This window comes from Zootoca vivipara, chromosome 12, assembly GCF_963506605.1.
Source record: "Zootoca vivipara chromosome 12, rZooViv1.1, whole genome shotgun sequence".
Classification (NCBI taxonomy): domain Eukaryota; kingdom Metazoa; phylum Chordata; class Lepidosauria; order Squamata; family Lacertidae; genus Zootoca; species Zootoca vivipara.
In genome coordinates this window covers 40,613,522-40,757,700 of record NC_083287.1, presented here as the reverse complement: position 1 = coordinate 40,757,700, position 144,179 = coordinate 40,613,522, and the positions used below count along the sequence as shown (strand labels likewise).

The window sequence follows — 144,179 nt, the reverse complement described above, 5'->3', positions numbered from 1 at the left end:
GAAGTTTGGGGATGCCTGTTCTGGAGGAATGAAGGAACCCTTGAGCAGATTTGCGGGGGAGGCAGACACATGGGGACAGGAGAGCAAGTCCCATTGTGCAAGCAGAATATGTTCTAATGCAGGCATGGCCAAACTTGGCCCTCCAGATGTTGTTGGCCTACAACTCCCACCATCCCTAGCTAACAGGACCAGTGATCAGGGGTGATGGGAACTGTAGCCCCAAAACATCTGGAGGGCCGAGTTTGGCCATGCCTGCTCTTATGGGACGACTGTTGGATATCGCCCTCTGATTCTACCAACAGCTGACTTTGCTTCTACTGTGGGTCTCGTTCAGAGACGGAGGCCAAAATTGAGCAAAAATGTGTGCAAATTAAGTAGCAGCTGTTCAGCTTGCTTCATATTGGAAATTGGCACTCGTGACCAAAAGGAACCATAACACAGCTTGCAGGGCAGTGCTGTCTAATATTTTATTCATTTAGCATTCTTGTATCCCAGTCTTAATTAAAATACAGTGGGGCTGCCACTTATGTAGAGGTTCCGCTTTGTGTGTGTGTGTGTGGGGGGTCCCTTTGCAAATGCAAAATTGTTCAAAGTCAGGAACCCCAAAACTGTCCACGCACCCCAGTGGAGGGTTGCTTACCAGGGTCTGGGAAGGTTGTGGGAAGACCCTGGGAACTGCGACACTTGCCCTTGCACCTCCTTCCTAGAGGTTGGTAAGTAAGGCGCCGCTGGGCTTTTGGGAAGGTGGGACGCTGCCAGATGAAATAATTAGAACATTGAATTCCACCCCAAATATGTCAGTGCATATTGATGTCTTAGGAAAATGTTCAGTCAATATTCCTGCAATTTGGAAAACTCTTACTAAGTGGACATTTTAAATAAATGTATAGTACTTCAAACCATGGGAATGCACACACACCCCAGATTGCTGATAGATCCCATTGTGTGTGGATGGTACTGTTTTGGCCACATGAGTACTGGCACTCCGAGAACTTATATATATAAAGATACTTGTGTCAACCATTGCAGTTTTGTTTGCTGAAGCATTGGGATGTGCTAGTTTCTGCACAAAGATGGCAGATCACATGTTTTTTCTCACTCTGCACTGAGGAGTTTACACTACATCGTCAATGCATTGCAAACATCCTTTCCAGACACAACTGTGTGTGTGTGTGTGGTTAAATGACAAAATCAAATCAGCTACTGTGCCCTGCATGGTGACTGAAGGCCAGTCCTGCTGCCCCAACAGCATCACCCCTTGAAGGGAATGAGCACAATGGAATATAGTGGAACAGCCACTCAAGCATGTTAATCTGTGCGTCAGGTCACTGAATGGAAACAAGGCAAGCATTGTTCCTCTAGGGGACAAGAGGAGCTTGGAGAGAAATGCAAGGAATAAAGATCAAAACCAAATCATGCCCACTTGGGAGAGGTGGCAGAAAGGAAAATAGCATGCATTTTTCTGTGGGTTTTTTTTTTTTAAAAAAAAATATAAAAAATCATTCTGAGGGTTGTACAGCTCTTGCATTACGGTACTGGAATATATTACTGGAGCACATAAAAAGCTATTTGTTAATATTTTCTGTGTACCCACTCAGCTGCTCATCAATGCTTCTTGGCATTGTCTCGAGGAATTAGCTATGCGCTAATTCACACTACTAAGGAGTTAACAATTAACTGCATGGCTGCTGCTTTACTACTAATTCACCATGTGCAAGTTTAGTGCTGTGGCACATTGGCACATGTGGTGTGTGGACTAGCATTCAGTGCAATATTGATTATGAACTTGAGGCTCCCTGTATTAAAGGGTATGATTTGCTTCCTTGATTTTCTGTCTGACACAGTGGCACCAGCCTAGGGTGGGTCTGCATATGTGTGCATTTAAAAAAATGCTAATAGAGATGATGGTCAGAATAACCTTTAATTGCTACTGTGAGAGATTAGATAAAGAAAGTACTTTGGCTCAGTGCTGCTAGTTCAGCTACCTTGTAGGCAAGATCTTTCTCCCACATCAATATGCTGAAATTGATAGTACCCTCCTACCGGTATGTATATCTGCTCACAAGTTCAGTGTGTATAAGACTGTGGCCTACGTGACTTGAACAGGTGAAAATTGCAACTTCTGCACTTTCATTGTGAAGTATTCTAATTTTCAAGGTACATTTCCAAAAGAAGTATGATGGAAGGTGTGAGTAGGGTGTTGGAAGGAGGTGAGGTTTATTGCTAGAAAAGGAAAAGAACAACATAAGTTGGTGTGCATTGTTCCAAAAAGCCCAGAATATGCTTTCTTCTATACATGTGCTGTTAAATCAGTAATATTTTTGTTGGGAAATCTTAACACCTGTCCACAAATTATTCTAATGTAGGGCTGGCTAATCTCTGGTCCTCTTAATGTTGCTGAACTCCAGCTCCCACCAGCCCCCAGACAGCATAGATAATGGTCAGGGATGAAGTGCCTTTAATCACACAAAACTTAGGGCATCTGTCCATAGACTTGTGGCAACTAAAATATAAAAATGATCACCTATATCAGGGGTCAGCAACCTTTTTCAGCCGTGGGCCGGTCCACCGTCCCTCAGACCATGTGGTGGGCCGGACTATATTTTGAAGGGGGAAAATGAATGAATTCCTATGCCCCACAAATAACCCAGAGATGTATTTTTTTTTAAAAAGCACACATTCTACTCATGTAAAAGCACCAGGCAGGCTCCGGAAATAACCCAGAAATGCCTTTTAAATAAAAGGACATATTCTACTCATGTAAAAACACGCTGATTCCCAGACCGTCCATGGGCCTGATTGAGAAGGCAATTGGGCCGCAACCGGCCCACGGGCCTTAGGTTGCCTACCCCTGACCTATATGCATGACACTTTCCTGTCTTAAAATCAACACAAGGAGACACCAACAGAAGTGGAAGGAGGCAGGAGTAAAGGGGGCAACAGGATGTAATTATTTCAGCTTACAGATAGCCTGTTGTAACTAAGCCAAAGGAAGTTGCCTTGTGCCAGAAGCTTCCACAAAAATGCATCTCTTGATTCATGGGGAGGCAAACTAAGGCCCGGGGGGCCGGACCTAGCCCAATCACCTAAATCCGGACCACAGACGGCGTGTTTTTACATGAGTAGAATGTGTCCTTTTATTTAAAATGCATCTCTGGGTTATTTGTGCGGCATAGGAATAAGTTCATTCCCCTCCCCCCCCAAAAAAATATAGTCCGCCCCCCCGCAGAAGGTCTGAGGGACAGTGGCCCAGCCCCCTGCTGAAAAAGTTTGGTGACCCGCTGACTTGATTTGTAAGCACAGCCATGCGAAACTAAAACAAACCATAGCAGCCAAATATCTAGTCTTACCCATATATATATATTTAAACCTTCATAGTTTGTGTCATATCCCTGTGGGGTCAGCTTGTTAATATTATTTATTAAATTTGTATACTGCAGTATATACCCGCAGGTCTCAGAGTCTGGTGATGATTCTGCAAGGTAGATTGACATTTTTCATTGAATTGGCTAGGGAATCTAAAAGCTTCTGAGCGTAAAGCACATTCTTTGTAAACTTCAGCAAAAAAACAAAACAAAACCCCACATTGGGCTGGATCACACCAAGTTGCACTGGGGTCCCATTGAAGTCATTGTGAAACATTTGCTGTGTGACTTAAAAGGTAAAGGTAAAGGGACCCCTGACCATTAGGTCCAGTCGTGACCGACTCTGGGGTTGCGCGCTCATCTCGCATTACTGGCCGAGGGAGCCGGCGTATAGCTTCCAGGTCATGTGGCCAGCATGACAAAGCCGCTTCTGGCAAACCAGAGCAGCACATGGAAACGCCGTTTACCTTCCCGCTGTAGCGGTTCCTATTTATCTACTTGCACTTTGACGTGCTTTCGAACTGCTAGGTTGGCAGGAGCTGGGACCAAGCAACGGGAGCTCACCCCGTCACAGGGATTCGAACCGCCGACCTTCTGATCAGCAAGCCCTATGGGGCTTAAGTGCAACCAGCTCTTTAATCCTCTGCTGGAGTCTTAGAATTGTAGAGTTGGAAGTGCTCTGAATTTAAAAGTGACATAGTATGAAAATTGCTTAACTACCAAAAATAAAATAAAAAACCTTTTAAGTGTGCTTGTAATAGGAGCTGGGGTGTACCTGGTTTCAGCAGACAAAGGATAAACATGCAGTAAAATTGGAAGCGTACTCTTGGCCTGAAATATTTGGCTTGAGCTTAATTTGTATTGTATTTTAAAATCCCACCACATGGGGGAGCAGTTTATCAGTGACAAGATCTGACTACCTTGGCAGGGTGTGGGGAATGTCCTGCCATTGGCTTATTCTATGCTGCGCAAGACTGCAGTTCTGCATACTGGGGCTTGTTGTTGTTGTTTAGTCGTTTAGTCGTGTCCGACTCTTCGTGACCCCATGGACCATAGCACGCCAGGCACTCCTGTCTTGCACTGCCTCCCGTAGTTTGGTCAAACTCATGTTCGTAGCTTCGAGAACACTGTCCAACCATCTTGTCCTCTGTCGTCCCCTTCTCCTAGTGCCCTCAATCTTTCCCAACATCAGGGTCTTTTCCAAGGATTCTTCTCTTCTCATGAGGTGGCCAAAGTATTGGAGCCTCAGCTTCACGATCTGTCCATCCAGGGAGCACTCAGGGCTGATTTCCTTAAGAATTGGTAGGTTTGATCTTCTAGCAGTCCATGGGACTCTCAAGAGTCTCCTCCAGCACCATAATTCAAAAGCATCAATTCTTCGGCGATCAGCCTTCTTTATGGTCCAGCTCTCACTTCCATACATCACTACTGGGAAAACCATAGCTTTAACTATACGGACCGTTGTCGGCAAGGTGATGTCTCTGCTTTTTAAGATGCTGTCCAGGTTTGTCATTGCTTTTCTCCCAAGAAGCAGGCGTCTTTTAATTTCGTGACTGCTGTCACCATCTGCAGTGATCAAGGAGCCCAAGAAAGTAAAATCTCTCACTGCCTCCATTTCTTCCCCTTCTATTTGCCAGGAGGTGATGGGACCAGTGGCCATGATCTTGGTTTTTTTGATGTTGAGCTTCAGACCATATTTTGCGCTCTCCTCTTTCACCCTCATTAAAAGGTTCTTTAATTCCTCCTCACTTTCTGCCATCAAGGTTGTGTCATCTGCATATCTGAGGTTGTTGATATTTCTTCCGGCAATCTTAATTCCTGCTTGGGATTCATCTAGTCCAGCCTTTCGCATGATGAATTCTGCATATAAGTTAAATAAGCAGGGAGACAATATACAACCTTGTCGTACTCCTTTCCCAATTTTGAACCAATCAGTTGTTCCATATCCAGTTCTAACTGTAGCTTCTTGTCCCACATAGAGATTTCTCAGGAGACAGATGAGGTGATCAGGCACTCCCATTTCTTTAAGAACTTGCCATAGTTTGCTGTGGTTGACACAGTCAAAGGCTTTTGCATAGTCAATGAAGCAGAAGTAGACGTTTTTCTGGAACTCTCTAGCTTTCTCCATAATCCAGCGCATGTTTGCTATTTGGTCTCTGGTTCCTCTGCCCTTTCGAAATCCAGCTTGCACTTCTGGGGGCTAGGAGCTCTTGAAAATCTACTTCAACTTTGCACTGGATTGCCATGGGCTATCCTGTTGATTCTCTGTTGCATGTAATGAGGAATGCTTTGTGCTCATTGACTATACATATAGCCACATCTTGAACTATCTTGGGGACCAACTTGCAATCAGCCTTTAAAACCAGCAAAACTAGCATTCACAACAAAAAAATTGAAAAGTGGAGCATTTGATTTAATTGGTGCAGCTACTACAGTCTGAGTAAGGGGGCTGTGAATAAGTGTCTGGACAAGAGGCCTGTGTGTGACAAGGGGGAAAGTTTTTGGGCAGCCTATACATACTTTATTTAGGAAGACTAGTGATTTTGTCTTCTCAACTGCCTATAGATAAGCGAAGGAATGCATATTAGGAGAAGGTGTCACGGCTTTGAAGACACTCGATCTCAGGACGCAAGGGAGAAACGTGCTAAGAGGAAGGCGCGCTTGGCAAATCCACACCGTGATCAACTCCCTCCCGGAAACCAATGTCCCCACTGTGGAAGGATGTGTGGATCCAGAATTGGCCTCCACAGTCACTTACTCCACATTGTTAAAACCGTGTTTATGGAAGACAATCTTACTCGGATACGAGTGATCGCCAAAGAAGAAGAAGGTTAGGAAAATTAAAACAGATGAATGGATAAAACTTTGTTGACTATGGAGCACTGAGGGTACTTAGTGCTGCATTCAGAATACGTTCTGAATGCCAACATGTAAATAGAGCTTAAAAGGCCAGAGCATCACAATCCTGCATGCTTGTGGACATCTCCTGCCTCCGTGCCTACACAAGCACAAATGATATTTTCTGTGAAGTTCATTATTATTAGTTTGCTCAGGGGCATGCGGGTGGCGCTGTGGTCTAAACCACTGAGCCTAGAGCTTGCTGATCAGAAGGTCGCCGGTTCGAATCCCCGTGATGGGGTAAGCTTCTGTTGTTCAGTCCCAGCTCCTGCCCACCTAGCAGTTTGAAAGCACGTCAAAGTGCAAGTAGATAAATAGGTACCGCTCTGGTGGGAAGGTAAATGATGTTTCCGTGCGCTGCTCTGGTTCACCAGAAGCGGCTTAGTCATGCTGGCCACATGACCCAGAAGCTGTCTGCGGGCAAATGCCAGCTCCCTCGGCCTATAGAGCGAGATGAACGCTGAAACCTCAGAGTCGTCCACGACTGGACTTAACAGTCAGGGGTACCTTTACCTTTACAGGGGCATGAAAAAAATTGTAACCCTCTTGACATATTTAGACCTGTTTTTCCTTCACAGATAGCAATCTCAAGGGGAGAGATGGTTGTGATGGTTGCAGGAAGCTAAATGGCATGTGGCTTTTGCGTAGGTAGGGTGTTTTTTCTTCCCAATGCAAACATTGTTCTAAGAATACCAAATTAGGGGATTTTCTGCTTGAGTGGGGTTTTGAGGTTTCCTGCATCAAAGCCCAACATCCTTCTCTGTTGCACTGCACTAAATGCCTTCCATAGTGGTCATTTTCAATCACTTACACCCCCCCCCTGTTGCTGTACTAGATGCCATACGAAAGCTAGGAAACATTGCCCTACCTGCAGGCTTAGAATTTAGTAAATACAACACACAAGGAAAGGCAGTTTGGGGAAGGGGGAAGAAAGGAGAGTATGCAAAAAATATATATATCAAAAAATCAAATGCATGATGTAATAGTATGGCTGCTCTAAAGGAACATGCTGCTGTAAAATTTGGCTGACTCAGCAATCACTGTATCCTACCCTTATTGCAGCACGACATGCAGGATAAGGTCACTAGGTTACACCAACACAGCTATAGTTGGTCAAAGATATGTGCTTAGTGTCCATTTAGCTACAAAAATAAAATGTTCGTTAGGTAGCACTTGGGGACACATAATTCTTAGTTTTTATACCGGTTTTCTTTGTGTGTATATTATGTTATCTCTGCAATCCTTCTAACACCCTTGGAAGATAGATCAGTATGCTAACTAACAGTTTATCCTTGAATATATGGCACACCCAAGCCTCTATATTTTTATTTACTTTGCAGAAAGAGAGATTCTCTTTTGAGGCTGAGAGAGAGAGAGTGGCTTGCCTGGTACATTCATGTCTGAGCTCAAATTTGAGTCATGGACTTCGCAGCTGACAGCTCACACTGTGCTACATGACCCTAAGATGTTTACTCAAAAACATCCCATTGCATTGAATGGAAATGCTCTCAAAGAAGCATGTTTAGGCTTACAGCCATGCAGTGCAACCATCACCATACCTACTGAGTTCAGTGGTGTTTACTGCCATGTAAGTGTGGTTAGGATTGCAGCCTTAGTCGTCGCTCTGCATCTGCTCACATACTTGGTACCATTTTCCATATCTGTCATCCTCTGATTGCCATTACCTCAAGTTCTGCTACGAACAGGAGAATATGGACAGTTCAGATATACACACACCTAGTCTTGATGCAGCCTTTTTGCTGGGCAGAGCCAGGACAGATTCTGTTTGTATGTGATTTTGTTGTCTAAAAAGAAAAAGGAAAATGGGAAGGAGATAAATGCAGATTAGAGAAGACAATTTCTATTTCAGCATAAATCCATCGCTCTCTCTGTCTCCTTATATTTGTTCCATAGTCTCAGATAATGTGTAGCTCAAATGAGGTTACCCTTGACCATTTCACAGCTGTGCAAAAAGTTGAGTAAGAGGTTACACAAAAGGAAAGGAGAACTGAAGGGGAGAGTTCATCTTGGTTTAAAATCATAGAATCATAGAATCATAGAGTTGGAAGAGACCACAAGGGCCATCCAGTCCAACCCCCTGCCAAGCAGGAAACACCATCAAAGCATTCCTGACAGATGGCTGTCAAGCTTCTGCTTAAAGACCTCCAAAGAAGGAGACTCCACCACACTCCTTGGCAGCAAATTCCACTGCCGAACAGCTCTTACTGTCAGGAAGTTCTTCCTAATGTTTAGGTGGAATCTTCTTTCTTGTAGTTTGAATCCGTTGCTCCGTGTCCGCTTCTCTGGAGCAGCAGAAAACAACCTTTCTCCCTCCTTTATATGACATCCTTTTATATATTTGAACATGGTTATCATATCACCCCTTAACCTTCTCTTCTCCAGGCTAAACATACCCAGCTCCCTAAGCCGTTCCTCATAAGGCATCGTTTCCAGGCCTTTGACCATTTTGGTTGCCCTCTTCTGGACACGTTCCAGCTTATCAGTATCCTTCTTGAACTGTGGTGCCCAGAACTGGACACAATACTCCAGGTGAGGTCTGACCAGAGCAGAATACAGTGGTACTATTACTTCCCTTGATCTAGATGCTATACTCCTATTGATGCAGCCCAGAATTGCATTGGCTTTTTTAGCTGCTGCATCACACTGCTGACTCATGTCAAGTTTGTGGTCAACCAAAACTCCTAGATCCTTTTCACATGTACTGCTCTCAAGCCAGGTGTCTCCCATCCTGTATTTGTGCCTTTCATTTTTTTTGCCCAAATGTAGTACTTTACATTTCTCCTTGTTAAAATTCATCTTGTTTGCTTTGGCCCAGTTGTCTAATCTGTTAAGGTCATTCTGAAGTGTGATCCTGTCCTCTGGGGTGTTAGCCACCCCTCCCAACTTGGTGTCATCTGCAAACTTGCTCAGGATTCCCTCAAGCCCATCATCCAAGTCATTGATAAAGATGTTGAACAAGACTGGGCCCAAGACAGAACCCTGTGGCACCCCACTAGTCACTACTCTCCAGGATGAGGAGGAGCCATTGATGAGCACCCTTTGGGTTCGGTCAGTAATCCAGCTACAAATCCACTGAATGGTAGCATTGTCTAGCCCACATTTTACCAGCTTCTTTACAAGAATATCATGGGGCACCTTGTCAAAGGCCTTGCTGAAATCAAGATAGGCTACATCCACAGCGTTCCCTTCATCTACCAGGCTTGTAATTCTGTCAAAAAATGAGATCAGATTAGTCTGACATGACTTATTTTTCAGGAACCCATGCTGACTTTTAGTGATCACAGAGTTTCTTTCTAGGTGCTCACAGACTGTTTGCTTAATGATCTGCTCTAGAATCTTTCCTGGTATTGATGTCAGGCTGACTGGGCGGTAATTGTTTGGGTCCTCTCTTTTCCCCTTTTTGAAAATAGGGACAACATTTGCCCTCCTCCAGTCTGCTGGAACTTCGCCTGTTCTCCAGGAATTTTCAAAGATTATTGCCAGTGGTTCTGAAATCACCTCTGCCAGTTCTTTTAATACTCTTGGATGTAGTTCATCTGGCCCTGGAGACTTGAATACATCTAAACTAGCCAAGTATTCTTGTACTACCTCCTTACTTATTCTGGGCTGTGTTTCCCCTGCTGAATCATCTGCTCCATATTCTTCAGGTCGGGCGTTGTTTTCTTTCTTGGAGAAGACAGAGGCAAAGAAGGCATTGAGGAGTTCTGCCCTTTCTCTGTCCCCTGTTTGCATTTCACCATCTTCTCCTCTGAGTGACCCCACTGTTTCCTTGTTTTTCCTTTTGCTACGGACATACCCATAAAAGCCCTTTTTGTTGCTTTTAACCTCTCTGGCGAGCCTGAGTTCATTCTGTGCTTTAGCTTTTCTGACTTTGTCTCTACACGTGCTGGCTATATGTTTGAATTCCTCTCTGGAGATTTCCCCCCTTTTCCATTTTTTGTACATATCCCTTTTAAATCTTAACTCAGTCAAAAGTTCTTTAGATAGCCAGCCTGGCTTCTTTAGGCACCTTCCATGTTTCCGTCTCATTGGTATTGCCTGAAGTTGTGCTTTTAATATCTCCCTTTTAACAAACTCCCAACCATCATGAACTCCCTTCCCTTTTAGTATTACTGTCCATGGGATTTCACCCAGCGTTTCCCTAAGTTTTCTGAAGTCGGCTTTCTTAAAGTCTAGAATTTGGACCTTAGTATGCTTGGTTGCTCCTTTCCGCTGGATAATAAACTCCAGAAGAGCATGGTCACTCCCACCTAATGATCCTGCCACTTCTACCCCACTAACCAAGTCATCACTATTGGTTAGGACCAGATCTAAAATGGCTGATCCTCTTGTTGCTTCTCCCACTTTCTGGACAATGAAGTTGTCTGCAAGGCCAGTGAGGAATCTGTTCGACCTTATGCTCTTGGCTGAGTTTGACATCCAACAAATATCAGGATAGTTGAAATCCCCCATTACTACTATCTCACTTCCTTTGGAATGCTTGGCCATCTGTTCCAGGAAGGCATCATCTGTGTCCTCAGTTTGGCTTGGGGATCTATAGTAAACTCCCACAATGAGATCACTGTTGTTTTTCTCTCCCTTAATTTTGACCCAGATACTCTCAATTTGGCTTTGAAGTTTTAAATCCTGGATCTCTTCACAGGTATACATATCCCTAACATATAAAGCTACTCCTCCTCCTTTCCTGTTTGGTCTATTTCTCTTAAATAGATTGTATCCCTCTATTACTACATTCCAGTCATGAGACTCATCCCACCAGGTTTCAGTGATGCCTATTATGTCATATTTAGTTTGCTGTACCAAGAGCTCAAGTTCATCTTGTTTATTTCCCATGCTCTGTGCATTAGTATACAGACATTGAAGACCGTTGATCATTCCCCCATGTCTCTTATTTAAGGATATTTTCGTCCCACCACTAGGTCTGCATGCTGCTTGCTCCATTTGGTCCTTGACATTTGGATGATCATCTTCAGCATTTGATAGACTCCTACCTTCAGGACCACTGTCTCCCTCCCCCACATAAGTCAGTTTAAAGCCCTCCTGATGAGGTTTTTGAGTTTTGTGGCAAAAACATTCCTCCCAACTTTTGTGAGGTGCAGTCCATCACTTGCCAGAAGTCCATCTTCAAGAAACTGCAGACCGTGATCTAGGAATCCAAACCGTTCCTGTTTGCACCATTTGCGAAGCCAGTTGTTCACTTCCCCTATTTTTCCCTCTCTCCCTGGGCCATGTCGTTCAACTGGGAGGACAGAAGAGATGACAATTTGTGCATCTAATTGCTTCAACTTCCTGCCCAGAGCCTCATAATCATTTTTGATCTTCTGTAAGCTATGGCTTGCAGTGTCATTGGTTCCCACATGCACCAAAAGGAAGGGGTATTTGTCGGTGGGTTTTATGATTCCTTGCAGCCGTTCTGTTACATCTTTGATCTTGGCCCCAGGTAGACAGCACACCTCTCGAGACATCTTGTCAGGCCCACAGATCACTGCTTCTGTACCCCTCAGTAGGGAATCCCCAATCACCACTACACGCCTCTTCATAGGCTTGGTTGGGATTCTTCTATGTGCTGTCCCTTCCAAGGTTACCTGCATATTTCCAGAGGACTGACTTGGTTGCTCGTCTTCATATTCCTCATCAACTGTGATGAGGGAGAGATCCTCAGGTGGAGTCTGTTCCTCGTCTTCCATGAGCACTTCAAAACGGTTGTGTAATTCTAAGCACTCAGAGCGATCCCTGGGCCTTCTACTTCTATGAGTCACGTTCCTCCATACATCTGGCTGCTGTGTTGGGGAACTGACCTCCTCCTCAGGGAGATCCCCTGTCTCCTCCTTGGTGCAGACAGTGTGCTCTGCTGCATCCAAGAAAAGCTCCAGCTCTTTAATTCTCTGGAGCGTAGATACACGCCCCTGAAGCTGCTGCACCTTCTCTTCCAGAAGGGCAACCTTGTTTTCCAGTAGGGCAACCAACTTGCAATTGTTGCAGGTGTAGCTACCCACATCCTTTGGCAAGAAAACAAACATTGCACGGAATTGCAGGTGACAATGGTTGTTCCCTCCACCTCCATCTTGAAAACCTTGAGGTCAAGGGGGAAAGAGGAAGAGGCCTAGGTCCCCCCTAACAAACGTATGAGATTTGCTGCCCTAGGTCAAAAAGATGGGTCACCCAGATCCAAGAGGCAGATCCAAGAGGCAGCAGCCCTTCTGCTCCTTCCTCAGTTGCTGCACTCCAAGCTCTGACTAGCTCCGCCCACAGCTAATCACCTGAACTTCCTGACTCACACTTCTAGGTGAAAGGTCACAGCCAGAAACAAACAAGGTCACAGCCAGAAACAAACACCCACACAAGCCTGGACAGTCACCCAAATCCAAGAGGCAGCAGCCCTTCTGCTCCTTCCTCAGTCGCTGCACTCCAAGCTCTGACTAGCTCCGCCCACAGCTAAATGGTTTCGGGCAAGAATGCTAGTGCCCTCTCATTGTGACCGAGCAATGCAGATTGTGCCTCAGGCGGCAGATTGTGGGGCGCCATCATCAGTTAGGAAACTGTCAATTACTTAATTTATTTTCATCACTTAATTTATTTTCATCATCTGGATTTTCTTCCTCTGGCACAAAAATGCATTGGTTTATAAGTCCTTGAGAGTCCTAAAGAGAAGTTACAGTAGGCTATCTAATCAGGATGTTGATGGTTTCCAAGGTATTATCTGTGGGCACAGTCTAAACCACTGTTGTCTCCCCCAGAGCAGCAAGAGCACTCCTATGCTATAGGATTTCCCCCCATGGCAAAGGCTTGTGCATATTCCAGGGCAGGCACCTTTGCAAGCCTTTCTACATCATCCTTTCCCACTCATGACATAGCTGTATACAGGCCCAGGGACAAAAGGGAAGTAATTTTAATTGCACAAGGGATCACAAGGAACTCCAGGGAATGGGGCAATTATTTTCACAAGCTGGTTGAGTCAGGGAGGTGCATGTGCTTTTGACAGACGGCATGGTTGTGATTCATAAGGAATGCTCTCCTGCCCTCTGGTGCAATGTCCATTCAAAACAAATGCAGCTTACAGTGGCACTGTTCTTTGGATCTGCTCACTGTCACAATGTGCATATTTGTCATCCTTTGTACAGCAAAACTATTTGGGCTGTGTTGTAAGAGGTAGCCTGGCCTATAGGATTTTTTTTTGCTTTCCTTTACCACACGGGTGGTGCTGTGGGTTAAACCACAGAGCCTAGGGCTTGCCAATCAGAAGGTCGGCGGTTTGAATCCCCGCGGCGGGGTGAGCTCCCGTTGTTCGGTCCCTGCTCCTGCCAACCTAGCAGTTCGAAAACACGTCAAAGTGCAAGTAGATAAATAGGTACCACTACAGCAGGAAGGCAGACAGCGTTTCCGTGTGCTGCTCTGGTTCGCCAGAAGCTGGAAGCCGTATGCTGGTTCCCTCAGCCAGTAAAGCAAGATGAGCGCCGCAACCCCAGAGTTGTCCACAACTGGACCTAAAGGTCAGGGGTCCCTTTACCTTTACCATACCTTGACATATAAAAGTGCTATTACTTCTTTTCTACTTGGCTGTTTCTCAGCTGTTCTGGAGGCTTGACCACTTTGCTAGGTCTGGGGTCCAGCATCAGGACTCCATTGTCTTCATCGCCTTCCACCAAGGAATGAGCCTGTTTTCTGTTTGGGGGTACTCTACAGCCTGATTGGCATAGGTGGCATGTATGGGGTGGGCAACAGACTTGTGTAACGGGGTGCCACGTCCTTTAAAAACTGATTCAATCTCCAATTCTATTACTTAGTTTCAAGCCTCTTTTTATTTATGTCCCGTTTTGTCTACAGGGCTCTGATCACATACATTGTCTTTGTCTTTGTCATCATTATTGTTGTCTTCTTTCAGTAATTACCTCAAGTGCTTTAAACGAGACACCCTTGATGCCTCCCATCCCAGGTCATTCTTTTGGTGCCTTCTCTACTAAGGCACAGGTTCAGTCATTGAAGGGAAACCATACTTCCTTATGGGGTTTGGTAAGTGACGATTAACTTCAAAGCATGAACATTTTGCTGTCACTCTTCAAACATTCATTTATTTACATGCTCCTTTTCCCACAGTGAACTGTGCCCAGCTCACAATAAACATTCTAGATACAGAGGAGCATTGAGATGGAGGAGAGTCGATGTACAAATCAGTAAAACCAAAATGACAAAAAAACCCCACAAATTTAGCAAATGTAGAATAAATTAAGTGTTGTAAAGGGGACCAGACTTAAATACAAAGCAAAACAAAAGTTAACCGGCAGTGAAGTACCAGATTCTGGTATGACTGCACTCCAAGGAGCCTCAGTCACCTGGCTTAAGTTCAGTTCAGCAGTTCAGCAGGCTAGATTGCATTCAGCTGAGTCTCTCATGGCTGCTGCAAGGGATGATGACAGCAGCAGAAAGGAAATGCTGGGGATGGCAGTGATGGAAAGGCCTCTTCGCCTGCCACTTGGAAATTCCACCTGCTGGGGCAGCTCTTACTGCATGAGGTCGCCTCACTAGGTTGGGTGGCATACAGCAAGCACCTACGTCTCTCCTCCAGAGGAGACCATCAGCAGTAAAAGGGAAATGTCCTAGGAGGGCAATGATGGTAAGTCCTCTTCCCCAGCCACCTAGCAGAGCACGTGCTTCGAATGCAAGAGCCTTAAATCCCAGGCTGTATCTTCAAGTATGACTGAGAGAATCCTTGCCTTTGGGAAGAGCCATTGACTGTTAGTGTCAATATTACTGAGCTAGATGGACCAATGGGAAGGCAGATTCCTATGTCCCTGTGTGCATGGATTCAATAGCATGTGAATATGTGTTTGTGAGAAATCCAGCTCATTCATTTCTATGCCCTTGTCCCTGTTTTCCATTCCCTGTTGCATCTAAGCAATATTCTTAACCTTCCGTTTGGCTAGGGGCATAGGAGCTGAGGCCTGAGGTCCCTTTGCACCTCCCCCCCAATAAAATATTTGAGGGGGCTGCTCCCCAAGTTTATGGACATTGACATTAAAATTATGTGCATGCACCATGTCTTGTGATTGAACATGTGGGGTGAGGCTTACCTGCCACCCCCATACTGTATTTCATTTCCTAGAATGAAAGGTCCCCTCTATGGGGACCTTGGAACTCTCACCAGACCATTCTCTCACTGACCTTGCTTTTCTTGCTTAAGGGTTTTTACCTGTCTGGAATGTGTCCTTGAACTCTGATGATGTCTCTAGCTTGCCTGGATATTAGACAAGAAAGGGTTGTGAATATGTGCAGCCTCCTGTGCAAAGGTAAAATTAACATTTGTTGCACCCTCACCACTGGCATGTGGCCCTCAGAAGGTTGTACAGAATGCAATGTGGCCCTCCATCTGAAAAGCCCCCCCCCTGTCTTAGGCAAGGCAGCTGCCCTTTAGTCCAAAAATCCTTGCGTACTCCATATCAAAACTAGGGACCGAGAAATCCCCCTTAGAGATGAGTTTTGATGGCGTGGGTCCCAAGTCACCTTCAGCTGTACACTTGCTGGTTTGCTGAAAGAGGGAATTAGGTGATTAGAATTAAAATGCTGGCATGGAATTGTTCACGGGGTATTTCTGAGTTCATTGAGGGAGTGAACTATTTAGAAGCGTCTACTATAACAACGCATTATCTGTGTATTGCTACATGTATTATAACTGCCTCATAATTTCATCTGATAGCTGCTGCTTCCTGTATTCCTGAGCATTAGTAAAATATTTTTTAAAATTGCTGGCAAAAATCCAACTCGGGTGTGTTCTACCATTTGGAAATTGCCTCAAGCAGCTATTGACCTACAGTGTAGCACTAGATTGGTGTACAGTAAATGCCAGTCAATAATTCCACTGCCTGGCTAATTCCAGGGGATCATGACTTGCCTGCTTCTGAAAGGTTTGTGGTGGATGAAGCAGTGGCCTTGTGGTGTCGTGTGCTCTGGTTTCCTTCCAAACTCTTAGCGGGGATAACAAGAGCCTCCTGGGCACAGCTGCTTGTCATTCTTCTCATATCTGACTGAAGCTCTGCTGCCGTGTTTCTGGTTCATGGTCTCAAGAAAGTCATGTGTCTTGTCTTCGTGGTCCATGTTTAGTGGGGGCAGGTATTCCACTCTGGGGAAGAAGGACACCAGGCTGTGTCATATAGCCTGCTTTGAACACCCCAAGCTGGCCACTGCTTTCAGAGGGCCCTGCCCAGTCACTAGTGTTGAAGTAAGATTCATCAGCCAATGTGGCTGATTTTTGTATGTGGCTCTGTGGAGGTGAACATCTTGAACATTGCCTCAGGCAGCCACAAGTCTTGGGCCGGCCCCGATGCAAGAACAGGGCTCTTCTGTAGAGAATATGGAGGAGGGGCTGCTTGATAGCATACTGTTGCAGTCCTGTTGTTGATGTTTCGTTGCGTTCTTCATTGTTGGGGACTTTGTATTTGCATTGCTTTTACTATGAATCGAGAGCCAGCTTGTGTGTGGATCTTAAGATGAAAGGGTGGGGTAGAATTGTTTTAAATAATGACAGTCCTGAGGGTGTACGTTTGTTCTCTTATGGGTACAATACAGAAACAGGAAGAAAGGCTAAAGGGCAGAAAAGACATTGATCTCACCTTGCAAATCTGCAGAAAAGGCTGGCAAAATGCTAAAACCACAAGCCACTCAGTAGAGGGAGCAAAACACGACACCACCTCACAATGTGATTCTCATTCAGCCCCAAGTCATATCAATGCTTGTATGCCTTTTATAATCCTTGGCTACGGTCCTCAAAACCTGATGTCAGAGCCTCTAACAAACCAGTTGTGCTAACAGCTGCAAGATTTGAGACCATGGTGAGGAGCACATTAAATCCCTTTTTAATAAGCTCCTTATTAAAGTGCAAACATATTACTTATTCTTTCTGATGTAATGGATGTTTATTCCTAGTTTTATTCCTAGTGGATTTTGCAACCAGCCCTAGCAACACTCATGTTTTTGCTCTCTTGTGCTTTTTCTTTTGTGGACTGGGTCAGAGGGGTCTTGTTTGTTTGTTTATTTATTTATTTATTTATTTATTTATTGCTTCTGAACAAAAATGCTCAAGCACTTATCTCATTGCCTTGTTTTCCTTCCTTGAGATCAGAAGAAAGTTTTCTCATTTATGCATGTGCCCAGGGCCTTGGAATTAAAAAGAAGTTTTTGTTGTCTCTGAGAAAGCTGCCACCCTCCATATGCAGGGTTATTCAATAAGTGTATGGATATATTAATCCCCCCCCCGGCATACATTGAAGCATCCAAGACATGAGCTTCATTATTTCTTCCACCATTATCATCCCCCTGGAATTGCTTTCAGGCCTTGCTTCCCAGAATGCAAAACTGGAACAGACTGTTTTCTCTTACCCACAGGGATATTGCAAGAGATGAATAGAGTATATTGAATACTGTCAGTTGTTTGGTTACTATTGCATACAGTTTGAGTGGAGTGGCTTCATGTAGAGTTTTTAACCCCGGTATTCTTTGAACTTTGGAGTGTACCTCCAGCACAGGGCTTTTTTTGAGCAGACTGAGCCCTGAACTCTAGAGGTTCTTCTAAAGTTGATCACTCAGAACCTTGATCCTTGCCGTATTTTAATACATAATTTATTTTCAGTATTGTGTCTTGTGGTGTGTGTGCAAATGAAAGGTTTGCTACTGCTTTTTTTTTATAAATCACAGTCTAATATTTTAGATACAGTTGTACCTTGGATTGCGAATGCCTTGCAAGTTGGAAGTTTTGGCTCCCAGAAGTGATTGTTCCGGTTTGCGAACATTCTCTGGAACCTGAATGTCCAACGCGACTTCCGCGGCTTCCGATTGGCTGCAGGAGCTGGCATGCCTTGGTTTCCAAACGTTTTGGAAGTTGAACGGACTTCCGGAACAGATTTTGTTCGACTTCCGAGGTACTATTGTACTGCTTTATGTACTGCATGATGTTTATTTGAGTGGGCACGTGTGCATCATAGCGTCTTTGGTTATTGTTCCATATTTAAAAGAACACACTTTAATGGTTCCAAATATTCTTGTGTCTGATGGCTAAAGATGTCTCCTGCAACTTGCACTGGAGGTGCCCTGCATGTTTAGTTAGTTAGATCCTATTTATTCTCCTTAGCATGTATCACAAAGCCCATCACTCACCTATAATTAATTCTGCTTGGAGATAATTTTAAGCCAAGGTTTAGAGGTAGCGCAGGGATACACTTCTTTATATAGCCTCTGTACCTTAAGGAATGTGTTATAGATAGCATGAAGAGCAACCGGGGGATTGTCCTACTCAGTAACTAGGGCAGGGAGATTGCTGGGTTGCATCCTTTTCTGTTCGTGGCCTATAAAACTGTGAGGAAGGAAAAATGACCTCCCCATCTTAGGTGTGTAAATAAAAAACTCAGTAGAAGGTATGTTGCCATAGAATAATAGAGACACAGAACTGCAGAGTTGAAAGGGCTGATAAAGGTCAACTAGACCAACCCCCTGCAATGCAGGAATCATTTATGCCCAATGTAAGGCTCGAACCCACAACCCTCAGATTAAGAGTCTCACGCTGTACTATCCCAGCTGGCAACAGTAATCAACGTTTCCCTCTCATTATTTGATTGATCACTTAGATTGTTTTAAATGGAGCTGACAATTTTTTATTGTCTCTGATAAAGCGGTTGGCTGGCTGGTTGCTTTTGGTATGTTTAATAAGACTGACGTGGATTTTATTTGCTGTGGAAATTAAATCGCAACTCCACCCACCGCTTCCCTGACACTTCTCTGACGGCTTGGTACCTGGAGTAGAAACAGGAGGGACTACAACACCTGACGAACCTTCGGAGGAGACATTTGAGCATTGTGGGAACAACTGGTGGGCGGACTTTGCAGATCAGATGAGTGTCTTCATGTGAATTAAAGGCACAATTATTACCTCGGTGTTGCAGGGAATCCAATTCTTTGCTCTCAAGCTGAAATCCTTTCTCTGTGGGAAAACGCAGCCCCCCGTTGCTTCCTCCTCTCAAATCTGCTTAAGTTTGGGGAGTTAATTGTTCCTGGGAATGGGTTGTAACTCAGTGGTAGAGCATAGACAAGACATTTCGAGGTTCAGTCCTTGACATCCCCAGTTAAAAGGGGCCAGGTAACAGCAGGTGATGCAAATGACCTCTTCCTAAAGAGCTGCTGCCTGTTAGTGTAGTAAGAGTATGTGTGGACATCCGTATGTGGATGCACTGAACCACACTGTGTGAATGGGTCATATTATATGCATGTGGTGGTGCTTTGCTAGATGCCATCTACTGCTGCACCTCCTACTTCTGTTTGCTGTTGGCCAGAGTACAACCTAGCCATTTTGCTGCCATCAGCCCAAACGAAAAGATACAGCATCCCTGTTTCCACAGCCACAGTTCTATCACCTCCAGACAATTTTCTAGGGTTCTAGGGAAATTCCCCCTTTTAAGCACACTGGGAAATTCCCAAATAAGTACATCAAAACTCCCAATTTGGCTATACTCCTACTCTGTGGCTGACATAGCCTAATGGTTAATGCCACCACAAGAGTCCAGCTCAGAATGCCACATGGGTGTGTGTCTCGTGCTGTTGCAGTGCAGTGGAGAACCAGGTCCTCCCATCCGGACACCGTTCTCCCTAGTGAACAGAAATAGAAGTGTTGGAAGGAAACAAAATTCTTATGATGCATCAAGTCTGATTTCTCTTAATAAATATCTTTCCCCACCCTTTTCTGTTTCTCATGGAGATTAAAAATAAATGGTGATGTTCCAAGGACTTTCACACATAAGAGCCAGATAATGAGAGCAGATGTTCAGGGTAAACACTCTGGGAAAATGGCTTTTGAAAGAGCCGTTTGTCCTTTTGCTTTGCTTTATGGACTGTGAACCTGCAACTGGAGAGCGTGAAGAACAGATAGGCCCCAAAACTATGTTCTTGGGTGAGACTCTAAAATGTGAAGAAGGCACTACAAATTTTATAAGAGAACGACACATTCCCTTGGAACGGAACCTTACAGGTCAAGTTTGAGCACTCACTAATTTATTTAATTCAGAGTTTTAGTATTTTGGCAACATTGCTGCCAAGTCAGATGTTCATATGCCTGAACCCTGAGAAGGCTGCCTGGGCCCACGTTTTGCTGGTACAGTGTTGCATATCCAAGTCCTGTACTGAATACTGTATCTGAGTTTTGTGGGGATGAGCAACCTCCAGGTGTTGGGTTCTCTGGCCAAGGGTCAGGGATTGACAGGGTTTGTCATCCAGCAACATCTGGAAGGCAACAGGTTCTCCATCCCTGCCTTACAGCATACTGGATTGCATGCTGAGCGCTTGCTGAAAACACCAACATGGATCTGAGCTGCTTCTGCTTCTCATCCTCTGAAGTAAATTCTCAGCTTGAGAGGCAAACATCTCTTCTCTCTGCTACACAGTCTCTGTTTGTTCTCTAGCACTCTCAGAAGGGTACTTAGTTTGGCATTGCAGTGATTTGCAGATATGCAAACATAATCTAAATATTGATATATTTTAAGGATTTGTGGAAGCAAACCTCGGTTCTCCATTACCTGGTGTTCTAGTAACAAACAGTTGATAATCCTCTCTTGTTTCCGATCAGAAATGCCTTGGTCGCACTGGTCGATGATCTCCGGTGGGCTAGGGACAAAGGTGAGAGCTGTTTCCTGGTCCTGCTGGATCTCTCAGTGGCTTTTGACACCATCGACCATAACTTCCTTCTTGACCGTCTAGAGGGGTTGGGAGCTGGGGGCATTGTCATACAGTGGTTCCGCTCTTTCCTCCTGGGCCGTGTTCAATAAGTGGTGGTGGTGGTGGGATGAGTGTTCAGACCCCTGGGAGCTCACTTGTGGGGTGCCTCAGGGTTCTGTCCTCTCCCCCATGCTTTTAAACATCTATATGCAGCCGCTGGGAGAGATCATAAGGGGGTTTGGTCTGGGTGTTCATCAGTATACGGATGACACCCAACTCTATCTCTCTTTCAAATCAGAACCAGTGAAGGCGGTGAAGGTCCTGTGTGAGTGTCTGGAGGTGGTTGAGGTTGAATCCTGACAAGGGGGGTAGGAGGCAGGCAGGTGTGGAGGACTCCCTGGTCCTGAATGGGGTAACAGTGCCCCTGAAGGACCAGGTGCACAGCCTGGGAGTCATTTTGGACTCACAGCTGTCCATGGAGGCGCAGGTCAATTCTGTGTCCAGGGCAGCTGTTTACCAGCTCCATCTGGAATGTAGGCTGAGACCCTACCTGCCCACAGACTGTCTTGCCAGAGTGGTGCATCCTCTGGTTATCTCCCACTTGGACTACTGCAATGCGCTTTACGTGGGGCTACCTTTGAAGGTGACCCAGAAACTGCAATTAATCCAGAATGCGGCGGCTAGACTGGTGACTGGGAGCAGCCGCCAAGACCACATAACACTGGTCTTGAAAGACCTACATTGGCTCCCAGTATGTTTCCAAGCACAATTCAAAGTGTTGGTGCTGACCTTTAAAGCCCTAAACAGCCTCGGTCCAATATACCTGAAGGAGCGTCTCCACCCCCATCGTTCTGCCCCGACACTGAGGTCGGGGCCTTCTGGCGGTTCCCTCGCTACGAGAAGCCAAGCTACAGGGAACCACGCAGAGGGCCTTCTCGGTAGTGGCACCCGCCCTGTGGAACACCCTCCCTCCAGATGTCAAAGAGATAAACATCTACCAGACTTTTAGGAGACATCTGAAGGCAGCCCTGTTTAGGGAAGCTTTTAATGTTTAATAGATTATTGTATTTTAATGTCTGTTGGAAGCCGCCCAGAGTGGCTGGGGAAACCCAGCCAGATGGGTGGGGTATAATTATTATTATTATTATTATTATTCCCACCTATGCACTGTTGTATAACCAGAATATCCATTCGAAGTGCAGATGGCCAAGTATATGACAGCCCTTAGAGATGCTGGAGAAAATGACTCTCCCTGCCTTCACTTGAGCTCACATAGTCACACTCCCAGACTGAAGAATCATGAGAGCCAGTGTGGTGTAGTGGTTAAGAGCAGTAGACTCGTAATCTGGGGAACCGGGTTCGCGTCTCCGCTTCTCCACATGCAGCTGCTGGGTGACCTTGGGCTAGTCACACTTCTTTGAAGTCTCTCAGCCCCACTCACCTCACAGAGTGTTTGTTGTGGGGGAGGAAGGGAAAGGAGAATGTTAGCCGCTTTGAGACTCCTTCGGGTAATGATAAAGCGGGATATCAAATCCAAACTCCTCTTCTTCATGGCCAAGGCCGATGAACCAGGAAGTCCACCCTGCTCCAAGGACTGTTTTCTCCTCATGCTGCCTTCTCAGCTTGGCCTCATCCTCACACTTACAATTGGTGCCATCCATGAAAGATAGTGGAGTGGGTGGGTAGGTGTGTGGTGGGGAGAGCCATGCTTGAACAAGCAATGAGATAGTACTTTGGAATGTGGCAAGTTTTGTTTTTTGTTTTTTTTAAAAAAGATAATATATCTTTTTTTTAAAAAATGGCACCGTGGTTTTTGAGGAGCTTCCTCCACAAAGCAGTTTACAATCTCCAATAAAAATCAGCTCCACCTAAAGATAAAGTAGAAAAGACAGCACAACTCAACAATAACCCAGCATGAAAGGCGGTGGATAGAAATAGAATGTTAAACATACAACAAAAACACCATTAAGGCATTTAAAAAAAAAAAAACCCAAGAAGAATTAAAACGGCAGAAAAGAAAAAAGGCTGATTTGGGAGAAATGAATAGTTTTTGACAAACATCACACACATAACAATGTTGGGGCTTGCTTCACGTCTGAGGAAACAGAATCCCAGAGAAGGTTAAAGGCTCATGCACAAGTCTCAGCACACTTTGCCAAAGGGGCATGTGTTGTGCTAGCAGCCCGTGGAAACGTTTTACGGCAATCCACCTAATAGGATTGGAGCAGAGGAAACGGCCTTCCTATGTTTTACTCTGAATGGCAGCAGTTCTCACTGGGGTTTCAGGCAGGGTACTTTCCCAGCTGTACCTCAAGATGCCAGGAACTAGATGTGTGACTTCTCTCATGTAAAGCTTCCGTCTACCACAGAGCTAGTCATCATCCTCCAAGTGAATCAGCATCTAACCCCCGATGGCATATCTGGTTGCAACAGTGCCTTGTCTTGACATCGCCAACCAGAGAGGAGGCTTTTGGTAGGCAAGAGATATTACCTACTTTTAACTGGAGAAAGGATTGAGTGTGGTTGCCTTATTTCAACACCACCACCAACCATGAGGCATGAAAAGCAAATGGACTTACAAGAGATGTGTTTTTCACAGCTGGATGTTGAATACATCCAGCAACTTGTTTTGTCTTGTTCGTTGTTCTCTGTCCCTACAGAAATAGCTGTGTCTCCTCTTCTTTTCCCAAATGGGAAGTTATAATTACCAACCGGCTGTGTGTGAATGCAATAACCCTCCTTTAAGTAGGCAAATTAACAGTAGCATTGTGTCTGGAGGGTTATGCCGATGTGCCTCTAGGCAAAATGAGTTTGCGGGCTGTTTTTGTTTTGCTTTGACAAAGCAGCTATATTTCTCAAACTTGCGTTTGTTTTGGGCAGTTGCACAATGCTTCCTTCACTTGCATAATTTGGGTAAAAGATCATTGAGGGGGGGGGGATATTTTCTGCCTTCCAGCCTTATTAAATTACAATGTACCATGATGAGAAAGCAAGGAGTGACCCCATCACTCTGGAAAAATGGGTGTTTTTGTGAGTCACTCACAGTCCCGCAGGGCACATATATTTTTCTGTTTATATAGCAGAAGAAATCGGCCGCCAATCCTCTTCCTTGCAAAATGAGTCTCTGTGTGCACTTTTCTGTTGGATTCCAGTCATGTGACTTTGCGAAGAGCAACTCACATAGCTGGAATCCAAGGAAAGGTGCACTCACAGGATACGCAGTCTGCTGTATTTGTATTTTGAAACCTGGGTGACAGGGAAAAAGAGACATGCATTCATTCTGTTTACTGCTTGAGCTCCGTGACTTGACTTCCTTGAAAATATTATGTGGTCGTTGACCCTGTCTTTCCGGCAGATGGCAATAAGTCATAATGGATGAGCAGGACAAATGGAATGTTCTAGTCATGGTGCAGCCGGGTAGGGTGTGGACAGTGTAATGGAAAAATGAGCTGCCACTGTTGTAATGGGGGGGGGGAGCTACCATCCAAGAGAAACCGAGATACGGAAACAATAAATAAATGATTGTGAAAACGATTAGAGCCTTGCATGTACCAAGGAAGGAAGGAATGCATAATTCATCAATCGTCCTCTTGATGGGATTTAGAGTAGGCGGGTTTCCCACCATCTTGTCGGCTTTTAAAGATGAAGTAAGATGAATATTGTGTTTTTCCAAGTTGTTTGCAGGGTACCTAGAGAATCTGAAAAACGCGATTTGTGCTAATGTTCTTGTTAGGGTAGGTTTGTTGTGGTTTGGAGGCCATCTTTAGGGGTTTGGGGACAGTCAGGTTGAGAATTGCCAATGCAGGAGTACGTTTTACTTAAATTTCACTTGTACAATACTGCCATTTTTTTTTAATGGACTCCCCGATGGTAGGACAATTATTGCAAATTGCATTGCACATTTAAAGCAGAGAAATACTGTTGTTAAGGGCAGCCTGTTCTCTTACTAATAGACATTTGTGGCATAACAACATCTGCATTGTTGTTTGAGAGAGAATAACTCTTATTTTGCATTCACTGGTCTTCAAGTTTTCCTCTAACTCTGTTCACAGTTATGAGATTGATTCAGATCACAGCCACAGCAACACTCCAGTATTAGCCCTGTTTTTCCAGGTTATATCAAATGGGGATTTGAATTTAAGTCTTCAGGTCCTACCGTAGTCCAACTCTCTCACATTTATTTAGGCTACAACAGTTAGCTATGTACATAATATAAATGTATATATCATTTTGTTGCACATTTTTAAAATTTTTTAGGTTGAAACCCTATACAAGTTTACCTGTAAGTCCAACTGGACTTTGAATAAGACATGTAGAGCATCCCATTGTTTGACTGTTTATATGCCACCCAATAACAGGTGCTTTCTAGGCTGCAAAACTCAGTTAACCAATGCAGGCTTCCAACCCTATGGTGGTTGAATAGCTAGAATTTGTTTTTTTGGGGGGGGAGGGGTGTTAGTGGAAGATGTTCAAGATGGGGTGGCAAACTAGAAGTTGTTCTGTGTATCACAACCATCCCATGGCTTATCACACTTGGCTTTTTGCATGATTTTATTAAAACATACCCAAAAAAGGCATTCTGCTGGGATGTGGTTTACTGACTTTCATACAGGAAACACTTTTCATGTCTTAGATACAATCCAAACCTAATAGTACTGCAGGCCAGGCACACCAGGTGCACAAGATTAAGGCTGCCATCTATTCTCCATATTTCTGGACAGCTGACCTTTGCGCATTAAGAGCATGATAACACCATTAAGTAAAACAACAGCTGGATTCTGGTAGATCCTGTACAGAAGGGATGGTAAGCTTGATTCAGGAACAGTGACATGAATGCCTTGCACATGGTACCATGAACCAGTTGCCCAAAGAGCTTCCTGTTTATTGCTCAAATTGTTTGGAGCCAGGCTGCTAAACACACACACACAAAAAAAAATATTTTGCATTTTGAGTATTTTGTTTGTTTGACTTGATCCAAAGTGGGATGATTTTTCATTTTGAAATGTTATACTTTGTTTTTTCTATCTGAAAGCATTCTTGCAGCGAATCTTACCTATTGTTAGACCTGGCCCTTATTAAGTTGGTAGTGGGATGGAGCAGGCCAAAGGCAGAGGAGGAGTGTTATGGTGTTAAGGTGGCCGGTTGCTGATAAAGGCATGAGAAGAATTACCCAGTTGCTCGGAGCAGCAAGCAAGTTTTTGTAGGAGTTGAGGAATACATGCTAGAACAGGCATCCCCAAACTGCGTCCCTCCAGATGTTTTGGCCTACAACTCCCATGATCCCTAGCTAACAGAACCAGTGGTCAGGGATGATGGGAATTGTAGTCCAAAACATCTGGAGGGCCGAAGTTTGGGGGGTGCCTGGTCTAGAACATAAGAAGAGCCTTATGGATCAGGTCTGTGTCCCATCTAATCCAGCACCCTATTCTCCCAGGGGCCACCCAGATACCTGTGGGGAACACGCAAGCATCAGGACCGTAGATGTCAAGTTCTCCCTTTTTTTAAAGGGAAAGTCCCTTATGCTGAATTTAGGCTTCCTCGCGAGAAAAGGGAAAACTTGACAGCTCTGATCAGGACGTGAGCACAAGAGCACTCTCCCCTCCTGTGGTTTCTAGCTGTGAAGGCAGAACATCACCACCTGCTTTGGCTTACTTATAGTGACCATGTGCCCTCCCTCACAGAGAAGAGTCCTCAGCTTGAAAGGATGTGTAGCCCAAGTCTAGTTTAAAGTCAAAGAAACATCATGAGGCAGGGAGGAGACTCAGTGTTGTCCATCTACAGTTAGCTGCCAGACAACACGGCTCTCTCACTGAGAGAAGGCAGGCGAATAGGTATCGACAGAAAGGTGCAGCAGTCAGACTGGCCAGTGGCATCCTGACTGGGGCTAAGGGCCTTGCCTGTTTCCTGATATCTGAAACCTGCCCTTCTCACACAACTGTGGCCCCTCACATTTTCATAGCTGCTTCATTGGCCTCAATGCAATTTTCACACCAAGTCCAGCCAAACACCCTGTTTGACATTCTATATTTTGTATCGCCCCTTTCAGAACACATTTTAAGCATAAGTGTCTCAAGAGATTCACTGCAGACTCTCTCGTTGGTTCCCTAATGGGATTATTAGGCATGTCCTTCTAAACAGAATGAGCAAACAGGCAACGCTAAGCTGAAAAATGCATTGAGGCCAAAGAACGAACGGACAGAAGTCCTTCTGCATCTATGTTTTTAAAGGAAAGTACACACAGGTGGGGCACATGCAGCTGCATATTGGTCTGACAGGAACACTGCAAAATGCACAAGCCAGCAAGCAGAACTTTGTTTTGTTTTGATATGTGAGAAATGTACACGACACCCTGCAATCACAGAAAAAGATTCTGGTCAGAATGTTCAGCCAGCTGTGTGGCCTAGTGGGAATGGATATTCGCAGGGGCCTCCGCAATATTACGAAAGCTCCAGTCTGGCACCGACGCTTCATATTTTCTAGTTTAAGAATGGATGCTAAGGCAACAACAATGAAAATCCAGCTCAGCTGGATACATTTTTAACAAGTGCCTTTGTTTAGCAGCCAACCAAATCTGCACATGTTGATCCTCTCTTTTGCTTTGGCTGCCTTGCCTCTAATATCATCATTTCAGATATTCAACCATTCTGATTTTTTAAACATATATTTAAAACCACGGGATCCCAGGCTGCTTCAGCATACTCAAACCTCTTATTTTACCTGTGTTGGACAGTTTGAGGTCCAGTCCTTTTCAGTAACCTGCCGGTGCACACCCTACAAATTAAATACGGCAATGAAACAAGGAGATGCACTACAGAGGAGAGAAGAGGAGAAGGGACTTCTAGGTGCTTGACAAAATATTTAGTTCAGGCACAAATCCTTCTTTGGGGGCATGCTTCATTATAGCAGTGTTCATCAAATGCATAAATTACTACAGTAACTACTCTAGTCATGTGTTGCACCTGAAATAACCTTTTTTCAGGCACCTTGCATTCCTTCCCCTTCGTGTGGCTGCAGCTCTCTGAGATTCCAAGATAGGGAGGCAGGGTTCTACCCAAAACAACCCGGGTACAGAAAGAAGGCACTGGCACAATACATGTGACAATAACACTGACCAATCTGTAAATATTAGTTTCACCCATCTTTCCAAACTTTAAATACACTTTGCAACATTTCTGCATTAAGTTGCATTTTTTGCTTTAAAAAAAAGTTCACATGAATTTTGCATCTGTTTTCATGTGCATTTCTCCTGATATCTGCATTTCTGGATGCTGTTCTGACTAATGTATACATTTGTGCAAGCAAATTCCCCGAATATAATGTAGCTTTTGTGTATTATTCTCATTAGTAGCTGCATGTTTGTACACACTTTTTTAGCTGGAGAACTGCGTTACAAAATGTGCAGAAAAATTTGCAAATTTTGAAGGACAGCTATGTTTTGGTTCAGTTAGTGTGTGAATTAGGCAAGTGCACATTAGAACACAAACCAGACAAATGTTTCCCCCTATAAGGAGCACAATCCAGTATCTCTTGTCTCTATCATCCTGCTGTCCGTGATTGATAAGGACTTGCTGCGTGACTGGAGAGAACCACACAACACAACTAACACCCACACGTCCCTCTGAATATTTCACTCTGAATAAAATTTCTGTTGCTGGAGGAACACTGTTAACCTCCATACTTCCTAAAAAAGCATTTTCTCCAAGTGTTAGAAGTAGGGACCACCCATTTCTTGTTTTAAATATTGGAAAGAAAACCCGATTATTTGCACAAGTGACCAAGCAGAAGCACAAAGAAACCTAATGGAGAAAAAAGTGGCCCGATAAATTATACATCAGAGCTATGATAACTAGAATGAATTATGCATCAGAGCAGTGATAAATGTGACTCCTGCAGAGGATCCTCTCATTTGTGCTGTTCCACGTGTACAAACATGACATAGTTAGCAGCTTATACTGTGCAGCTGTAGCAAATCTAAGGCTGGAGGCCAGACTCCCAACCCCAGAGCAAAGAAATGTGTGGGTCAGAGAGATGTCTGCACCCCCCCTTGCATTCAGTCAGCAGTATCCAACAACATTGCTGCCCTAGAGCCCCAGGAAAGCCAGACCACAGCAGGACCAGAAACAGGGCTATGCCTGTCCATTCATCAGCTCACAAATGGATGGCATTAATAGTCTGAAGAAGCAAACCCTTAAGGCTGAAGCCCAATTTAATATGAATTCAGCTTCATCAAATTAAAGCTGTTTATCTTCAATGCTTCTTTAGCTAAGGCAATGTGCTGTCCTGGTGTTAATCGTAGAACAGGAAAAAGCATAACTAAGATACTCCATTCATTCTCAGTTTCATTGTAATCCTTAGATTAGCTGTGCTTTACTAGAATTAAGCACAGCAGACAACTCAGGTTTTTATATAACTGCTAGTCGTCTTTGGTAATTCAGTGTTCTGTTGTTTCTGCAGTTTGATCATGATAAAAGCTGTTTTCTTTATGTTAGCAAAATAGTGTTTCTCTATCATCTGCTCGCCAAGTGACCTAAATCCCCTCTCCCTTTAGACATTTTTCTTTTTTAAAAGGCTATTTGGATAGGCTAAGGCCTTTCTCAGATCGTTCAGGAAAAACCCAACCCCAACAAAACTAGGATGGGGAAGGAAGCATAGTGATGTCAACCTTTGAAGGGCAGTTCTCCTCCTCCTTGATTTGTTCCAGGACAAGGCTTTCCCATTGCCTTGTTTTGACTACAGAGCTCAACATTTGTGCATGTTTTTAATTCCCGTCAACTTCAGTGGAACTTAGAAGGGCTACAAGTGAACTGAGGCTGATGACCTCAAGTAAAACCGGTGGCACTGGGCTGGCTGGTTTAACAGCCAGTTCGCAGAAGCTTTCCCTGTTTGATACATAGGAGAGAGGGAGAGGGGTAAAGGGACAGACCAACACATAGCTGTATAATAGCATCCATTAGAACAGGAGTAGCTAAAATCGTGCCCTCCAGATGATGCTGGACTTCAGGTCTCATCAGCACAGATCATTGTGGCCAAGAATGATGGGAATTGTAGCCCAGCAACATCTGAAGGGCACCATGTTGACTGGCCCAGCGCTAGGAACAGGGCCTTCCTGCAGTGGCCTCTTGTCTGTGGAATGCCCACTCTTTATCAAGTCCATATGGCTACCTCCTTCTTAGCTAAAACATTTGCATCCTGTCAAACCCTTTTGGTGCAATGTCAGTTCTTCTTGCATATTGCATTGGCTGTCTGGCAGGCTCAACTTGAATGCTGCTTTTGAACACCTAAAGCAGGGATGGGGAACCTATGGCAGGGATGGGGAACCTATGGCCCTCTGTGGTTGGACTACTACCATCCTTGATCATTGGTTGTGCTGACTGGAGTTGATGGGAGTTGTAGTCCAAAAATATCTGGAGGTCCATGTGTTCCCCTCTCAACAGCTTGGGACCTGGTTAATTCTAGGGCTATCTGTGTCCATAGATTCCTGCTTGCCAGTTAAAACTGTGCTTGTGGTCTTGCCTTAAGTGATATTGTATGGCTATGTGTCCAAGGCAGCCTTTCCAGTGAGCCTGCTGAATTCCCTCCCCTTGGAGTGCAATCTGACCCCTTGTCATTTGACATGTAGATATTTACTGAAAACTATATTGTTTCGGGAAGCTTTGGGTGCTTGACTTTTGACTATTTGCTATAATTGGCTTTTTACCTGCTGCTGTCTTAAACTCTTTGTTTGTCATTCATATTTCAATGTGTTTTTTTTTTAATTTTTTAAAAAGGTGGTAAATCATTTTGTCTGCCCATGACAGAAAAGCAGGGTAAAATAATACCTCAAAATTCGAAAGCACAATCTTCTTGTGGTGCTTATTCTGCTTCTTTTGTGATGTGATAAAACATTTTCTTCTTCTTACATTTTAAAGACTGCAGTTTGCAGCATAACCCTAAGCATATTTACTCAGAAGTAAATCTTGCCATGTCCAGTGGGGCTTACCCCACAATAAGTGCGCACAGGCCTGCAGCCTTACAGTGCCATCCTATACTGTAGCATTTGCTTCCATGTAACTGAGTATATGACCGCGGCCTTAATTATTTGGATTTCAAATGGTTCTTATTGTTGAATGCAGCTGGTGGTAATGCTTTTGGCTTGAGTCTGCTTCTTCTTGTGGAGAGGCTGTCATATTATTCACACTACATCACTTGGGGGGTAGGGAGTAAAACTAATTCCAAAAATGTTTTCTTGGTTGTGCAATCTCTTGAGTAAGCAGAAATGCATGAGGACTGCTGTAGAACTCACCTGATGTAGCATTTTGTGAACTCCTGCGCAGGCGGCTGTGTAAGAATTTGCAAAACAGCCTGGCTGGCTCTATTCCTTCTGCTCACTGTTATTTAGATCCAAACTAGGATGGCTCACATAACCCTGCTTTACAGAGGATGCCCTGTAAAGGATGCTGTTAGGAGGGCTCTCTGGTCCAACTCTGCTTTAAGCTAAACAACCATCAGTAGGGAGAGCAGGGAGAGGGCCAGGTCAGACTTCTGTTGGCCCTTGGCACAGTGCTGCCAATGGAATTTCTTATGACAGTTTTGTAGCGAATAAATAGTTCCTAGCAGTGCTTTTCTTTGTGGGGGTACTGAAGGGTATGCAGTACAGGCACCTTTTTTTTTTTTTTAAAAAAAGAACTTTAAAGTGTGGCACTTTAAAGGCAGAATTGATGTGGGGGGGGGGCATTTCCAAAAGGTTGCACTTTCTCCTGGATCTGACTTAGGCATGTCAATCAAAAAATCATGTTTTTGACGTTTTTGTAAAAAGAAGCTCAATAATTTTGGAATCTTTCTATAAAAAGCTTAACAACTTTTGGGGTATTCTGGTTTTTACTTTTTGAAATAGTACATCTCCCCCACTCCCACCCACCCCCCTTTTTAAAAAAGAGCACTGGTTCTTAGGAAAGTGCTGGAGTGTCTCAGATGTTGTGTTCTGCTGTTCCCGGAACGTAACACAGAGAAGAAAACTAGGTTCCCCAAGTGAAAGAGGCCTTGCTTCCTGTTCATTCATTGTTCAGGCTAATAATGTTTGCAAGGTTTGCTGTTTGCTGTGCTGATTCAGCACAGAAGGGTTGGGATCTCTAATACTGTACAAACAAAATAATCATACCCTGCACTTCTGTGGCATTTTCCCTCTTAGAATCCCAAAGAACTTATGTAAATAATGTCAAGCCCTGCAAATGAAGAAGGTGGGGGAAAACCAGTTCAACAAGAGTCAGCAACAAAAATCACTTTGATTAGTCCAAGAGATGACAACAAGAGAGGCTGCTGGAGATTTGTAAGGTAATGTTTTGTAAATAAAGGGAACGTTGGTCTTACACATAAAGCAAAGTTCATTAACAATCCACGTAACAGTGTCTTAGCAAGAAACCCTAGAAGCCCACCAAGTACTTTTCGGATTTTAGTTTAACCAGAAGAGAATTTCACAATTTACAGCTTTGAAGGGTTTCTCCTCCTGTGCTTCACCATCAGACATGGTTTCACTCCAGCTTGGTGCATACTGGCACACCTAGGTACTTATTAACCATATATTTGCAGTGGGTGGCAGCTGCCATATCCACATCGAACTTCATGCAGACATAACAAGTATGTGCATTCATAACCTATCCAACATACTTAGCAAACTGAATTTTAATTATAGTAAGAGGCATTAGAGCTGTCCTGTAGGGTCAAACTAAGGGAGATTTAGTCCATTCACATCACAATCCTATACATGTCCATTGAGAAGCAAGTCCCACAGACTGCAACTTAGATTACTCCCCCATTGAGAGAGGTTATGGGATTGCAGCATGCATAGGTAGTTTTAGGGCAGCACTGCCAGTGTGGCCACACTGCAGGGGGCACCACAACAATGCTGTAGAACAGAACGTGGGAGGTGTTGGCAGGGAGGACTAATTTCAGCGTTGCACAGGGCGCTGCTGAAATTTGAGAGCCCGAAGTCCTCCATTGCAGCCTGTTCTCTGTGGAATGGCCAATCCTTTCAAAGAGCCATTTAAATAAGTGACCACCTCCCACAACAGATTACCCACCAAATGGGGTGTGTGTGTGTGTGTGCAGTAAAGTTGTGCTAGTTGTTCAGTTCTGTCTGCTCAAATTCATTCTTGACCTGCTTCTCGGCCTGTTTGGTAGGGCAGAGTTTGTCCATTATTTACTTGCCATCTATCTGCTTAGGAACTTTGTGTTCAAATATTAAGCAGACAAAAGCTAGAAAAAGCAAATAAAACAGCACCCTCGTCTCAGCCCCTTGGTGGTCTCTTCATTAGTTGATGGCATGAGCTGTCTGTCGTGGGGAAGAGCCTTGACTCGGAGGTGGAATATCTGCTTTGCATGCGGAAGGTCCATGTTTCAACCCCCAGCATCTTCAGGCAGGGCTGGGAGAGAGCCCGGCCTGAAATCCTGGAGAGCTGCTGCCCAATAGTGTAAATAAGGCTGCGCGAGATGGACCAATTGTCTGACTCCGTATAAGGCCGCCTCCTACGTTCCTGTTCCCTGACATTTGTGTTTTCTGCTTTCCTTATAGCACCATCATAACAGAACCTGGTCTCAGAAGGAAGCTACAAGGAAACAGCATCACAAAACGGTAGGGCCCACTCCATTTTGATTCTTGGTCTTGTGATGTTGGCCAAACCGGTGCCTAAAACATACACAAAGTACAGTATAGGATTTCTTTTTGGCAAAAAGAAGAAGCATTAAATGATTGTTCACTGCAGGAGGTGATGGGAAGTTGTTGAAAACTTTTCTGCTATAAATCATGGGAGTGTGCACATCTAACCAAAAATGTTTTTCTCGTGCTGTTACAATTGAGCTCCGAGGAGGTGGCATCCGTATTGTTTTATGTGTGGAGGTGGCAAAAGTATTGCTATAAAAGAGGTGAGTAGGAAGAAGCTGACAAGGAACTGAACTAAGGAACAGAGCGGAGAGGCGTTTTGCCTGGAGATGCTTGCATGTCAGGCTTACGAGATGACTTTTAAGAAATAATGACCAATGCTGCAATCCTAGGCAACTTACTTTGGGAACAAGGTCCTCTGAATTCGGTGGCTTGAACTGGGAAGCCCCGGGCTCAAATCCCTGCTCAGACGTGAGGTTTACCAGATGACCTTGCACCAGGTCGCAATGAGGATCAATCTGAGTCTTTCTTATTAGGAAAAAAATCACAAGGAAAACAATGGTGACTGGAATTAGTAAGCGGTATGTTACCCTTAGTTACTGAACATTGATTCAGTTTCTGGCTTTCTGAATAATGAGGTGTTCAGGTCATATCACTTGTTTCATATAACACTCACTGGCTCAAAGGGACTTGCTTCTGAGTAGAAATATTTTACAGGATTGCATTAGGCATCACTGGTTCACTCATTTTATTGCGTGTGTTTGTGTGGTACAGTATTTATTGGTTTAAAGACATACAATTAAAGGTCTATAAATACATTTGTGGTTTTACTGCCTGTTTCCTTGATTTGTGAGCTCCTCTTGAGAGTCTTTTTGGCTGAAGAGTGTGGTAAACAGGCTTTAAGTAAGTAACTAATCCAATTATTTCTCTGGGACGAGAATGGCATGGTTGTCACAAATTATGCAACTGTTGTCTAGAGCACAGGGAAGTACATTGTGTACAGTACACACTATGGAAAACCCCTGTTCTTTAAGGACTGTGCGGTCACTTAAGAATCATTTAATTGATAGGTATTTGACCACCAGCTCCAGAATGAGTTTCACAGATGTTGCTTACAAAGATAGATAATAGAATTTTAAGGCCAAGAACATAACTGATCCAGTTTCTTTCCCAAATCTTAATACCAGTTCAGGCACAAACTATGCAAAATCAGTTTGTTTGGCAATCCCTAGGAAGAAAAGAAGAAGTTTAAAAAAAGATATTTAAAAACCCACCTTCCTGCTCACCACAAAAAGTGGAAACTAGCGGAAGAAAGAGAGATTTATCACTTGCTGCTGCTGCCTCAACTCATTGCTAGTTCATGACAACATACCGTTTGGCAGCTGATGGTTGCATGCATGTAGCAGCAGATATATTCTTGATGACGAAGGGCCAACCTACCCACAAGCTGCTGTTTCTTTCCTCTGTTCCTCATCCTACTACAGTATTAGACTCAAGGGATTGAACTCTACTTGCAAGGCTGTACCTTGAAACCTACTTTGAGTGTTCCAGTTTGCAAACGTTCTTTGGAACCTGAACGTCCAACGCGGCTTCTGATTGGCTGCAGGAGCCAATCGGAAGCCCGCCTTGGTTTCTGAACATTTTGGAAGTCGAACGGACTTCCGGAACGGATTCCGTTCGACTTCCGAGGTACCACTGTAACAACATGAAGATACAAAAAAGAGAGAAGGGAAGCAAACCACAAATGTTAAATAAAGATTATACTTTCTGGACATTATGGGTGATATTCAAAGTTAGTCATACTCAAAATAAACCATTGATTTTATATGGGTGTGCTCTGAATAGGACTATATTTGGATATCACCCTATGTTTTTGAGAAGGAAATCAGGTCATTTGAAAGTTAACTGAAAGGAAAGTCATTAAAAAATTATCTAAAGATATCCCAGTGGGCCTGCTAGTGCACTCTTGCATATGGATCTTTATATCCTTAAAAATTACACCACCTTTCTCTTATACAGCACTTTTCATCCCAAAGGGCTTTAGATTTAATTTAGGCATTAGCAGTGGGAGTTGCATAAATGGTTTGAGGGCATTAAATGGCTGGGTGTAGACACCTGAATCATTGCCTTTTGTTAAGGAACAGCCAGCATCAGGGAATTAAGTTGACACTCATCCTTCACTTGCTAAATTATTTTATTGGGATGTTTCCAGGAAAAGCCAGGAAGTTAGAAGCTTATGTATTATACCATGTCGGTGGGTTAAGAGAATATACTTCTCACCAGAACAGCACTGGAAGAAGATAACCTGCTTGTCTAGAGGAAACGTATATGAGATGAGAAGTTCTCCTAGGCATAAGATTAACATAGAGTCGTAGAGTTGGAAGGGACCATGAGGGTCACCTGGGGTCACCCTGGCAATGCATGGGCCAAATCACATTGCCATTGCCCCACAGGAGGATTTGCCCAGGTGCTTGGTCTCTCTCTCGGATGTCTGCACAATGAGGAGGCTGGGGTATTGTTGTCCTCTGAAAGTACTCTGAAACTTTTACATGGGCACCTGACGTCCTCCCCATATCTTTTGGTGTACAGTATTTAGCAACAGTGTGCCAATGGTTCCTCTGTAATGTGCCAGCTCCCACAAACCTTTGCTCATGCTGACATGAGAGTCCAACAAGCAAGCCTGCGGCAAGCTGGTTCTTGTGTTGCTTTACCGCTTACCTATTGCCATTCAGTACGATGAGTAAACTTTTCATACCCTGTGATACACGCAGAGTATCAACCCTGATGATTGCTTCCAGCATGCACCCAGCTGTGATGTATGTCCCAGCTTGATTTCAGGGTTGTGGGTTCAAGCCCCATGCTGGGCAAAAGATTCCTGCATTGCAGGGGGTTGGACTAAATGACCCTTGTGGTCCCTTCCCAGATATACAGTTCTATGATTCTAATAGGTTTTGTAGTTGATCTTTCTTCTTACCACTCACTTATGTACTTGACATTCTTCTGGCACTGCAGAGCCCATCTAAAATGATAAATGCACCACTTTTTGTAAGAAATGAATAAGGAAGGTTGCTCCTAAATAGGAGTTTTATACTTGGAAATGCATCCAGTTTCAAGAAGCTTGTTGAAAATGTTTCATACCATGGATTCTGTTCATCTCCTCTTTAGCTTCCCTGGGGAAGACCTAACCATGCTTCATAGTGTAAAACACAAGGAAATTTAGACCAGGGATGGAGAACCTTGCAGTGCTCCAGATGTTGTTCAGCTTCAGTCCCCATCATTCCTAGCCAGCATGGCCAATAGCCAGAGATTATGAGAGTTGTATTGTATACCGCCTTTCATCCATAGAGCTCGGGGCAGTTCATAGCAGCTGGAGGGACACACAGGTTCCTTATTCCTGATAGAAATTAATATGCCTGCTTTACAAATACTTCTGCATATGACATGACAACACTTATTGTCTCCCTTCCCAGACATGTCCTGTCTTACTCCATTCAGGAAACCAAACCAGACAGCCTTCAATAAGCTGAGTAAACTGCTGTTTGCAATAAATGGTAACCTTTGGGAGCAAATAGCAGCAGGGGTGGCAGTTTTCAGTGGGAAACTGCCATGACGCCATGATCCACATTAGGCCCCATCAAGAACCCTTTGCTTGCTTCTCTTTCAAAATAAGAGTGGCAACATTAAGCATACTTAAAAACCATAGCTGCCAAGTTAGCCCTTTTTTTAAGGGAAATTCCCTTATGCTGAATAGGCTTCCTCGTGAGAAAAGGGAAAACTTGGCAGCTATGTTAAAAACAGCAACAAGCATGATTACTGTAACATGTGGTTTGGCCCCTACTATCAGAAACAGGAGGCCAGCCAAGTATATGTGGAATGAAATTATTTTTATTTAACTTGAGTTCACTGCAGAATTCAGTTCACATCCCTGATAATATTGGAAAGACTGCATACAAAGAACAGGAGCTGCAAAATACAGTTACCGTATTTAGGAAATTAATTTTTTCCTGCTCATGCTTAGGATCCCCACAAATGACTCCCCCACCTCAAACTGAGTGATTGTGCCTCCCATCTTTCCATATATATTTTTCTCTTGGCTGTGCCTTTTGCCTGACCCAGCTGTCGCCCTCCGTGGACTCCCTGCCTGTTTTCTTCCTTACTTTATTAGTGATCATGAGCAATTAAGATGTTAATGCTGTTATTTGAGGTATGATGAGATTAATGGAGCATGCACAGTTCAACCCTTTCAATTTAATTGCTGTAACTACGGTATCTGAAAGTTTTTGCACTTATCTTGCCATCCATTTTCTTAACTCCTACATTTTAAGCGTTCAGCAAGATATTAGTTTTTCCCCCAGCTGTGTGGCCTAGCCTACAAAAGAACATCAATAAAAGATTAAGCAAACAAAATATGTGATATGGCTCAAAAAACATACATTATGTAGGATTTGTCTAGTCTGTCAGTCAGGCATTAGGCATATGTGAGCTGAGACAAAAGGCTAGCAAATTATCATCACTCGTATTCCTTTCTGTCTGGCGGCATTTAAAATTTTAAAAACACTTTCAGCTGACCACATCCAGAAGGTTTCATTTGAAAGATCATGATAATAACTGAAAGATAATTGACATCCTAATGGTGTCTACTCAGAAGTAAGTCCTGTTGAATTGAGTAGGGTTTAGTCATGGGTAAGTGGGGTTAGGGTTGCAGCGGAAGTTATATTCACATGGTTTAATTTAATGCAAGTTACTTTCTCAACCTTAAAGTTCATATCCAAGTTGCTCTTGACCCTCAGCTGTCTACCCCAAGGCTAGCCAGGCTGTCTGTAAAATCAGAGCTACTAAGTCTCTAAGGCAATGTCATGGACTGGTTGGATGCAGAGGAATGGTGGGAGACAAACCAGCTAGGGAACCCCCAGGGGAAGAAGTCTCAGAACTGGGGGACTGGTGGTGGGACAATGATGTGTGGTCAGAGGGAGAAGAGGGAGCAGACTGGGGGGAGGAGGAGGAAGTGTCAGAAGCTAAAGAGGTAACAGGATTTAGTGAGAAGGACGAGGCTGTGGCAGAGAGCAGTTTAGGCTCAGAGGCAGGAGAGGAGTCTGGAGAGGAGGGGGGCCAAGAGGCAACAAGGAGGCAGCCTAGGGAGTCTTCCCACTACCCTGGTCTCCCAGAACATGCAGAGAAATAAAGTGGGTGGAGCAAAGAGAGGGGAAGGACCTGGGGAGGAGCCTTAGAGAGCAGTGGGAAGGCAGGGACCTTCAGTCCTCACAACTGCCTCCTTGGGGCAACACCTACTGGGAAGAGTTGCTGTGCTCACTAGGCCTGTGCTGTTTGGGGGGTTTTTGAATGAAGAGTTAACTGACTTCACTGACACTGGTGTTTTTATTGCTGACCTACTACTGACTCCAGATCCTGACAGGCAGACAGAGGGAAAGTTACACCTTTGCCTGAAATGCATCACTGTGACATCATAGCAGTTCAGCCACTCACAGTGGGGCAAAGCAACCATAGGGCTATAAATATAGTCATGAATAAAGGATTGTATTTTGGAGCAGGCTTAATAAATTATTTTTTAAATTATGCAAATTAAGCACTTGAAAAACAGACGAACCAATTTATTTATATCTTCATCAGCATGTTTTGCAGTTCAAAGCTGTTTCCTCTTCCCTAAAGGGAAGATATAGGGGATAAAGAAGAATATCTGTTCCCTTCTGCCCACATTAATTATAGTATGCAAATACCCCAATGTGTGTGTCCAACTTAGCACTTGTGCTCATACAGTGGGGCTTCTGCAACTTCTGACTACAGCTCCTCATGCTGCCTTAGGCTTCTCCCTTCAGTTTCCAGGAATGGTTTCTTGTTCTTATACATTTCATTTCTATACTGGATAGAGTAGGGCAGATGTATACAAATTGTAATCTGTGGACTATTGGTAATCCATGAACTCCACTCTGGGCGGCTTCCAACAAAATATTAAAAATACAATAAAACATCAAACATTAAAAACTTCCCTAAACAGGGCTGCCTTCAGATGTCTTCCAAAAGTCAGATAGTTGTTTATTTCCTTTACATCTGATAGGAGGGTACCACAGGGTGGGTGCCACCACTGAGAAGGCCCTCTGCCTGGTTCACTGTAACTTCGCTTCTCGCAGTGAGGGAACTGCCAGAAGGCCCTCAGCTGAACGATGGGGATGGAGACGCTTCCTTAGGTTTATGATGGAGAATGAGAGTCTCTTCACTAGGGCTGGATTATGAAGGCAGAACAACAGTGCCCTGCATTAAAGCTTGTGGTTTTTATAATGAGACTAGAATTGACAATGATCCTGGCAGTGAAGAAAAAACCCCAAAGCATGTGCCTTGATTTGCAGAATCAAGAAAAGGTGGTGGTGGTGGGGGAGCTCATTAAGTGGTCTGCTGAGATCCGCAGCAATTTTCAAATGGTCTCAGGAGGAAACAGTTTAAGAACTGCTGGCATAGAGATCTACTGTGATAAGAGAATGGGCCTCAGAAGCTCTGGGTCAGGGGTGGAAACTCTGTGGTCCTCTATACATTGTTGGGCTTCAACTCAGGGCCAGCCAATGGCCAGGAATAATGGGAATTGTGTTCCAGTAACATCTGGAGGGCCATAGGTTCCCAACCCATGCTCCGTTGATGTGCTGACATCCTTTGGATCCTGCCCACTGCTTGCTCAAGTGCGGCTGGTGCTCCACAACCCTTGAAATCCTTCCTGCACACATTTAGTGTAATGGAAACACTTATGTCTGGAACAAGATTGCAGCCACAGGCTACCTAACTGCTTTGCTGGCCTGTAAGTACAGTTTCAGTTCTTAATACACTTAATCAAGTTTATTAATTCTAGAGAAGATAAGAAATCTTAAGTTAATATAATTGAATATCTGATAAGGAGCATGACCTAAGGCTGCAATCCTAACTCTGTTTACTGGGGAGTAAACCCCATTGAATTCAAGAGGACTTACTTAGTAGACCCAGATTGGATTGTACTGTAATTTTTCCTTTTAGTGTACCATGTTATTTGAAAAGCAGCACAGTATGAATATTTAACCGTTCCAACATGAATATGCAGTGAATGCAATGCAAGATTACCTCTGCTTCTGTGAATCTATATGGACATTAATTAAAATTTAACTAAGATAATGGTGTTTCGGAGCTCTATAATTTTGGTTTAGCATTGAAACTGAAACCACTCAGTGTTTTCTTTTGGTTCCTACCCCAAAACCACGACACATATTTCTATCCTCTTTCACTTCCTATGTCAAAAACTATTATTTATTTTTCTCTGCTCCAAAGATGAGCAGACATTACACACCAGTGTCAAATATACTGGGCTGTGGTATTACGCAATGTCACCACATATTCATATTCTAAATGCACATACAACATTCATACCACACAAATTATTTACGGAACTACAAGCAGAAGCTTATGTGCATGAGAAGTAGCATTGTGTGTGATGTAGAGTTTCAAAAAAATGAAAATGTAAAGGCATTCTTAACTTTGTAATAGCATGACATTCTGTGTGTTGCAAGGCAAAGAGAAATAAAGGTTGTAATCGAAATGCCTGAAGGCTTCTTTATGCAATCTGGATACTTGAAGAATGTCAGCAACAAGCAACGAGTCTTGGTTCTTGGCTATTTCATTGAGGAATAAGTGTTCATGCAAACAATAGTAGGCCTGTTATCTCTGGTGGGTGGAGTCAATGTTTTCACAGAAAAAGGCAGAGACCTGCGAATGACCCAAGACAGTAAAGGGCTGGTGCTGAAATTTTATGGATTCCCTTGTTCATGTAGGCAGCAAATTTATTGTGTGTGTACATGTATGGATATATCCATATCGTATTAGAGTGGTGCTTCTCTGATGACAGCTGAAGTCATTTTCCAAAATGATATTCCGCTTCCGGTTTGCTGTTCAGCAAAGGATGCCTATAATTAATCAGTGTGTTGCATGGCCAGCTGTATTATAGGATATGGGGCATATTGGAAGAGTATAGGGTTATTTTAGGGCTAGGTTACAGACTTATTTGGACTGCAGCAGAATTTCAGAATGCTGGCGGCAGATCACATCTTTGAATGTTCTCTCACCTTAAAAAAGAAAAGAAAAAGAAACCCACCCTCACCCTGCAGATTAAATGAACAAACATAGCTTAAGCTAATACTGTACAGTACCAGGTTTGCTAGTCTGAGGATGCATACAAACATGATACCCTATTGCAGGCATAGGCAAACTCAGTCCTCCAGATGTTTTTGGCCTACAAATCCCATGATCCTTAGCTAACAGGACTAGTGGTGAGGGATGGGAATTGTAGTCCTAAAACCTCTGGAGGGCCGAGCTTGCCTATGCCTGCCCTATTGTATTCTAAGTGGTATAGTCTGGGACGGCTGATGCTATGTAATTCTTCGGGGTGGGGTGGGGATTGTGTGTGTAGCAGGGAAGCGAACTCAGACTATAGAAAAACAATGCATTCTGAAGAATCCTGGCAAATCCAGCAACTCTTATATGGACGACAGATTAATTAAATATTTTGTTCCACTTTCTGCTTGTCCTGTGACTTAAATGTCTGAATATTGGCTCCCAATCAGAAGACGTATTATAAGTTATCTTACAAATGGGGGGGAAAAATACTTTGAAGCATCTTAAGCAGGGATCGGCAACCTAAGGCCCATAGGCCACAAGCGGTTTAACCGCCCCACGGACCCCACTTGGCCGGCTCCCCTGTGCCGTGCTAAACTAGCACGGAGCAGAGCGGGGACCGCCTTCTGCAACTTTGGCTGGCTTCCCATTGGCTGCAGGAAGCTCCTGCAGCCAATGGGAAGCTGCACATGCCGGAAGGTGCGCTGGAAATAGCGTTTGCGCGTGCGTGTGCACGCGCACTCCAGCCCACCACAGCATCTGCGGGACCGTGAACTGGCCCACGCCACAAAAACTTTGCTGACCCCTTATCTTAAGGATACTTCATTTATTTCTCTGCTTAAAAGGTGCAATATGTTAACTTTGTTCAGACATGTAATCGAAGGCAATATAAACTAAAAGCTGAAATAAATATGAATCCCTGCTAAGCTGGAAGAAAAACAATTTAAATAATTTAAAATCCAGTTATGGGTATGTGCCATTTTTTCCAGCTGAATGTAGTTTTTTTATTAAAAAAATTACATAAGTATTGTATAAATTAAATTGCATAGAGAACATTTTAAAATAAGGTGATTTTAATATTTTGCCTTTTGTGACATTCCAGATATATTGCATTAAGGTTTGTTCATTTTTTTCTGCATTTTGACAATGTGATATCTCATATATATATATATATATATATATATGAATGAATGAATATGATGGAAGTAATTATATTCTCAGGTGGTTTGTGATGTTTAGGTTTGAGGAAATATATTTATTTTTGAAGTACAGGATAAAATGGACAGATCTAGGTTGTTGTGTCTATGACGCACACCAGCTGCTATCATAGAAAACAGAATGAACTCCCACTAACTTAAGTGGGACTTGCAGAAAATGTGCTTAGGGTCAGGCCACACCAGTAGTGCTATCCTCCCAAGTTATAACCACTGATGTAACATTCATTGGGAATTGTGAAGAGATCATTATGGATGTGTGTGTAAAGAGTGATTTTAAATGGCCTTCAACTGTGGTGGGATGCTGGGTGCTGAAGAGCTGAGTCTTAAGTTAATTTGTTAGAGCAGGGAATGTGAGTAGGAGGGAATTTAATGAAAAAGAGAGAGGAGGAGGTGAATAGAAGGGAATGTTAGCATTTTAGACGTTAGAGTCATGGTAGACTTGTATGCAAGGATGAAGGAGAGTGCTTTTCACATTTCTGCTGTCAGGGATATTCTGTTCCTCAAAACTGGAGCTGTCTTCACATACTCTTCACAACTTCCTGCCTCTGTTCCTCAACAATAGCAGAAAGGCATATGTGAAGAGTAGGGGGGTGATATTTTAGCAATGTAGATTGCAACACCCGACTGCAAAGTGGGAAACAGATAAGAAAAATGAAAGGAGAATGAACAAACTAGGGAACTGACTCTTATGCAATTGACCATATATAAAACCTGCGGACCAAGGTTACACAATATCTAGTTTCCTGAAAATATTACTTGACCACAGCATATTCAGTGCCATGCTGGCAGAGAGATAAGTCCAGCCCCACTTTACAGACACACCCTGTTAGTGATGATGACCATGAGTGTGTTGTAAGTGTTCACAGTACTTTATGGAGAGATAAGCAATATGAGATACCAGTAGGTCCCTGTTCCTAAATAGATAGTGGTGAAATAACAGAGGAGAAAGTTGCTTCAAACTGAGTTGCACCACTGGTTCATCTAGCTCAGTATTGTCTACATTGACTGGCAGCAGCTCGCCAAGATTCAAACTTGGAGAGTTTTTCCGAACCCTACCTGGATAAGGCATGGAACCTGGGGTGTTTTGCATGCATCTATTGCTGAGTGACACATACACAGTGAAAGGCACATTTTGCTGCACATGCATATGTAAGACTTGGTAACAGGAAAGAGCATTAAGAAGATAAGCTACAATACATGTTGGGGGTTGTGTTGAGAATGTCTGGGGGTATTGGCACAATAAGCTGGGGAATAATATTTTATTTAGTGATGTATTTTATAAATCTATCTGATCCTTCATTATAAACATTTCCAGGCTAGCTAACAATACTGGATAAAACAGAAACAACCATAAAACCACAAAAAAATATTCAATGGATTTCTGGCATTAAAACAATATTGTCAAATGTTAAAAGGCCTGGGTAAATGAGTGCTGAAAGGACAATGCAATTCAAAAGCTGTATAAATCCACGCCTTTTCATTTAAGCTGCTTTTGTCTCATTTAACTCGGGGTGCATTCGTATCTACCCTCTCGCTCAGCTGTAATCCAGCAGAAACAATAGCAGTAAAATACTAAATTTTGGAAGATGAAAGACGCGCCAATGGGGACAAGTGATTTACAATACAGTGAGTTGGTGGTGAGAATACAAAACAGACTTTGTTTACAGCTGACATTGTTGATGAAGTAAACTGCTGTTATTTAAGAGGAAAGTTGTCAATGTGCCCTTACTGGGTCTGTACCAGCTTGAATGAAACATGAACAGTTTAAGGGTTAAGCACCTTGCAGCCCACAGAATATAGACTACATCCAGAAGCAATGCATGGCATATAGCTGAACGTAAGTGGGAAGCTAAAATGCTGGAGAACCATGTTGTTCTTTCCTAGTCCATTTCAGACTTCTATTTTGGATTTTCTATGAGAACTGGATTATAAAGTTAGAGCCAAAAATTGGTACCTATTGACACCAAGCAATGATTGCACTAGAGAAGGAAGACGGTGACTGCGTGACATAGCATTCCATCTGGGAATACTGCTTTCCCTTGCCACAATTCTGTTATTCTTCTTTCTCCTCTGTTGATGCAGAATCTATTATGAATGACCTATTTCCGCTCTCTCCATACAGGCTTACTTCTCAAAGGTCATAAAGCTGCTTATTGCCTATAGGTGAAGACACATATGGCGGAATGCTCCACCATGTAAAAACTGTCTCCACACATAGATGCAATGTATTTTCCCCATCTATATATAGCACTATAAGAAAAAAAACGCACTAGAAATTATTCATATGAGAATCTTCCAAACACGTCCTCCTATTTGCTTTATAGTAAAACACAACAGAGGAAAAATAATTGCTTCCTGAATACCATGAGAATAATCCTTGTGGAAATTGTTCAGTTTGGTTGTGTATTTTTTCATGTTTCACTTATTGTTCATGATTAGTTTTGTTATGTTGTAGTTACGTACTTTTTCGTGTTGTAAGCTGCCTTTGAGCATGGTTTGAATTGTGGGAAGGTAGCATACAAATAAAATTATTTATGTGTGTATGTATATTGAAAATGTACATACAAAATCACAGCAATTATCAGTAATAATGGCAACTCCAAAAGTTTCTCTCTTAGCTATTGTTAACAAAGATTATATTCAAGTATATGATTATATTGAAATATTGGATATATCATCATTTTAGGCTGCAATCTTAAATACACCTATTAGGAATGAGCACAGTTGTATTTACCTTTGAGTAAACATGCATATGATGATTATTACATCGTTATTATTTATTAAATTTATTAGTTGCTTTGTCTCAGCAGGGCAACCCAAAACAATTTACAACCAACTATGCAGTTCACCAAGAAACAATGGTTACAATGACACAACTCTGCAGGGAAAAGGTGCATTAAAACAGCAAAAATAACACAACAAAATGCATTGCATGAGGGGGAAATGGATTGCAAAGTTTGAACATTACTGAAAACACCATTTAATTAGGTATCCCATTTCCAACCATCAAATTTGAGGGATTAAGCCATGAGATCCCAAACAAATGAGGCTTGTATCTTGGAGCTTGCGGTTTAACCTTTAGGCTATTAATGGTGCAGTACCACACGTGTACATGGGTGGCGCTGTGAAGTGGGACTCAGGTGGCGCTGTGGGTTAAACCACTGAGCCTAGGGCTTGCCGATCAGAAGGTTGGCGGTTCAAATCCCCACGACGGGGTGACGTCCCGTTGCTCGTTCCCAGCTCCTGCCCACCTAGCAGTTCGAAAGCACATCGAAGTGCAAGTAGATAAATAGGTACCGCTACAGCGGGATGGTAAACAGCGTTTCCGTGCGCTGCTCTGGTTCACCGGTAGCGGCTTTGTCATGCTGGCCACATGACCTGGGAGCTGTACACCGGCTCCCTGGGCCAATAACGCGAGATGAGCGCCGCAACCCCAGAGTCGGTCACGACTGGACCAAATGGTCAGGGGTCCCTTTACCTTTTACCTTTACTACACGTGTATCCTCAGAAGTAATTCCGAGGGCAGGTTAAAAAAACCCAGGCATTTGTAAAACCTAGCATAAATGTATTTTGGGACGTACTGCCTTTGCATCCTCAGGCTTTGATGTCAAAGCACTCCTAGTCCCGGTGATGTGTCAGGGTTTGCAATATCACTGCAGGAAGGTCTGTTGTCGGGAAGCTTCTTCCATGCAGTTTCCAGCCCTTCCCTTCGAGGCATCGCGAGGCAGCTGCGTCGAAGGCTGTGGCTAGCTTGGACATGCCCACAGCTTAAACTCATGCATATCAGGGCTTTTCTTATTTTCCGTGTGTCTCCACTGTGCAAAAAAGAATCTTTACCTTTTCCACGGTGCAAAAAAGAACCGGGCTCTCTCCCGCCCCCCAAACCCTTACTATTCCCCGGCTTCCAAGACTTGCGCTCGCGGGCACTTTTCCTATACTGTAGTCCTCCTCCTGCTGCTCTTCAGTAGCTTATCCCACCCCCTCCGTATATTGATTGCAAACGCGTGTCCGTCGGATTTATACGCTTCCTTTAACCAACTGTTGCGGGGGACGCTTCCATTCGCGCGCCATGGCACCACCTTGAAATCTTTCCGTTTTGAGGATTGTTGTTGTTGTTTAGTCGTGTCCGACTCTTCGTGAACCCGTGAACCAGATTTTGAGGATTAAGGTTCAATAAACACATCCCTCTACGTTTTTTAAAAAAGCAAAGTTTCTCTCTCCCTGCAACATTTTTTGAAACAGCTTAATCTCGGTCGAGACGCATAATAGAATAGAATATATAATGTAATACAATAACAGACACATGCTTGTGCGTGTTTCACCTGAGCTTAATTTTATTCCTTTTTTTGTTCCGTGGAACAAGCAGCCTGGGCAGAGAAAGGGAGCGAGGGGGGGGGAAGGGCGGAATTCAAATGAATAACCGCAGGCGCCCTTCCCTCCCTCGCGCTCCTTCTCCCGCCTCTTCCCGCCTCTTTTTCTCTTTTGCCCCGCCTCCCCTCCCTACCCCTTCCCCCGGCACGTGACGGGGGCCTCTGACGCCGGGCAGCGCGGTGCCCTGGAGCTGACACTCGGCGCGGAGCTGAGGCCGGGAGGGGGCGGGGCTCCTGGGCAGGCAGGCAGGCAGGAGGGAAGAAAGGAGCGAGCGAGGCGAAGCGGAAGGAGGAGGAAGAAGCAACAGCGGCGGCGATACCGCCTTGTAGTCGGAGCGACCTGGACCTCCGCTTCGGGTGAGTGGGCCGTTATTGGGGGGGAGGAGGAGTGCGGGGAGCAGCGTGCTGTGGTGTGCCTGCCAGAAGTGCGTTGAAGTAGGTGCGTGTTTGGGGAGGGGGCGTTGCTGGCTTCACAGGGATTCTTTCTCCCCCTCCCCCCCAAAAAAAACCCAGGAAAGGGGGAACGGAGAGACACGGTTTCCCTGTTTGTCCCTTCACTGCCCCCCTCCCACTGTTGCACGTCTTGTTTAATTAAGCCGGAGCAACTCTTCTTCTTCCGCCGCCCCTTCCTCCTCTCCCCACCCCTCCCCCGCCTGCGCCCCCTATCAGAAAAGCGCGTTGTAGCCTCCGCCCCACCCATAGGTGGAGCATGGAAAGGTGTGTGGAGGTGGAGGAGGGACGGAGGGGAGCAAGCCCTTTAAGCCACACTTTCGGCTACTCCGGTGGGAAAACGTGACAGCCGGAGTTTAAAGAGGAGCCGACGGTGCGTCATGTGCACACGACCGTGTCAAGTCCTAATGCCCCGCTGCTGATAGATGTGCTGCGTCGGGTTTACTCCTCGCGACACTCCCCCCCCCCGTTTGACCTTGGGGTGTTTTCATTGTGCGACATGAGCAGAATAGGATGGGGGGCTGACTTGTTGGTTCCCTATACAGTAATCACTTGGTGACTCTCCCGTGTATATATGGGTGTGTTTGTGGGGGCAAGAGGGAGGAATGGCAATATCACCTCTGTCCGCACTTGGGTCCAGTTTTAATTTGTAGTTCGCGGTGTCTTGACTGGTACAGCCTGATTCTGCAATATATACGAATTCTGTTTCCTTTACCCTCGGGAGCCAGGGCGGTTTCATGCCTGGAAGCATTGTTTGTGCATCCGATACACAGATTGGATGCCATCTCTCTGTACCGGTATTTTGCCTTGTGTCAAGCTGCCTGTGTGGAGACGGGTCCTGAAGTGGTATATTTTACTTCTGTAGTAAAAGCCTAATTTGGTTATAAGTTATTTTGTGTTATGCATACACAATCTATATGATATTATTATTATTATTAAATTCGTCAGGGTTCCCCAGGGCAACCAAAAGTGACTTACAACCAGAGTCATACATACAGCATACAGCTTGCAGATGTATCTATAGTTGACCAAATAATACAAACAGAGAGAGACATTAAAGGAGAGTACATTGTGTAACTTCATTTCTCCAGTTAGGACAAATTATGAAGAAGGAGGATAGCTTAGTTACTAGCTTGAGTGGAAGTTCTGCATTCTCTCTTCCTTGCCAACTGTCTATACAGGCCTTAAAATGATTTGAGCCTTAGTTAGTATGAGTTAACCACAATGTATCAGCCACAGTCTTTTCTAGCTACGGTATTTATAGTTTACAATTGTAGTCAGCACAATAATAAAAGAGCAGAGTAAGAGAGGCAAGTAACTGATATGATGTTATTCCCTCCCCCTTTTAATAAAAAAAACTTTAGGGGAATTGGCTTTTTAAAGCTGTTTGGCATGTAAGTACACTATGAATTCAGAATATGAGAAACTGAGTTTGTAATCAAGTTTCAAGAAAGGCACAGTTTAGCTTTTATTTTAAATACTGTACTTACTGTATTGGGGAGCCCATTGTCCTCAAATGTTCCCTAGTGATAGGTGTTCAAGAAGGAGCTGACCATTTTTTGGGTAATTGGTATCTACTGTCCATGGTTACAATCTCTGTGTTTAAATCTTTAGGCTCGTTTTGAAAGTATTTCATATAAAATTGAGTACAAATGAGTCATACCACCTGTCAAACAAAATTATTCTGATGAAATTTCAGCGTGTGAAATTGATTTCCCTCAGCAAATGTGAAGAGAATGTTGTTATGAAACTCGTGGACTTGGCCTTGCATTGCGTGTTTGCTTTTCTGCCATGGTGACTAGAAATGTTTCTGTTACCCTTTCTCCAGATGACTGTGGTGTACTTTATTCTTGTCAGAAATTTTGATCTTAAACATCGAGAATAATGCAAGCCTTCACATTCCTCTGATGGACAGAATTCTTGCCTGAAGTGAAAGTTATAGGTTGCAGAAAAATTTGCATAAAAGACAAAACAGTTTATGCCAGGGGGTGTGCATTATGTTCTCAAGTGATAGGCATCCCAAAATTGTGGGCTTAATGAAAATGTGCTTAAATTAAAGCCTGTTGCTGAGATGCTGACAAGTAACAACATAGGAGAAAACATCAATTGTGCAGAGGACAGTTGGCTGGGTTTTATTTCATCTGGCCTTCAGTTGGTAAGAACCTATGACATGGGGATCTAAATGTCCTCCAATACGACTTCAATGACTAACTTTGTTTGTATCACAACATCATTAATGCGCTCCTTGCAGCTGTAGGGGATAATGTTTGCCAGCACAATAGTCTGCGGTAAGAACCAAATGACACTGTGAGAGCTTGTTTGTATTTTAGTTACATAAATAGTAGCATAGGTTTTTTCCAATTTTTGTTTGGACCGTGGTATGATTTTTTGATTCTGAGCTTCAGTTATTACACCGAGTGAAGCAAATTATAATTGGTTTTAAATAGCTTCCAGGATAGGAAATATACACAGATATATTATTATGATTCTGTTATACTGCTTTCTAACCTTCTAAATGTTTTTGTACTCCTTTTTTGTACAGTTACTGCTTCTTTGAAAGTAAGGTTGGGTTCCAGTACTAATTTCAGATCTTGCTCACCCTTTGTTGACTCACATTGGTTTAGTGAAGTGTGTGGGCTTTAATGTCATGCTACTTCACTTTTATTGCCTCCTACATTACATCCACTCTTTGAAAAGTGCAAATTTAGTGTATAATGCAGTTTACCATATCCACTGTTCTAATGCTTACAGCACACCTACTCAGAACTGAGCCCTGTTGGCTGCATTGGCACAGTGTTTATGAGCTGGTTGCAAGTTGTTGTTGTTGTTTAAAAAGCAAAACATGATTGACATTAACTATGGTTTTTCTTGATTAGGACAAAACAAAAGTGAAGCAAACTCCTGACTGTGGGAGTGGTGGGGACTTGAGCTCAAGGATTGCTTGTAGTTTGTTGTTGCTCAAGCACACATCAAACTGTGGTTTAACAAAAGGAGGAACCAATGTGGTGCGCTACAGATGCTTCAGACTATAACTCATCATCCCTAACTGTTGGCTATACTGGCTGCAGTGGTGCCTCGCTTAACGAAATTTCTGCTTAACGAAAGGTTTTTTCTAGTGGAGGTTGCCTCGCTAGACGAATTCGTTTTACGAAAAATTTGTCTAGTGAATCGCGGTTTCCCATAGGAATGCATTGAAATTCAATTAATGCGTTCCTATGGGCAAAAAACAATTCAATAAAAATTCAATGCATTCCTATGGGATTCGCTAGACGAATTTTTCGTTATAAGAAAAGACCTGTGGAACGAATTAAATTTGTCTAGCGAGGCACCACTGTACTTTTAGCAGCCTCAGCTGGTATCGCCAACAGTATGGATATTTACAGTTGTGGTTTAAAATATCTGTAAAGGGACCCCTGACCATTAGGTCCAGTCGTGACCGACTCTGGGGTTGCGCGCTCATCTCACATTATTGGCCAAGGGAGCCGGCGTATAGCTTCCAGGTCATGTGGCCAGCATGACAAAGCCGCTTCTGGCGAACCAGAGCAGCACACGGAAACGCCGTTTACCTTCCCGCTGTAGCGGTTCCTATTTATCTACTTGCATTTTGACGTGCTTTCGAACTGCTAGGTTGGCAGGAGCTGGGACCAAGCAACGGGAGCTCACCCCGTCACAGGGATTCGAACCGCCAACCTTCTGATCGGCAAGCCCTAGGCTCTGTGGTTTAACCACAGCGCCACCTGGGTCCCTCTGTCTGTAGGGCACCACATTAACTACCCCTGGTTTAGCTTGATATACAAATGCAGCCATTAAGTTAGTATTGAAGCCTTAGTACAGTATTCTCATAATGCTAATGATGGATCCCTCTTCATTTTTATTCTACCCCCTCACAAGTCTGGTTGTCCGTGGTTGGCTACAGCAGGTGATGCTCACTTAAGTGCTTAAAAAGGGGTGGGGGAATGAGGCTTTTGATAAAACGGCATTTGAGAGATGGATTTTGTGAAATTAGAGCTGCTGCTCAACATATGAACAGAATACAGATTTAAAAAAACACTTCACTTGGTTATTCCAGCATAAATAGATTATTTCAGCTAGTTAGGTAGATGGATTTTATTCCCCAGTTGTAGTACTTCATTCTCTTGTGATGATTATGTAGGAAATTAAAGTGACAGGAAGAAATTTTTTATAGAAGCAAAAAGTGGATAAAACACTAATTATTGGTGGCAGTATTCTAGAAAGTTTCAGTCTTTCTCTTGTAGTTTTAATAGGGCACAGATGTTTTATTTCTGGAGCTGACTTTTCTATTCCCTCTTCATTTACAAATTTTGGTCTCAGTCCAACAAGATCCTTAAGATGCATTGCGCTGGAGCTGAAGAATTTCCCTTACTCCACATGTATTTTCTTTCATTTGTTCTACACATTACAATTGGCTTCTTAAACATGAAGATATTTTAAAGAAAAAGTAAAGTGACTTATAGTTGCAAAAAGTTTTAAACAGTTACATAGGCCTATCAGCATTAAAAGGTATTCAAGAGACACCTGACACTGCCTGTGAAATCTCTGCTGGAAGAGTGTTCCATCAAAGGATGGCTTGTGCCACAAACTAGGCCCAAATGCAAGACGTGTGCTCCTTCACACTCCCTCCCTTATAGTCGCTTTTAACTGTTTGTCGCTTTTTCCATCTTTTTAAGAATGTGTGATATAATCAGCTTTAAATTGCTAGTTTTTACTCCTTACCTGTTTTAAGTCTTATGTGTTCTGTTTATCCGTATGTTGTATCTTATGCTGGTCAGTGACCGAACTAAAGTTTGATACTAATACTGATGCTGAGTGTTCCATAGCCTGAGACAGAGAACACTAAATAGCAAACTTCTAGTTAAGGCAGTTGGGCCTCTAACATGGATGATTAAGCTGGGAAATAAGGGCCCAGGAGGTCCTTAATAATATATGCAGATATCCACATTCAAATGTACATCTCTATTCTGGGAACAACAACAACAACCTGTGTGTCTAGAGCTGACTTGATGTGGTTCCCTTCTGTAAGCATGCAGAAAACCTTTGTCTACTTCTAATGGTGTTATTTCTGAACCAGCTCACTAAGAACTATGGGTACATAAATGACCCTGGAAGGATACTTAGGCTTGGATACCTCCGTTTCCTCACCTTACATGTTGGAATTACTTCCTGGTTTGTGGCAAACCATAGTTGTTTGTTCCATCAGACTGTGGTTGCGTTTGCCAAACCAACCAAGTATGGAAGCTAGGATGACAATTTGGTTTACAATTTTGATTTTCAGGAGGGCAAGTGCAAGCCATATCTTGCCAGTTCAGATGACAGTACAGTACTGACTGCTTTATTTTAAACTGGGGAGGAAATGAATTACAGTGCATGAGAAGAATTACAGTGTATGACTTTGGAATTATCGAAATAATTTCCTTCATTGTGAATTATCAGTGTCTGTTGCCTAATCAAGGATTAATCTTTGTTGTTTTGTTCGAACAGAAACAATCCCCTTTAGATGTTAAATGTTTAAGCTGGTTTCTTTTTCTATCCCACTTTAAAGACTCAAGGAATTTAAGAGGGAAGAAACCCTACACTAAAATAAATATATGTAACAGCTGAAATATCTTCAATGTGACCTTGGCAAAGCTGTTTTATTAAAATGTGGGAATCATGCTTAAAGAGTATACTGTGTATTCCTGCAGAGTATACTGTGTATTCCTGCATATAAGACTAATTTGTAACCCAGGAAAATCTTCTCAAAAGTTGGGGGTTATCTTATACGCCGGGTTATATTTCTTATATGGCGAGTATATCCCAAACTCTATATTTTAACTGGAAAAGTTGGGGGTCGTCTTATATGCCCAGTCGTCTTATACGCCGGAATATACGGTACATTCTTATTAACAGTATCTTGACCTCTATGGTTCATAAGATTAGGTAACAGAACTTGAAGGGAACACTTTCCAAGATGTTTGGTAATGATTTGTGATTTATTAATTTGATGGCACTACAGAACTCGGGAGAAGTGATACTAAAGGGATATCTGAGCAGAATATGGGAGCCAAATTAAGTGAAACCATTCTTTTATTCCCCACAAGGTTTAATAATACCTGAACGAAATAAATCCTCTACGTAATCATAGGATTGCCTTGAACTAAAAAAAGACCTGATCCATTTTGCTAAGTAACTGAAACAATAGGCTTAGTAACAGGCAAAGAGCAAGGGCCGAACAGATATGAGGGTCCAGAAAAAGTTATTAATGTTTAACGTACTATCTTACACCTATGCAACTTGTGGGCAAAAAAACTCTCTTGTATACCACTTTAGCAGAATATTTACGTATTAATTTCATGGTAGTAATGGAGACATAGTAGCTCAAGAAAAAATGGTAAGTGGGTGTGATATATCTGAAAATGGAAATTGTTATATTTTATTTATTCCACTTTTCAGGATATGAATCCTTTTGCAAATACAATCAGAATACATTAATAGAATTACAGTACGGGCAACTTCCCATTAGTGCGGGGTTGTGTTTTGGGTCATTGCGCACATCAGCGGTCTCATGAAAGCCCTCCCATTCCACCCTCTTCTGGGGTTGAAAATGATGTGTCAGTGGTTGTGCATCAATTGAACATGCACAAAATGGTTGCCACCTGTGAACAACATCAAAGCACACCTAGTCATCAGGATGCTCCCACTTAAAGTTGGAGATAACATTTTTCATATGGTTATGCCTAGAAAGCACTTATATTTATGTACACTGCTATTCATCCATGATCAGAGTTTTCAGTACCCTGAATTTTTCTTAAAATGAATCCTAGGTTAATGTGCTTGTTGTTGTTGTTGCTGTCATGTACTAAAATATGTGGAGATATTCAGTGTCTAAAGCAGGCATCCCCAAACTGCGACCCTCCAGATGTTTTGGCCTACAACTCCCATGATCCCTAGCTAACAGGACCAGTGGTCAGGGATGATGGGGATTGTAGTCCAAAACATCTGGAGGGCCGAAGTTTGGGGATGGGATGCCTGGTCTAAAGCATTGAAGATATTGGGATATAGCACACCACACGAATGGCATTTTATTGAATTCCCTCAATCCAATATTTCAGTTTCAACTAATTCTGACAATTTGGGAAAACTTTTCAGATATTTATATGTGAAACTTTAAAAAAAACAGCTTTTGTTTGCCTAAATGTAAGCCAATTAGGGAAGGGGAAACATTTCAGAAAAGTTTCTGGGGAAATTTCTAGTTATGAGAGAAAAAACTCTGAGAGAAAAAACTTTGCGAAAGATTTGGTTAGCCAGTTCATCCCAAATATGAGACTAGTCAATAAACAGCCTGCAGCTGAAACTCCTTTGTGGTAATAACATTTTTTTTCCCTTACAGGGGGAAAGAAAGACCATAATGTGGCTTACCTTTCACGTAGAAAGGTGAATACAGTTTCTTCCAAGAGATGGCCGACAAGAGTGGAAAGATTCTTTCAGGTCCATTATACATTGAAGTTGAATATGACTATGAATATGAAGCAAAAGACAAAAGGATTGTGATTAAACAAGGGGAGAGATACATTTTAGTGAAAAAGACGAATGATGACTGGTGGCAAGTCAAGAGGGATGAAAATTCAAAGCCATTCTATGTGCCAGCACAGTATGTGAAAGAAGTAACTCGCAAAGCACTAATGCCACCTATTAAGCAATTGGGTGGGCTGCCAAACAGCTCTTTAAAACTTATGCATGGGTTACAGAGGTCAACAGAAAATGTCAATAAGTCTCCGGAGCTTTCTAGTTTTGGGAAATCTTCTCCAGTTCAAGTGTCTAGCACAGTTCGGGATGCCAATCAGAATTTGGGACCAAACATTAGCCCAGGTCAGAATTTTGGCCTGAGCTTGGACCTTTCCCAGAATAATGGGAAATTGAATGAATTTCAGTTTCCTAAAGTTTCCAATCAGAACAGAACATTCTCTGTGTCCCATTTTTCTTGTTCTGAATGCGTGGAGACAGAAAAGACCAGCTTTTTGCAAGAACAGTCCTGTGATTCTGCAGGAGAAGGCTCAGAGAAAATCCATCAGGATTCAGAATCTGGAGATGAACTCAGTAGCAGTTCCACAGAACAAGTACAGGTAAGATGAGATGCATCACAGTCAAATTTGAACTATTTTGTGTATTTTAAAAAAGTATGAAGTAACAATTTAGCAAGAAGCTTGTTTATGTACACAAAGTTTTTATACTAAATGTATAAGAACTAAGCTCATTCAGCTACTGTGTGTTAGAATAGTGAGAGAATACTTAATATTTCTCTGGTGACACCCACCTGGTGGTTTGTTTTTGTGCAGTTATCCATTGATTGCCATTTCTCATAAATTAACCCTTCTTTGAAGGGTTCATTAAGCATGAGAAGGATGATGGAAAGGATTGGATCAGTTTAGCCTGTTATGGTCAACGTAGGTATCCTCTTGCAGAACTTCTTATTAAATTGATAGAAATTTCAAATGGCCAATAGCGTGGAAAGCTTTTCATATTCTGTAGCACATCTGGGTGGTCAGTGCTTGACACTGGGTTAGACATACCATTTTTATTCACAGAGGTTTTGGTAGTTCTTATCAGCTTATTTTTAGGAGTCCCTGAGCTGTACTACTAAACTGTACTACAGATGCATGCAATGGATGCTAGCTGTTTCAGGTCATCCTTGTTATTTTTTGATGTAGCAGCCATCAGTGATGATTGATACTCCTTGAGTTGATAATTACCTACGAGGGTGTTGATAAATTGATATGCCCTGAACAGTGAACATAATCTTCATAGCACTTATTATGTAATTAATCCAAATTAGCTGACAACCATCACATGTACCACTTTCACATTTTTTTTTAAAAAAACAATATTAAAAACACAATATTAATACAACTTAAAACCTCAAAAATAAGGGGTGCTCTCAAAATATACACCTCAAGTGTCAAAAGCTAGGGTAAAGAGATTAATCTTCAACATTTGCCAGCTGTGTAATGAAGTTGCAAGATGTGCCTCTGTGGGGCGGGAGTTTCACAGCTTTGGGCTGCCACAGAGAACGCCGTCTCCCAGGCTTCTACCCCCTGAGCTTCCAAGGGTGGAGAAACTACCCTCTGCCCATCTCAGCACTCCAGAGGGTCTGTAGAGAAGGAGGTTGTGTTTCGGTTAGTTGGGGCCTGTCATTTAAGACTTTAAATTGGGTCAGCAAACTGTTCCTCAGACCTTGTGGGGTCACCCTCTCCCGAAAGGACCCCCCCTCCCGAAAGGACCCCGCTGCTGCCACTCACGCCACAGCTGCTGCCACTGCCTCATCTTCTGCAGCGTCATCGTCATCTTCTGCCTTGGCCAGGGGTCCGCGGGGTGCAGAGCCCAAGCCGCTGGCCTGGGCAGCGGAGGCAGCCTCACCGCCACCGCCGCTTCCTCCCGCTCAGCTCTTGACCATACGCGGCCGCCTCAGTGGGAAGGAAGGGGTGAAGCTGTGGCAGCATTGTGGAAGTTAGTCCCCGCATGGCGAGGCCTCTGCGCCGCGCTGGTTTAGCGTGGGGACTGACTGAGCGGGCAGCAGGGTCTGTGGGCCGGATTTACAAGCCCAGTGGGCTGTAGTTTGCCGACCCCTGCTTTAAACACTAATGTGAGCACATTGACTTGGTCCCAGAAACAAACTGGCAACCGGTGTAGCTATTTTAAAACAGTGAAACCCCAGACCGATTGAAGTTTCTGAGTCACCTTCAAGGGAATCCCCACATAGAGTGCATTAAAGCAATCCAATCTGGAAGTTATCAAAGCATGGAACATAGTGGCCAAGTTATCTCTATCCAAATAGGGCTGTAGCTGGTGAACCAGCTGGAGCTGAGAAAAGGCACTCCTAGTCACTGAAGGTGCCTGAGAATCCAGTGACAGTGTTGAATCCAGGAGCTTCCCCAATTGCTCTCATCAGCATTTTTTTTAGTGACTTTGGCTGATGTTGGTATTTCGAGATAGAAGCACTAGGGAAACTGTATTGAACAAGTTTGATAAAACTTATAATCAGAATGCAGGAGTTCTACAGATGTCCTTTATGAAAACCACCAGCTCCCTGTGGACTGACTTAATGCAATTCAAGAAGACCTGTTATATGCAATACAGTATGTAAGAAATGAAAAGTGCAAACAGGTCAAACAAAGTATGGCAAGCAGTTCTTCTTGAATAACACTCACTTGTAGAGCCAGTCTGGATAAGGCTCTTGGACCTACTGGTAATTTTACTACTGAGCACTCAGGTGTCAGCTATCTATCCTTGCTGCTTGGGGGCTGGGGGACCGTCTAGCCTCAGAATGCTCTCTCTCTCATTCTCACTAGGCAAGAAACAGATCTGTCACAGTCTTAGACAATAGTCTTAGAAATTTAAAACTGTAACATTATAAAATGGGTGTAATATTTTATCTAGGTATGATGCCCACAAGCTATGTTACTTTCAACATAGCCATGAGTGGTGAAAAGCTGTCATAGCAATTAGACATCAACATTATTTTAAAAAGCAAGTAAGACACCCTATATCCTGGTTCTTTGCCCTGCAGAATGTAGTAAACTATAAATATTGTAATAATGTGATTCTTCAGTTTGTAACTTCAGCAAAGTACATTAAAATTATGATTGGGGGAGTTTAGGTTCAGGAAATCAAATTACACCAAAACTGGACTGAACTTCAACCCTGAGGAAAACCAGAACCATTAAATGAAAGTCTGAACTTGGAACTGAAAATGGAAAGGAAAATTCACGCTAGTAGATCAGAATAAGAACAAGCAAACTTGTTTCCTCTAGATCAAGCAGATCTAGAGATTTAAATGCCTGCTAGATTTTTACTGAACTACCCTCCTGCTTTTTCTAAATCTTTCAATAGTGACCATTGTTTGGCAGAAATAAGCTGGGTAGAAATTAAGGTCTTTGCAAGCTGTTCTTATGACTGTTTGTTGCCAGAACATGAAGTTCCAGGCTGCGTATGGTTACCTTGAAAACAAGTGTTAAGCTAAGTAAGTGTTAGCACTATACAGTGAATGTGAGATGTTGATTGTCTTTATGCCAGTTTATGTGGAGGCCGAAGAGCGTTCTTTCTTCATTGGATCCTACTTTTAACAGGGTTTGCGGTCTGTGTCTTGCACATTTTAAAGTCTGTATAAATGCATTTTAGAAAATAAAAGACGTTTGTGTTTGTTGTACATAAGAGAGTCTGCAACAGCTCATTGTGGGTTGTAGGAATACATTCCAGTTTTCTTTGTTTGAACCTATGAGAAGCCTCCTATCAGTTTTACTGGGGGGGATGGGATTGAATTTTAATTAAATAAGTTGTGCAGCAGGGCATATGCATGCCTTCTGTTCCTGATTTTGCATGATCTGTGTTAGATTCTCACTGTAAACGTAGAATACCCAATGGCAGCATACACAAGCTTCAATAAAATAAGTGATACTAGATTCAGTGTTTTAAAAAAGTGACTATGTTTCCTTTCTCCTCTTTCAGTGAATGGTAGCACCACAGGATGTATTCTCATTTCACTCTGTTATGTGAGCTTAGGTTCCAATGGAACTGCCCTTATTGTGGCTGTCGGCAGCTATCTGTATTTCTGTGGGAAGGATGTGTATGAGCTGCCTCTACTTACTTGCTGTTGTGCGTGGTGGGATTAATTGCAACAGCCTTGTTTTCTGATTGTGGGCACAGTTGCTTTCTTTTGGTCTCAGTTCCACAGCTGCATAGGGGATCCCTAATAAACACTATGCATTTTGAAGACTTTTCTGCCACACAGTCTCATCTGAACTTTGGTAAGATTATTTTCTGCATCAGTGCCCTATCTTCATATAGGAATTAAAAGTGACCAATGTTTCGTGATGTTCTGAAAGCAAGAATTTTGCCAATTGTTGTTAATTGTCAAATTATTAAATAATCTAAATCTAGTTTGCTTAACCATGAATTCATGTAACCTGTACATTGAAGCAAGCAGTGCTTAATTTGGGGAAGGAAAGTGTGAGGTGACTGTTAGGTGGCTCCTTATTTGAATATACAGTATATATAAAGGTAAAGGGACCCCTGACCATTAGGTCCAGTCGTGACCGACTCTGGGGTTGCGCGCTCATCTCGCATTATTGGCCGAGGGAGCCGGCGTATAGCTTCCAGGTCACGTGGCCATATAACCAATGTTAAATCTCTGTAGGACAAATTTTGGTTTATCTGGCCTGATGATGTGGATAGGACTCTCACAATAATGCAATCAGCTTCCTGCCTTCTTGCCTCATGCCTATCATGTTTGATGAAAGCCAGTTGGGGGGAAGGGTGTTGATTAGATAGGTCCGGGATGTGGTGAATGTGTCTTTACGTGACAGAGTGGTGCATTCTGCTCTTAAACAGGTGTGGAAGTGTGTTCACTCCTGAAGAAGCCCACCCTGAGTCCTATGGTTTGTAACAGGGGTAGGCAACCTCAGGCCCGTGGGCCGGATGCGGCCCAATCGCCTTTTCAGTCCAGCCCACGGTGTGTTTTTACATGAGTAGAATGTGTCCTTTTCTTTAAAATGGATCTCTGGGTTATTTGTATAGCCTGCCTAGTGTTTTTACTTGAGTAGAATGTGTGCTTTTATTTAAAATGCATCTCTGGGTTATTTTTTGGGGCATAGGAATTCATTCATTTCCCCCCCCCAATATAGTCTGGCCCACCACATGGTCTGAGGGACGGTGAACCGGCCCACGGCTGAAAAAGGTTGCTGATCCCTGGTTTATAACAACTACTGCCTGGTTGCAAATACCCAATTTTGGGGTAAGGGGATAGAGAGAGTAGTGGTTGTGCAGTTGCAGGAGTTCCTGGAGAATGCAGATTATCTAGATCCATATCAGGCTGGGTTTAGGCACAGTTTGGGACTGAATCAGCATTGGCTGTCCTGATGAATAAACTATATTAAGAACTACATAACTTTTAGAAAACATCTGAAGGCAGCCTTGTATTGGGGAGTTTTTAATGTTTGATGCTTTGTTATGTTTTATATATTCTGTAAGCTGCCCAGAGTGGCTGGGGAAACTCAGTCAGATGGGCAGGGTATAAATAACAACATTATTATTATTATTAAGAGTGGGATGAGGTGTGGGACTCTGCTTCTTTTTTCTTGATCTCTCTGTGGCTTTTGCGATCATTGACCATGGTATTCTGTTTGGCAAGCTCTGTGAAATGGGTATTGGAGGCGCTGTTGGACAGTGGTTCCTGTCCTCCCTATAGGGTTGTATCTAGTGAATAGCATTGGGAGACTGTATTTCAGCTATGATGTTTCTTAGTACAATCTTGTCTCTAGTGCTGTTTAATACTTGTATGCAGCCTCTGGATGTGGTCATTCAAAGTTTTTTTGGGGGGAGAAAGGGTCATCAGTATGCTGACGGCACACAGTTCTGCTTCTTTACAACATCAGTGGCAGCAGAGGATGTGCATGATCTGAACCACTGTCTGGGTGCAGTGGTGAAATGGACCAGTAAATTGTGCTTGAACCATGGGAATATGGAGGCACTGTGGTTTGGTTGTTCCCATGTCTATGCAATTGGCTAGTTTTCTCTCATGGATGGGGTTATGCTCTTTGTCTCTGAAGCTAGTAAACCAGCTGTAGCCATTCTTGGAAATCAGTAGTGTGCTCACAGTGATTTATGCATTGGCCATCTCAAGATTCCATTATTGCAGTGTGCTCTATGTTGAGCTATGGTCTGATAGCTCCAGTTGGTGCAAAATGCTACAGCTGGACTGTTGATGAGGACCAATGATTGCCAGCAGATACCTGCAGTGATCAAAAGCATGCACTGATTCCCCATATACTAGGTTCAAGATCCTTGTATCTGCTTGGGTCTAGGATACCTTGGAGACTAGCCACTAGATCCTTTATATCCCTGCCCAATCAATGAGGTCTTCGGGGGAGTCACTGTTAGTGGCCTCCCATGGCTTAGAGATGCATGGCTCATATCCACAAGGAGCTCCTTTCCCTGTTAAACTTACGGGGCTTCTGAATTTATTCCAGTTATTTTAAACTGAATTCTGATTTTATTAACCGTTAACTCATTTTTAGGCTTTTTGTATTGGGTCTCCTGTACATTGCTAAGAGACAACCGTAATTAAGTGGTATATACATTGTTGAAATAAATAAAAAATTATAACACAATAGGTAACAATGAAATTCTTTCTTCAAACTGCAGTGTGCGAGATCTTAGGGGAGGGAAAATTAACTTCTGGACATGCTTCGCGCCAGAGGATGGGCTTTTGGATTTGTGGCCACCTGTCCTTATCCGTAGGGATGGTGCAGAGGTCTTAAGGGAGAACTCTGGGCACTGTTGCACTTGGAATGCTCTAGTCTCCCTTTTTAAAATATGTGCTTGCTTTGAGTAGAACTGTTATGGTGACATATGCTCATTAACTTTTAAAATCTGTGTGAATGTGCTCAGTGTAATCTTTGTATGTTATGTACAGGAAGTTCATGTCTGATTTAAATGGTTCCCATACTTTGTATCTAATGTATCATTTATAGAGAAGTTGCTATAAGTAGCAAGTTGGGTTAATAATTACAAATATAGGCAGTGACCTATTTGCAAAGATCCTCTGTCTTTCATCCTCTTTACTAATTGACTATTGCATAAACTGTGAAGCACTAGAGGGATTATCACTAGGCTGTGTCTTGCTTTGATGAATCTTGTGTAGTAATGATCTTGCAAACAGATTCTCTCCCCTACCAGTGCAGGTTTACCTTGAAAATATGCACCTTGCTAAAATCTGTAACACTGTAAACACACATCCTTAAGACATATTTAAATATCTCTTTTGAATGACTGCCTCCCTCAAGTTCAGATTAAGTGTATTTAAAATGTGTCTTTTGTCAACATGGCTGATCCCACACCCCCAAGCAGGCCTCTGTTGGTGGTTGTGGTGAATTTTCTTTATATGCCATCTTTCCTTCCAATCAGGAGCAAAGGGTGGTATGCAGCGTCAGTAAAATACAATCAAGTCAAGAACACCACACTTTAAAAACCTCCCTACATTCAATTCCTTAAAGGCCAGCTTAACCGTGTCTTTAGTTGACCCCTAAAGGCCACCAGTGAGGGGGACAAACATGCAGCTTCAGGGACAGGGAGGGAATTCGATAATGGGGGTGTCACCACTGAGAAGGCTGTGTCTTGTGCAGTTGCCCTGTGGGTTTCTGTCATTAGCAGGCACCCAAGCAGGGCCTCCCTGCTGATCTCAGAATGTGGGGCAGGAGATCTCAAGGAAGTGATCTTTAAGTATTTGGGCCATGTGATGTTCAGGGCTTTGTATGCCAGTGCCAATACATTGGATTTGGGCCCAGTGGCTCATAAGCAGCCAATACAGGCCAGGCTTTTCCCGTCCAGAAACCACTTTGGGTGGGCAAATGCGCTTCTGACCACAGAGGCCAACTGGGCCTCTAGTGACTGTTTGGAATCAAGGAGCAGTGTCAAGGTATTCCCATCCAGGGGAGGCTCCCTAATTCCTGGACCAGAGAACCCCTTATTCACAGGACCTCCATCTTATTCAGCTTTAGTTTATTGGCCTGCACCAAACCATCATTCCCTCTGGACACTGGTGCCCTACCTGCACAGCCTCTTCAGACTATTAGCACTGTGCTCTAAATCCCCAGATGACAGCTCCCAGTGGTTTCATATAAATCAAGAATAGGGAACTTATGACCCTCCTGAGGTTGTTGGACTCCACCTCCCATCAGCCCCAGCCAGCATGCTTTTGACACCATTGACTATAACATCCTTCTGGACCGTCTTGAGGCGCTGGGGGCACTGTTATACAGTGGACGCTCCTTTCTCCTGTCTGTGTCCAGAAGGTGGGGGGGGGGAAACGAGTGTTCAGACCCCTGGGTTCTCACTTGTGGGGTGCCTCAGGGTTCCGTCCTCTCCCCCATCCTTTTTAACATCTACATGAAGCCACTGGGAGAGATCATCAGGGGGTTTGGATTGGGTGTTCATCAATATGTGGATGATACCCAGCTCTACCTCTCTTTTAAATCAGAACCAGTGAAGGCGGTGAAGGTCCTGTGTGAGTGTCTGGAGGTGGTTGGAGGATGGATGGTGGCTAACGGATTGGGGTTGAATCCTGACAAGACAGAAGTACTGTTTTTGGGGGACAGCGGGCGGGCTGGTGTGGAGGACTCCCTGATTCTGAATGGGGTAACTGTGCCCCTGAAGGACCAGGTGCGCAGCATGGGAGTCATTTTGGACTCACAGCTGTCCATGGGGTGCAGGTTAATTCTGTGTCCAGGGCAGCTGTCTACCAGCTCCATCTGGTACGCAGACTGAGACCCTACCTGCCCACAGACTGTCTCACCAGAGTGGTGCATGCTCTGGTTATCTCCCGCTTGGACTACTGCAATGCGCTGTATGTGGGACTACCTTTGAAGGTGACCCAGAAACTGCAATTAATCCAGAATGTGGCAGCTAGACTGGTGACTGGGAGCGGCTGCTGAGACCATATAACACCTGTTGTAAAATTTAAGCTGGTTCCTATGAACCCAGAGAAATGGATCTTGACCCAGGGAGAGCTCAAGGATCCAGGCAAGCAGACGAATTTAAGCGTCTCCTGCCCACCAAATAACAGAGACCAAACCAGGACGTACGAAGCAAGGCACTTTTATTTTTGCTGTTGCAACAGGGTCCTTCCTCTCACACAGGAGAACAAGGAAGGAAACCCCAAACAAAGATGTCTTGCCCTTAAAAAGAAATTTGAAATTGGTTTCAGCCCACCCCCCAGAAGCATCATCCATATGTCACAGAAGGGGTGTAGCCCAAGACCCCCCTCCCTAGATTCATCATAGGTACATCATGAAAGGGGAGGTCTGGTGGCAGTAATCTGAGCAGTCTGGACCCTGCCCCCTGCCCCCCAAAACCTAATCAACAAAATTGAGAGATATTTACATTTCCCTGTTTCCCAGCCAAGTTAATCACACCCTTTTGTCTGGCAGTCAGGTATCAGGATGCCAGGGATTATCACTTTAATTCCTGAGACAATGAGAAGGTTCCCCCCACCCCACTTCTTCCTTGCAGAGGAACACCTGGTCAGAGAGAGAGTCAAAATGGTGTCAGAAAGGCCTGTCTTCCTGTGCTGCTTCAGACATGTGCCTGTACATTCATGTACATGTTTTATGAACAATTATTATATATATATAGATATGACCTCAAAATTCTTATAACAATTCCCCATTTGGGGCTATAATTTTTCTTAAAAATTGTTGCCCCACAAAAGAATAACCAGATGTGTTGTTTTAGTACTTTGGGAGAAGCATTTCTCAAAAATGGTCTATGTATTACACTTAACAGGATGGTCCACCAATATTGACTGGAAAGTGCAGTTTGCTTGTTTACCCTTTTGTGTGTTCTCAGGTGTCAAAAGCTAGCTCTCCTCTGGTTGCACACCTCCAACGTGGCACAACAGCAACAATCCCTGGTGAATCCCCTTAGGGCTTTCATATTGACCATGTCGCCTGGCACTCACCATAGCTGCCACAGGTTTGGACATGTCATGAGAGAGATGCCTTTGCCTTGGGCTTTCTATGGGCCTTTATTATAGGCTCTGGCCTTGCACTGTAGGGAGTTGCCCAGTTGCTCTTAAAGGAAGAAAGCTACTTGCACCTTGGATACACTTGCCCAATTAGAACTGAAGCCAAATTAAAATTTATACAGCCCCATAAAACATGTCCAAATTAGTCAAATTTAACTCTAAAAGGGATCATTCCTGTTAAATCAAGACATAAATACCTTCATTTATCTGGTGTTTCATGGATCTTGGAGCTTATTCTTGGTAAAATGAGTAAAAACAAATTTAAAAAATGTGTAGAGAAGGTTGGCACACTGCAGAGTGCCAGGTGGGACAAGAAAATGTGGTCATAAGTTGATCTAATCTAAATACTGAACTATGCAATATCCTGATCCTTTAAAAGGCATACAATGCATGGCAATAATACAAAAAAAAAAACATTGGGACACTATACATTTTTTTTTAAAAAAAAAACCCAACAATTAAACACAAAATTGGTTCACCTCCCCCTCCTTGTGGAAATAACATACTGTCAGACATAGTTCAATGTTTCTGTCGAATATCACGCAACATAAGACCTAATAATTATATATCAGTTGTATGTCTTGAGGCCATCATGATCTTGAGACAATTCCGGCTGCTTTTAAATCCTAGGGCACAGAGTCTTGAGGTCAAGGAGAGAGAATGTCCTTGCAATTCACTTTCCCCCTTTGTCCCAAAGTCATTTGACACATTTCAGTATTCCTATATAACACATAATGCACAAAACCTTCAAATTATTAATTATACGCCATTTGTATATCTTGAGGCAATCAGGTGAACTTGAGATAATTCTTGCTGCTTTTGCATGTATCTCCAACAAGGGGGTTTTCTTGTCTGCCTTCGAGTCACTGGGAGGAAGTTAACAGTACTTCTATAACAGCACTTCTAAACCTTGCTGAAACGTTATAGCTTTCTAGGTCCTCCTTCTTAGGTTGTGATCAAAGAGATAAAATGTCAATTTGGTTTCCTGTAAAACATCCTTTTGAAAATAGGCCTGCAGGGGGTTGGGGCCTGAAGATATAATTAGTTAAAAAATAATAATGATAAATAGTCAAGAAAGGGGAGAATATTCTAGAAATTTCTTCTTGGGGAGCTGCAAATAATATAAGATCATAGTTATTTAATTACTGCTGTTATTGTCTACTCAGTCAGTTTAATTTACTTCACCTAGTTTGGCTGTGGAGGAAACAAAGGACAAAAATTTTGTTAATTAGGACACAATCGATAAGTTATTAACATTTTCCTTATGTGGTTCTGAATTCTCTTTGAGGTTCATGTATCTTGTTTGAAAGGGATTATTATTATTATTATTTACAGGAAAGAATGACTTAGATGCTACATTTGTATGTACAGAAAGAAAAAGTAGAAATACCAAAAAAAAAAGATACAAAAATAAAACAAAATAAAATTTAGATTACCACTCACACAACAATTTTTACCTGGTTATTGTTAGAATAATTTCATAGACATAATGGAAAAACTGATATAATAAATGGAAGCAGATTATTTATAAGCTAAAGAGAAGCGCCAAAGAGAAATGAAATTACTGTTTGTATCTCCTCACTCCTCACTTTTTTTTTTTTTTTTTTTGCTGTGGAAGAAAAGAATTGGCAAAACACTCAATCATTGCTACATTAGAAAAGGGAGGGTTATATTAACATAGGGTAATGCTTCGGGGTGAAATGCAAATGGGAGATAAGTATCCATCCTGAGTACCTGCTAGGAAAGAAATGGAGCCTTTTGTTTGCATAGTCTGTCAACTGGTAGACAGCAATTTTCTATGAATTTCCAAGTGTGGAGGGGCTTGTTTAGGTGGCGTCCCCCCCCCCCCCATTGGGAGATAATTTTGCATTAAGGTTCTGAAAGAATTTCTCCACACCCTGAATCTCAGTATTCTGCTGGAAAGGGAAAATTATTTCATGTGAAAATCAGTCAGGAAATGTTCCTAAAATGTACAGAGTTTTGCATGTTGAACTGGAATTGGCAGCTTCTAAACAGTTGATGGTTCTCAATGGTTCTTTATCTATTTATTTTTACATAAGGAAATTTAAATTTAAGTTTCATGTGCAAAGCATAACCTTGAACCTCTTAATTAATTTATAAACTACTCAAGAGACAGACTTATAGTAGTACTCTGCTATTTATACCTGTGGAAAGAATCTGGCATGTTAAGATTTTTGGAACTTGGCAACCACTTAACCTTGATGGACCAGTAACACACATGAGGTTGTTTTCCCTCAGTGGTTCAAAGCTTTACATTAAGAAATTTGAATAATATTTCATGAGCAGATTATAACCTTTTCGCCCCTTAGTTAAAACCTCATTTTTCTCCTCTATTTTCCTCTTCAAGCTGACATAGCCTCTGTGCATGTACAGAGTTCATGATTCGGCAGTCTATTGTACCATTTTTTAAAGTGCTGCACCTCTTGACAAAATTACCATCTGAATAAAGGAAGGGAAGGGGAAAGAGTAGATTTTAAAATAGGGTTAGATTTTACACAGAAACCCAGCAATTTACACTTCCACCAAACCAGCAACAAAAGTGGTGAAATTAAATTCTTTGGTCAGTTTAAATCAATTTCTTTAGCTTTTGTGTCCTGAGATATTTCTGACACCTCTTATTTCCTGTTCCTTGCTGCTTAGGAAGCAGGCTTATAAATCTTAAACTTTAAATATATAAAACTTCAATATCCAGGCAACCCAATATTTTCACCAGAAAGCTGCAAGAAAAGTTTGGTCAAATTAAACTCCTTAATGAAGTCATGGCACTAATTAGCCATGTTTACTGTACTATATAAACATCTCATACCCCAGGCAAAATAAATCTTGATTTGCCCCCTTTATCTACAGGGTTCGGGGTGAATTCGTAATTGCAAATGTTTTCGTTTGTTTGTTTGTTTTTAATTAATTTATTACAGCCATGGCAGACTAAATTCTCTGCCCCCTTATCTATGGGTAATATGGTCATAGAGCCAGAATTCATAAAATCCTTTGCATTCTCATTGATTTTCAGCCTTACCAATTCCAGACAAAATTTTCTGGCCCTTTATTTACAGGGATGGTCAAGGCTCATTCTGCTTGATTATGAATTTGTATGTGCTTGAACTGTTGGCTGGAGTTTTGCAGTTAAAAAAAAATAGCTGACAATATGGTGGAAAAAATAACACCAGACATTCATTTTCAATGCATGATATACCATCTCTACCTCTTTCTGAATGGCACCTCAAACTCTTCATGCCAAACTTTAAAAATCTATCTTTCCATCCTTCTCCACCAAAGAGTAATGCTTGACTGAATTCAGGCCATTTCACTATACCACCAGGGTTTAAACTCACTTTTCAGTGCTTACAAACACATTTTCTCTCCCTCCTTTTTGCAAGTTTGGAAAGGGTTGGAAGGGATCTTGAGTAATCTAGTCCACCCCTTCTGAAATATGGGGATCTCAACACTATCACTGCCCTTAGGATACACATACATTTGAGTACAGACGCCTGACTGGGAAGGAAACACAGGCTATGCCCTATCACGGAAGCACATGTGTGTACTAAGGGAAAAATAAGGAAGGGGAAGATTAAAAGTACCAACGTTATATAGAAGCCTTTAGCAAACCTTAAGATTGGATAAACAGTTTAAGAGGGAATTTACTTCCTTACTAAAACCATTCTGTCCATTTGAATCAAGGTTAAAGTGACTCAGATAGACATTTGCTGGCTATGGATCCTCTACTTTTAATAACATTTCCCTAGAAGGAACACCATATTCCATAGTCACATGGTGAAACATTACATACAGAGCACATGGCTCCCTTGTGACACAGACCTTAAATATTGTGAGTTCACAAACAAACATTTTCAAGGTTACAATCTCCCTTTTCCCTTCCCGCTCCCCCTTTCTGTACAGAAAGGGGTAGGTATGCACATACACCCCACTTTTACTCTCTAGAGAAAGATTGGGAAATGTTCAAGACTTTCATATGTGCTTAAACTTTAACCCTTAATAGAGAAAGTGATAAAAACTTATATAATCACTCCACAAAAACAACAATTACACTCTTGTTCCAACTCTGAAAACCAATAATCTTTCCTTGCCAGAAAGCAGAGCTGGGCTGAATTTCAACCCATCACCACATCAGACACATTGCCTTTCACATAGCTCTAAAATGGGGGTTAGAAGGGACCCTGAGGTCATTTAGTCTAACCCTCTAAGATACAGGATTCACAAGATTTGAATGAAAATACCAACTTTATATAGAACCCTTTAGCAGATGAGTTTTTTTCCTTAAGAGGTGATATCAGGAGCCCAACACAATTGAAGTTAAAACTAGACTCAGATAGACAATTCCTGGCTAAGGAAGCTCTACTTTTGACAAACAATTCACCTTTATAGGAATAGCTGTTCAATTTTCCTTTAGTCAATATTCCTCTAGTCACTTGGAGGAAGACTCCCTTTTAGAGCCTCTCTCAATAACAAACATTTGCACACCTCATGAAGTGAACATTTTCAAGTTTCAAAATATTTTCAAAGCATTGAGCAAGCATTTTCAAACTTACTACTCTTATTTTCCTTCATCCTGCCCCCTCTTTTTACTTTTGGAGAGGAAAAAATGGCCTTCTACAGCCTCTTTAAAACAAACCTTTACACACTACCTCCACTCTTTTAAATATTTGCCATTGTTTTTGGGTTGATCAAGCCCTTACATAAGATTATTTAAGCAAGCTTGCCTTATTATTATATTATTTTAAACTATGCATGCTTTAAAAAAGGCAGTCTGTGGGTGTCATGGCCAAATTTTACACAAACCCCTAATTTCCTAAACCTGGATTATATCTCTCATTTACTTTAAGGGGAACAATGAACTATAGCAGACACAAGGATCAGACGCACATACACTTCACAGACAACACAGACAACATGTAACATGCAAACATATATAATTTTATACCATAACATACTTTGTAGGATTCCTCACAAAACTTTTCTCATTCAGAGTTCACCAGGGTTAATTTTAAAGCGGAGATTCACTGTATGTTAAAGGAACCTCCTGGTAGCCATTTCCCCTCATCTGGGTGGTCCATAGTAAAGCGGACCCAGTGTTTTTTTTTCTTACAAAGTTTTTGCAATTGGTTCCCTTCAAGCTTGTCCGCCCCGGGGATTTCGTGCCAATTTAAGAGAACGAATTGGAGTGGACTTTCATCCTCAAAGTCCTTACCGGAGCCAAGCCTCAGTTGTGCTTTGCCTCGGTTGGGAGTCTGGGAAAGGAATTCCTTAGAGTGGGTTGCACCCATTTTACTTAAGCCTTTTTATACTGCAGTTCGGGTCCCCGACCCTGTTCCTGGACACTCTTAACTTCCCGAGTCTATGACTCACCCCCACGTCCTAGTGGTGTTCCTGCCTGCCGTTCGCGTGCACTAACTACTAGGCGGCCTGGTGCAGCTAAAACCCTATTGGAACCCTCCCACTGGTCATCAATTGCCTGAGGGTTCCACAGCAACTTCCCTGCCTCTTACACACTAGACTCATATCCTACTGAACGCTTGCCTACGCAATGTCAGGTCGGAACTGAGGAATACAGAGATACAGAGTAGTAGGAAAGGAACGGGCGCACTTGCAATCTCTGGTCATGGGTCATACCTAACAAAGGTCGCCATGGCAGGGGGGCGTCTTCACCCGAAGATTAAGAGCAGAGGAATAGGAAACAGAGCTGGGATAGCCAGATTCCCAGATTGGTAGAAAAGCGACAGTTTGCTCAGACTTCTGCTCAGTTTGGCAGAAGGGAGCTGGGACAGTCTTTCTGAGCTCTGCGTTTAACGTAAAGACTGTTGCCCTGGACCTCAGTTCTACCTTGTAACTGTGCCTGGCAGCCTTGCTGCAACTAAGGTCCAAAGAGGAGAGTAGAAAAGGATAGTCCAAGTGGAGAAATAGATTTTTAGTTGCTGTGGTTCTTAGCTCACCCAAGGTGTCCCCTTTTAATACTCACGACCGATCCTTTCAGTCGAATCCCGTTGTCTCCAGCTTCCAACTGGTTCCTGAAAAAAAAACAGCCTTGTCCCTTTAAACGTTGCTTCGTCCTGGGGGTCCCGCTTGGACTCTCAATTACTACCAAGTGCCTCGGGTCCTGAGGTTGGTTTACCCCCCTGCAAAAGAGGCAAGGGCGCGCTGGGCTCCCCTTCCTCAGTGAACCCGGAGCTCAAGGCAAAACTGGGTCCCCGAAGTGGTCGCCAAATTGTTGTAAAATTTAAGCTGGTTCCTATGAACCCAGAGAAATGGATCTTGACCCAGGGAGAGCTCAAGGATCCAGGCAAGCAGACGAATTTAAGCGTCTCCTGCCCACCAAATAACAGAGACCAAACCAGGACGTACGAAGCAAGGCACTTTTATTTTTGCTGTTGCAACAGGGTCCTTCCTCTCACACAGGAGAACAAGGAAGGAAACCCCAAACAAAGATGTCTTGCCCTTAAAAAGAAATTTGAAATTGGTTTCAGCCCACCCCCCAGAAGCATCATCCATATGTCACAGAAGGGGTGTAGCCCAAGACCCCCCTCCCTAGATTCATCATAGGTACATCATGAAAGGGGAGGTCTGGTGGCAGTAATCTGAGCAGTCTGGACCCTGCCCCCTGCCCCCCAAAACCTAATCAACAAAATTGAGAGATATTTACATTTCCCTGTTTCCCAGCCAAGTTAATCACACCCTTTTGTCTGGCAGTCAGGTATCAGGATGCCAGGGATTATCACTTTAATTCCTGAGACAATGAGAAGGTTCCCCCCACCCCACTTCTTCCTTGCAGAGGAACACCTGGTCAGAGAGAGAGTCAAAATGGTGTCAGAAAGGCCTGTCTTCCTGTGCTGCTTCAGACATGTGCCTGTACATTCATGTACATGTTTTATGAACAATTATTATATATATATAGATATGACCTCAAAATTCTTATAACACACCGATCTTGAAAGATCTTCATTGGCTCCCAGTATGTTTCCAAGCACAATTCAAAGTGTTGATGCTGACCTTTAAAGCCCTAAACAGCCTCGGTCCAGTATACCTGAAGGAGCGTCTCCACCCTCATCGTCCAGCCCAGACACTGAGGTCCAGCGCCGAGGGCCTTCTGGCAGTTCCCTCGCTGTGAGAAGTGAGGTTACAGGCTCTAGTAGCATAAGAGGAGAAAAATGTCTTTCTCTCTGCATAATCTTACATAGCTCTATCATACTTCCTTTAACCTTTCTTAATGGTCCTCAAAGGGTATTGACCTATTATGATAAACAGTATATTTTTGTTCCTATATCACTTGCTAGATAAACCCCTTCCTATATTTGAAATATGGGCATGGTCTGTCCTATTTGTGCTATGAGCCAACAAGATTGCTAATTATGTTCAAACCTGTTGATGCTAATATATGGCTTTGAGGAACTGAGTTGAGCACCATCCTTTATCTTGTACCAAGTGGCAGATGGTAGTCCCTTTCTGTCACAAATAATATGCATCAGAATGATGGATTTGAAAGCAGAGAGATTCCATATCTCATTACTTATCCTTGATTCTCAGATGCACTCTTTATTCTTTGTTCCATTTTATTAATCTGGCATTTTTGTTCTTCTACAAAAGGAAAGAAAATAAAAATAAACAAGATGGAGGGAGGGATGGAGAGAAGATACTCCATTTGGTTGCAACTAAAACAAAATGGGAGTGAAGTTCTTTGGCTAAATCTAGCTTAAAATTGTTTTTTAACGAACAAAATGTTAACTTGATACTACATGAAGGAACTGTTTTATATGCATAATGACTCATAGGTTGCTTTTGAAGGTTCAACTGGGATTCAGGCTAGATAAAAGTCTGCCCACCAATATGTCACGTATGTTTCTGAATCTATTAGTTTTAGTTAATAGTCAAATTCTTAAGAAGCACATTTAGATTCGCAGATTAAAATTTATTTGATGTAGTCATAGCACTATCTGATACCTTGCAAGAAGAGTGGGGGGAACTGAATCTGGTCAGCAGGTCAAATCCTTATCTCCACACACTTCTGTTGGACAGGTAGGTGGGACTGTGCACCTGTCAATCACCCGATGTCACAGTGCTGTCAGATGACCTGCTTTTAACCACATGGTTTGAAATCAAACCGCATCAGCAAAAATGTGTGTGCAGGGCTTCCCAAAGCCCAACAATCAGCTGATAGTTGGCACGTGGGATGTGATGCGCAAGGTGCTTTACAAGCACTGTTGATCAGTGGTTCCTGCAAAGTCCCTTTTGTGCAAGCTCTGCCTTTACACCAGATATATGACATTAGGTGTAGGGCACATGGGTGTGGCTTGGATGAAACAGCTTCATGGGCCAAATGAACTAAATCAGTCCTGCAGGGCTGGAAATGCCCCATCTCTGCCTCACAGCAGCATAAAGAACTAAGGCTCTTAATTCTTCTGTAGGCTATCATTCATTCTCATTAGTAGATGACTTGAATCTCATTTAGTTTTCTGTTGTGTGACACAAATTTTAAGCTAGGATAAATATGTGCTTAGGAAAGCAACTAGTAATACATGTTAACTAACTCACTGAAGTTAAGCTGCAGGAAATGAGGAAGGGGATAGTTTTTGCTGGGAACAGCTGTGTGAACTATGGTTTAATGGAAACATGCTTGTGCACATTGCAAGGCTTGACATGTATATATCATAGAATCATAGAATTGTAGAGTTGGAAGGGACCACGAGGATCCTCTAGTGCAGCCCATATATATGGTGCTATTTTTTAAAAAGTGAAGAAAATAAAATAAAATACTTTGTATCCCAAGATAAACCTCAAGTGTTAAGTGAAGCACAAACCATTTTTGTGTGAACCAGGTTAGTGAGTGCAATTAGAGGCATTGCTTTCCTAGTACTGTATAAGTAGTATATTATCAATGTAGGCATCCCTGTTTCCTAAATGTTTTGCGTTTAATTTCTTATAGTGTAAATATCTGGTTGAGCTAACATGAGAGAGAGTAAAAGCAGTGTGGTTTACAAAGCTTTTTCAAGAAAAGAATGGTTTGAGATGGGCTTTCTTATATTGGGGTGCATTGCATGGTCCCCCCCCCCCGATGCCATACCTAATTGTGTGTTACATTTTCTATTCAGACCTTCTTCCAAGGAGCCTATCTAGCCTCTGTGTGAGAGGTAATGCTAATGGAGTATGACTTCACCATGTGTGATAGTTACCATTGCCCTTATACAATAGTTTACTAGGTACCTAACCATCTTAGACTCCATTTGTTGGTTAGAATATGGTAGCCCATACATGCTTTGTTCCAGACAGCAAAACCTTGGGAGCTTATGAAAACAGAATGTTCAAATTCAGCTGCTTTAAGTGGCCAAATATGATATTGAGACTAGAGGTGCATTGCAAATTGCTGACATCCACAGATTACTTTTATTGTGGCTAGCCAGACGACATGATCGTGGCGCCTTTAAGACACTGAACACAGAAAGCTTCTCTTGGTATCACTGTTATTAAAACACTTTATCAAAGGTGGCCTGTTGATTTTATGTAAGAGTCCAAGGAGCAGACTTCTTGAACTTTGACTTTCTACATGCTAAACAGATTATTGCTACTTTGTTCATGGTGGATCGCTTCTGCTGCGTATGCTTTATGTAGGCAGCATTTGTTGTTTTCTGTGTTCAGAAGAATATTTTGGCTCAACAATAAGCAAATGAAGAATGAAGATGTGGCAACACTAGACATGCAAAGCATTCAAGTAAGTCTGTGGACTAAGTTTTCTTTTTTAAAACTTCCTGTTCTGGCTCAGCAGTTTGGAGAAATGGAGGTTTTTATATGTGCACATGTGGAATTAGTATTAACCATGGTATTAACCATCTGCATTAATGTAAAAATGTTTTGCTAATACCTTAAGGAGAATGCCAAGAGGTGGTCCTGTACGTATTACAAGAATATTCGAGATACTGACCTAACTGTGCCTACATTTGAGGAGTTAGAAAGTGTGTGGAATAACCAAGAGTCACCCCAACTTTTTCTTCTAAAGGACACACAGAAATTTTGGCTCTTTGTAGTTTACATTATTTTAAGAGAAGGAAGGCAAAATACTAATGGTAAGAACTGTTACATTGTTATAGTTGTATAAAATGTCACAAGCAAATGGTAAATTGTGCCTCCTTGTTCTTTTGTACTGGGTTCATTGGTATCCCGCTATCACTTCTGATTTATTTATTTATCCATCCAGAATTGGCATGTTTTTTGTCCAGTGTAGTCAGCCCTTTTTCTATCTAAATAGCTATTGTGGTGTCATTAGAATTTCTGTTGTTTGCATACTTTCTATCTGGCAGATTACTTTTCTTTTGGCCTTTTCATAATGTGTTAATAGTTTTCCTGGGATAGGTGTGATAGGTGGCCTTCAACTCTTTTTGAAGTATTATAAACAGTTTGCCAATTCCTTCCTTCATTTCCATTGATGGTGGTCTGGGTGTTGTGTGTTAAGCGAGTTTGGGAATTGTAGCATCTCAGAAATGGGAAGTGTGGAAGAAGGCGAGAAACAAGCCAGACTGCATAATTCAGGCTTCAAATAAACATTGAAGACGTGAACAGTAGTAAGTTACTGGAAGTGGTAAATAACCCCTGAAATGCCAGAATCTGATTTAGGCATAGCTTGGTTGAATGTGGACCAGAGTACAGTTAAAAAATATACATAGGAAAACCATCTAGTGATAGATGACAGTTGACAAAAATAAAAGTAAAGAAATGCCATACTGCTTCAATTTAGCCATTTCAGCATATTCCCGCATTTTCCTAATTCATTCATCTGTCTCTGTTTTTTTAAATCGTTTGCAATACTTTGCAAAGAATAATCAGGCAGCTGTTAGCATGTGACTGAACAGTTCTGAATGTTCTCCTTTTAATGTATATATCAATAGTAATAGTGGATCTAGGCTTAGATATTTTAGTATTTTTTATAATTATCATTGTTTTATTGCAGAATTAATTTGTTGCAAACCATGAATTTCTATATTTTGCTTGTGTTGTTGGGAATGAACAGACAAAGATTATTGCCATTGTGTTACAGCTATGCTGATATAAATGAAATCCATGTTCTTGCTGCCGAACACAAATCAATTAGATTAGTCCTCAGTAGGAAAGATAAAGGGCATATGAAGGAGGGAAACCTAGATTAAATGGAACATTTTTTAAAAGAAGAGACTAGGTTGATAAAAAAATCTATATAACCAGGTCTGGTTTGTATCTGATTTTGTATTCCTTTAAAATGTTTACAGATGTTTTAAGACATCATAATTTTATTTGTTTTTAAATAGAAATAGCATAGTTTAAGATGAAAAAAAACATTTAAATTTAGGCTCATATTCCCATTATTCCTTGTTTTGTTTTGTTACGGTGGTACTATATTCACCTTAAAAACAAATCAAAAACCTGCCTTTTGAGATGTAGCATCATTAATGTGAACAACAGGCAATGGCCCCTATTATTATAGGCTTTTTCACCCTTTGTTACTCCAGGGTACACCATGTTATATAAGTTACCAGAATCAACCACTGTGGGGGACCTGTTTGATTTTACTCACCCAGATTATATTAACAGAGTATCTGAGCTCTACGCTAAGCTTAGTTTCCAAATGAAGGATATTTATGACTTTGCCTGCCAATCAAAGATGGATATTTGTTCTCCATCTCATGCCAAAGCCTTAATCTACTCTGTAGCTACTAGCTCATGCTTCTGGAAAGGTTGGGCATGTAGGTTTGCTGTAGACTTAATAATTGGTCTATTTACATGTGGCTAGATTAAGTGTGTTGTTCCTTATTTGGGGATTCCCCCTTAGCTTCAGAACTAAGTAGTTTGCTGTGCTTGAAAAAATTGCATCAGAGTTGCAAATTTATAAAAATTAGGGGGAAATGCTTGTTTGAGTGAGAGCAGGGAAGTACAGAAGCCCACAGTGTGTTTTCAAACTATGATTATGAGACTGGGTTCTATCTGCAGCCTGGATATGGTCTGAAAGCATATGAGACCACCACATTGTTGAAGCTAAGTAGGTGTGAGTTCTGATCAGTGTTAGGATGTGTAGAGCAGTGTTTTTCAACCACTGTTCCGCGGCACACAAGGTGCCGCGAGATGTTGCCTGGTGTGCCGTAGAGCACTTGGAAATCACACGTGAACTGCTTGGTAGAATAAAAATGTAGTTAAAATATTTGTCATGTAAATATGCAGATTGTCCACAGACTGTTGCATGGCTTAGAATTAGCTGGACTATGCAGTTGCTAGTAACTCCTTGCCTTCACCCAAAACTCTGCATTTGCTGTAGAATTTTGGGGAAAGTGCTGCTTCTCTGACTCCAAAATGCAGCAGTAAAGCTGTAGAATTTCACCTCCCTTATATTTGGAGACCAGGGACTTCTTTCAGCTAACTGGTGATACATGTTCCTCATGCACAGATTCTGTAGGAAAGACACATTCAGTTTGAATGCTAGAGGAATACCATGGGATGAGTCTGCAGAAAAGCAAATTCCACAGAATTTCTATAGCATTTAAAGGACATTAGTTGTATATCACCTAATATCACCTAGGAAAATTAATTGTGTGCTTAACATCTTGGCTAGATTAGAGCTGTTGTTTTGATGGCTATAGGAAGCATTTAAGTTCACTTTTGTTTTGAATTACAAAATAGGAAACTTTATTTCAATGAATGATCTATGTTTCTTTTCTCTTACTGAGTCACTAATACTTTTTAAATGAGTCAAACCTAGCTTAAGTTGCAAGAGTAGCTATGCTTCTAGTTTTTGCTTGTAAATATATGTAGATTTTCCCTTTCTGGTAAACCTAAGCAATATTTTATGTTCAATCTCTTTAAATTTTTATTTTTAAAATACATGCAGCCCTTTGACTGCCCTCTGTGACATTTGACATCCCCCCTGCAGCCTTCTGAAAGTTGGTTAAGTGAGGCTTTGGGAAGGAGCACTGAGGGCCCTGACTTGGCCATAGAGTTCTCCTCCCTTTTTCCAGAGCCTAGTTAGTGATTTTCCTGCTTTGGGAAGGAAGTGGGAGGGCTCAAGGACCCTGCCAGAGCCCCACCCCTCCTTCTTAAAGCCCTATGCCTCACTTAGCTGGGTTTGGGAAGGCAGCATGAGAGTTGGAATGGGGACGTCAAATTTTGGCCTCCCTTTCCTCCCTCATGCAACAATACTCTGTGCAGCTCATGCGTTCTATGTTGAAGTACTCTTGCGGCCTACTTGGTATGAAAAGTTGGGTCGCCCTGGTACAGAGGAACAAATTTCCTGCATCCGTTCAGCAATGCTTGATCTGTTTGTGTTATTATACAGTATGTGTATGTGTGCACGCACATGTGATTTAAAAATGAATTTTAGGACAATCACTCAAGAACGCGGGGATTAATAGCTTTAGGATTCAAAACTAAAGATCAGTTCAGGAAAAAGCGGGAGTCTTAATAGGTAATTATAATCTTTAGAAAGTGGGACCCAGGTGGCGCTGTGGGTTAAACCACAGAGTCTAGGGCTTGCTGATCAGAAGGTTGGCGGTTCGAATCCCTGCAACGGGGTGAGTTCCTGTTGCTTGGTCCCAGCTCCTGCCCACCTAGCAGTTCGAAAGCACATCAAAGTGCAAGTAGATAAATAGGGACCGCTCCGGCGGGAAGGTAAACGGCGTTTCCGTGCATTGCTCTGGTTCGCCAGAAGCAGCTTTGTCGTGCTGGCCACATGACCCGGAAGCTGTCTGCGGACAAACGCTGGCTCCCTCGGCCTATAGAGCGAGATGAGCGCCACAACCCCAGAGTCGGACACGACTGGACCTGATGGTCAGGGGCCCCTTTACCTTTACCTTTAATCTTTAGAAAACCTAAAGCTGTGTTTATTTTTAAGAAGACTTTACCATTTATAGAAGACTTTAGAATATCAGTCTACCTGAGAGAAGTTATCTGAATAGATATACAGTGGACGCTCGGGTTGCGAATGTGATCCGTGCGGAAGGCATGTTTGCAACCCACAGCGTTCGCAACCTGCAGCGGTGCGTCTGCGCACGCGCGAGTTGAGATTCAGCACTTCTGCGCATGTGCAAAGTGCAATTTAGCTTTGGCGCTCTGCACAAGTGCCAAAACCCGGAAGTAACCCATTCCGGTACTTCCAGGTTCGGCGCAGTTCGCAACCCGAAAACACGCAACCTGAAGTGTCTGTAATCCGAGGTATGACTGTATTTGAGGATTTTATTTTGAGCTGTATTTTCCACATAGTAAACATTTCTGTATTTTTTTTTATAAAGCGTAATATATTCATGTTTTGTTCCCAGATAAGCTACAACTGTTTCATGTGCTTTTACAAACTTGGTGAATGCAAAAACTTGCAAGTGAAAAGTTAAGGTATAGGGATTTTATTATTGTGCATAACAGATACTATTTAGAATTTGAATGCAACACTAGAAAACACCGTCGTTCCCAACCTCACAATGTGTGCAGTGTGTAAACTAGTGCAGCTCAAACTTTGCACTGTTGGGAAGTTTAGGTCCTCTTTTTGTTGAGGCTCAGTAATGGCAGCTGTTATCAAAAGCACAGTTCTGTTTATCAAACCCCGTAGGAGGGGTACTTCAGGTCCACTGTAATCACTGCAGGGCTGTAAATGTTGGGGCAAACAGCCAAGTTCTTCATGTCCCTCTGTGTAATTCAGTCGGAATTGTAAAAAGCACAAGTTCTGTACTTAAGTTTGGTTATTTTTGTAGGGAATGTGTAATTAGTAGAAATAATGAGTGGTGAAGGGAGGAGGTTGCTATTCTTGTGAAAACAAAGGATTTGGGTAATGAAACCTATTAACATGCCTAAAAGTTGATACATAGATTTTGATAGTCTTTTTACAGGTTGGTACAGAGTAACTGCTGTAGTTTAGCAGTGTTTCAAGTAATCCATCATCAGGCAACACAATAGCCTGTGCAGGACTGCCCAATGCATTTTGCTGCTGGAGGTACAGCAGTAGCACATAGCAGGTGCCTTTCTTCCAGCAATCAAAGTGCATAGTATGCGTCTGATTACAAGTAGTGGGGAATCACAGGTGGGGAGAGTGCTATTGTGCTCACCTCCAGCTTGTGGGTTCAACACAGGGATCTGGTGAGAACAGGATGCTGGACTAGATGAACCTTTGGTCTGAACCAGCCGGGCTTTTCTCAAATGTTTATGTTACCCAAGATCAGCCAAGTTCTTATGGCACTTGAGGGAGAAGATTCCACAAGCACTTGACGGAGAAGATTCCACAAGCCATGTGAGGTGGTGGCCTCTTTTCTGCCTAATAATAGGGCTTATCTAAGTAGCTTTATACTAAATTTGCAACTAGAAATATTGGCAATGAAGTTTCAAAAGCGTAATGATTCTCCTGTGTTATAAGAAAAATCTGCTCCTTTTCCCTTATGGGGTATCCAAGAGCCCATATAGAGTCCTTAAGTTGGTTCTCTACCGGTAGGAGAAAATGTAACAGAGGCCAACCAGAGAATATTGAGAAGCAAAGCAGCTATTAAGCCTGATCTTCATTAAACTCTTGCAACAGGGTGTTCACTCACCACACACAGGAGGAAGGACAGGGCCGTCTTAAACGCCCCTGCCGCTGTGGTGCGCCGGATCTCTCCGGCGCCCTCCCGCCCCGTTTCCCAGCGCGGTGGGCGGGTGGGCGCAGCGGCCGGCGGGCGGGCAGGCACAGCACGATCTCTCTGGCGCCCTCCCGCCCCGTTTCCCAGCGCGGTGGGCGGGTGGGCGCAGCTGCGCGGCGGATCGGCCGGCCAGCGGGCGGGCGCAGCTCGCGGCGCCTTTCTGGCGGGCCGGCGCCATGGTGCCCTGCCACACTGGGGGTCTACCTAGAGCCGGGCCTGAGGAAGGATGAACCCAGAACAATGGTGTGTAAGCCCTTATATAGACTTTTGAAATTGCCCACCCTGTAGCTCAAGACCACCCCCAAAAACATCATACATCACAGAAGGAGGTGGTCTACAACAGAAATCCTGTCTGCCAGGATACCTGACAATGGCCAGTGATTGCTTTACTTGGGCAGCCTTGCAATTCTTTTGTGATAGTAAATACTTTAATTCCTGAATCCAGGTCACAGGCTCACCCTATTCATACACAAAGATGCCCTAAAGACAGGTAAGCAAAAGACAATGGAGAGGCTTTCCCATTTCCTTCCTCCTTGCAGATAAACATTTGAGGTCAATTTGGGAGAGTCAAAATGGTTTCAGGGTTGCTGTCCTGTACAATTTCAGACACATGGTTTATATACTTACGTATGTGTTGGCCTTGTAAATTTATGAATATTTAATTTATATATTTGAGACCTTAAAGTCTTATAACATCTATGTGGTGCTTTCACCCAACAACTCCTGAACAGCTAACTGTAAATCATTTGCTGCCTTTTCCTAAAGAAGTCTAAAGTAAGAGAGAAACTGTCGACTTCAAGCAATATGTGGTCACTGACAAAATTTTGGACAGGAAACTGTCAGCTTTCAGCAAACTACCAGAACTACTGTTTGTGAAGCTTAAGAATTTGCTACTAAGATCTGTTCTGTCTCCAGTATTTTCCTCATTTCATTTCTGTGCTGAAGGGCACTGGTGGAGGAAGAGGGGTGCGGGGGGAGCGCACCGCCCCGGCAGTGGCTGCTCCCCGCCTGTGCTGGGTGCCATGCCCTCGGGGCGTGTGCCACGCCCTTGCGGGCAGCGTGCCACACCCCGGGATGTGTGCCACGCCCCTGCGGGCAGCGCATCACACCCCCGGGACGTGTGCCATGCCCCCGGGATGCGTGCCAGCCATGCCCTCACCTGCTCTCCACCCCCCACCACTGCTGAAGGATCAAAACTTTAAAGGTCTTTGATGACTAAAAAGGCACTAACAAGTAATTTCCTGCTAATGCTTCCTTTATGGAAGTACTGAGTACTTTTTATTTTATGTTTTTTGCTGAAATAATAGACAGATCAAATCAATTGGATGGGGAAATATCCTTAAGGCTGGAATGTGTAATTTGGATATTTTTCTGCCACACATTTCATTAATGTTTTATTGAATGCTGAAGTTTTTCAATTGCAATTTGCTATTTGATAGTATGCAGAGATCCAATGCATTTTCAGTGAGAGTTTGTATTTTGTAAGCCCTTTAATGAGCTGCCGTGCTGCTTTATTATTCTATTACAGTTTTTAAATGAGAATGTTCTCCAGAGAGTTGCTGTTCTAGCTGATCCTCTGAATGCTGAGTGTGGTTTTATAATTCAGCCACGTGAATGTGTGTGAATGTTAAGGTACCCGATTATTGCTTTGTCAGCTGTAAACTATTCTTGCCATCTCAGCTATGGGGCACTGTTGGCTGAGGCATTTCCTTACTGATGAGGGCTAAAGGATCGATGATGCACAGCATTTTATAATTAGTAAAGTTACTTTACACTAAGCCCTCACAAGATGTTTGCTTGTATCTGTTTGTTTCAGATGAAAAAATATAAAGCGATTCATTTTAGCAAATCTGATGATGTGGTTCTGTAAAATACTGCTGCTGAGGAAGCTAGTGACTTTAAAATAGAGATCCAGACAGCTGTGATTAGTTTTGTTATGTACTGAGCTGAATCCTAGAACAATAGGATTCAGAATCAGCGGGAGCTACCCAATCCAACTCCAGGTGGAAGTGAATCCGCAACCTGATTGGCCTGCTGGAGCAGCCAATCAGGCGGCTGGCAGAAGTGAATCTGCTACCTGATTGGCCTGTAGGAGCAGCCAATCAGGCTGCAGGCAGAAGTCAATCCACAATATAATTGGCCCACAGGTGTAGCCCTGAAGTAGCCAATCACGCAAGGCCCATTGTGTAAATAATGTATATAAGCAGATGGTTTTGGGAAAAGAGCCATTCGTCTTCTCTTCTTCTCCTTGATGAATATGAGCTGAATAAAGAGCATGAAATTCACTCTCGACTCCGAGTATATTTCACTGGCGACGAGGTTGGGATGGCGGGGCCGGTCGTGCCTCTTGCGTTGACCTCTCGGCGGCTTCGGTTGCCAGGGCTTCCTCCAGGGCAATCTGGAACGTGAGGTCTTTTTTGGCGTAGAGGCGTCGTTGCAACATCTCGTCCCTCAGGCCACCGACGAGGCGGTCACGAAGCATGTTCTCCAACTCTGAGAAGTTGCATAACCGGGCGGCTTGGCGGAGGGAGGTCACAAACCCAGTTATGGTTTCCCCCGGGGCTTGCCGCTTTGCGTAGAAGGCATTTCGGCAAGCTACCACCGAGGGCTGTGGTGAAAAGTGCTCCTTCAGCCGTTCCATTATTGTTTTGTAAGAGACGGTAGCGACATCTCTAGGTGCAAGGAGAGCCCGGGCGATTTCAAACGTCTCCTCTCCACAGACGCTGAAGAATGTCGCCCTCTTCATGGCATCGTTGGTGACTTCTTTCGCTTGCAGGAGGAAGTTGAAACGGGCGGCGTACAGTTTGTTTGCTTATTTTTCATACTTATAACACACCCTTTTCTAAATGCCCCCAGGGCAGCTTACAAAAAGCAACCCAATTAAAGTAAGTTCAATGTACATAAAAATAAAACCACAAAAACAACCATTAGATGAGTGGTCAGGGGTTTCACACAACCACTTTTAATCACCCTTACATTTCCTGGCTAAATAGAATGAATGATCCTTAATTTTCACTGTATACTGTATATTCTATCCACTGACCTGATATTTTACAGCAGGGGTGGGGAACCAGTTTAACAATTGAGCACACATAACATCATTTATTATAGAATGTATGGAATTACTATGAAAAAATCTCACTAGTTTGGCATCAAGTATAGCAACATCAGAAGGTTGGCGGTTTGAATCCCCACGACGGGGTGAGTTCCTGTTGCTTGGTCCCAGCTCCTGCTAACCTAGCAGTTCGAAAGCACGTCAAAGTGCAAGTAGATAAATAGGTACCGCTCTGGCGGGAAGGTAAACGGTGTTTCCGTGTGCTGCTCTGCTTTGCCAGAAGTGGCTTTGTCATGCTGGCCACATGACCTGGAAGCTGTACGACGGCTCCCTCGGCCAATAATGCGAGATGAGCGCCGCAACCCCAGAATCGGTCACGACTGGACCTAATGGTCAGGGGGGTCCCTTTACCTTTACCTTTATAGCAACACCTTCAATTCTGTACATAATTAAACCTGGAACTGTCTGCATGCACAGCATTATCTCTACTAGTGAGTTATGATAATTTCACCCTGTGACTTGAGTCTTCAGAGAAGGCTGGAGTCAAGTGCTATTGGGGCAACAAGATGCTAAACACAAACTAGGAGAAACCCACCTAGTCTCTTGCTTACAATGTCTTCATGATGTCTGGACACATCATGCCCAGAGGGAGAGGGAGAATGTTGCTAGAATGGTTTCTGTTTGGGAGGCATTTTAATTAGATTAAAGTCTTAATTGGTTGATGCTTGCAGCTTAGCATAATGCATATGAAATATTTTAAATCATGCAGATTGGCTTGTGTTTAAAGGATGAACCATACATTAGTCTTCATATGTTTCTCACGATACTGCCTTCTCCATTAGGAAGAGAAAAGTTGTGCACGCAAATCAAAGTAAAGTGTTTTTCTAGGAATTGAAGCATGTCTTGAAATTCATTGAGCTATCCTAGTGTGAGTACGGCTAGGAGCTGCTCTTTCAGAGGTTTCACACTGGAAGAGGAGGCTCCACTTCCTTCTGTGAGTTTGGTGACTGTAGGGAGTACTTCACTTCTGTCAGGCTTTCCCTAAACCTCTGTATAAGGTAGTGCAATATTTTCTTCCTTTGAAACTTCTTACCCTAAAAAATTTAAGCAGAAATATAGTAAGTACTCCTGTGACTTTGTTGGTATTAGTTGAAATGGGACCAAGATGCAAGGATTTGTTTTCTCCTACTCTCTTCTTTTCTGTTTCTTTTTATTTTCATGGATAGATACGATTGGGGTTTCTTTCTGCTTACTTTAGTCTGGGATGTTCGTTTCATAATATGGTTCACACATTGCCTCTAACCATAGTTAAAATAAACTTAACTTGGATTCCACTGATAGGTTTGTTTTCTGGTCAAACTATGGCTTGTTTCCCGGCAGGACCCAAGGGAGGGGGTGAAACACCTGTGCCTTTTAGTATACACCAGAACACTGTTAATAACATTAAATAATTAAATTATGTTCATTTATTGTAAAAAAGCTATAAAATGCATTTTTAAATCACGTTAAACCAAACTTAGAATCATAGAATCATAGAGTTGGAAGAGACCACAAGGGCCATCCAGTCCAACCCCCTGCCAAGCAGGAAACACCATCAAAGCATTCCTGACAGATGGCTGTCAAGCCTCTGCTTAAAGACCTCCAAAGAAGGAGACTCCACCACACTCCTTGGCAGCAAATTCCACTGCCGAACAGCTCTTACTGTCAGGAAGTTCTTCCTAATGTTTAGGTGGAATTTTCTTTCTTGTAGTTTGAATCCGTTGCTCCGTGTCCGCTTCTCTGGAGCAGCAGAAAACAACCTTTCTCCCTCCTTTATATGACATCCTTTTATATATTTGAACATGGTTATCATATCACCCCTTAACCTTCTCTTCTCCAGGCTAAACATACCCAGCTCCCTAAGCCGTTCCTCATAAGGCATCGTTTCCAGGCCTTTCACCATTTTGGTTGCCCTCTTCTGGACACGTTCCAGCTTATCAGTATCCTTCTTGAACTGCATTTCAGTATCCTTCTTGAACTTATTTAGGTATAGTTTAATATGATGTGTAAACTGGGCTATTGTTTCACCTTCTCAAAGGACAAAATAGAAATGAATCTATTCAGGTTTGCTTCATCTTTTGCTAGAATAGAAGATTGAGGAAAAGCTAACTAGGTTAAACTGGTTGTGGTTCGTTTGCTCTACATCACTAAAAACCATTGTGTGTGTGTGTGTGTGTGTGTGTGTGTGTGTGTGTGTGTGTGTGTGTAACTTCTGTGTTTTGTGTAGCATGTGAAGGAATGAAGCACCACAGGAGAACTGACCCCATATTGCTCAGGAGTACATGGTATATTAAGTGGTCCAGGTTTGCTAAGAAATGCTTTACAGCTATTTCAAACATCTGCTGGGGTCCACAGCAACACCATTGGCTCAGAAGGGCTAAAAAAAAACCCCTCAACCTAAAATTATTTAAAGCATATGGAGCGTATAAAATAGGTGGTTTGGAAAGCAATTAACGGAATTAGTGTTCAGTTAATATACAGGTACAGAATTGGGCTTCACAGTGACATCTAGTGGGCAGTCCCTTGCTTGTTAAGAGTTTTTAAAGAAATAGCGAATTTGAAGTGTTTTGCTTGCCGTATCATTAGCAAGCTTTTCAACATGTGCAGTCTAATTTAAATAAATCAGATCCAAGTATTAGGGAAAGTTTTGCTCAGTGATTGGTTTGTTAGAACCTGAATCTACAGAGTAGTTAAACCTACATTGGCGCAGACACGATCGGTAACCTGGATGGATGCCACTGGGAATCCAATTTAAGAGTAAGATATAAGTATAATAATCAAAACATAGAAGTTGAGTGTTTTTTACAATTGATGAAATGTTTTTCAGGATACCCTAGGTAGTATTTCAGAATTCAGAAGTACCAGATGCCTTTGTGGGCTTGATGGAGCTGAAAATATGTTGTGCCTTCTTGGTGGGGCTTACTGTAGTGACTGAGACAGAGCTGTGTAAATAAGAGTGGACATACAAATTTGTGTGGTATACATTTGGAAATGGCTATTGGACATACAGTAATGGTTAATAAATGAATCTTGCTGTTCAGAATTGGAGCATTCCAGTTACTGGTGCTAAAGACAAATAGGACATTTTCTCTCTCAAAAATCCTTCTTTATAATTAAATGTCCTGTGGATATTATATTTCCCTGTTGACCTTAGCATGGTGTAGTATCTTTTTTAAAGAGTGAGCAAATATGCTCATTTGCTAATACAGCACAACCCTATGCATATTTACTCAGCACTTACTCCCACTGAGTTCAATGGGACTTAACCCCTGATAGATGTGTGTAGAATTGCCACATAAAAGATAAAGCTATAGAGATTATAATCTGATTAGCCTAAAGACCATGCTCACTTTTATGGTGTGCTTTTCTTATTTAGAACCAAAAATAAACTTCAGCTGTGCTAATTTCAGCGCTCAGAAGTTGTGCTGTATCAGTGAACACACCTAACATCTGCATACATGGAAATTGTGATTGCACAGTTCAAGGGACATTGTGCTGAAGAGAGGGAGCTGTGGTAAAGGTTAAGATAAAATCTCTAGTTACCCACATCCCTGGCTGTTATGGTTGCTGCAGGCCTCTTGGGTGCGTCCTTATGCAACCCGTAATCTACCTGCCATAAAACGATTAAGATGAAATGAATAACCTGACATGTTAAATCTGCATCCCATACCGGCCTAATATTGGCCACTAATATAAACCATGCACAAAACAGACTCTGACTTTACAGATCATGGGTTTTACAGATCATGGGTTTATGCAATTGCGCTGCTTTGGAGTAGAGTAAATATGCAACACTGTTTCCCCTGCAAGTATTAAACAAAAACAAATATTGACAGATAAGCAAATTTTCACACCACCAGTAGGAACTAAAATACCCTACTTCTGATAGCTTGTGGTTCTGGGGATTCATCTATATATATAAAAATGTAAAAATCGTGAAAGTGCGTGTTCCACTTTTCTCCGTAACCGCTTGACCAATCGTCCTGAAATTTTGACACAACGATCCAGGCCAAATCCCTCAAATCTCACACCTAGGCAGATACATACCTGGTTTTCCACCAAGTCAAACAGCGCCCTCAAGTGGCATTATTCCCTCAGCTCCTCCTCCTACACCCCCTCCCTTCCTGTGAAATCTACACCACACCCACAAACCAAATAATGACATCATCAACCAAGCAACTGAAACCACCAAGGCGGCCATTATCAGGCCCCTGCCAGGCTGCTGGGCCCCCACCAGGCCCGGGGGGGGGGATAACCCACAGCAACGCACTTGGGGGCACGGCAAGGGGTTTTTATTTTAAAATTAAGCACCACTACCCCCCAAATCCCCCACCAAATAACCACAAGACAAAAATAAATACCATCCTTCAAAACGTCATGAGATACGCCGGTCACGGAGGGGGGGGACAAACAGAATAGATCATGGATCGGGACACGTGGGGGCAGTCACAGGTATTAGCCACAACAATGCGCCACACCCACAAACCCCGCCTCTGCCACAAGATCCTGTAAAATAGGGGGACTCTGAGGCTCGGGGATCTGAAGGGGGGCTATTACCCTCCATTTCACAGACTCAACACACAGCAACACGTGCAGGGCCAGCTAGTTTATAATAAAGTGATGAGTCATGTACAAACTCCAAGAGCATCCTTAACCAGCACCATGCAAAGTTGATCCTGTGGGTTGCAGCTTTTGTTGCACTGGATATTCCTTGGTACAGTGGATTTAGGTGTGCCTAAGTTTAGATTGGATATCTACTAGCTTGTAGTGTACAGCTGATGAAATGGACAGGGTTTTTAATAGCATATTCTTCACATTTTCATAGATCTAGTAATGATCACACATGGTTTATTATGCTTCAGTTTTGCCTGAAAAAGAAGGATGTTGATTCCTGTATGTTTTGAATTCTTGGGATATACATTGGTAGAATCTGCCTTAATTTTTGAGGGTAGGTGGGAGAATTCTTACTGTGAAACCTGTGGAGGTTTTTGAGCCTTTATAGAGAACTATTCCCTGTATTATATTTGTCTTTGCCATGTTTTTTAAACCCTTGACTTTGACTCCTGAATTTGAATTTGTGCCCTTTGGATGAAGAATGATGAATAATTTTTTTGATATCATCGCAGTTATAATAAGCCTTTCTGGCTCAATTTGCTATGACAAGTCTTCTAGAAATCCCCCCCCCCCAATAATTCATGTAGCAACTTGCTCTGCACAAAGGCTAGCGGTGTTAGCCCTAGTGCTCTAGGCTAAGCTGTTGCCTTCCGTTTTTTTCTCTTGTCCAAGACTTCAGCTCAAAGCAGACCAATTCAGGACGAAGTGGGAATCTTCAGAGCATGCCATGGAGCACCCAGCTCCTTCCAGTTTACTTTTTTTGAAATTGAGTGACTTGTTTTTTTTTGGGGGGGGGTTTGTTTGATTGATTGGAGGGACATTTCCTTTGAGGTGGGGTGGGGTTTCCTTTTCTGTGGTTGTCAGTTTTGGGATGTGTGTACAAGAAGAACCCGTTCTGAGCATTGGCTGTTTCTTCTTCTTTGAAATGGATATTTTGCAGATCTCCAAATAATGCCCCTGCACTCCAAAAGGTTGAAGACCTCTGTCCAACACTATTTGTTTTAGATATAGTGTATGTACTGCCCTTGGAACATTTGGGTTGAAGAGAAGAATGCAGATTTAACTAATTTAACTAAATCTCAGCCTGTTTAAATCCATTGGTTACTTTTTTAAAAAAAGCAGCTTCAGTTTATTTGGCTGTTAAGTGTTGTAAAAATGTCTTGTGGTGAGATATTCTTTAAGAGTTTAACACATATTCTGATGTACACATTTTGCTGCAATCCTCTCAATGTTACTATCATAATATTTTAAGTAAAGTGCAATTTCTTTTGTTGCAGCCAATCACACCACCAAGCCAAGGAAGGCCAGATTCACCAGTTTATGCTAATTTACAAGAACTGAAAATATCTCAGTCTGCACTCCCACCTTTACCTACAAGCCCTCCAATCCAAATTAATGGGGAATGGGAGACCCACAAAGATACTACAGGACGCTGTTACTATTACAACAAAGGAACACAAGAGAGAACCTGGAAACCCCCACGTTTCACTCGGGATCCAAGCATAAGTAAAGCAGATACTGTGAATCAAGTAGATCAAGAGGTAAGTTTAATTGATGCTAACAGCATCCAGCAATGATGGACAAACTTCAGTTAAAAACACCCCAACCAACCAGGGGTTTTAATCTTCCCACCTCAGTGGGAATAAACTATGTTTTAGTTTACTGAGGAGGATATCAGAGCCAAGTCATCAGAGCTAATCAAATGGTCCTTGCTTAAAAGTCATGCAACAGAAGCGCTTGACCCTATTTTTTCCCTTTAGGGAACATCCCATCCTAGCCTGCAATCAGTAGCGGAGCTTCATGCTCCAGCACTGGGGGGTGGAGAGCAGGCGGGGGTGGGGCTGGTGCGCATCTTGGGGGCGTGGCGCGTCGCCTGCAGGGGCATGGTTCCCAGCGCGGGCGGGGGGGCAGCCACGATGGCAGCCCACCGGGATCACGCTGCCGGGGGCGGTGCACTCCTCCCGCACTCCTCTTTCTCCACTAGTGCCTGCAATGGTGACACAAGTTTTCTCAGACCTTGTTCACATGTTGTGGGAAGCCAAATTATGGCTTTCTGGGACTGTATGAATGTGTGGGTTCCCACAGCTCCTGGTTAGCAAGGAAAGAACTGAACAGTTAGTTTTGATTTGGATGACACATTAAGCAAAACCTTAGCTTAGTTTATCACAAGAGAGGACTTAAAAAGACCCAAGGGGGTCACAGCAACTGGGATCTCTTCTGTGGGAGCACTCATGTTTGCACAGTCCCAGTTCGTTATAGTTTGGCTTACAGTGATGTGTCAACTAAACCATAACGTAGTAAGAGCAGGGGAAACCCCCCCCCCCCCAGTTTTACTGACTGTTACATCTTTAACATGTTATTACTGCAAGAGGTTCTTGGTTTCCTTCTCCATGGTCACTATGACTTTGAATTAGCTTCTTATGTCTAGTAGTATGAGTGGGTCTTTGCCAGATACTCTAAAAGCAATTTTTAGTGTTGTGACTGATGTGTCTTAACATTAGCAGAAAGAACAGAAGACCTTAATTCTAATGAAATGTGTCTGTGTGTCCAATGTTTATGGGCTTGTTGGCAGGGGAAATATTGACAAGCATATGGAAAGCAAAAGGGAAGAGGTGGAACTGAGAGAAAAGAGCTGTTAATAGCTTGGGGGGGATGGGGAATGTAAAAAGTATATTTATTGCCTAGAGCATTATTACTTTTGTGTGCGTATCCATGTGTGTGATACTTTTTCTTGCACTTGTTTTAAGGTGGCATACACTTGCCCTCCCCAGTTTTATTGACTGACATTTCTGCCTCTTCATTGTTTGTTGGGTTGGATTACTGGTATGTCATCTCATAATTTTAAAATAATAAAACATTTTTAGTTTTGTTACCTTAGATTTAACAACATTAACTGATATCTTAAACCTAAGTTAACAAAATAAAGTTATTGAGGGTTTTTAAATGAGAGATATGATTCTCCTTGAATTAGATTTTATGTACCGTATTCATCACATTTTTCGAGTGTCCAGAACATCTTTCAAAATGTTTCAGGGTTCAACTGTGGATTTAAAAAAAAATAATCCCTAAAATTGAGAATAAATTATAACCATTTCACTAAGCATCTGATTCCCCCCCCCCGAAATGCCTTACTGGATATAGATTTATTTATTTTTAAATTTAAAAATGTATTTATATGCTGCTTTTACATAATTGTGATCAAAGTGGCTCACAGTGAAGACATATCAGTATTTATCTACAACAAATGTACAAATTTGTAAACATTTCATAAATTGACATTTATGTATATAATTGGCTATAGCTAACAAACAAAAGTTTTTCCCCTAAATGTTTCAATTATTTTGAAATTTAGAACAATTATAATAAAACAAATACTTTTAGTTATCAAACCTTTCATTAATTCATATAACTAAAATATAAAACAGCAAAATGCATAAATATCAAAATATTAAGCTTTTAAATAAATTACATTCCACATCTATCAAAGCGGCAGCATTTCACTAGGCCAGCAGAAATTCCAGGTACATTAAGTTCAGTTAAGAGTAGCAGAACACTTTACATTCCTGAGAGGTTCAGTACAGTGGAACCTCGGTTTATGAACACCTTGGTTTACGAATTTTCGGTTTACGAACGCCGCGGACCCATCTGGAACGGATTAATTCACTTTCCATTACTTTCAATGGGAAAGTTCGCTTCAGTTTATGAACGCTTCAGTTTTTGAACAGATTTCCGGAACCAATTGTGTTCATAAACCGAGGTACCACTGTAGTATGAAATTTTGAGGGGTTTCTTGATTTTTTTCTAACAACATTGTTAAATGAATGTCCTGCTTATAGTGGTCGCTCTTCATACAGTATTTCAATTTCACTTGATATTTTGATTGTGCCATATGTAGATCTAGATAAAAATAGAGATATATATTCAGGCCTATTCCCAATGCTCCCCAGTGTAGAATTTTCCTTTTTCACAGCTTCTGCATACTGTGTTAACTTCTTCACAGCTACCCAGTATGACACCAAGGTCTTATTCCTGTCAGTCACAGGCAATTCAGATCCCATTAACATATATGTGAAATTACGATTCTTTTTGTCCCAGTGTGCCTATTTTCCATTTGCTATTTTACTGCTCGGTCACTCAGTTTAAATATATCTTTTTAGAGTTCCCAGTAAACACTTTTTGTTTTAACCTCTTCTACCAGTTGGGTATCATCATAAGAACAGCCCTGGTGACCAACAACCCTTCTAGTCATACATCTCACAGTGGCCAACCTATCACCAGCCAGGTTGACTACCTCACTACACATCCCTAACACTAGATAATTTATGAACAAGTTTAAAAGCATAGGTCCAAACACAGAACCCTGGGGCACTGCACTTACTATCCCTCTGTTGGGAGAACTGCCCATTTCTTCCTGCTCCCTGCTTCCTCTCCCTTAACCAGTTATTGATACATCAGAGGAATTGTTTTATTATCTGATGACTTCTAAGCTTACTCAGCGGTCTTTGGTGAGAGATATCCGAAGCTTTTTGAATAAGTACACAACTCCATCGTTACATCTCGTACTGGCTGAACCCAGTGAGTTAAACTGAGTGACATTTTCAGAACTTCTCCCTCTTTTGCCTTTAGGTTGTCAGATTAAGAATGGCTTGCTGAGCCGTGAACATTCACAGGGAAAAATTGATAGGAAGACAGAATGATAAATATTAAATGTTTATAGATCACACTTTTTATAAAAATACTACATACATGCATAATTTTATTGTATGCTGCCTTCCCACAGTTCAAACCATGCTCAAGGCAGCTTACAACGTTAAAAGAATGCAAAACTATCACATTTTAAAAATATACAACCAAACTGAACAATTTCCACATAAATCACAGGGTCTAAAATAAAGATATAATAAACCAACAGCAATAACCCCACCAACAAATACCCCAACACAAGGGTATACCCCCAACATATGGTATACAATGTACAAAATTACAGCAACTTTGATAAAAGCTTGTTGGGGAAAAGAAATTCCTGTTTCAAAGGACTTTCTGAGTAACAGATTTCAATAGACGTCTGAAAGTAGGCAGGGATGTTTCCTCCCAAGCCTCTACTCTACTGGCAGGGAGTTCCACAGGTCTCAGGACCTGCCACAGGAAAGACTCATCCTTCGTAAAGGCCAACTGAACCTCATAGGTGTGAAGAACCCACCAGAAGTTCCCTATCAGAGGATCTCAATTATTAAGGTGGAACATAAGGAATCAAGTAGTACTTGGGGGGCTTAAATTACTTTGGGCCAAAGTTGCTTAGGGGTTTGTGAGTTAACACAAGCACATTTGTCCCTGACCCAGTAGTGATTGGCAGACAGTGCAGTTCTCTCAACAAGTTGCCAGTAACCTGCAGGCTGGTTGTTGCACTGTGTCCAAGCTGGAGCTTCCAGATTCGATACTCCCACCCACTGCCTATTAGCTGTAAGTGCCCATCTGCAACCACATTCTCATCAGTGCTCATAGTATGCTTCGATCTCTCTGGATCTTCTTTGTTTGCCTCAGACTTCAGTAGCAATTGTATTGAACCTCTAATGTAATCTCAGCTAAAATTATTCTTTTTCAACTTTCAAATGCCCAAAAGGCATGTGAGTCTCACCTGACTAATCTCTTCCAAAAGCTTTCTGTTCAGTAATAACCTGACCTTTTCCCTTGAAAGTAGATTGTATTTCACTTTCTGCCTCTTAATTCATTTTTCATTTAAAGTTTTGACTTTTAATCAAGTTCTAACCTCTTCTAGAATTTGACCTAATATAAATTCTCGATACTTCTGTATGTTTGACCATTTATAGACTCTTTCATCACAAGAAAACTCCTACAGTTCTTGTAACAACCAGTCAGATAGTCAGTATGGTTCTCCTCCCAAAGGGTGGTCAGAAGAGTTGGATGAACATGGCCAAACGCTATATACCAGTGACTATACTAAGGAAAAGGTACACACTTTTCTTCATCACGTATATTCTAAGCTAGTAGAAATTTAGTAAGTAAGAACTAAAATAGGTGTGATTTTGTCATTGGTGGTAGAAAAGTATTGCTTAGTGTCAGCTTCTTCCCACGCCTTTGAACATTTTTGTTTTCTTGCTCATTTCTAGGCGCTATTTTGTTTGGTTTCTAAGAAACTGCTCTTATATATTAGGACTTTACTGTGTTTAACGTCCACTTTTCCTGCAAATAAAATTATGTTTAGAAATGTCATTGTACAGTCTTATATGTACTCTGTAGGTTTCTTATGTTGAATAGCAAATTTTTAAAGTTTTGTTATGCATTACCAACCCGGTGTCATGTTTGGCAAGTTATAAAATTCCATTAATTTTCTTATCTGTGGACTGCATAATATCTCATTATCAAGAGCTGCTTTCCCTCCCTACTGTGTTACATGTTTGTTTAACAAAAAGCAACTCTAAAAATGATGCTTGAAGGAGATTCAATTCTCCCCTCCCTGCTGGAATAAACAGATTTACTATCCTATTAATGTCATCTATAAAATTCAATATTTGAATTATGAGAAGCATAATGTTTAAAACTTTGGAGATTTCTATATTAAATCACCATCAGAAACAACCATGTGCCTGGTCACACTAGCCACAAGGCAAGACAAACTACACTCACTATCTCCTCCTACAAAAGAGAGGAAAATGACAACACACTCTGTCTCCAGAACCAAGGTCTCTTGTTCTGAAAGGAGAGAGTCTTGGGGATGGGGTTGTCCCATGTGCTGCCTCCAGAATAGAGCTTTATACTGCTGTTGTCCCCTTGGACAGATACTGGCTGTTTTGACTGATCCCCATTTTTTGTCCCCCTCTAACAGTGCGAGTAGAAAAGAGAGCAAAAGCAAAAATCTAGTTCCAGTGTGATGTGCCCTTCAATTCAAACTCAGCAGACATTGTTCCTGCTTTTCATTCTGTTCCCCACCTCCCAAAATACTGTGAGAACAAGCTGTGCTGCATTTGAATGATGGATATATCTGAAGAGCTATGTGAGAGACTGAGTTCTGAGATACTGCTTAGATCAGGGACTCCTGTGGATTTCCCTCTTTCCTCTCCTCCAAAGCCTTGTTCTTTTTAGATGCAGAGTGTTCAGTGGGGGGTGGTTTTTTTGTTTTAATTGGTTATAACTATTCAGGTAGTAGAGAGTTGCCTTCAGTTATAATAGTTGGGTATTTAGCCTACAGTAAACTGTTCTTCCACTAAAAAGAATGAAATGTATATCTAATTTTCCTTTTAATATGTTAAAAAAGATCCAGTTTTCCTAGTACCGTATGATAGTCATGAGTCACAACGCTAAAACCTAAAAACACCATTACAGACAATGAGACTTCTAAATCAATGCACTTAGGAGCATATCCTTTGGGAAACTATTGTTAATTGTATGTCCTAATATGATGTGTGTGTGTGTGTGTGTGTGGAGAGAGAGAGAGAGAGAGAGAGAGAGAGAGAGAGAGAGAGAGAGAGAGAGAGAGAGAGAGAGAGAGAGAGAGAGAATGAATTTTACTTTACTTTAACTTCAATGAAGAACTTGGTCCTCTGTTGAAATGCATATCAGTGACATCCTGGTATCTGAAGAAGTGTGCATGCACACGAAAGCTCATACCAAAATATAAACTTAGTTGGTCTTTAAGGTGCTACTGAAGGAATTTTTTTATTTTGCTTCGACTCAGACCAACACGGCTACCTACCTGTAACTAGTGACATCCTTGTGGAGCTCTTCTTGATTGCAGAAGGCCTTCACTTGACTCTTGGGAGTATGGGGATACCTAGTGTTACAACAAGAATATGTAGAAGCTAGACAGTTATGCCTTTGTGGACAAGTGGGTGATTTTTTTATTTTGGTGTACTACTTAGTGCCTCCTGATTTCTGGGATTTTCCTGAAGGAAGTCTGGCCCAGTAAAACCTGATCTGACTTTGTTCTTTTCATGTTCTTAAGAAAAAGTGTATATTCAGGATTGTGTAACGTGGCTAGTTATGCCTTTAACTGACTTCTTCTGAAGCATGCACTCGTACTTTGTCACCTTAAAATGTTGTGGGATAAGGGGTTCTAGTAAAAATAGTAATAATTATACTATGGAAAAATAAAGTTAGCCCACCTCATATAGGGTTCTTGCCTGAGGCAGAAGATTTTCACCTGCAAAATAACCCTATTTTGAATAAAATAACAATATGGCTCTTTTTGGAATGTTTTCAAAAATGGAGCTGCTGTAGTTGACAGTAGGGAGAAAAACCAGTTTTATGTTGTAAAAAAAAAGCTGCTGTTCTTATTTAGAAACCATGGGAGTTAAAAATGTATACGAAGCAGAACTTTAAATCATTACAATTATCATTTCTTCCAATATAAACTAATTGTGGCAACAAAATACTGTGTACTGTACATTTATTATAGTTCCAGGTATGTGACCAAAAATGTTTTGAACGGACAGCCCTATTTCGGGAATACTCTAGTTCTGAGTTTCCTGGACTAAGCAGGGGGTTGGGCTGGATGGCCTTGAAGACCCCCCTCCCTATTCCCAGGTGTGATTCCATGGATCTTTATAACCAGCTCTGGCTATATAAAAACAGAGGTTCTTTCTGTCTGTGTTTTTGGAGGGTGTGTGTCAGAATTTGAAGGATTTTTGTTCTCCCATTTGACATATTTATAAATTAAAGATATGGGTTTTTTGTATTAAGTATTTTATTAACTTTTGTTTCTGTAGTGGATAAAGCATGTTGATGAACAAGGTCGGCCATACTACTACAATGCAGATGGATCCCGGTCAGAATGGGCACTGCCAAAAGTGAGTAACCAAAGGAAAACAATGTTTCCAACTTCGAACAAAAGCTGTATCTTGCTGCAATTCATCCCAAAACACATGATTTTTTATATCTCTGGAATAGGTGGTGTTGTGTACTCTGCTATTTGGCAATCCTCTTGAAACCTATTTTGCAAAAAACCAAAAATCCTCTTGTGCCTGCCCCAGAACTTAGGCACACCCACATTCAATAAGAATACCCCCAGGCTTAGTGGGAACCCCAGATTTTTTAGATTCCCCCCCATAAAAATGTATTACTCCCCCCCTTTTTTCAGGTCCACTGAGGATTGAACATGTCCGCTGATTAACAAACATTAAGTTAGTTGAGAAAGAAAACCAGAAGGGAGGGTGAAAATGGAACTGACGGGAAGTGGTGAGTGAGCTGGAAGATGGGGCTGAAGCAGCCTAGGAGATTTCCAGGCTCTGCTGATCAGCTGGCAGGAGAGGCTATAGCTGAGAGAGAATGCAACGAACACAAGAACACAAATGGGGCGAGGAGGAGAGTGGGAGGTAGACAGTTGTATCTTGGCATCTGTTCCTTGGCTGCATTTCCCTTCATTCCTTTCCTCTCTTTCCCCCTCCAAGAGATTGTGAAAGAAGATTGAGAAAGTGTCAGTTAGAGGCAATAATTTCAATGTCTGGGTGGGTCACTTCCTAGTTGCTAATGCACATGGTGGTTTGCAAATTGCCTGTTAGGAAGGGCAGTTGCTGGGAGAGTGTAGTTCATGACTGCCCTGCAGTGTAGTTAACTGAATACAGTACTGCAAATTAGTCTCTGATTGGCTTGTAAGAGTCCTGTAGTTTTGTCTAGAGCAGGCATCCCCAAACTTCGGCCCTCCAGATGTTTTGGACTACAGTTCCCATCTTCCCTGACCACTGGTCCTGTTAGCTAGGGATCATGGGAGTTGTAGGCCAAAACATCTGGAGGGCCGCAGTTTGGGGATGCCTGGTCTAGAGGCATTCCAGTTTGAGCTGATGCTGTGACAGCAACTTACAACAACCCTGCGGTATTTCACCATTGCTTTTATACCTGTGTTGGAGATTCAGCTGAGAGTAGTATACAACAAGTCTGCAATGCCTGTTATTGGAGAGGGGTGGTTGTACTCTGAACTTTGGGCAGCTGTGCAATGTAGTCCACTGTTAATACTGCAGGTCAAAGCTGTGCATTGGCTGGCCAGGCCAAATTCAGCACTCATATGCATGTGGAAGCCACATGCTCTACTGATGTGCATGCGCACTGGTTGAACATCAGTTATTGATGCGTTTTAAAACGTCACATGAAATAAGATCCAAGTTAGAACAGGGAGTTTTGGCTTTGATGCTAACTTTTTTTTCAACCCTTTCAGCTGCACCCTTAGGTGAAACGAATACACTGTAACATTTTGTTGAGGAGATCCAGTTATCACTGTAATCTCTCTCCCCCCCCCCCAAACATAAGTGGACACACACCTTGAAATAAGGCCATTGACTCTGTAAAGAGCTGCTTTTCAGCAAAACCTTAAGCAAAGGGAACAGTCATATGGTATCCCATACAGTAAGCTGTATTAAAATATAGGAATTGGCAAATGTGCTTATGGATTCATTGAGATGTTGGGAGAATTGTGTTTCCTTTGCCTCTGTGATCCTAGAGGCTGACTTCTTCTTAAATGAAGTTAAAAGATTTTGAACTAACTTCAGAGCATGCATTCTGTCTTCTCACATTTTCCCAGTATATTGATGCATCCATAATTACAGTGCAGGAAAGTCTGTTTTAGAAGAACATTGTGGGGATGTGAGAACGTTGATTTGAAGAACATTGCGTGGCAAAGCTGTTCCAAATTTAAGAAAAGGCATGAGAGACATCTCTGAGAGACAAAAGAATGCAGGAGACAATTGAAAACTTTAGGCTTTATATTTGACATCAATGTGCATAGCAGTTTGCAGGGCCAGGCCTTTCCATTGGAAGCCTTGTACAGTGTAGACCCAAGTTCTAGGCCAGATAATTTTCTTCAGCCCTATAATTGCAGAACAGTCACATCTTATTTTTAGAAGATGAGCTTGAGATTTTGGTGTGTTTTACTGATAAAGTGTATTGAGGATACAATTTGGTTCAATTTTGATATGATTGTATAGTTTTATCATTAGCTATGGCAGGAAAAGGCTGGAATTTCAGGCATGTAAGCATAGTTGGTCATAAGTCAAACCATTTTGTTAAATATCTGGTTTTGGAGAAAGGGGCAAAATGTATCTTTTGTAGAAGAACACTTTAAGTTATTTAGTTACACTCCATTCCTAGGTACTGTATCTCCTATAATTCAGAACTGTTTATATTCAGACATGGAACTAAACCATGCTCCTCCAGTCCATTTTCTAGGTCCATATCCCAGTCTTTTACCTCTTCTTGAAATGCATATTTTGTTCATTGGTTTTGATTCTGTCCAAAATGCTGATTAGAGCTTTGGAAATAAATGTGTGTCACTCTGGGAAGCTTACCCTGGGCTGCCTAACAGCAGACACAATGCAACAGGTTCAACCTCAGTGTTGGCCAAAGAGCTCTTCATTTCTGAAAAGCATATTGGTCATTTTTGTGCAGAGCCTCCCTGTATTGTGATGAAATATTGTCATGCTACTGCACTTCAGACTACTAGGATCGATGCCACTTGTTGCAAATCTATAGGGGCTGATTTTCTTTTACAAACTGCTCTCTCTCGGTGTGTTTTTTAAGTGACATAGGACTGGATTTTTCTCCTAACGATACTGGCAGATCTTAATTTGGATAATTTTTCTGACATTTGTGGTGCTCCTCTTAATGCCTATAGCTTCCTTGAATTCAGTACTAGGTTTGGGGAATTGAAAATACTTCATCAGGCTCTACAACTAACTCACTGAGGTATGATACACATAAGCTAGATATCTCTGTCTTCCCTGTCGTGTCCCTTCACCTTATCCTAGACAAGGCAGACTTGGAGAGGAATAAGGAACAAACCAAGTCCTTTGTTTCTAGCCTGAGGTGAGAGCCAGAAGGAATGCTCAGAATGCAACGTAGCTGCCAACTTTAGTCTGCAACCAAATGTACTGGATCAATTAATGCAAGAAAAACACTTAAGTGATTTGATTGGGGAAGGGGTGGAAATCAGTTGTGCCACATATATCTAGGATTGTTATGCATTTCCCCCTCATGCTAATTTACAGACAGCCTTGACTATTTTTATCTGCTTATTAATAACAGAGAGGAATGCTAGGGAAGGTTCCGGGAATATCAGTACAGTCACATTCTGTGCTATCTGCATTGGAATGAGAACACTTCTAATGTTAATTCTGATACTTTGTATTTGTTTGTCACCAGTGGATTTGGGAATGAATTTGGAAAATTAAGAGTCAAGGAATAGCAGAAAAATCTTCATGCACCTTGGTAGAAATGTTGGAACAGCAATATTATTCTAAATGGAAGTGCCGTGTAATATTTTAGATTTAGTAAACAAATTTCTATCATAGTGATACCTCAAGAACAGGCACCCCCAAACTTCATCCCTCCAGATGTTTTGGACTACAATTCCCATCATCTCTAACCACTGGCCCTGTTAGCTAGGGATCATGGGAGTTGTAGGCCAAAACATCTGGAGGGCCGCAGTTTGGGGATGCCTGCTTTAGACACTGAATATCTCCACATATTTTAGTACATGACAGCACATTAACCTAGGATTCATTTTAAGAAAAATTCAGGGTACTGAAAACTCTGATCATGGATGAATAGCAGGGCCACAGTTTAGGGATGCCTGCTCAAGAACAATACTCTGGAGGGAAAAGGGTTTATAGAGGGGCTTGGCTTGTACCACAAAGGGTTTATAGAGGGGCTTGGCTTGTACCTATGATACCAGCCTAATGGAATTGGACTAAAATGCCTCTGAATAGACTGGAAAATAATCTGTAAACCATGGTATAAACTTTTTCTGCTGTATAAAATCTTAACTGCCACTCCTGTCTTTTACGGTTTGTTGCGTCAGGAAAGCCTGCTGTAGAAGGAGCCTTCCTACCTTTGTAAAACTGTACTCCAAAACATACGAGTTGCAAAGTTATCCAATCCAAATATTGCCTACTTGGACCAATGTAATTAAGCCCAGTATGACACTAGTGTCTTTCCGTAGGGCCTTACTACAGATTTGATTAATTGATTGGGTAAGTATTGCATGGGCAGGAGGCATCTTTTGTGTGTACTGTAGGCTCATGTACGGTCTACCTTCTGCAGCCATTCACAGCAGTGGGAGAGGATTAGCTGAGGGGGGAAATGGAGGGAAATTCAAACCCCACCTACTGCAGACAGGTGAGTCACGGGTGCGGGTGCTTACCCCATGATTTATGGAAAGCCAAAAACAGAGACATCTGTAAAATAATAGCCCTCTCCCTTGCATTTCTTAATCTGGCTACTTTATCAGAAAACTAGAGAATAAAAATAGGCTTCACCTTTCTTATTCACCTTCCTACAAACAACAACATAGCACATGACTCCCCAAGAGAAATTCCATTTTTTAATTTTGACAAAGATAGCTATTCCATAACGTGTGTGTGCATCTTTCCTCACATGACTGGTCCTGTTTCCTGCACTCCACTCCCCCACCCCAACTCCTTAACCAAAAGTTTTGAGGCATGAATAACAGTGTAAGTGGCATTGCATGGGTTGAATTAATTCACAGAATGTTACGACCCATTTCAGCATGATTTGGAATCCATACGGACACATGGGGTATCTCTTACCGCATAAGCAAATGGATTGTAACTGGCAAAGCAAGACTAGTAATACTACTGTGTCAGTTCATAGTAAACATATACTGCTTCATACATAGCCTCAGCAATCCTTAAAACAGTCCTGTAAAATTTTTTCTTTAAAATACTGTTCCCACATTTCAGATTGAAGGCTGGAATTGAGAGATGGTGACTTGCTTAAGACCATCTAGTGAATTCATGGCTCTACACCTTCTGTGTTGATGCCTCACTGGGATTTTGTATTTGAAATACTTCTTGACAGTCAAACCTTCTCATCTGCATCCATCCTGTCAGTTGCCACTCTCTAGCACATGGCAATGTTCCCTTAAGAGTGGCAGCGCCATCTTAGTGCCTCCATCCCTTCGAGTTTGGCACCTGTTCAGATAGGATTTGCACATCTTGACAAAATATATTTTTAGTCTTCATGTTACCTTCCTTAGTATTCTACATTATGTATTATTTTAGGGTGTGTGCTGTTGAAGTAACAAGGTTTTTTTAATAAATAAAACAAAAAGCTCAGCTGTCCCGGTTTTACTGCTTCTCAAAGCAGACACATTGTATATTATAAAAACCCATAAGCAGGCATGCTCTGTCTGTGTAGAGATAGCACTTGACCATTAAACCGAAGACTTAAGGCAGTCTTCACTTCTGATCACTACAAATGAGGACAAAACTGGCATAGTTAGAAACACGGGATTACTCTGGCAATTTCACCCATCCAAATAGAAGTTGACAATGAAACTATACTTTTAAAATGGGCAGAAAACTCCACCGTACATTGAACAGAGAAGAGCTTTAAAAATATACATTGGTGCCTGGCTAGATGAATTTAATTCATTCCACGGGTCTTTTCTTATAACGAAAAATTCGTCTAGCGAATCCCATAGGAATGCATTGAATTTTTTTAAATTTTTTTTTGCCCATAGGAACGCATTAATGGAATTTCAGTGCATTCCTATGGGAAACCTGCAATTGAGAAGATGAAGGTTTCCAAAGAGCTCTCATTTAGTTCTGGGATTCCCTCTGGTTTCTTTTCCAGTTGCTTTCTTTTTGTGAAGGTGAAATGCTCAGCATGTGGCAGCTGTAGTGTAACCCCTCGCCCTCCCAAAGTAACCAGGCTGTATGAGTAGTCTGGATATATTCTGGGATGTGGTCTCTGAAACTTTATGTGTCTGTCGTGTTCATGAGGTTGAGAGGAATAGGTATCTCTCTTTCTCTTCTGTGTTGTTTCATCCTTTCATAATGTTAATGGGTTGGATCTCAAGTTCGCGTAAGTGGAAATTCACTCACATGATGCTGCTGCTCCTGTGTGAAGAGGGGAGAATGAAGGAATGTTTGCTGATTTTTCCTGTTTTGGAGCATTGTGGGACCTTCCAGAACTATCTTCCAACCCAGACTATTTCAGTGTAGTCAATAGTGGTACTTCTCTAGAGATTTTTCAGAAAATTATTTAAGTGAGAGAACTGTAAATTATATGCAGTTTTACTTAGAAAGGATGCTTTAGGAAAAACATGAGTGATTTTTGCAGTAGTGTTGCTGGGTATTAATAAAATATTTTGCCTGAAGTTATGCCACAGGGGAGAGTCCTCCAATCAAAGAAATCAAGAGAAGAAATGGTTGAGAGTGAAAACGAAGTTAAAATTCATATAACTCTGAGAGGGCATTTTCATTTGTGGCACTTAAACTATGGAATAGCATTTTCCTCCTCCCTGAATAGCTTAGTCCCCCCTATGCCTGCTTCAATTTTTTGTTGTTGTTATTATCTTCATCCAAAGATCACAGGACTGTTCACAACATGAAAGTACAAAATGAGAACACAAATTACATAATAAAACAAAAACAAACCAATAACTCTCCTCCCTCCAACACATTTTAAAGGACATAGAATGTTAATTAGCCAAAGAGAAAGAGAAACATTCCACAAATAGGGAGCCACTGCAGAAAAGGCACATTCTCGTGTTGCCACCCTCTGGTCCTCTCTTAGAGGAGGAACAGAAAGATGATGATCATCACAGGCTCTTGATTATTTAAACAGGCCCTTAAAACCATTTTATTATGATAGCATTTTTAAAAAGTCAGAGCCCATGATTATATGGATTTTAGTTTGCTGTCTCTCGACATTATTAATATCATTTTTACACTCTTTGTTTTGCTGTTAGGATCATTATAATGTATACATATTTTTATTTTATAAGAAACGTTGTGTATATCTTATCATAAAATGGTGTGATATAATTGCCTAACTTAATAAACGTAATACTTTCCAGTAACATGCAAGTTAACATAGAAAACCTCAATTGGTTCTAATTTCTCTACTGTGCATGTTAAAAATAAATAAATACTGATTGTTCTCCGGCCAAATATGGGAGTGTTTTCAGCATTTACAGCCTGCGTTGAATTTCCCTGTACTGATTTAATGGCAAAGAAACCTCCCTTCACAATTCAGAATTCTGTTTATATAGCATTCTAATACGGATTTGAGTTTTCCCATGTGTGTGGTTGTGTATTAAAAATAACAACATCCCCACACAAGAGAGAGGGTCAGCAGGCTTGGGCTATGCATGTGTGTGCCCTGGAGGTTTGCAAAATACATGCAGACACACAAAATCTGAAAGGAAAACTCCAAGGGAACAAAACCCCTAAGGGAGAAAGTGGCTTATGAATGCCCGGGAGCATAGTTCACATTTAATATTGCAGTTCAGACTCTTAAGAGCACTGATTCTCAAACTTTTTTTCCCTGGGTCACACTTTCAGAATAAAAATTTGCTCATAGCACACCAAATTTTTTATTGATAAATACATTGGAAAACAAAAAGTAACAACTCCCAGCAGTGCTTGATTTTGAAAAAGCTATTTATCCATATTCTGCAAATTACGGTAAAAGATTATTTTTATATAGTACTAATACTATGCTTCTTCCTCTTCTTTCTTTGGCAATTACTCGTAGCCAAGTATGATGGTCTTCCATGTTTTAAAACATGGTTTTAGAAGTGAGTCCGTAAGTGACTGTGGACGCCAATTCTGGATCCACATGTCCTTCTAGTGGCGATATTCCAGGCAGGAGTTGATCATGGTGAGGGTATGTCCTCTTAGCGCATTTTCCCCTTTCATCCTCAGTTTGAGCATCTTCTAAACCCATGACACCTTTGGTAAAGGCTGTTCTCCAATTAAAGTGCTTGCAGGACAGTGTTTCCCAGTTGCTCTGCTATACAGTAAATAGGTACCACTATAGTGGGAAGGTAAACGGCGTTTCCGTGTGCTGCTCTGGTTCACCAGAAACTGCTTTGTCATGCTGGCCACATGACCTGGAAGCTGTACGCCGGCTCCCTTGGCCAATAATGCAAGATGAGTGCCGCAACCCCAGAGTCGGTCACGGCTGGACCTAATGGTCAGGGGTCCCTTTACCTTTACCTTTTTATATACAAGGGGTGTGCAACTTAGTCACCCGTTAAGGGCTGTATCTGAAATTTATATTAGCTAAAGGACTGCATCATGCATGCTTAAAAGGCATTGAATGAATGTAATTGTACATAAGTGAATAGCAGGTGCCTCCCACAGGAGAAACTGCACTACTTGCTGCTACTTAAGCTACTACCTTCAAATATGAAAAGCTGCCAGGCCTTGATGTAGACATAGCAATTGCAAAAGTTGGTTGACTGGCTTCCTTGCTTCCAGTTTTTCATTTTTTAACTATCAGGCTAAGTTTTCTATGTAGCTATTTCCCTTCCTGTAAAGTTGCTTCCTTTAAAATTAAACTTGTGTACATGAAGACTTGAATAAAGTCCATAATGGGTGGGATACACAAGGGCCTCATGTGTCTCCATCCCTGGTTCTGCATGGCTCCATCCCTGGCATGCCTTGACACAGTGCTTCGGGTTTAGATTCCCTTTGGCATGCATTATGAATACCTTTTGCTGTATATTCAGGTAGCTGGTTGGAAATCCTTCATATCTTGATGCGAGTGGGGCCATTACACTCCTTGAGAAAAGGAGCTGTGCCATACTTGAGTCAGTCATAAGCTGGACTTGCAGGGTTCTGTTCAGAGCCCTTATTCAGTAGAACAATTTCAGGACTAAAAGCTGTGGCATGCGGCAATGCCCCAGGCCCCTAGGCAAACTCCAGCTGACTATTTCAGAGGAAAGAGATGACGCATGGCGGGAAGTGCAGCCTTTCTCTTTGCAGGTTTGTATATGTGAAAGCAGCTAAGAGTGGATTGCATGTGCCTCACCTGCCTTTGTTTCAGTACAATACATTTACAGTGTATGGATTTCCTTCTGCTTCCTTTTTTAATAGTTTAATGCTTCGCCACAGCAGCAAAGGGAGATAGTTAAAAGCAGGAGTCTGGACAGGAGGCTACAGGAACCAATAGTTTTAACAAAATGGAGGCACAGCTCGATTGTGTTGGACACTAATGACAAGGTAGGAATGCCCTAAAGAACATACTGCAGTCTGATCTGTTGCCATGTATTATTTATTATGTATATATTTTTGATTTTACTGTGCACTAAAAAAGAAAAGAAAAACACTGGTGCAAAATGGTTAGGTTGATCCCTCTAAGTTACATACAGTGCAATCCTATAAGTAGTCTACTCAGAAGTAAGTTGCACTGATTACTCCCAGATAAGTGGGTGTAGGGCTGCAGTCTTAGCCTAATTGGGTTTTCAGAAAAATAATTATTATACCGTACGTTTGCTTGCTTTCTTACATTAATGTAGATTGTTTACTTTGTTAGATTCAGAAACACAATTTATTTCAAATGTGCTCTTATTAAAGCAAACTTTGCTATGATAGGCTGTCAGGGCCGGCTCTACATAGACCCCCGGTGGCAAGGAGGGCGCCGCGCGGAAACCAATTGCGCGCTGCAAGGGCGGGGCGGGCGGCGGAGCGATCTCCGCCCCTCAGCACCAGGGCGCGCGATCTGCTCAAGACGGCCCTGTAGGCTGTACTTGTTTCTCCTAAAGAAGTCAGTGGTACAAACCTGCCTTGATAATGGAGTTGTCAGCTTTTGGAATTGGGCCCCTATCTTGGCTGTCTTCCCAGCAGCAGTTTTAATGTCTTGCCCTGAGCTCAGTGGCCTGATTTTTTTCCGTCATGCAAAGTCATAGTTAAGCAGGAAAGAGGCTCAAGTGAGCCTCAGGTTCATGTAGTTGTCCCTTCCCTCTGCTCTCCCTGTGTGACCAGGAATAGTAGTTCAGCACTGTTTATTTGCAATTTCCCCAAATCTTGTCTCATTGTATGCAGCCCTGGCTTATGATTTAATAATCAAGTCTGGGCAGCTTCAAAACAAAGCCAATTTTGGACCATGAGTTATGAAATTGGCTTGTTAAATTAACCTGTTAAGTATACGCCATGATACTTGGTTTGCCTGCAGTGGCAAGCCAATATTCATTGAAAATAAAAGTAAACACAATCTACCTCCTGGCCATATGGAAGGAGAGGGGAGGGGCAAGGTTTTCTCAGGCTAATTCTACCTTGTGCATGATGCACTAAACCATGGTTTGGTGTGATGTAGAACCATGGCCACCAACTACAACATTTTTATTTGGTTATACAACATTTATATGCTGCTTTCGTATCTTAAAAAAACACCTCAAGGCACAGTGTATGTAAGATAAAGATTACAAACAATAAAAAAAGAAATTTCGGACAAAGCAACGGGAGCAAGCATGACCAAACAGTAAAGCAACAAGCACCAATGCAAAGCAGCAGATCTCGCCCTTCCCTCTGGTTCTGCAGCTCTATGAAAAAGTATGTTTTGGAACTGTCTCCTGAAACTGAAGTAGTGAAGAGGCCAGATACATTTCTCCAGGGAGGGGGTTGCATAATGTGGAACCCACTAACGAGAGACAATTGTGTTACAGTCTCCCACAGTACCACTACTGCACATGTGTGAGAGAGTGTAAGTGGTGCAAAGTCTCCAGAGATGGCCATTGGGCAGAATAATTTGGGAACAGGAGGCCCTTGAGAAATCCTAGCAGTAGACAATAAGGGCATCAAAGCTCAGACGGCAAGAGTCTTTTGGGGTGTGGCCTCCTGTTTGTGCTCTCTCCAGTGAGGCCTGCTTGGCACTGGCATAAACAACTCTCCTCTTCTTCCAGGCATTTGTCTGTTCTGTTGGGTGTTTAAATTGGTTTGCTTTGTTGTAGTTATGCTATGTGTCTCTATTGAGGGTTTGGGCAGTGGTATTGCTTTTAGAATTGTATCGGGAAAATGCATTTTTTGCTGCTATCTATCCCTATACTGTATGTTTTTATACTGTAAGTTTCCTCAAGACAATTTTTAGTAGAAGGAATCTAAGAAACAGAATATGCAATAATGACAACCATATTTTCTGGTGGATGATATACTCAGATGAATCTGGCCAAAGATGGCAAGGGGTTTAAAAAGAAAAGAAATTGGCAACAAAATGTTGCAGCCTGGAGATCACATGTTCACAGCCATGCCCCCCCTTTCTTTCAACTGGTTTTCCATTGTACCCCTGACCCTAAGTCAAGTTAGCATTCTGTGGTTAGTGACTGCACAAGGGCTGTTCTTGGGCTCCTTCTCTCAGGGTTTTCCCACCGGGCTTCTTGAACATTTCTGCCCTGTCTTCTGATGAGCTTCTGTTTGTGTGGGTGGTACCATTTTGGCTATGTAAGCGTTGGTGCTTATGTCTTAAAAGCAGAAATACAGGGAATTGCTTTTTAATGCCCAAGTTTACAAATCTTTTCAGTACTAAAGAAACTGAACAAGAGTTTTGGATGGAGATAGTATGAATTTAAGGAACCTTTAACCTGTCCTCAAGCATAAAGAGAATTTCTCCTAGTAACATAGTTGCCAACAACACAGGAAAATAAACTTCACTACAAAGCAATTCTTTCTGTATCAGCTATCCCTGCAGGAATTGTATTCTGCTTTTTAACAAAGAATTATCATTGGCCTGCCTTCGGGAAACATGTCCCCAATTTCTTTCTAACCTCCTTAATATTTCAAGTTAGCAAATTTTTTGGGTGTGTGTGTGTGGAATGCATAATTCAAAAGCTTGACACTCTCCAAGGATGCAAATCAGTTCTGATTAGATGACATTGGAATATACATTATTTTATAATGTTCAAGATAACAGAATCTATGAAGCAATAATGATATATTAAAATAGTTCTTGTATTTTTACAGTTGCCAACTAATTCTTCTGAACCTCTCTTGCCTAATCCTGCATATTTGTTCTCAACACACCATGAGCAAGTTAGTATCTGACATATGATTTATGTATAGATAGTATTGGTAGATAATTGAATGTGCAAGAAAAAAAACTGTACTAGAACAATTAATGAAAGGAATGACTGTTTTAATTTGAACATAATTCATTGTCATTCTAGTATCTCAGTATCAGACAGTTATGTACAAATTCTGTAAAGCTTAAGGAGATTCTACTTTATTTCTGTGTTATAAATATTTCAATACATCTTTATTCCTTAGGATTCTCCGGTTGCTTCAAAGACCGCTTTTCCTGAGAATGAGTATTCTCCTTCCTCACCAAAGCATCAAGCCACAGTCAGTATAAATATTGTCATACACCGATTGTTGAGCTCACTAGTCTGAGGCAAATCCATGGTTGTTAATGTATGCCGAACATTGTTACACTTCACATGGTGGATCACTCTGTGTCAGGAAAGAGATTGAAGCCTCTTCTTGTGTTGGGTCTTCTCAATGTAATCAACTTCAGCAGCTTCTAGAGCAGTATTTAGAAGATGCATATATTCTGTTGACTTGTAAGTTATATAGGATTTAGTCATGTCCCCAGCATTGTTCAGCCAGGCAGCTTCATAAGAACACTGTGTGCAAATAGATCAGCCGAAAATGGAGGTAGTGGTGTTATCCAGTCCTTCTTAAAGGAGGCATTTTGTCCCTTTTAAAAGCAGCCTTGTTGGCCCCTCATAACATCAATAAACACAATCCTGCTTTTCCATATTGCAGTCACTGGCAATCTACTTTTTATCCTGTGACCCAGTTAGATAACATCAGTCACTAGCAGTTCCTTACACCTTGATAGGGAAGTCTGCCTGATACTTTTGAGATCTGTGTTACATAGGAAGAGTGTATATTTTGTCTCACAAATAAATGTGCACAGCTGAGTTCTTGGTTAAAGTTGATTCCTCAAATTATGGAACTTTTTATAATCTTTCACAAAATGGGAAGTGACAACTGACATGGAAATTTATTCTAATCTTAGAATTTGTGATGCGGAAAAACCATACGATTTAAAATAATCTTAAAACAGAACTGAGTGCAATATTTTTTAAAACTACTGCTTTGAAACTACCAAGTCATGCAGGTTTTTGTAGAAACTCTCTGCAGCCTTACGTTAAAGCCTGAGAAGTTGCTGTTTCCTCTAGCCCTCTGCCACTTTTATTTCATGTATGTGATAGAATAATATCAAGTAATCTTTTATCCTTCATCAGTATACTTCCACAATGTGCTGGTTCTGATACAAAGCACATTTTTTTTACTCCTTTATGCTGGTGCTAGGGTCTCATTCTGTTGCCGGCAGTAGGATGGTGGTGGTGGACAGGCTAAGAGAAATATACTCCTGGTACTTTCGGGCTCAAATATGGTGGCAGTGGTTAGGATTGAGCCCATCTTCAGTAAACAGTTTTGAAATGGTTAGAACCACTTGCTCTTTAACCACATGAAGGAATGTGCTTTCACAGTTTGCAGTACTGTCAGAGTTGTGAAATAATTCCTTGTTTTATAGATAAGAATCTCATTTTACCCTGTATTCCTGTCCCACCCTGTTTTCCTTTTGTTAAAAATATAAATATGAAAGTGGAAGGAAAAAAAAGAATTTAGTCATCTTACCTCTGAGTAGACACATACAGTATAGGATTGTGCTGTTAATGTTAAGTTCAAGGGACCACGTCTCTGCAGTTCAAGTATCAGCTATTTAGCTCTTCTTGAAAGTAGTTGTGGAAGGAAAGAGATTATTTCTAATTTAAAGGAATAACGAGCTGCTTTTAAAACTGATTTTCCGTTTGTTCTCTTCCCCAGGACCAAGAGAAGTATGGCTTATTAAATGTGACAAAAATTACAGAAAATGGGAAAAAAGTTCGGCAAGTATCTCCAAAACACTTCTAAGTTTTGACATTTAGGTATTTTAAATTTGGTCAGGCAAACATTCAATCATCAAAGCAATGTAAGGTTGCAAGTGGGTTACTTGTCAGCATATTTATATGCAAAGAAACCCTGTTTCAGTGAAACTTAAAGGAACTGATCAGCATTTTAAAGCCTGAAGCCACATTCATCACAAGGAACATGGTTAGGAAAGCAATTTTAAGTTTCTTTTGTCAGTATTACTTAAGTTTTCTGGAAGTGAGATAAATACTACATTTTTGCAATGTTATTTGTTGAAGCCAATCTGTAGTGCCTCTCTTTGCAACTGTTAGGGTTCTAGACTGAGCATTTTAATGCAAGAGAATAAATAGAATAAGCCTGGCTGCATATTGCACATATAACACACAAACGTGATATAGTGTGTGCTGTAAGTTTGAGCTACTGCGACTTACTTAGGCCCATGCTGGGGGGTGGGGACAGCTGGGCACACTGGCCCCAGGCTTTGGAGGGCTAAGCTGGCCAGGGGCCCCTCCCAGGAACCAGCTGCTTTTTTGAGTTTATAGCTTTATTCCCACCCCAGGCCTCAGACAAGCTCTGCACAGGCCTGCTGTGACTAGTTAGTCTCAAAATAAAGGGTTGCTTTTATGTAGCATTCCTGTTTCGGTGATTTCAGCAGGCCAAATCGGCCTTTTGTCAATAACAGATATACTTGCAGACACAGTAATACAAATGGTCATTTGTCAAGTACCACTGGGCAGTCTGTTATTTGATCCATGTCCTTGACTGTGTACAAATGCCTACCTCTCCTACAGAAAAAACTGGATGTCATCATGGGCTGTATTGCAAGGTCCCTCGTTATTGTTTACCAAGACTCAAGGAAGTGGAACTAGCTGGGTAAGTACTGGGAAGTTACTGTATTTTCATATTCCTCCCCCTCATGTCTACTGTTAATGCAACCATGTGGAGATACCGTGTATTAATTCGGTACTGTACAAGCGATTGCAGGGTGGGTGTTAAAACAAGACCAGCTCCACCTAGTGGAGAAGCTTTGTTCTGTATGAAGTGGCCTACAGCTGTGGCACAAAGAAGTGACCCATTTAAACTGATGTAATTCAAAATGGGGCTTTGTATGCACTCCCAAGCCATCTGAAATGCTCAGATTTCCCAATGTTGGTTAAGAGAAAACAAAACTTGTCCAGGCCACTAAACGTCGATAGCCAACAGGGCCATGGTGGAGACGAGTGTTGCCGTGGGAATTTAGAAGTATAATACAGGCAACTCCCAATTCATGCAGGGGTTATGTTCCAAGGCACCACGTGTTTGTGTGAAATTGTGTGTATTTGAAACACCATTGAAAAAGCCTGCAAATCGCTGCTCCACTCCATTTTGTGACTTTTTGGGTAACTTCCGAGTTCGGTGTGATGTACATGTGTCTGGTTGCGCATGTATTGGACACGCCGAAAATGGTCATTGCCTGTATGGGCAGGTTGTATAATGTCTGGGGCATGGAAGCCCTCTAAAAACAAATTGGCAATGTTTGTTTTTCCCTCCAGAAGTTTGGGGTCAACCAATCCAAGCCAGAGTTCACAGTGGATCTCAGGGGTGCATTTGTCGACTGGGCTTCTAAGGAGAAATCTAGCAAGAAGAATGTGATTGAGGTGACTGTTTTTGCCTAACTTTATTTTGGGTACTTAACATGACCATAGAAAAAATGGGTAATGAGTTGAGCATTTTACAAAAAAATTTTTTACGACAAACCTTTAGAAATCTTATAACTTGGAATTGTGAATATTTAAGTGGCATCTAAATGTCTTAAACTGTCGGGTTTTCTTAGAATAGATAGGGTATAATATAGTAATTGACCTAGCAATCGGGTATTTGGGAGCAACACATAAAATATGTACTTTCATTCTAATGCCCAGATTTCTTTTATTTTAAAGCTGAAAACACGGCAAGGAACAGAATTATTAATACAGTCGGATAATGACATTTCTGTAAATGAATGGTTTAAAGTTCTTAATTTTGCTATCAGTAACCAGGTATGTACTTAGATTATAAACCTTAATCTGCAAACCCTCTCCTCACCACAATTCCATTTCTGCCTCTTGCTTGACCATTTGATGAATACTTCACCTTGAAACAACTAACTAAACCACAATATAGGACCAAAGCAGCACTTGCTCTGGAATTTTGAGACACATCAGTGGATGAAGATTGTTTTTAGAATGTTTTTAATGATTTGTTTCCCGCCCTGGGCTCCTTTGGGATGAAGGGTGGGAAAACAGAATAAGATGATAATAAAAACAAGCTAGTGATATCATCGTCTTTAATATGGCCAATAGAGGAAAAATCATTGCCTCAAATAACCACAGAATATATTTTTCAAAAACTAAAAAGATATTCTTGTAGTTCTAATTGAGGGTTGTGTCCAATTAATGTTTAATGTACCTAAATTAGCCAATAATTTTAATGGGTTTACTCTGAGTAAAGTTTAGTTGACTGCAAACCACAATAAGAATATAATTTATAGATAAAAATATGTTCAAATGTTGAGATCCAAAAAGGAACATTATCTAGTTCATGGTTTATGCGTGGAATAGGAGCGTGCGTGCGTACATATTACATATTACACCGGTGTTGCATCTTTGTCATACTTTGTACAAACAATTTGCTCGCAGCAGTGCAAATTCTGCTTGCAAAAGTGATTTACAGATGCCATGTGGATAGGGAGTCCATTGGAGTCCATTGTTTCATTGTGAAATGAAAATCATTTTATCAGTTTCATTAAATCATGTGTTAGCAATTTTGAAATCGTCCTAATGGTGTTATATGAAGGATGTCACACTTTAAAAAAATAAAGAAGAGCTGTTAAACTTGGTAGCAACAAATACATTGAATCCTTTTCTTATTCTCAATAGACAGTAGAGTCTGATGAGCCATTTGATGATGAGTTGCCAGATTCTCCTGGGGTGGAAAAACAGGACAAAGAGAAGGACCATAAAGACTCCAAAAAACTTCGTTGTAAGTTTAAATTCAGAGTAAATGCCTATGCTTCACTTCACCCCTCCACCTACCTCCAGCAGTAATACCACCACTGGCCACTTTTCTGCCTGCTGTTTGGTCAGGGGCATCACCAGCAGGGCTGGGCAGAAGATTTTTCTGTCTCAACTACGCCAACTCCATGGCAGATTGGATTGCATTATAAATCAGTCACATGAGTTGGCTTTGGGGCAGAGCACAGCTCTGAGTTGAGCAAGTGAAGAGAAGAATAAATATTTGCCATAAATATTTGGAACTTGCCTAGTGGCTGCTCTTATAGTTGATATTCAGACTTGATATTATGTTGCAATTTCTTCTTCTGAGGATTTCACCTTCAGCACAGGCTGTGTTTTATAAATTAGGACAAAATAGCTTAAAACACACCAGTTTTTTTATATGCAGCTTGCTTGTTTTTCATTTGCAGCAATAAAATTATCTGGCAGCATTGATGCGTCAGAACAGAAAAAGACCAAAACGAAACTGAAGAAATTTTTAACCCGCAGACCCACATTGCAAGCAGTCCGTGAAAAAGGCTATATCAAGGGTAAGCTTTTTGTTTTCAATATTTGTAATAACCCTTGGCTAGCAGACTGTTAACATCAGTTTCTTACATCTGAGTAGGATAGCTATTTCCTCAGGGAATAGTAGTGAGCTTGGTTGCTTGCAACATTAATGTTTTAAATCCTAGATAGCTGCACACTGAAGATCCGTGTTCAGACTAAATTCCAAAGAATTTTTCAAGATAAAAATAAACACTATAGTCTTCCCAGTGAAGATTCTTTGTAATCTCTCTGTCCACCCAGAAGAAAACATTAAGCATCAAGTTCAGCACAAGCATGCTTTCCGTTTTTTTAGAGGAGTCCTCAACTTTAAAATATTTGGTGTTAGATGGTTCTTGTTTCTGCTTCCACAGCTGGTTTTGCTGTTCTTCTTTCTGTATGTCTGGACAAAAAGAGAGTACTTGCCGCATGGGATTCTGATTGGGCCTTCCTGTCCAATCTTACCTGGTGTGGCTTTCACTTATACATTCCTATGCGGTGGGAGAATATCTTCTCCCATTAGTTCCCACAAGGACTTCCTTTGTCCACTGTAGTCCTGGTAAAGATGGAATAAAATAATAGACATCCAAGAAAACCACAACACACCCTGTGACATAACACATTTGTTAGTCTGTTTTTACTGCAACAAAATAACATGGCTTCTCTTCTGGAAATCTTCCAGGAAAACAGTGACACAGCCAAAGCCTTACAGCCCTAAGAGGAAATAGCCAGCTTCTCAGTATTTCTTAGCTCTCCCCACCCCAAGCGTATCTCATGTCCCTAGGAAATACAGCCTTTGAAGTGTCCACGTTAAAAACCAAAAACAGTATTATTCTGAGGATTACACTTAACATATTTGTGTCCTTGCAGCTCTAAGGCTCATTGGGTTGAGAGAAAATACTTTTCTCAAGACAACCCAGAATGTTGCACAGGCAGTCCCTTTCTTTATCCATATATGGATCTGTATACTGATGTTTTCAGTAAGAATTGTAACACACTATCCATCAAATCACACTTTTTCCTTTGTAGAGATGCAATGGCAGGCTAGACTTGTCACTGAGTAGAGGAGATGTGCCACTTAGCAAAAAATCAGTTTGTCTTCCAGGTTGTGTGCTCTCACCCTGCCAGTGGTAGTGGTGAGGATTGCTAGAAAGTTGGGCAGGTTTTCTGATTCCACTGATTCTAAGGTCTCTTTCATTTCCCCTAATTCCTGTCAAACTCGTTCACTCAGGAGCAACTTCTGAACTGCATGCCATTCTCAGAGGATATAAGGGGGTTTTTTTAACTGCTTTTCTCTGGAAATATTACAGGTCAGACCTATAATTGGTCTACAGTTCAGAAGACATCAGGGTCTGACTTCGGGCAAAATCCCCTTTCACTAAAGATGTGCTCCTATCTTCTTGTGAAACTGTTTCACACAAAATTCCCTACTGAAAAAACCAAGTCCTTTCAAAAACCTGGAATGAAGGAAGGGGAAGTCTTTTCACACAGAGGGAAGGTTATGTTCTTGAGTATGGGTCTTAAGTGCTGTGCCTCATTTTGTCTCTTTTCGCATGCCAACATTTCAGCTCACAAGCAGAAGGGAAAAGGTAGCTGATTTCTCATTCTGATCCATATGATGCTGCAGTGGAGTTTCAGGGATGTCATCTAGCTTCCAGCAAAGGGGAGAGATCAGCTTCCTATGAAAATAAGCTAGCTGCTCATTCTGGCTATATGCCTTCAGAGGCCCAGAGCATTGCATTACAGTCTTTCAACAGCCACCTTAAGCACAATCACAACATCCTTCTTCCTTTTCCTTAGAACACTGCCCATCCTAAAAATAGTAGTGCTAAACTAGCTAACAGTACTGTTGTATTTACTCTTCACCAGGCATCCCCAAACTGCGGCCCTCCAGATGTTTTGGTCTACAACTCCCATGATCCCTAGCTAACAGGACCAGTGGTCAGGGAAGATGGGAATTGTAGTCCAAAACATCTGGAGGGCCAAAGTTTGGGGATGCCTGCTCTTCACCATGCTTAATAGGCTTTGTACTAGTATAGTTTCTTTCCATGCTTTTAATAATAATAATAATAATAAATTTATTTATACCCCGCCCTCCCCAGTCAAAACCAGGCTAGCACCAATAAAATTACAATAAGACATAAAAGAAAATAAAACAGTTATTTAAAATACAGATTAAAATACAATATTAAAATTTAAAATGCAGCCTCATTTTAAGTAGTCCATAAATCCAAACCATGAGGGAGGAAAACACAGGGGTCAGACTGAATCCAACCCAAAGGCCATGCAAAACAGCTCTGTCTTGCAGGCCCTGCGGAAAGATGACAAATCCCGCAGGGCCCTGGTCTCCTGTGAAAGAGTGTTCCACCAAGTTGGGGCCAATACTGAAAAGGCCCTGGCCCTAGTTGAGGCCAATCTAGCCACCTTATGGCTCGGTATCTCCAGAATATTGTTGTTTGTGGACCTTAAGGTCCTCCGCGGGGCATACCAGGAGAGGCGGTCCAGTAGGTAAGCTGAAGGGGGAGCTGCTTTCCCAGGAGAGAAAGAGCGATAGCAGCTTTCTTTCTTCCACATGCCTCTCTGTGGCACTGAGAGGAAAGGGCAGCTGGATAAAGCACACTGCTGAAGCATCCCTCAGGGTTTTTTTTTTTTTAAAGGACCAAAAAACCCCACAGGGAACCCTTTACCTATAGCATCTTCACTGCTAACCTGGCATCAGTGGACTCCAGTTGCTGCTGCTGCTGTCATTTGAGGATTGCTGAAATGATGTGTGTCAATGGACCAATGGGCAGTGTGCTGAAGTACACACTAATTTAAGATGCGGAATTGAGGGAAGATGTACAGCAGTGCTGATCATCTTTTGTTGCTGGCTGATTTCCTGCTTTGCATGGAAGCAGAGAAGTTAAGCAGAGGAAACAGCACCTGGAGAGAAGGGGCATTAGGTTCAGGGAGCAAACAAGTACAACCCAAATCCCTTCCTGAAAGGACAGCTCTTTTCTGCAAAATGAAATAACCCACTGGACTACAGTTCAAAAGGCGTCACAGTGGCTCAAGCATGGGCCATGTCAATATCTTGCTGCCTGCTAGCCAGACAAGGATGGCTGGGAATCCCCTCCAGTTGGTATCATTTTTGTTGGAAGCCCTGTTCACTCTATATAGTTCTGAGAAGTTCAGCTCAATCACCTGTAAACTGCTTTCTTTCCCTGTTTTTCAGATCAAGTGTTTGGTTGCAATCTAAACAGCTTGTGTCAAAGAGAGAACAGCACTGTGCCAAAATTTGTGAAACTGTGTATTGAATATGTTGAAGAACATGGTAGGTGAAAGATACCTCACTTTTTAATAGTAACAATTTTTTTATAGTAACTGGTTAGAGGCTTAGTAAAAAATTTCACATAGAAGGACATGTGACTACTATAGACACATATCTGGGCATCATATGCTCTCTATGAACCATAAAAATAGTTTCTCAGCCCTTTTCCTCCTTAACTGCTGGAAATGACTTCCTTAGAAACTTTATAATCTTTCCATTTTTAACTATTCCTATACAACTGTGTTTTAATGCTTTATAGTGCAGCCATGGCCTATTCAGAAGTATGTCCCCCTGAGTTTAATGAGAGTTACTTCCAGATAAGCATGTAGGATTGCAGCCCGATTGTGTTCCTTCTGCTATTCCAAAAGGAGAGGCACAGTCTACGGCTTCAAAAAAGAAATGCAAGAGTACTGTATTTTTCGCTCCGTAAGATGCACCTGACCATAAGACACACCTAGTTTTTAGAGGAGGAAAACAAGAAAAAATATTTTGCTTTCTTGAATTGTCCTAGGCATAGCAGCCAACTCCTAGAGGCCTAGGTGCCTTTGCCCCCCCATTAAATATTTGAGGAAGTCGTGTGTCCTCCCCCCATGTTGATGGGCATTGTCAGTCATATAGTGTGCATGCACTTTGTCTTGAGATCAATTACAACGGTTCTCAACCTGTGGGTTCCCAGATGTAGTCCAACAACAACTCCCATCATCCCTGGGCTCTGACCTTGCTAGCTAGGGGTGATGGGAGTTGTAGTTCAACAACATCTGGGGACCCACAGGTTGAGAAAGGCTGATACGGTATGTGAGGTGGGGCTTACGTGCCCCCCCAATATTTTATTCAAGTTGGAAGAGGGAGGGAGGGAAGGGGTGAGAGAGAGGAAGAGAGAGAGGGAATGATGGAAGCTGGGAGGAGGGGCGGAAGGGGCTCCCTTCTGTCTCACCTCACTGTAAAGCAAGCGGAACGAAAGCCGCTTAAACGCTCTGTGTGGCTCAAGCAAAGCAGGAGCCGCGTAGAACGTTTAAGCGGTTCTCACTTTTCAGCTTCACAGTGAACCGGGAGAAGGGACCCCTTCTCCCGGCTCACTGTCAAGCAAGCGGAGCGAGAGCCACTGCTAGTCCCGCCGCTGTTTCCTCTGGCTGTGGCGGAGGGACAAGCAGCCCACTTTCAGGCTGCTCGCCCCTCCCCTGCCGCTGGGAGCCATGGCTCCAGTGGCAGACGCATCCCTCTGCTCGAGGGATCCCTCTGCTGACCAGTGCCTTCGCTCTATAAGATGCACAGACATTTTCCCTTCCTTTTTAGGAGGGAAAAAGTGCGTCTTGTGGAGCAAAAAAATACAGTATGTTGTAATAACAAGTTTGTTTAAAAATTTTACCTTGTTGACCTTCAGAGTCACATAGATTTAATTTTAACAAGTAGACAGAACTTTTCAAAGTGTTAGTTGAAGCAAACTTCTAGGTCTATTTGAGTGTCTGCTGCTGCAGCGATGGTTGCCTGCTACCACCATCTGTCCAGTTAAGCTTTGAAATTGCTGGGCAAAATTTCAAACTTCAAGAGACTCTAGGAAAAGCAACAACCCTGACACAATTGGAAGCCCATTGTGATAGAATATAAATATTGTATAATGTTTGTTTATGAAAATTGTATCACCTTTTTGAAGGAGCGTAATCATTTCTTTTTTGTTGCATTTTATTAAAATAAATGTTCATTCTAAAACATGAATTTTACACATATAAACCATAGGAAAACCACTTACTGAACAGAACTTTAAAATTTGTTCTAGGATTGGATGTTGACGGGCTGTATAGAGTTAGTGGCAATCTTGCAGTAATACAGAAGTTGAGATTTGCTGTTAATCATGGTAAGTTGCTATACGTAACAATTAGTAATTTGCAATGTTAGCACTAAAGTTATTTAGTTCTTAACAGATGCTAACAAATTATATTTTGTTTATGAAATAGGTTTTTAATACTTAATGTGTGTGTACCTTCATACCTTGTTTGAACATTGTATTCTAGAACAGGAACTGTGATGGCTCATGTAGCTAAACTCTCTAATACCATATCCGTTTCAGATGAAAAACTGGATTTGAATGACAGTAAATGGGAAGATATCCATGTGATTACAGGAGCTCTGAAAATGTTTTTTAGAGAACTGCCAGAACCACTATTCACTTACACTCATTTCAATGACTTTGTTAATGCAATCAGTAAGTATATGCTAAAGAAGCCTTCCACCCTAAGTATAGCAACTTCAGAACAACAGCCATGTCAGACAGTTATACAAAAATAAGTTACTGAGTTGCAAATCAGGAAGCGCCCCCCCCCCCCAAACACAAATTTCACCTTGGTCATGACCTCACTAGGATTGTGGCTTAAACAAATCACAATCTGTTGGCCTCAGAGCCTCATACTCATCTGCAGTGTTAGGATAATACTGATCTACTTTGCAGGCTATTGTTAGGATTGCAACACGATTATGTATGGGAAGTGCTCTGAACATTCCTTAAAGTTGGACTGCACACCTGTGGCTCTCCAGATGTTGGAATCCAGCTCTCATCAGTCTTAGCCAGCATAGGCAATGGTTGGGGAGGTGCTGTTCAGCAAGACCTGGAGGGCTGAATGTTAGCCATCCCTGCTGAAAGGAAACAATAGAAAGCACTTAAGTGGGTAGGTGCAGAGAAATGATGAAAATCAAATTCCTTTAGTTTTTCAAAGTGAGGCAAATGGTCAAGCAGTGCACTGTATTATGCAGAGCCTATGCAAGCAAAATGAATATGAAAGTCAAACTGTATGGATGTGGCCCACTCCTTTTAAAATTCCTTTTATTTGAAACATTCAATATATAGCGAACAAATTGCACATGTACACGCACACACATTTAATTAAGCTATTTCACACATGTGGGTGAATCACATAATTATTTTCTGAGGTTTTGTAAACGGGGAGAAAGTGTAAATATACATCTAAGAGGGACACTTTTTATAGTGAACTGCCCATTCCTAGGTTTCATTTAAGCCACGTTCCACAGCATTAAGGTGCTGTAGAAGTCTCAGGAGTCATTTCTGCAAGAGGCAAATACATTTATTCTAGATTTGTTGTTGTAGAATGGCCATGTTCACTATGGCCACTAGGTGGTAATATGCATTAGCTAATGTCCTTGCAATCAAACCATAAACAGTGAAAAGCAATGTACATAAAAGTTCTCTCTCCCCCCTCTCCCTCTCCAGAACAAGAGCCTAGACAGCGTGTTCATGCTGTAAAAGAGCTGATTAAACAGTTGCCAAAGCCAAATCAAGATACCATGCAGGTGCTCTTCAAACACCTCAAGAGGTAAGTAGTGCATGGAAGAAAAATGTGGCTCGGTCTGTTTTTCACATCCACAAATGAAGAGACATGATGAAATCATGTTTCTATTTTGCTCTGGAGGTCACCTTGCCCAGTCAGTCCCAGCCCCCTTGCGCCTGCCTTCTAGAAAAACAAGTTCAGGCATTGCTTTTTAAACTCAAGTTTTCTGTAAATTTGTGGTGGGAAAAGGGGGCCAGAGCTATAAAGGGGTTTAGCCGTCCGTGAGAGGTCTTGATGTGCATTGGTGGATGTATGTGGCTGCACACTGCCCCAGTGAGAAATGGAGACTGATCATGCTGCAAAGTTCCAGAAGGATACAAAAAGTATGTGCAGGCTTCATTTGTTTTGTAATCTGAGAAACATCCTGTGAATGTGACAATTGCTCAGTTGAAGCTGTTTGCACATACAGTGGTACCTCGGTTTACAAACACAATTGGTTCCAGAAGTCTGTACTTAACCTGAAGCGAACTTCCCCATTGAAAGTAATGGAAAGTGGATTAATCCATTCCAGACAGGTCCGCAGAATACTTAAACTGAAAATACTCAAACCGTATGACTGTATCAGTGTTTCTGGATTAGGATACCTGCATGCAGAATTTCATTAGGGAAGTTATTATGCTATCTGCCTTCTCTTTTGTGATATGAATTTGTGTTGGTAGTTCATTGTTTGCTCTCTCTCCCCTCTCCTCTGCTGTCCCCCACCTCTCTCTCAGAATTGTAGAAAATGGAGAGAAGAACCGAATGACCTATCAAAGCATAGCCATAGTCTTTGGTCCAACCCTCTTGAAGCCAGAGAAAGAGACTTGCAACATAGCTGTTCATACCGTGTATCAGAACCAGATTGTAGAATTAATCCTACTGGAATTGAACTCCATCTTTGGACGCTGAACTTCTCCGGTGAAACTGGCCTTAGTAGGAGAACAACTTGGTTTCGGCAGAAACTGCACCTCTTTTGTACATTTATGCATTTGTGGACCAAGCAGCAACTTGATATTTTTTGCACTTTTGTGGGAGAGGGAAGAGTGTGTGATTTGTTTTACCTGGGCTTTTGTGGAACTATTAAAACTTATTTACAGTTCACTTAATGTTGTGAATGTTTCAAGGTTTAAACTCCGTAACTACACTGGATTCCATGGGGAGAGAAGCTAAGCCTCGGCCTCGATCTCAAACTGGATAACCTGGAATAGTGTTTTAATATTGATTTTTAATTTTAGGTTCACCACTTTGTTTTGGGGAATATAACCCCCATAAACTGACTTTGGAAACCTCCATGGGCATTTTTAGTGAATAATTACATTATATGCTTACGTGTTAAACCTTAAGATCATTCCTGTATCTTGTCCACAGGGTTTCTGCATTCCTATTTGACAGGCTTAAACAAATGCTAACAGTGGCCAGTGTAAATTCCTCATGTGAGGTTTGCTTTTTTTATTGTTTGAACTTTGCACATATTCTTGCTGGCTCTCTTGAATGCACACTAGTATTACTTCACATACTGAACTGGTACACGTATTCTGCAGAGGGTATGCCATGGTCTGTGATGAACCAGAGCTTTCAACTAATAAAGTTCCTTTTTTCAGGATATGTTTTGGGCTACACTTTACCTAAATAGTACCTAACAATCCTAACTGAAGGTTGATTTCCACACTGTACTGAATTATTGTCATGAACCTGTGGTAGTGAAATTGGATGTAAATATAGAAATAATTCCTAACAGTGTTTTTTTAAAAAAATCTATATACACTGTTGCATATAGTTTCAGAGTACCTCCTTGTCCTACATTTCTAATAATGTGTAGCTAAGTAACTGGTATTGTGATGTCTCCAATGGATGTCTGAGTTTCCACAGAGAAATGGGCTACTTGTGCACTTTTAAATGCTAATTACACCTGCATGCAAATAATTGTAATGCAAACGGTACTGGAAAAATACTGAGTGTGCTTGCTTACATGGTTAATGCACTACAAGCAGAGCCTCTGATTTATTTAATATGTACAGGAGCTACATTAGAGAAATGTATGAGAAATTCTAACATCTATAAATAGCAGAAGCCTATGCTTGAATAGATGGATGGCCGGATATAATGAAAATGCTAAATTTCAGGATTCCTTTTTACATTAATAATGTAGATTGATTTGTAAAATAGGTTTCAGATTTTGTTACAGGAGATGTGGTCTGCGGAAGATTTTTTTAAAATGTATTTTTCTAGACTAACCGCTGTATCTGACATTTGCTATGTGGAATCTGAATAAAGAAAATTGTTAGCTGTTTTGGAATTTGATGCTCCAGGTTTGGATGGAATTAGATTGCAGTGAAACTGTGTGTACAAGATAGCATATCACCTGTTCGTTGGTATTTTAATTGAATCAGGTACTGCTTTTATTAAAATCTCTAAACAGCCTTTTGGAGTATTAAAAAGCACTCAAAAGTGACATGCAAGCAAGAGTGAAACACATATAAAACCACTAATTGACTCAGTCCCAAAACTACTGCTGGTGTTTGATCCCTGTGAACACAGAGGGCCTGAAAGATTTTTAAATCTTACAGCCTGCTGTGAGCCAGAAAACCTACTTGCGGGAGGCATTCCAAAAGTGTGACACCACTGCAGAAAAGACCCTGCTTAATACATTATGATCACAAAAGTTGAAGGAGTGAATTAATTTCTTAAAACATGCTGGGAGAAATCCCCTTGAGGCATTATACGTTCAGCTCTGAGTTAGCATGTGTAAGATACATCACTCACCTTTTTGCCTTAAAACCGATTGCAGTATTCTCCCTCAGCTGCAGCTTATTCTTCAGGGAAGTCCCCTGTCAAGCGAATGGCAGCAACTTATCTACAAGGTAACCAAGATATGCATGACAGTAAATAATTATTGTCCTCTAGAAGGAATGTTGTTGCATCTGATGAAAGACATGTCTTGCAAATCACTTAGGTGCTCAGCTGCAAGAGGGAAGTCAATGAAAATTTCCAAACTGTATCCTTTACGCCAAATCTGCTGCCAGCCATCACTGCCTGGGTCTTCAGAATATAAGCAAACTAGTATCATCACAATTGAAATGGTGTGAAGCAGTGGTTAAGGTGCTACACCAGAACTGGGGTGATGGAAGTTCAGAATCCTACTCGGTTTCGAAGCTCAGTGGATAGCTACGAAATAGACAATACCTCTTAGCCTAGCCTACCTTACAGGGTTGTTGTGAGGACAAAATAGGGGAGGAGAACCAAGGTCTGCTGACTGCACTGACTGCCAATTAACTTCTGGGCCCAACTCATAGTGCTGGTTTACAAAGCCTTAAATGACTCAAGACTGCAATACCACAAGGACCACCTCTTCCCATATGAACTGACTCAGACCCTGTGAACATAATCTGAGGTTCTCCTGCACATGCCCCCTCCAGGAGAGGTTTTGAGGGCAGCAACACGAGAATGGGCCTTTTCTGAAGTGGCTTCCCATTTGTGGAATGCTCTCTCCAGAGAGGCTCATTTGGCACCTTTGTTGCATATCTTTAGGCACCAGGGAAAAAACTTCCTCTTCACCCAGGCCTTTCACTAATTAAACAAATTACAACCTTTTAAACCAGGGGTGTCCAAACTTTTTTCAAAGAGGGCCAGATTTGATGGCATGAACATGCGTGAGGGCCGACCAAAGTTGTTGACTTTTTTAGGATTGAAGTTGTTGAGCTTTTTTTAAAAGATTTCACCCCAGGAAGTAAACCAACCGGCAGGCCAGATTAGGCTGCCGAAACGGACTTTGGACATGCCTGTTTTAAACTCGTGTGTGTTTGTTTTGTTATTAAGTTATGTATTTTTACATTTTTAATACTGTAAACCACTGGATGAAGGGTGGTATATAACTCAAATAATAATATTTAATTCCTTGAAGGAAAGGAGAGAAATAAATATAGTGAACATCTAAATCATCTCTCTAGGTGGCTTAGTGCAATTTGATGACAAATGGTATTGAAGGCTGGTATTGGATATTTCAAAGAAACAAGAGTGGTATTCTACCTGTCCTTAAGTCAATGTCATGGAACAGCCCCACTGAAGCAATTTGGCTCAGGTTTCAAGCCAGGTGTTGGTTCAGTATTTATTAGTGGACTTACATTTGGATCTATTCAGCCATTGCACGTGTGAAAGGGCACTACAAGTCCAAAGTGATTTCAGGCCCATGCCTTTAGCCCTGATCTTCTCCAGCATGTTCAGGTCAAACATCTGCAACAGAAAAGCTGCTTATACTTGGGCCAGCTTTTTGCATACTTTGGAATTCTGCTTGTGGGCAGAGTCCACACCTTCACCGCAGAATCCCTGCTGCAAGCATTTGCCCTGACCCCATGGGAAGCGGGAAAGGGTCGTGCGATAGCAGGGTCTGATGGTCTGAAGGTGTGGTCCCACAGACCTTCCTGTGAGTAATGGCTGAGCAGAGTCGTTCAAAAAATTTAGCAGCTGAATTTCTCCTGCTTGAAACTGGTCTTTTGCCAAGTGCTCAGTCACCTTGCCAAAAATAGTAAGTTACGGAATGGCTAGAAAAATTCCAAAATAACTTGGATCAAATTGATAGCTGCTTAATTAGAGACCAAACTTCAGTTTCCTTCAGTTTTTATCCTATAAAGGAGCAACTGATAATCTCTTGACCAATGGTGTCAGTCTCTGTTCTGATCTGATGCGATAGGTAAACATCTCCAAGGATCTTGTCAGTTCTGGGGTACCAATAATTGGCTCTGACTTGAGCAACTAGCATAAGCAGAGGCTGTAGAGATTTCTATTGACTCTCTTTCCTGCCTAATACGCAACAGAGGAAGGACCAAAGAGGAATGATAGATCAGAAGCTCTCTTTGTACTGGTGCCAGATTCAATCACCAGGATTCCCGATTCATAGAATTGCAAAGTTAGAGGGGACCACAAGAGTCATCTAGTCCAACCCCCTGCAATGTAGGAATCATTTGCCCAACATGGGTCTTGAACTTACCACCCTGAGATTAAGAGTCACATGCTCTACGAACTGAGCTATGCTCTCAGCAGAGCTGAAAAGACTCATGCTGGACTCTTTGGAGCCACTGCCAGTCACTATAGATGGCATAAGACCAGATGGGCCAATGCACTGACTTGGTGGCCTCACATGACATGCCTCACAACTTCCATGACAACAGTTTCCTGAATCTAAATGCTTTTTAAAAAAGTGTTGCAAACTGGTATATATCGTGGAAGGAATTAATTGTTTTCATTGGCATTGACAGGCATTTTACCTTTTCTCAAAGGCTTTGTAAATTTTCATTTTCTTTTTTAAAATAATGAACAGAAAAGTTTATGATTTATTGCAGGGAGAAAACTTGCAAGTCCCACACTGAACTTAAAACACATTGGCACAAATGAGCGGTTTAAAATAACTGGAGTCAAGCATAATATTGCAATTAGCATATCAAAGCTGTCAGCTCTAACACATCGGATCTATTGTCCTGAAGTGTGCCTGTGCTACACTGAGTTTTGCTAACTCAGGCAACGCTTTGTTGGAAATAGCTGCAGTGCTTTCCTTGGGGTGCTGGAAGGGAGGACACCAATTAGTGACATTCAGAATACCTTGCGTTTTGCAAATTATGTAACTTTGTTTAGTCACCATAGATTGTTATGGCGGGTTGGGAACAAGACTGAATTTGATGCTATTTTGACTCGGGGAAGAAATATATGTTTAATCCCTCACTTATGTTTGCTTTAAGCAATACAATCTCTTAAGATCTTTTATGTCACATTAACACTTTACATGTTCCTTCATTTCACACCCTGGTAGGAGTACCAAAGACCTTTATACACATTCATTTTACGCCCTTGCCTGTATTGTGCCTCTGCAGATTCCTGACTCCTTAACAGTCGTTCATAAGGAGGGCAGGGTAGAAGCTGCACGGTCAAGAGTTGCGTTCAGTTTCCCAAAGCTAACTTCTTGGTTCTTATGCTTAAGCACTGATAGTAAGTCATTTTTCTGTGACTACCCAGCTTTATGCCAAGGCAGGAAAGAGCAGAAATCTGTTGGAATCACTAATTTATATGCCGTAAACTTTGGCTAGGACAAGTTGGACGCAGTGCTCCTAAGAGGGCAGTTGCTGAATGTCTAATGAGGCATTCCAAAGCCACGCAAGAGAAAAGAGACGCTCCCAGGAATCTTAATGAGCTCCCACAATTGCAACACTGTGTGGATGGAGCAGCTGCCGAAGCCGTTTTCTGCCGGATCAAGGCGTTACAAAACACCCTGTCCCAATAAGAATGGACTAAGTGAATATTTTCTACATTGCAATTTTGCTTAAAGGAAGCATTTGTAAAGCATTCCATTAGAGAGGGGGGTGTTTCTCTCAGCTCCCCTTTACCCCTCCAGAGAATAAGCTAGAATCCTGCATTTTGATTGATTTAATTGCTCAAAGAAAGTTGATTTCTAAAATACCAACAACCAAAAAACTTGGCTTTGATCACCAGCTGCATTTTCCATTGCAGACAAATGATTGTGCAACAATCCTTAAAAATGTGTTCTACAAAAGCAAGCATTAGGGCACATGTAGAACTGGCTGCCTCTAGCTTCTGCTTTTTTATAATGGGTTGCAGAAAGTTTGTTAATCCATTTAATCTTGCCCATTAAATTTATTTACATAAAAGAAACCTTTTTTCCAAGGGGGAAAAATCAATCTTCTCCCTTCTGCTTCCAAAGAACAGATACAGTATAACACGAAGTGACCACTATGAGGACAGCTGCTTAGAAGCCATCAACTTCCTGCAGGTTGTTTATTTTGACTTGCTACCGCAGGTGGAGTTTACAGGAGGCAGACAGGAGGGGGGACCATCTGCAGTTAATGCAGCAGACATCTCTTGAGTACCTTTTGAGTGCAATGAGATTTTTGTTTCAAGGCGCAGCAAACTCATGCAGATTTTAGGCAGAAGGAAGAGGGAACCCCAGCTGAAGTCTAAAAGCTTTCTCTGCTTATTCGCAAGGGGGAGGCCAGACAATGTACCAGAAGTGCATTCCCACAGCTGTTTTGTGCATAGGAGCCAACTTAGGGCCCAAGGTCCCTTTACCCCTCCTAATAATATTTGAGGGGGGCCACCTCCCAAGTTGATGGGCATTGTCATTCAAATGGGGGGGTGCCACATCTTGTGATCAATTATGTGGGGTGGGGCTTACCTGGCCCCTCCCCCCAATATTTCATTCAAGTTGGCACCCCTGGTTTTGTGTGAATATTGAACAAGCCTATTTGCTCTTTTCAAATGAGATTTAAGAAAGAAAGAAAGAAAGAAAGCCCAGACAATGTGCACACATTCTTGCAAATGATCAGTTTGATAATTGATAGTTTAGAGAATAAACTTATATAAGGGATATAATGAGCCGCTTCCCAAACTAGCCTGTTTCGCTCTCCATTCATATTTAGGAGTACAAATAACCAGAAACTCCACAACTCCACAACTACAACCCCTGTGGCAAGAAATTAACAAAGACCTAAGAAATGGAACAAAACCAACTTCATCGCCAACCAAGTGTGCCACATAATCCCATACATCCTAGAAAACAAAACAAAACGATGGGTGCACATGGAGATAGAAACAGTTGAAAACACCCTACTACAGCATACCCATTCCTCCAAAAGAAAAACTAAGGAAAATCCCCCAAATCATTAAACAGGTTCACACAGCCCATGCTTAAAGCATGCAGCGCAAAACATCCAAATAAAAACATGGCAAGCCAAAGGCTTATACCACCTAACAGACTTCTTAAAAAACAACAACCATACTGACAAGAAATACAAGACAAACTAGGGAACACCCAAATACCCTGGCTAACACACTCCCAACTGCATGTCTTAAACAGCCCAGCAGTAAAAAGTAGAAGTCACTAGGCCTTTGACCACCACCTTCAACCTACTTCCTAAATTACAGAACTTTAATAAAAAATAAATAGAATAAAAATCTATAGCAGGACCTGGTGGTTATAAACACAATGAGCTGTTCTGCAAGCAGCTTAAGGCCCAACTGATCCAGAGTCTGCCCACACACCATACACGTAGAACACATTTTCCTGTCCCCCCAAGAATCCTGGGAACTGGTTCGTTAAGGATGCTGGGAGTTGCAGTTCTGTACACTGCTGTTCCCAGGATTCTTTGGGACGTGTGTGCTTTAAAGGCAGACTGCTTATGCAACCCTCATAAGTTGTTTTTTGTTTCAATGGGAGAATGTAGCACCCCTGCAACTTGGCCACAGTGGTGCAAAAGGAATTCAAAAGTATGCAAATCCATTGAACTCAGCAGCACTTACTTCTGCGTAAACGTGCAGAGGATTGGGCTGTAAATCATGCTGCAGTTTCCAGTTCCAAACTATTTTTAGTTATCTTTTCCAGGACTTTGATACAGCTTTTGGCGCTTTCGCTCTCTCAAACCACTCATGTCATTCCTTTCCCCTTTTTGGTAAGCACGGATAGATTTTCCTGCATGTCTTCAGCCGCCCACCTGCTATTTTGCCTGCCCTGAAAGTCAGTGTGACTGGAGATTGTTTGTTTCCTTATTTGTACAATCTCCTCATTGAGAATGTCGGCAGGAATGTGCACTGCCTGGCAAGCGCCCCGAATTCGCTGCTTTGCCTGCAGACAGTGTAAAAAGGGCTTGAACAAGTCCTGCAGTTGCCTTCTAATGAGCCTGGGCTGGAAACGAGAGACACTTAACTGATCACAAATGTACTGGGAACAATTCTCTCTTTCCCTATTTAAAACGATCAAAATGGCTCTCTTTTACTAAAGATGAATGGACAATCATTATCCTAATGCAATGCAAATTCATTTTATGCTAATTTCTTATGTACCATCCATAAACCTGCTGTCAGTGTATCATACTCCTGTATTCAATTTGAAGAGATGTATAGTTTCATACACTAACAATTTGCTTAAAAAAGACCCCTCCATGCCAAGATCTTTGGTGAGGGGTGATCAATCTACTTTAAAACACTTGATGGGGGGGGCGCGGAACCACTCGATAAAATCAATGTCAAATACTTTATGTTCAAGCAGTAAGCAGCTGCAAGCATTATTTTGCTAATTGTATTAACTGGCGATTTGATTGCATAAAGAGCCTATTCTTCCATTAGTAACAGAAAAATAAAAATAAATTAATTTTAAATATACCCTTGTTATGGGCAAATAACTGTGGAGGGTCAGTAGCAATAAAACAAAATCTTTTACAATACAATCCTTGGCATGTGCACTCAGAAGTAAACCCCATTGAGCTCACCGAGACTCATCCTGTCGTAGTCTCATTGCTGAGCAACAATGTGTAGAGCTCAGTAGAGTGGGAGGCCAGTCAACCAGAAGAGTCTGAGGTGGACTTACCCGTCCTGGAGACCGAGACAGCATATGAAGTCAGGTCCAGTCCTAAGGTTGGGCGAACAGCAATCTGCATGGTCAAACAGTCCAGAGGTCAGGGGGTCAAGATGAGCAGGAAGCAGCAAGGCAACGCCAGGAACTACAAGCATTGTCTTCAGCATCTGACTGCTGCTGGAAGCTCTGCTTAAGAAGGCTGAAGCCAGCTGGTTCTCATCAGGGCCTTCTCCTCTGTGTCCTTGAAGGCTGATCAGCTGCAGGTGGAGTCACTCTGCCTTCTCCCCCTTCAGGCTGCTGTTCAGCAGGCAAAGCTGACTCCTAGGAAAGTGCATATAGGATTGCAAACTGAATATAGTAATCTTGGGATAAGTTTAAAATTAGACTCTCACCTAAATTGCCTTTGGCTTCAGTCATAGATGACCCTAACAGATATTCATAGATTTCATTTAGGGGGGGGGGACTCATTTAGGTATAAAGTAAAAAAATTCCTTCAGTAGCACCTTAAAGACCAACTAAGTTTTTATTTTGGTATGAGCTTTCCTGTGCATACAGGTATCTGACGAAGTGTGCATGCACACGAAAGCTCATACCAAAATAAAAACCTAGTTGATCTTTAAGGTGCTACTGAAGGAATTTTTTTATTTTGCTTCGACTCAGACCAACACGGCTACCTACCTGTAATTAGGTATAAAGATTTACTAAAGTTCCATCTAGTCCACCATCCTGTTCCCACAGTGGCCAACGAAACCTACACTGGAATCTCAAAAGCAAGCAAGAGTGCTATAGACCTCTCAAGTGTTATCAAGAGGTATAGTCCTCCTTATCAAAATGGCTGACTGCAAGTTATGCTGCACAAACTAGTATAACAAAATTGCAGGAATGTCTCATAAAATGAGAAAAGCAGCTTGTGTGGGGTATTTTAAACTAAGAAGCAGTGAGTGATTAACACTTTGAGCTCATCCACACTTTGCTAGAATAGATGGGTCCGAGCAGCTTTCCACTTGACCCAGATTTTCTAGGCATGGTCTGAGCGGTTTCCCCCTTGCCCAGCTCCTTTCCAAGGGAAACCCTGCTCTTTAGTGAAAGGTAAAGGGACCCCTGACCATTAGGTCCAGTCGTGACCGACTCTGGGGTTGCGCGCTCATCTCGCATTATTGGCCGAGGGAGCTGGCGTATAGCTTCCAGGTCATGTGGCCAGCATGACAAAGCCGCTTCTGGCGAACCAGAGCAGCACATGGAAATGCCGTTTACCTTCCCGCTGTAGCGGTTCCTATTTATCTACTTGCACTTTGACGTGCTTTCAAACTGCTAGGTTGGCAGGAGCTGGGACCAAGCAACGGGAGCTCACCCCGTCACAGGGATTCGAACCGCCGACCTTCTGATCAGCAAGCCCTAGGCTCAGTGGTTTAACCACAGCGCCACCTGGGTCTGATCTTTAGTGATAGATCAGAACAAATGACAATTTGTGGAAAAACCCAAATTGCTGTTTGAACGCTAAGGAGCAGTTTTCTCTGGATGAAAGCAGTGAGACAAGAGGAAGCATGGACAAACCCTTTGCCTGCCTGCCTGCCATTTCCTTGGCCCAAATCATGCTTTTTCCGTGGTTTTCCGTGGACTGCTGTTTGCTCTGATTCAGTGGTAAAGAGCAGCTTTTCCAGGGAAAGAGCAACCGGTAAGAAAGGGAGGAGGATTTAAGCTGGATCCCAAGTCCACTCAGCTTGGTCATGTTGGCTGGCAGCCTGGAGTGAAACACTATTTTAAAGGCTTGCTTTCCCTCTGGCAGGCTTAGCTAGTGCAGCAGCAGCAGCAGCAGCAGCAGCAGCAGCCCTGCTTAACTTATTCCACTGTGCTTTCCACCCGTTTCTTGTGCATAGGCTTGCTCCTTATAACTATACACTGTTCTTCACTCAAGATTCTGCCTTCCCAAGTTGCTTCTTCTATCTCTCTCTCTTTCTCCCAGTATCTGGGTTCTGCACATGCGTTTGTGCATACAGATTAGTCAGCTCCCAATTTGCCCAGTACATTGTTCCAGTTCTCACTACCCAAGAGTGAGGGCTGGTGCCCATTGAGACTAGCAGGGCAGAAGGCAGGGAGACCAACAGCAGATGGGGCCAGAGTCAACGGCAGGCAGAGACTCACCTTGGCTGGTTGTAAGGAACAAGGAAAAAGGGTATGTTCTGTTTTGACAGAATCCTAACTTTCAAATGCTTAGGCTGGAGCATTTCTGATGTACTACTAGCTGCTGCTGCTGCTGCAGAAGCTTCTCTACTGCTAGGAATTTTGCTTTTGAGCAGACAGCTGCATTCCTTTTTAAGGCACAGAAAACGTCTGGTACCTACTAACTTTGTTTTTCATTAGATCCAGTTGTTCCCAAGCAGTTTTAAAACCTCAACAAAGTAAGGAGATGTGATGTCCTCTGGCTTTGAAAATTCAAGACTCTTCTGTGATCCAGAATTTCCACTATTCACAAACGTGATTTGACAGCATCTCACTTCACAAGGGACCAGCTCCTCCCTTATTGTGCCTGCCTGATTTTGCAGGACTATTTAGTCCTGGTGTTTTATTCCTACTCCTCTAGGGCAGTCTGTGGTGGAGTTCATTACGACACAGAAACTTCAAAGAGCAACAGAACATAGCACACTACCTAGTTTCTTAGATTAAGCATGACTGCAATCCTATGCATGTTTTTCCGGGACTGAGCTCCTTTGAACTCAGTGGTACTTACTTCTAACTGCAAAGGTTCAACTTGTAAAACACATTTGAGCGTTAACAAAAGATCTTAGCCTGTTGAAATGAAACCTTTCAGAATTTAATTAGAAATGAAAACAATCTTGCAAATAAGCATTACCACGTAAACTGCTAACATGAAGTTAGACCTCCATGAAATAAAAGGAAGAAAAGTATCCAGTCTCTGCTTAATTATTTTCCTCCTAGCTTGCTGTATGGCAGGTGTGGAAGACATCTCGCCCTCCATATGTTGCTGGAATACAACTCCCACCAGCCTCAGGAAGCATTGCCAAGGATGATGGGAACTGTAGTTCAGAAACATCTGGAGGCTCAGAGAGTCCCCACCCCTGCTTTATGGCTCTGCTAATATGTCTAAAAACAACAACTTGAAAGCCTTCTTATCACCTCATTTACTTGTCAAGGCAAGGAGATTCCTTCAAGTACCTGATTACTGTATGTCATTGCTCTTATTCTGAGAAAAGTCCCAGAGCTGCAATCCATTGTATCTCCTAAATCTGTATTTCCAAACCATGTCTGCATGGGGGAAAGGGACAGCAACAGACAGATTTTCTTATTTAACTGAAAAAAAAGCACAAGCTGAACACTGCTGTTTGCAAGTGTGTGATACTCTCCATTAAAGAAAGAACTTTTAATACCTGCTGTTTCCTTCTACTACGGTAAATGGGACTATACTACAATATAAAGAAAATTTACTACTACTACTATTATTACTATTACTACTAGCCCAGGTGGCGCTGTGGGCTAAACCACTGAGCCTAGGGCTTGCTGATCAGAAGGTTGGCGGTTCGAATCCCTGTGACGGGGTGAGCTCCCGTTGCTTGGTCCCAGCTCCTGCCAACCTAGCAGTTCGAAAGCACATCAAAATCCAAGTAGATAAATAGGAACCGCTATAGCGGGAAGGTAAACAGCATTTCCATGTGCTGCTCTGGTTTGCCAGAAGCGGCTTTGTAATGCTGGCCACATGACCTGGCAGCTATACGCCGGCTCCCTCGGCCAATAATGCGAGATGAGCGCGCAACCCCAGAGTCGGTCATGACTGGACCTAATGGTCAGGGGTCCCTTTACCTTTACCTTACTACTACTACGGTACTACTACTAATTTCATATTTATACCCCACCCATCTGGCTGGGTTTCCCAAGCCACTTTGGGCAGTTTATAGATTATATAAAACATAATGAAGCAGCAAACATTAAAAGCTTTCCAATACAGGGCTGCCTTCAGATGTCTTTTATAAGCTGAATAGTTCTTTATCTCCTTGACATCTGAAGGGAGGGTGTTCCAAAGGGAGGGTGCCACTACTGAGAAGGCCCTCTGCCTGGTTCCCTGTAACTTCGCTTCTCGCAGTGAGGGAACCAGCAGAAGACCCTTGGAGGAAGGTACCTTTTCTCTGTGTAAAATAAATGTGGAATGCTCAGTTAACAAGGTTTCCCCCCTCTATCATTTGCTTATTGCTAGTGTGGAACCAGGATGATCTATTCTAGGGAACTGTATTTTTCTCATAAGGGAAGGAGTCTTCATCCCAGCTCAACCCTTTTGTTTCCCCAAAGGCTGCAAAACCTTTGCTAAGCTGTTATTCGCAGCATAATTATTCCCCTTTAATGCCTCAGAAACCTGAGATTCTTGATGACTCCGACTATGGGGACAGGGCCATTTTTTATGGGCTTTTTTTAAATTTTCTGCAACAACTGAGTAGAAAGCCTCACGGGAAACCCGGGGGGGGGGCAGGATTTGGCAGCGCAGTTGCCTTGAAGTCGTAGTGGGGAATCCCTCAAGGCCCCCGAAACAATTGTTTAGGGGTTTGGTTCAGTGTGTTACACATTCATTTTTAATAATAGTTATATACTGCTAACTCATGTAGATAACGCCCGAGCGGTGTACAGCAAATAGAAAATCACAGTAAACTTATCAAAAATATAAATGTCACAACTGGCCAATCACATAAACGCCATCCAACTGAAAAGGTCTGCCGACACAAGGAGATTTTCAAAAGACATCTAAAAATAAGAGCACCAGGAGGTAAGAAAAGCCTGCCGTGACCCATCTAGTCCAGCATCCTGTTCTCACAGAGATGCCTATGGGAAGTCTATAGGACCAGCAGGACCTGTGCACAAGAACACTTTATGTACTTGCGATTCCCAACAACTGGAATTCAGGGCCACGTTGCCTCTGATTGTGGAGGTAGAATATAGCCATTGTGACTAGTAGCCACTGAGAGCCTTATCCTCCACGAATTTGTCTAATCCTCTTTCAAAGCCATCCAAGTTGGGCATCATCATCATCATTTGGAGTGAAACCCATAGTTTAACCATGAGCTATGTGAAGAAGTATTCTCTGAAGTTGCACAAGGAAGAACTTTTGTGGATTTTCTGTACCATCATTCAGGGCAACACAGAACTGGGTCCTGGGCATTTGCCTTGGTACTATGAAACTAATGAAGCTTATGCTTCAGGGCCCTTAATCCTGGAGGGGCCCCAGAAGTGACTTTAGTCCACATTGCTTAATTTTTTTTGTGGGGGGGGGGGTCAAGACCTGACTTGAGTCGCACAATTCAAACCATTCTATGATATATCATGCATGTATATAACATTTCCCTAATTTTAGCCCCTCCCCCCAAATAACTTGAAAACTATAAGGCATAGGAAATTTTTATTCATACCAGTGACTTCGACATGTGAAATAATCCAGTACAGCAATTCCCCCCCCCAAAAAAATCTCAGATGTAGTAGTTAATTTAAAAAATAATAATTGTGATGTTCTGTCATGGAACAACTCAATGAAGACAATAACCGTGGTTACTCAGACCTCATTGCTGGTGACAAAGGCCCCCAAAGCAGTTCAAGCTTCAGGGCCCCCAAAATGTAGGTCAACCACTGACTGACAATAAAATCTGTAGAAGGCTCATGACCAAAAAATGTATGCTGTGGTACCTAGGAATTTCTCCATCCCACTGACCCCTTTTAAACCATTGTTCTTTCCCCAAAGGTGCTGAAAGATCCATCATGGTGCCGATTCCTCTGAAGAGCCTTTGCTACCCCTGGAGACGAAGAAGCAGGGTGTCTTCTTGCAACACTGGAGAGCCCAGCGTGGGAGTAGCATGACTAAGATTGGCAAATTAGGTTAACGGCTGAAGGAGGAAACCACAATTGCCCCTAAGGAAGCAACTCTTGCCATTTCTAAAAAGACAACCACTACCCACCGACCTCTTTCTCACCGCCACCAATAACACTCAAGAACGAACAGGATGTTGCTGTGCTTTGGAAATCGCTGCTCAGCTACAATGCATATGAAACTCCACCTAGGCTGCAGATTAGAAGGCTATTGATTTTATCCATCACTGTCCAGGGGGAGAGAATAAGGATGGTGCTGTTTTCACTGCAGGCAGAGGAGGAGGGGGAGGCCCACCTTTGCATTCAAATGAGCTGGTGACTCTGTGCCTGAGCTTCCAGGGCATGAATGCTAAGCAGCCTTGTTCCCGGTTCAATCTGCTCAGTGCCTAGCTAATAATTATTCTCTGGAGAAAACCCTACAGGAGACATTTATTCTTTCCTCCTCTCCTTCGCTTGCATCTCCCTGGTATTTATGCAAGATTAAGGAGCCTGGTTATGCTGTTACCTCTCTGATTGGTGCTCTATTTTAACCTTGCTTATAAGGCACCAGCCCAAGCCTTTTCCTGTAGACAAGAGCAAGAAGAGCCTTTCTTCCTCCCCACATTTCTCTCCACCTTTTGTATGAAAATGGCGGCATGGATTGGCTGCTCTCAGGATTGCCTCGTGGCAGGCAACCAATGAGGAGAGGCAGGGAGGATAAATGGTGCCAGACTCCCAGAGGTGCTGTGGCACTGTGTAATTATTGCTCCAGACAGCTGAAAGCAGCAGGGCTTCTCCTCTCCCCTGCTTCATTTCAGCCTGCCATGATTGCTGGCACAGAAAGATGCTGATTATAAGTAAACATTAATTATGCCCCTGCTATCATGCCGGTTGAAGTACAGTTATCTTAACAGAGAAACAATCCTATTGCTTGCCCTCCATTTAAAAGCAGAAAAAGCATTTCCCAAGCTGCGGGTTCAAGCTTTTAAGTGGTTTTCTTGTGCAAGGAACACAGGTTCTCCCGCACAGCTGGGGATGTAGAGCTGCCTGTTTTGTAGCTTGCTGTGGGCAAGGAGGCTCCAAGACAAAACTTCGCTTTATTATGGTGCTATGTCGCCCTCCTGGAGGTCCAGAAAGTCCTAGGCTCCTTCCAGCTTTTGAGACCCCCTAGGCACAATAAGCACAAAACAAGGCACCAAAGACAATAAAATGTTCTCTAAGAATATATGATGAGCGCGTTGGATCAGGCTAATGGCCCATCTAGTCTAGCATCCTGTTCTCACAGTGGTTGCCCATGGGAAGCCTGCAAGCAGGACACAACAGGAACAGCAGAGGGACACTTGTATCACAATCCATCTTTTCGCTGTGGACAGGCAGTACACTCCCTGTTATATGGCTGAAAGTGTTCTGATTCTGTTTTGTTGCAAAGCAAACCTTACAGTGCATTCAGCTCTGGGTCTTCTCCTAGATTACCTATAAATCTCTGCAGTGATTTGTTCAGTGACAGCTTCTCCATCATCACCAGATGCAACTTCATCCTCAAGGGTGAGGTACAAGCAAGGCCATCCCTGCCATTAGGCAAAGTGAGGCAGCTGTCTTAGGGGGCTGTTCCTGGGTGGCAGTGGTGAGGTTGGGAGGAAAGAGCTGTGTGTGCTACATGGCCTAAGTCTTCTTGCTATCCTCAGGTGTGGTGGAGGACAATGTCCCATCACCAGTGTTAAAGTAAGATTCAGCTGGCACTTTGGTTGGCTTCTGTAAGAGGAACTGCAAGGTTAGAGGAGCTGTCTTCTGCCTCAAGCGGCAAAATACTTTGAGCAGCCCTGGGTATAAATGGCAAGATAAACTATCTGAAGTCACATTCTGAGCTCCAGGAAGAATCAGGGTCTCAAAGTCCACATATTTTGCAGCCCATTTAGCAATTATTGGGCTGGCTTGACCAGTTCCTCATGTACTGAGGAGGGAAGGGGTGACTGGTGTATGCAAATGAATAACAAAATGCCTGACTGCCCAGAAATATGCCGAAACTTCTTTTTATAGATGCCTGAACAAGATTCTCCTGAGTCAGGAAGGGGTTGGAATGCTAATGCTAATTAGGTAGACTCCTAATCTGGGGAACGGGGTTCGTGTCTCCGCTTCTCCACATGCTGCTGCTGGGTGACCTTGGGCTAGTCACACTTCTTTGAAGTCTCTCAGCCCCACCCACCTCACAGGGTGTCTGTTGTGGGGGAGGAGGGGAAAGGAGATTGTTAGCTGCTTTGAGACTCCTTCGGGTAGTGATAAAGCGGGATATCAAATCCAAACTCTTCTTCTTCTTCTTCCCACCCCCACCCCCCAGCTGAATTGACACAATCACATGCATCTTCAGTGACAACTGCTTGCTTCTTAAGATGAAAAGGGCTTAAAGTCTGCTTGGTGGAAATGGAACATTGGATCTCCTTAAAACTCTTGGCACTCTGCATCCCCCTCAAATTTCACGTATCTCTTTAGGAGGCAACACAAAGGGGCTATCAGTGGCAAATTGCTGCACTAGCTCTGGGCAGGATCGAAGTTGATCTTTGTGCTTCACAAATGGTTTTTGCTAGGTCTTATTTGGGCAGCATGCCCACCTGAGAATGCTTTACAAATTACACCGTGTCTGTCTAAAACTGACACTGTGTCTCGTTGATAGTGCCCACGTTACTGAAACTCTTCTAGGACTCCTTATTAAATTGTGCCATGCTCAGGTTCATCCTTGCTGCACACCTGAATGTAATTTTGGAAAAATTTAATGTACCCGCTTTCTCCAGATGTTGGACATCTTACATTATAGAACACAGATGCTGTGGAAGCCAAATCTATTTTTTGCATGGGAATAAAATTTCTGGAATGATAAAAGCTATGAATTTATGGGATTCTTCTGTTATAGGAATCCACTGGTGGGTGAAGGATGAGTTAAGGGGATGGCAATCTACAACAAGGTGAGTTGGGGTTTCTCAGTGCTAGGAAGCCTGTCTTACACAGAGTAAAACCCCTGGTCCATTTGCTCTTATTGTCTACACTGACAGGCAGTGCATGTCCCTGGTTTGCCACCCCTACCTAGATATGCCTAAATTTGAACCTGAGACTTTCTGCCTCGAAAGCATGTGCTCTACCAAATAAGCTTCCCCTGAAGCACGGCTGGGGAACCTATGACCTACAAAATGTTGCTGGACTCCATATCACTAATCATCTCTATCTACAGGGTATATGCCTGTAAACACTCTCAAATAACTAACAGGTTTGCAAGAAAGTACTTTCCCTTGCAGAAGCCATGCTGATTCTGCTTCAGTATGGCTTGTTCTTCTTTATGCTTGCTTGCTCATTGTATCTTTAACAATACTTTCCACCAGTTTTCCAGGGTCAGGCATTACACTAACAGGCCTGTTATTTCCTGGATTCCCCCCAGATCCCTTTTTAAAAATTGGTGTTACATTGTCTACTTTCCAGTCTCGATACTCCTTCTTTCTCAATCTTCATCCTTCCATTTCTCCCTGAGAATAGTGGGAAATCTATCCCCAAGGCTCAGACTACAGAGACTCTAAAGTGGTGGCAGGGAATCAGTGGCTTTCCACATGGTTTTGGATTACAGCTCTATTGGCTGTGTTACCTGGGAATGATGAGAGTTGGAGTCCAACAGCAACTGGAGAGCTGCAGGTTCCCCCATCCATTTCTAAAGAGATACACTTCTTAGACAATCAGAACAAACTGCAAACTATAAGGATACACCACTATCTTATAGTACTTTGCTTTGGCTAGGCAGCTACATTTTTGTTTAAAAAAGAACACCACCACCACTCATGCTGTTCTTTGATGGAGCAGCAAGCATTATGCGTGAGTTGGAACTTCTTCATTCATCTTTTCTGAAAGGCTGGGAGGCTGTTTTTTCCTTTCCTGCTTCCAGCACCCAACACTTCAAACGGGAAATGGCACTGTATTTTGAGGTACTAAATTTTAGAAATGCACACACAAGTCTCCTTATGTGGTGCAATTGCACACATCATTGGAGTAGACAATTACAGTGACTGCCAGAGTGCTCTTGAAAGGCAGCCTCTGCTGAGGATAAGATTTCACTTTCTTGTGACAACCCTGCATTGCAGTGGAAGAGTCTCAATTTGATTATCTGGCTGTTCCATAGCTCTTATATTTACAACCTTGCTGACCTCTGGGGAAAGGGTAAGGATAGCCAGCCAATCACTCTGGAGCCATTTCCAAAGGTCAAAGCAAGAGAACATTCACTCCTGGTAATTCACAAATGCTACATCTCTGAACCCTGGTCCCTCTGACAAAAAATTGGCAGAAGAACGCAAGTTAATGTGAAATATTTATCCATTTCTAGGGCAACTGTCTGAACACAAAGCATTAACCTCATTCTTGCTTCAGGTTTTAAGGCTACAGACTGAAGTGCTCTAACAGGGTCTGAAATATAACTGATATTTATTAATGGATACTTTTGAATGCTTTCCATTTTCAGTTGGAAATATAGCTCAAAGTAAGTTCATGATGGGTTCCTTTGTCCTTTTATTTACTTGCCTCCTGTAGGGCTGCTGACATGCACAGCCACAATATAAACCATACCTTTTGGAATAACTTGCACTCCTGTCCGGTAATGAGCCCTTTGAGAGATTGCTTCACTGCAAAATCATGAAGGTGCTCATTCCATAGCTGCCAAGTTTTCCCTTTTCTCGCAAGGAAGCCTATTCAGCATAAGGGAAAATCCCTTAAAAAAAGGGATAACTTGGCAGCTATGTCATTCCCATCCAAACATTTCTGAGTGCTTTTCCAAATAATTAAGAATAAACATCAGGTCATAGCTGTCTTTGCTGACATATCTGCTTGCTATGTGGGTGCGGCATAACAACCGGACTTGCCCTGCTTTGGTGACATCATTGCTGGTGGTGTGTGACCCATCTTAAGTTAAGAGTCAGACAAGTCTTAACACCGAGCTCCTTCACGAGTAAAGTTTCACACTTCATGCTGTCAACACAACCCATGGAATTACTTCTAACTTTTATAGTGAGATAAAACATAGCCAGAGTGTCTTGACTGCATGGAATCCATGCATCTTAAACGTTTCTGAGCACAATTCAAAGTGTTGGTGCTGACCTTTAAAGCCCTATATGGCCTCGGTCCAGTATACCTGAAGGAGCGTCTCCACCTCCAGCATTCTGCCCGGACACTGAGGTCCAGCACCGAGGGCCTTCTGGCGGTTCCCTCGTTGCGAGAAGCCAAGTTGCAGGGAACCAGGCAGAGGGCCTTCTCGGTAGTGGCGCCCACCCTGTGGAACGCCCTCCCATCAGATGTCAAAGAGAAAAACAGCTACCAGATTTTTAGAAGACATCTGAAGGCAGCCCTGTTTAGGGAGGCTTTTAATGTTTAATAGATTGTTTTGTTTTATTTTTCTGTTGGAAGTCGCCCAGAGTGGCTGGGGAAACCCAGCCAGATGGGCGGGGTATAAACAATATTATTATTATTATTATTATTATTCCCACCTATGCACTGTTGTATAACCAGAATATCCATTCGAAGTGCAGATGGCCAAGTATATGACAGCCCTAGAGATGCTGGAGAAAATGACTCTCCCTGCCTTCATTATTTCTGAAAGACTCCATCATCTTTTTAGAGCTAGAAATAAATAACACAGTGTGTGTGTGTGTGTGTGTGTGTGTGTGTGTATAAAACACCTTTACAATATGCAAAATGAGCATATTGCTACAAGCAAAGTGCTGGCCCAGTATGGCTAAGATTAATGTAGCTCTCTGCTTAGTGAAGCTACATGTCTCTCCCAGCATCAGCAAGTGCTGACACCAAGGGTGAATGCACATATAGGAGGACAAGGGTGGTCTGGAGAAGCTGCAGTAGCTCCACTGTTCAGCAATGGTTGGTACTGCGATGGAATCAAAAAATGGAATCAAAAGACAGCAGTGACTCACACACTCAGAAGGGAGGAGAAGGAATAAGATACAGTCCCAGCTCAACGTAGGGAGCCTGGGAAAGCACTGTAGAATGGAGTAGGGGGCATTACAGGTTCCATGATTGTAACTCAGGGAAGCTAGGCTCAGTCCTGCCTCTTTTCCCTCATAATTTTTTCTGCCTACCCTGCCCAATCTGTGACACTAGGGTATTTTGGATAATGTGTTGGAGGCTTCATTTCATACACAATCGTACTCCAACCATCCAGTACTTTATAGTACTATAGATAAGCACTGGAAAAAAGGATCAGGTGTGCCAAAAAGACACCCCTTTGGAGGAACAAAGGCTCACTCAAGCAATTACAGTAGAGACAGGCAAGGCCTCTGCTTGTCCACCAAGTTCACCAGGCGTGGTGGACAGAAACAATCTCCTGTAAGTGCTACTATGCACCAGCAGCCTCAAGCACAGATGACATCGCCACTTCCTTTCCAAGGGTTTCCTCTTGCCTGCAACATTAAGCCACCCACCCAAAAGCATTTTTTAAAGGTAACAGCCTGAAGGGAATCATGGACAGACACCCCCTTGCTTAAAAATAAAACGAGAGTTTAAAATAGCATGTAGTTGCAGGGGAAACTGACAGCACAACCTAACACAATCCTTGTTCACGCAGAAGTCCAACCGAGTTCAGCGGTGTTTGATCCCACGTAAATGGGTAAAGGATTTCAGTCTAAAACATGTAAAGGCAGGTTGAGAAGCTGGTAGGGAATGCTTGTATAGATAAGACAGCAGAGTAAAAATAAATAAAATTGAACAGTGATCAAGAGTGGATTTCATTTACTGTGGCACGACGTTCAATTCTGTTCATCAGTATGAAGCAAAGTAGGAGACCACAGTGGTGCAAAATCGATATTTCTATCTATTTGAGAGCAATGGCATGTATTGATCCATAAGCTGTCACATGTGGAGGAGGAAAGGATAAAGTATGACCAAACCAAAACTGTGAGAATTACTGAATGTTGTGCATGATAAATTTAGCATTCCTAAATTTGAATGCTTAGACCCACTTTACAGTATTTTTTGACACTGAAAGCTATCTTGTGGTCAGGGCTGTACACCAGCAGCAGACCTTCATTCTGGGGGCCCTGAAGTTTGAACTGTTATGGGGGCCCCTTCACAACCAGCAATGAGGTCTGGGTACTCACTGCCATGGTTGTTCCATGGCAGATCACCAAATCTTTACAATGTCTTTGCTACTGACTCTCAAACACTGGGATTGTTGAAATATATACTGTAGAACAACAAAATAATCATTTTGAATCATGTGACTCAAATCAGGTCTACTTTAAGCAATGTGGACTAAAGTCACTTCTGGGGGCCCTTTGGGATTAGGGGCCCTGAAGCTTAAGCTCCATTAGCTTCCTAGTAGACCCACCCTTACTGGACACACATTTTTGCATGCAGCCAGGAAGAACATGATGTGGGCATCCACTGCCTTCACTTCAACCTA

General features: G+C 42.3%; 1 protein-coding gene across 8 annotated transcripts; it reads left to right on the top strand.

The window, feature by feature from the left end:
• Positions 1-32,185: 32,185 nt before the first annotated feature.
• ARHGAP12 (Rho GTPase activating protein 12) lies at positions 32,186-124,269 on the top strand. 8 transcript variants are annotated; one of them, XM_060280882.1, is made up of 20 exons: positions 32,186-32,282; positions 33,520-33,579; positions 55,173-55,905; positions 89,981-90,244; positions 94,532-94,672; positions 97,427-97,507; positions 106,556-106,681; positions 109,415-109,483; positions 109,718-109,792; positions 111,287-111,348; positions 112,162-112,243; positions 112,903-113,007; positions 113,290-113,388; positions 114,268-114,370; positions 114,813-114,932; positions 118,142-118,240; positions 120,012-120,089; positions 120,303-120,437; positions 121,458-121,560; positions 122,289-124,269. In XM_060280882.1, the coding sequence occupies exons 3-20, from the start codon at positions 55,240-55,242 to the stop codon at positions 122,461-122,463; spliced, it is 2,583 nt and encodes an 860-aa protein (XP_060136865.1). In that variant the 5' UTR covers positions 32,186-32,282; positions 33,520-33,579; positions 55,173-55,239; the 3' UTR covers positions 122,464-124,269. The 8 variants fall into 8 exon arrangements, with proteins under 8 accessions (XP_060136865.1, XP_034984746.1, XP_034984745.1 ...); XM_035128855.2 differs by lacking the exons at positions 32,186-32,282; positions 33,520-33,579 and adding an exon at positions 47,571-47,692 and having other exon boundaries at positions 112,906-113,007; XM_035128854.2 differs by lacking the exons at positions 32,186-32,282; positions 33,520-33,579 and adding an exon at positions 47,571-47,692.
• Positions 124,270-144,179: the final 19,910 nt, after the last annotated feature.

Excerpts from the sequence above, each read along its gene's own strand:
- ARHGAP12 (XM_060280882.1), top strand. The coding sequence starts at position 55,240 with ATGGCCGACAAGAGTGGAAAGATTCTTTCAGGTCCATTATACATTGAA. Across the intron at positions 113,389-114,267 it reads ATTTTGCTATCAGTAACCAG|ACAGTAGAGTCTGATGAGCC; the intron begins GTATGTACTTAG and ends TATTCTCAATAG. Across the intron at positions 121,561-122,288 it reads CTCTTCAAACACCTCAAGAG|AATTGTAGAAAATGGAGAGA; the intron begins GTAAGTAGTGCA and ends CCTCTCTCTCAG.